Source organism: Gossypium raimondii, chromosome 9 (genome assembly GCF_025698545.1).
Source record: "Gossypium raimondii isolate GPD5lz chromosome 9, ASM2569854v1, whole genome shotgun sequence".
Classification (NCBI taxonomy): domain Eukaryota; kingdom Viridiplantae; phylum Streptophyta; class Magnoliopsida; order Malvales; family Malvaceae; genus Gossypium; species Gossypium raimondii.
The window spans coordinates 31728211-31872389 of record NC_068573.1 but is presented as its reverse complement, the minus strand read 5'-3'; the positions used below and the strand labels follow the sequence as shown (position 1 = coordinate 31872389).

At 30.6% G+C, this 144179-nt stretch overlaps 7 protein-coding genes and 1 long non-coding RNA gene across 21 annotated transcripts; 3 read left to right on the top strand and 5 right to left on the bottom strand.

Moving 5' to 3' along the window:
* Nucleotides 1–20033: 20033 nt before the first annotated feature.
* On the top strand, nt 20034–21280 carry LOC105799021 (L10-interacting MYB domain-containing protein). The gene is made up of 2 exons (XM_012629340.2): nt 20034–20492; nt 20584–21280. Exons 1-2 carry the CDS (start codon nt 20154–20156, stop codon nt 20752–20754), a joined length of 510 nt encoding a protein of 169 aa, XP_012484794.1. The 5' UTR covers nt 20034–20153; the 3' UTR covers nt 20755–21280.
* Nucleotides 21281–28074: 6794 nt separating this feature from the next.
* LOC105799020 (60S ribosomal protein L18a) lies at nt 28075–29741 on the bottom strand. Its single transcript, XM_012629339.2, has 4 exons — nt 29577–29741; nt 29119–29234; nt 28940–29003; nt 28075–28577 (listed from the first exon to the last, which is right to left on the bottom strand). Exons 1-4 carry the CDS (start codon nt 29589–29591, stop codon nt 28236–28238), a joined length of 537 nt encoding a protein of 178 aa, XP_012484793.1. The 5' UTR covers nt 29592–29741; the 3' UTR covers nt 28075–28235.
* Nucleotides 29742–48035: 18294 nt separating this feature from the next.
* LOC105797904 (gibberellin 2-beta-dioxygenase 2) lies at nt 48036–52260 on the top strand. Its single transcript, XM_012627783.2, has 3 exons — nt 48036–48517; nt 49028–49376; nt 51825–52260. The coding sequence occupies exons 1-3, from the start codon at nt 48147–48149 to the stop codon at nt 52080–52082; spliced, it is 978 nt and encodes a 325-aa protein (XP_012483237.1). The 5' UTR covers nt 48036–48146; the 3' UTR covers nt 52083–52260.
* Nucleotides 52261–54583: 2323 nt separating this feature from the next.
* Nucleotides 54584–56554, bottom strand: LOC128032407 (uncharacterized). The gene is made up of 3 exons (XR_008188504.1): nt 56481–56554; nt 55962–56033; nt 54584–54906 (listed from the first exon to the last, which is right to left on the bottom strand). It is a non-coding gene; the product is annotated as an uncharacterized LOC128032407 (long non-coding RNA).
* A 19231-nt stretch (nt 56555–75785) lies between these two features.
* LOC105799019 (F-box/kelch-repeat protein At1g30090) lies at nt 75786–77808 on the bottom strand. The gene is made up of 2 exons (XM_012629338.2): nt 77680–77808; nt 75786–77414 (listed from the first exon to the last, which is right to left on the bottom strand). The coding sequence occupies exon 2, from the start codon at nt 77159–77161 to the stop codon at nt 75944–75946; it is 1218 nt and encodes a 405-aa protein (XP_012484792.1). The 5' UTR covers nt 77162–77414; nt 77680–77808; the 3' UTR covers nt 75786–75943.
* Nucleotides 77809–80281: 2473 nt separating this feature from the next.
* Nucleotides 80282–84710, bottom strand: LOC105799018 (uncharacterized). Of its 11 annotated transcripts, XM_052621345.1 has the most exons (7): nt 84487–84708; nt 83179–83237; nt 83000–83069; nt 82142–82440; nt 81429–81989; nt 81002–81068; nt 80282–80901 (listed from the first exon to the last, which is right to left on the bottom strand). In XM_052621345.1, the coding sequence occupies exons 4-7, from the start codon at nt 82208–82210 to the stop codon at nt 80627–80629; spliced, it is 972 nt and encodes a 323-aa protein (XP_052477305.1). In that variant the 5' UTR covers nt 82211–82440; nt 83000–83069; nt 83179–83237; nt 84487–84708; the 3' UTR covers nt 80282–80626. The 11 variants fall into 11 exon arrangements, with proteins under 11 accessions (XP_052477305.1, XP_052477299.1, XP_052477300.1 ...); XM_052621339.1 differs by having other exon boundaries at nt 81002–81989; nt 82142–82284; nt 84487–84710; XM_052621340.1 differs by having other exon boundaries at nt 81002–81989; nt 82142–82224; nt 84487–84710.
* A 28793-nt stretch (nt 84711–113503) lies between these two features.
* On the top strand, nt 113504–115161 carry LOC105799017 (protein TIFY 5A). The gene is made up of 3 exons (XM_012629333.2): nt 113504–113652; nt 113747–113843; nt 114642–115161. The coding sequence occupies exons 1-3, from the start codon at nt 113582–113584 to the stop codon at nt 114849–114851; spliced, it is 378 nt and encodes a 125-aa protein (XP_012484787.1). The 5' UTR covers nt 113504–113581; the 3' UTR covers nt 114852–115161.
* A 16422-nt stretch (nt 115162–131583) lies between these two features.
* Nucleotides 131584–136743, bottom strand: LOC105799015 (glycolate oxidase). 4 transcript variants are annotated; one of them, XM_012629329.2, is made up of 13 exons: nt 136625–136691; nt 136056–136121; nt 135719–135878; nt 135377–135501; nt 134295–134341; nt 134095–134172; nt 133828–133952; nt 133527–133593; nt 133268–133330; nt 133112–133181; nt 132906–133006; nt 132126–132230; nt 131584–131946 (listed from the first exon to the last, which is right to left on the bottom strand). In XM_012629329.2, exons 3-13 carry the CDS (start codon nt 135856–135858, stop codon nt 131761–131763), a joined length of 1107 nt encoding a protein of 368 aa, XP_012484783.1. In that variant the 5' UTR covers nt 135859–135878; nt 136056–136121; nt 136625–136691; the 3' UTR covers nt 131584–131760. The 4 variants fall into 4 exon arrangements, with proteins under 4 accessions (XP_012484783.1, XP_012484782.1, XP_012484780.1 ...); XM_012629328.2 differs by having other exon boundaries at nt 135719–135896; nt 136625–136682; XM_012629326.2 differs by lacking the exon at nt 136056–136121 and having other exon boundaries at nt 135719–135896; nt 136625–136743.
* Between the last annotated feature and the right edge of the window lie 7436 nt (nt 136744–144179).

Below are 144179 nucleotides of genomic sequence, written 5' to 3'. Positions count from 1 at the left end.
TCTTTATATATACTTTAGGGAACATGTAATATCCCAAAAATTACTACTGTAATACCCCGAAAATTACTACAGTAAGAAAGTAGGGATATAGTAAAATAAGGAAATAAAGTGACAAAAAGGGAAATTTTGAGTTATGGCAACATTGGGAAGTATATTATGATATATTAATTCAAGAAAGGATTAAATCACAAAAGTGAGAAAATTTTTGTTGATTAAGAGTAAATACTCAAAATTTGAGGGGGTAAAAGTGTAAATATGAAAAAAGTTGAAGGACCAATGGTGCAAATATTTTAAGGGTGGAATAATCTAGAAACTAAGAAAAATGGATGAATTAGGACCAAATTGAAAAGGAACATGAAGAATCACCATCCCACCATTTTTCCCATGCACCAACGTGAGAAGAAGAGAGAAAGAAAGAAAATTTTGCTTTCTTTACAATTTGGTCCTTCCACCAAAAATTCACCATTTTCACCTAGAAATCAAAAGAATTTCCATATCCATCAAGAGAGAAAGATAACAAGGAGACTATGGGGAGCTAGAATATCAAGTTAGATTCAAGAAAGAAAAGCTGGAGGAGAGAGAAAATCAAGTTAAAGGTTGAAACTAATAGGACAAGGTAAGAACATCAAGATTTCAATATATTTTTAAGTTTGATATTATTGAAAAAGCATGGAAATGATGTTATAGTAGAGTTTTCTTAAATAAGGTCTTATGTTCTTGATATATTAGTGAAAGGAGATAAGAGAAAGTGATGAGAAATATTATAGAAAAAAAAAGAATAAGGGAGTTTTAAACTTAGTAATCAACATCTTGCATTAAAACAGTTTTGGACAACAGCAGTAGTCTAATTTTGAAAAATCACCAAAATTGTGGGAATCAAATTAGAAGATTAATAAAACATGAAATTAAATATTAATGAGTCTAGTTTCTCATAGAAGAAACGTGTAAGAAATGAAGTTGTAAATCATGAGATATAATAAATTTTGTGAGATAAGGTCAAAATGATTTCGAGTTCCCCTGTTCTGAATTTGGAAAATCATCAAAAAATTGAGAAAAATAATTAGGGGCTTAAATTTATATTTTTAAATCCTTAATTAGTATATTTTCAATAGAAACAAACGATAACATCATCTGAATCCCATACGAGGAGATAATTAATTTTTAGTGAAGAAGGGTCGAAACTGTCAGACAGCAGAATATGGATGAATTTAAAGAATAAACTGCACTTATTGGCTAAACCATAAATTCTGAAAATTTTATGGTAGGAATATATGTGAGCCTAGTTTCGTATAAATTTATCGGATCTTAATTCGGAGTCTTGTAGCTCAAGATATAAATAATTTAGTGATTATGACTCAAGTGGACAGCTTTGAATGAACATATAAATAAATAGTGAAATTATAGATAATGTTACATATAAGCATGTTCTATACATTAAGGATGTGGAATGGAGAGGAGGAGGAGGAAAATACATAATTATTCAACTAGCATGAGTTTTCATTAAAAATGGCTAATTTTCATGTTTTAGGTTCAGGGACTAAATTGAATAAAAGTAAAATTTTAAGGGTAAATTTGTAAAAAGTCAAAAAGTGACCAAATTGGATGAAATGAATTATTTTATTATTTAAATTAATAATTTGAATGAAATATTAATTTAGGTCAAGATTGGGTGGAAATTCGAGGAAAATAGAAATTTACCAAAATGTCCCTAAATTTTGGTATTTCTGCAATTTAGCCTGGTAAGTTCGTATGAACTATATTCTGTATAATTTTAATTAAAGTGAATGTTATTTGGTCATGAATATTATATAAATATGTGTTTTATTATTGGAATTGAATTATTATTGGTAATATGTATAATTATTAGATGCATTGAAATGATTATCGGAAGCTCGATTAGGTTAGAAGCTTGTCGGAGATATACCACACTATCCATTGGTTCTATCAGTAATTTTGGATGATTTGATTCTGGTTATAATGGCATGAATAAGTTAAATTGACCAACGTTAGCTCATTAATGTTTTGATTTTGATTGGTTATAAATATGAATACTTGATGAAATGAAATGTTTGTAAATTAATTTGTAAACTCCGGTAATGCTCTATAACCCTATTCTGGCGATGGATGCGGGTTAGGAGTGTTACAGAATAATGTATGTTTTTTCATAGCACAACACCTTCAATTGATAATTATGTTTTTTCATTTGAAACTTTTCAAAAAGTTGTGTTATTTTAATATATTGATTCAGATGCGACTTTTGATAATAAAAATATAAATAGTAATTATTAGAATTATTTCAAAAAATAAAAATAATTAATTGAAAAAAATATTTTACCACCAAGCACAAGCTTTTGGTCCAAGTACCAATCTTTTGACCATATATATATAACCCAATAAATATTTCCACATACTTAGAACATTTTAGATGGGCAATGTGTTTATTTACAATTAGTGTAAAGATATTATAATGTGAAATAAAAAAATTAAATGCACTGGAAGTAAACACTCATCTAAAAGGACTCACAGTGTGCTAACAGTGCAAACTACTAACATATATATTAACCCATTCAAATTTAAGTGAATTCAAAATTATCAATTCAATTTCTAAAATTAAAATAAAAGAAAGTTAAGGAAAAAGTATTAGAATTCCAAATACTAATTTACAGAAAAAAAAAAAGTACTTCAACCTTCTCTTCCTTCTCATTGGATTCAACCTATAAAAAAAGATGTTTAGAGTTGGATAACATTAACAAAGAAAAAAAAAACCATTGTTGATGACTTTTTGAAGAGAGAGTGATAAAGGTATAAGGCACATACTATCATGGAAACCAGCAAAAGAGTAGCCATTAAAAACATTAGAGCTTTGAAATTGAAAACCATGGTGAGGAAAAGAGGCCTATGCTATGATTTGATGCCACTAGAAACCCACTCTTGTGGGTTTAAATAGAGTTTGTGGCCACGGTGATAAACCATGTCATTTACTACTTGTTCCTATAAATGTTTGTATGATAGCTTCACCGTATCATTGATGGCATTAGTTAAAGCCTAATTTTAGTTTTTTTAAAAATTCATAAACTATTATATAATATTTAATATGATATTACCAAAAATATACATATTAAAATTGATTATAATCAAAATAAGGGTTAGTATCACATTTAGCTTTTAAATTTTAGGAGAACGATGAATCTGGCATTTGTATTAAAAAAATTGTGTATTTTGATTTTGTGATGCAATTAAGCTTAACCTTTAATTTTATTAAAATTTGATCTTACACTACGTTCGATTATATGATGACTTGCGGAGGTTTGTATTGATTTGGTAAAAGTATCACGAAGGCCCTTATATTATTAGTCAGGTTGCATCTCGCTACCTCTACTCAAAAAATGGACAAATTAGTTCATGTATGTAGATCAAAGAGTAAACTAGTCTTTCTGTTAAAAATTTCATCCATTTTTACTGTTAAACATGGTCCATGTACGTCAGTATGAGGTACATGTAACACGTCACGTGTCACTGTTTGGTTATTCCATCAACCACGCTAGTGTTTAACAGTATAAATGAATGAATTTTTTTTACAGAAAAAAACCAATTTACTTTTTGATCTAATGTATAGAGACTAATTTACCCATTTTTTAAATAGAGAAAACAAAATGTAATCTAAATCCTAATATAACTGTCTCTATAATACTTATACCGATTTATTTTTATGCCATTTTCTTCTTTCCTCAAAACCCACCTTTTCTCTTTGCTCTTTCTTTGACTCAAGAGTCCAAACCCCTCTCTCTGGCTCAAAAGTTTTTTTTTTTTTCTTTCTCTAGAAAAGCTTGACATTTTCACTATAACATTTTTAGTATTGATACCATATTGCAATTTGTTTAAAGTTTAAGGGTTAAATGTGATATAACTTTAAAAATAACCTATAAATATATGTATCTATCTATATCTCTATATATAAGTCCCTCGTTGAGTTGATAATATGAATCAATTAGACATCAACACAATTAAGAAATTACTAAAAAAATAAAATTTAAAAGTAACAAATTTTGTTATAAGAATATTTATGTTATTATACTTTTGTTTTTAATTAAATAGTTAAAGTATGATTTTTAAAAAAAATTAAAATGGTGAATGGATAAGTTGGGATTTAAGATCCTTTAGATTAAATGCTAGTTTGATCTATAGTGTTGAGATAATTATATATACATTAATAATCTAATAGTTGAATTCTTCAATATATTTATATTTATCATACATGTAAAATTTTAACTGATTTAATATTTCTATCCTATCGATCTAGAATATTCTCTATATTAATATAATAATATATATTATCTAAAAATAGAAAATTGCTTTTAGTTATTTCATAAATGATAAAAATAAAAGTTTATATATGGTAAAATTGTATTTTGACCCTCCAAAATGAAAAGGTTTCTATTTAGTCATTTCAAAATAATAAAATCATGAGTTAATATATGATAAAATCACACTTTGATACCTTTAAAATGTTTTCCAAATTTACTCATGTTATCCAAAGTAAAGTTTTCATATAGTTTAGGAAACAAATTAAATGGAGCAATTCTTTATTTTACAAGTGGCATTGTTGTTTGAGTTACGCATCCTTCATCATAAAATTGAAATTTTATAAAATTAAAAACTTTTAACATCCTTCAATAAAACTTTATAAAATTAAAATTTTTTTTATCAAATTTTGTTTATGAAAGGTATTGGGGAAAGGTAGGGAGAATGTGACAATGCAGGGCCAATTTACCTAAACAGACGAAGAGTCAAAAATAAACAAGAGGAGAAGGAAGGCTACTACGAAAGCTAGGAGGATTGTATGCTTAAAGTAAGAGATTAAGATTATTAATGGGGGAGGAGATCCCTTGTCCTTAGATCTAGAGGGCATCTATAAGAAAAGTCTTCTTATCTAGTAGTAGTAACATGGTAGGGTGGTTATCATCATGGAGTGCGTGGGGGATGTATATGATGTGGTCTATTTTGTTATTCCTTTTGAGAGAGTACAAGGTTATTATGCTCAGATGAACCCCAGTGATCCTTAAAATGAGTGTTCACACTAAAAAATAGGTGGGCCAAATATAATAGTGAATAGTTTGATGAAATGAGACGTTTCTTCTATTAACAGGTGGTCTCATCGTGGGTGGCTAGACTAGAAGATTAGGTAGCTAAGAATGAGCTAGAAAACGAGAAGTGGGACATCATCTTTAGTGTCCATTTGATATCCCCTAAAAGTACCACGTGTCTAAGTCGAGTGGAATATAACAAATTAATAACTTGTAATATATCATCTAAAAATTTGAACCATCTTTCATAAAAACTTCTAACACTAAGATTTTACAACATTAGTTGGCCAAAGAAAATTACAACTTTTTTTAATATACTTCTTTAAAACTTTATAAAAAAAAAGAAGCTTAATATATGGCCTAAATTTTAATAAGTCTTATTAAAATTTTATCTTTAACAATAGTGTAGATATTAAAATAATTATATAAAATTATTAAGTATATTTTATTTTTAACTGCAATTAATTTGTGAACTAAATTAAAATAAAAATAACTTCTCAAGTTATTACCCAAAATAATATCAACAAGTTCTTGCATTCAATACTATTGTGGATATATCATTTTAAATAATTATATAATTTTTTAACTTTTAAATTTTTTATCACTTTGATGAATATTAGTAAGTAATTCAAGTTTATTTTAAATATTAATTTTTCTTAATTTATATTGATTATAATACAAATTATAATGATTTTGAAAAGTAAACATTTAATTTTTTTATTTTCTCAATCATATTATTACTGTGACGTTACAAATTTGTAACAATTTAAAATATATAATATATTTTAATTTATACATACAATTAAACTCGTACCTCGCATAGATAACAAACTAATTATATATATTATACTTTTTCCATGTGTCACATAATCTAACTTATGAACCCATTTTCGTGAGTTAAAAATAAAACTATGAAAAGAAATCGATATTATGTGCTTTAAAAAGTTACCCCATGTCATTGATATTTAAATAAATAAAACAAACAAACGAAATATTAATAAATTTTTTAATTTCACTTGTGGAGTTAAAAACCTTCGTCACCATGAAATTTATTTATAATTTTATTTAATTTAATAAAATATATATTAATTAAAATTGGTTATAGAGGATGATTTTTCTACATGAATTAAAGCACGTGCTTTATATTAGTGTTAAGGTTATAGTACCATAGGGATGAATGTGTGGTTTTAGTTTGGTATTAAAATTCTTATCACTCATTAGAAGCAACTTTTCTTTTGAATAATAGTGTTCATTAATAATAATTATATTTTGAAATAAAATAAATGAAAATGAAAATAATTAATTATTTTAAGTGAAAGATAAATTTTAATAATAATTATCTATTGGGTAAACTATATTAATTGTCTATAAACTTTGTTTAAAGTTATATTTCAGTCATCCAACTTTCAAAAGTTAAATAGTCACTAACGTTATCAAATTGTTACATTTTTGTCACTCCGGTTAACTTCCGTTAAAAAATATAACGTTGCACCTTAAGTCAAAGGGTTAATAGCTAATTTGGTCCCTGAACTATAGTTAAAAATTATTTTGATATTTTTATAATTTTCTTAACAATAATTGTAACAAAATTTAAAAATCTTAGACTAAATTTTATTAGAAAATTTATAAAAATAATTAAAACCATATTTTTTAAAATGTTTAAATGTTTAAATATATATAAATCTTAAAAAAAATTCTCAAACTAACATTTCTTGTAAATTTTTATCATATAAAAAGAATCTTAAAATCTTCATACTAAACTCCATTTGTTTTCCATCATTGATTAACATTTTCAATCACGTCAACAACCTCACGTTGTTTTACCCAAAAACTGCTTTACAATTATTTTTTTTGTTTTATTTTCTTAAAAGCTCTAGAAAAATACAACTAAATACAAGATTCGGATTCCGCAATTAGATCAATTGTTGTTGCTCGAGTTGTCAAGAAACAAAATCTAAGCTTGCAACATTGCTTTCATTCATGATAATCGTAAAAAACTTCTACCATCAACAGCCTATTTACAAGATTTTTTAAATAATTATGAAAAAAAGAGAGAAAAGATTAAGAAAGAATAACAAAATGTTCTATTACATTGTCTAGGCTCTTTGGTTTTTTTTTTTTTTTTTTTGAAATTTGAGATTTTTTCTTTTAAATTTATAATACAAAACACCCTACTTTTCTAGTCCTATAATTTCTTGTCTGTAACTTTAGTTACTAGATTGATTGGGTTTTTGAATAATTTTAGTTTTGAAATTTTAGTATTTTTAAAATTTATAATACAAAGTTCTCTTTTTCTCCTCTAAACCCACCATTTCTTTTATCAAGTTTCAAGTCAATATTTTACTTCTAGCTATAAATAAGACATATATATATATATATATATATATATATATATATATATATATATATATATATATATAATGATTTGAGAAGTCCAGAGCCGACATCGATCTACATGAAAAAAAAGGTAAAGAAAATGAAAATGAAGAAAATGTAAAACAACAAAACAAATGAAAAACCGAGTAGGATCAAAGTGAATGGATATTATGCTTTGTTTTTGTAAAAGTTAAAAAACTGTGATTTTTATGACATTGGGTGTAGAAAATTTAGCTACAAAATTCTTGGTTTTCCTACCTGCAATTGATTTTTACTTGATTTTTTTTATTGTTAAATTTTCTTATTTTTTTACAATTATTGTGAAGAAAATTTTAAAATGTCAAAATGATTTTTATCTATACTTAGGGACCAAATTAGCTATTAACCCTTTTAGCTTAAAGTGCAACATTACTTTTTAACTGAAGTAAACCGACGAATGACAAAAGTGTAACAGTTTGATAACATTAGTGATTATTTTGTAACTTTTGAAAGTTGAATGATCTAAATATAATTTTAAATAAAATTTAGGGACAATTGGTATAATTTACCCTTATTTATTTATTATTATTATTATTATTATTATATATTAATGGGCTGGTTTTTTAAGAGACAAATCACATATTTTATCTTTATGTAATAAATGTATAATAATATTTTGATTTTTTGGTAAATTCTTTTATTTACTTGGTGTCTCTAAGTTAAGTGACACCATACTTAATTAACCCTTTATAATTAGTATAGATCGATGTGTTTGGTATAACATATTAGATTTATCGATGTTTTTAAATATTATATTTATAATATAAGTTTTAGTTTCTTAATAAAAAATATACAAATTAAAATTGTTTAATAATTATGTTTTATTTTAATATAATTATTAAAATAAAATGGTTAAGATAAAAAATATTAAAAATTTCTATCAACCGGTACAAATTATTAGTAAACACCAATATAGGCCGATAATAACAAAAACGTAATAATTTTGAGCCAAACGAAATTTAAATTATTTGATACTAATTTACTACTAAAAGAATACATATCAACTGGTACTATACCAACCATCATAGTTAGAGTGCATTTAATTGAAGCCGTCAAATACCAAATTTATTGAAAAATTTCAAGGTTTCTAAATCAATTCAAGCTTCAAAAGTTTGTCTCCTTTTCCTAAAAGGACTAAATTGAAAAACCAATGGAAGTGAGATCAATTATTTGATTTATTTCATTACATGTCATGAAACCATAGTCAGAAATTTATTAGTTTGGTTAAATTTATCAGATTTGGGAATCACCATTCAACTTCATTTCTCTCCAAAATTAGAAAATAAAATATTAAATTTTATATTAGATGTTTAATATGATATTAAATTTGAAAAGAAATATTCCTCTAAAAATATATAATTGTTAAAAGTTGATATAAAATTAAATAAAGTTTTGGTTGAAATGATAAAGTTGATTGTTTTAATATTTTGATGTCGAAACTCGTTAAGTGTAGACTTTTATTTTTTTTATTTTTTATTTGGTAAAAAATCTAGTTAAATTGAAAAAGTAAACAAAAACCTAAATCTACCTTCTTACTCGACAATTGTTCCTAAGATTTGCTCGGATTCTTCATTTAAATCTTTAGACGGATCCCACGCATGGAAATTGGTATACTGTCTTCCCAGTGTGAACTTTTATTGATTTTATATAGAAAGATAAAAAAAAAATCCCATAATAATTTTTATGTATTAATTGTATGACAATTTTTTATTAAAAAACAAATTATATCTATAAAAACTATATTATAAATTTTATATTATTTTTGCAACGACACATACTTGAGAACTCAAGCATAAGTGTTATAAAAATTAGGCTTAATGATAAATTTGATCACTAATGTTTGCATATTTTGTCAAAATGACTCTAATTGTATTTTTGAGCTTTTTTTGGCCATCAATGTAACACCCTGATACCCGGCCTAGAAGTTAGACCGAGTTTTGGAGGTTACATTGATCACCGAAGTGGTCCTAAAACATTTTACAAAAGAATTTCTTAAAACTTAACCTGAATACGGTTTGCTTAAATCGAGCTAAATCGTTTAACAAATTATACGCCGATTTTGTAATCAAATTTGACTTGGAAATTTTAAAGACCGGCATTACAAAAATTATTTACAGCGGAAACTAGTATTGTTTGTTTGAAACTTACATTGTATTAAAGTTTAACCCAAAGTTTTCAGAATAATCAAAACCTCTTACGAAAAGTTATACCAAAGTAATTAATACCACAATCCTTAAAACAAAATTACCTACAGTCTCATAGAAAATGATATAACAAAATTATTGGAACTTTGGTAAGTCCAAACCAAATTGAGAAAAACCCGAGTGGAAGTTCTGAGATCTCCGATGTACAGAGTCCAACACCAATATGAGAATTACCTGAAAGAAAGAAACACTAAGGGGAGGTGAGTTACACGAGCTTAGTGTGAGTCCAAAATCAAGAACAAAGGCAATTGACAAGGTAACGGAACAAATATTTCCAATATGCACACGTAGATAGTGAACGAATAACTTATATCAATAATCAGTCTCACGAGTGGTTCATTAGCAAGCATAACATAAAGGTATAATTCCAATCATAGCGGATACCAAAGACATATCGAACTATTCAAATTATTACTCAATTAACTCCACAACCAGACAGACAGACTTATACCCAAATGTGAAATGAATGCAACAAAGTAAAGATTCCACCCATCCAGCCAAACACCACTCCGTCCCCCTCTGCACACCACATAGGACCTTAATAGGCCCATTCACCCTACACACCGCAAATGTGGAACTAAGCCACTCGAATAAATGTATACAACTGAGCTAGTATACGTATAATGTAGTGTGGTAAATTGCTGTACAAAAGTATTACAATTAAAATTGTCAAACTAGTCTTCCTTCTCTCCATTGCCAAATCCCAAAATTTTAATGCTAATGCAGTAATGCACACATTACGCAGACAAACATACAGAAACATACATACATGTTTCCAGTTGAACAGATCCAGTTTTGATTATACTTGTATTACCATACTAAGTTATGATAGCAACAATAACTCAAATTTATTCATCACATCATATTATCACATAAACGAACATTTAAATTAAACCCACAAATGCACATGCATACATGAACCCAAACTAGACTGAGTCTCAAACACACTTACCAGGCTTAACCGAGGGTTGGATTACACAAAAACTTAAAATGAGACAATTTATGAATCAAAACAAAATCTGTGAAACAAGGCCACACGGCCATGTGGAAGGGTCATGGCCGTGTGCAACTCAACATGGCCGTATGGAAGGGGCATACGCCTGTGTGTCCAAGTTACATGGCCGTGTGAGTAACCCATGTAACTCACCGTCCAAAAGTGTCAAAATAAGAAGCAAAGTAGACATGGCCGTGTGGAAATCTCATACGCTCCTGTGGCTGAGGGACACGGCCGTGTGTCCAAGGCACACGCCCGTGTGGCCACCCGTGTGGTCACAAAACCACACCGAAGCAGACCAAAAATCAAGATTTTCCTCAGCAAATTAATCCCTAACATCTACAGTACTGAAATCCCACACCAAAACCAATTAGAGATCATGCATTTCACTATCAATTTAACCTCTAACCACTTAATTCAGAAACACACCTGATATATGCTTCCAACGCACTGACAATCAACCGATGTACCCCTACTACCGTTTTGAAACTTGATTACGAAAAACACAACAACCTAAAAGGAATTCAATTAGGATGGAATCAATATAACTAAGAGGAAAAATCGACCAAAACCAAAACCACACACTTACACTTCTACTCGAATCCGATTTGAAACTAGAACGGAAAATCACGCTAACCTCCAACGAAACAAAAATCAACATCAGTATTGAAGTAAAAGAAGTAAATTGAAGAACAACAAAAAGAATTAAGGAACGAAAGAAAAGAAAAGTGTATGAAACCCAAAAGAATCTAAAATAAAAAATTTTGGGAGATAGTGGAAGGGACAAACGTGAGAGTGGGAATAAGGAAAACGAAGGTGCCAAAATTGAGATATTTTCTGTTTTCAAAACAAATTATAGTAAAAATAAAATAAAGTTAAAACAATAAATAAATTTAATGTAAAAATAATATTTACATAAATTAAAACAAAATTTCCTTTATTCACACATCAGGATTTAATCTCAAGACCAAGTGTAAGCTGAATATCTAACCACTAAAACACATGCTCATCTTATTTTAAAAACGCTAAAAAAAACATAAAAACCTACTCGAAGTCTCTGACTTACACGCAAAACCTCAACCCTTCTAACCCCTAATTTCGGGATGTTACAATCAACCGCTATTCTTTTTTTTCAATCCGCTTTTTCTAATAGATTTAATGAATAAATTCAAGGTTTCAATCTTTCATACGTTTGTTTGCTGAGAAGTTTTTCTACTGAGTTAATTTTTTTAGATAATTACATTTATTTTCTTTAAATTAAGAGTTATTTTTAATTTAATTTATTATTTATTTTATTATTTTCCACATGTAATTATCTTATTGGGTTATCTAAGTAATAAATTATATCTCATTAAAATATTTCACACATGAAATTTCACATCATTCCGTTAACTTATTTAATGATATTTTCATTGAATCATTAGAAAAAGCGATTGAAAAAAGAACAAAGGTTGATAGCCAAAAAGCTCAAAAATACAATTAGGACCATTTTGACAAAACGTATAAATATTAATGGTCAAATTTATCATTAAGCCTAAAATTATTAAACACTTTCTAAATTTGTTTTATAAAGGTTAGATTATACTATATTATTTTTTCACCTATTTTACGTGCAATAATAGTAATCTAAATATTATTAAAAAAGTTATAAAATTGATTTACTCTTTGACACTCTAGCATAATTCTGCTGCAAATTAGATTTATAAAAGCAATTATAATCGAAGGATTATAAAATTGGTTTATGCTTGAAATTTATATGGAAAAATGTAGTATAGTACATTTATAAGGAAAAAATTATGAATTTTTTTCTATGTTTTAATTTTTTCTATTTTTAAAATTGCCACGTGTCACAACCATGACGTGAGACGTGGCAGAGTTAACTGAAAAAAGAAAAAATACAGGGCCATTAACTTTAACTGTCAATAGGAAAATTAACAATCAAATAGATTTTTTGATGAAAAAAGTAGGGATTTAATTGTTTTTTTTAAAGTTCAAAGGCCTTTTACACCTTTAAGCCTAAATAATTATACATGTCCGTTTTACTGTCCATGTTCGGGGTTTATGACTGCCCTCCCAATAACGTTGTCTCCAAGATTCGAACCAGCCTAAATATATTTAATACTTGAATATTATTAATTTAAATATTGGAAGGCTTTTTAGTCGCAATAAAAGCAAATTGATGCAAGATTCCTTTTTACAGACAATTGTGAAAAAAAAAACTTACATGCAAAAAATTTAAGAATTTTTGTTAATTAAGAAAAATTTGTTGGCAGTTCAATCAAAGGATTTCATTGCCAAAGAATAGTGCATATAAGAATATTAAACGTGTATTTTTTTTGGTAAAGTTGCTGATTTTCCGGTTAAAATGGCCTTTTGATCCCAGTTTTGAACTGAAGTTATTTGCGAATATTCTAAGAGAGGTGTTAGCACTTTTTTGTATTGGTCAAACTAGTAACAGTATTGCCCAAAGAGTTATTATGTAATTAGCTTGTTTTCTTTACTAAAATAAAGTGTATTTTTAGAAAGATTAAATTAGTGTGCCTTAAGAATTTAAGTTAATTTATATATGCCAAAAATTTCAAATAAAATTAACATAAAATTTGTTAAGTGAAATTTTAAACAATTAATTGTAAATTTCAAATAATTTATTGCATACATAGTAATCCAGAGTGCTGATTAAAAGGTAAAATTATTTTATGAACTCTTTCCACCACATCATCTATGATCTTTTTTCAATTATTTAATGATATATCATTAATTTTTTCCATGTTATTGACATATAATTTTGGTAATTTTTTAACCTTGAACCCCAAACCTCAAACCCAAAATCCAGATGCTTGAATCCTAAACCCTAAACTTAGTTTTAGGGTTTAGGGTTTTAGGGTTTAAAGTTTGGGGCTTAATATGGGATTTGGGTTTATAGTTTAGGGTTTCAAGATTGAGGTTTAAAATTTATGGTTTGGGGTTTAGGAAAAAAATTACTGAAATACTATTAGATAATTAGAAATGGACCATGGATGATGTGGTAGGATGGATCCATAAAATAATTTATACACGTGGCAGCAATGAAGTATGGTAAGTAAGCAAAATTTTCCATATTTAAAGCAAATCCTTGTTATAGAATATGATATTAAATTATTTTTATTTTATTATAGTTTTTATGAAGAATTTAAGAAATAATATAAAGCATGTTATTCTATAAAATGTTAAAATTAATAAATCATTTTATTACTGGAGATGTAACATAGATGGTTGAATAAGTGATATAATACGACTCAATAATTCTACACTACTTTAAGTATAGTTCTTTTGTAAAGAAATTAAGTCTTCAAATAAATATTTAATGTAGTAAGTTGTAAGTAATGATATGTTAAAGAAAAATATAAAAGGTATGCAATTAGTAAATATATTTTTTTAAAATAGATTACAGTTAAAAACATTTAACTTCATATAAATTTTCATATACATTTTATTGATTTTAGAGAAAATATTTTTATTGATTGTTTTAGGGTTTAGGATTTTAAATGGTTTTAAATATTTTATTAAGTACTTAATTTTTAAAACATGTTTTTAGACAATTTTAAATTTCATTTAATTTTTAATTTTTTAAATAGTATTCAATTTTGTTTTTTATAAAAATGACTAATTAAACAATATTTATTTGTGTTTTAAATTTCTTTTATTATTATTTGCTTATTTTTAAGATTTTGTATAAATTTTAAATATTTTTGATAACTTTTTTAAATATTGCCATTTTATTTTTTAAAATTATGAAATATTATAAAATCTAATATTTAATTTTGATATTTTTAAACACTATTGATTTTTTAATTAACTCATTAAAAATATTTATTTTAAAAAAATTATTTATGTGTACTTAATATTGTTTCCTTTAATAACTTTTTGGCTAAATAGGTAAGATATGCCGATTTTTTTAATTAGCCAAATAGGTCGTTTTTTTGAAGATTTAGGGAAATAGGTCAATTTTGGAGAGAGTGTGAAAGTGCGTCTACTTGGGTGCGTGTACAACTTGGGGTGCTAGCTCCTCTTCTTGATCGTGATCATCGTCTTCATGTTCACCTCAACCCCTGTATTCATCTTCATCTCGACCATCCTCTTCATCTTCTTCTCCACCCTCGTCTTCGTCTCCGTATCCATCTCATTCTTTCGTGGTTGAGTGCGCTCAATTCTACAAGAAGGTGGTTACGACGATGAGCCACCTTGATAAAACAACGACGCAGTGGGTGTTTCTAACACTATCGGCGAATAATCGTACGATGTCACAAAACCCGACTGAGCATAATATCCGAGAATCATTGTTGTTGGCATTGGTGTCAGCATCGAGGCGTAATATGTTAGGGAAAAAGGTGCCGCAAAATATATACCTACAGAAGATGTAGATGTAGGATGCTGCAGTGGTACATAATGTGATGTTTGTGAAAAATACATGGGGTTAATGAAAGGAATAAGAATATATGGAGGGAACTGACCGGGATGTGGTGCAAACACCGGTGCCCTTTGTTGGGTTAGAGCTGATGACGAACTCGTCGCGACACTTGCTCTGGACATATAACTCTGGGAAGGATGTCATGGCCTCTTCAGACGAATTTGCCTAATCCTCGCCTCCACCGATAATAGATATGGCTTTCCAGCGAGTTTAAACTAAGGCACGTACTCCAAAGAGGTTGTTGTGTCTAGTGTGAAAAAAGGTTTGCGAATGGGTAAGAAATTTATCCTACGATCCCAAATGTCGATATACTCATTTGTGGAAATCTCGCCAATTTTCTTCAGTTTTTCCCCTCAAATCAAGCTTGTGCAATGCTTCGATGTCTTGCGGTGGCGACGAAATATTTTTCCTCCACCGAACTATCGCATTACTCGATCGAATTCGTGCATCTCCACTATCTCGTAAACTATCAATGGCACCTTCGCACCTTACATACTCTAAATGGCCAAAAATTCAAATGGGGGTACATTCTATGATATTTGGATCAGCATATGACATCAATTCAAACTGCAGTGCATAATTATCAATTTTGTTATCTGTAAAATTTTAAATTCCAAATCATTGCATAATTATTATAGGTTTGAAAAATTAAATAACTAACACTGGCTTCTGAGCGTTGATCTAATAGTAGTTGAATATCTTCGAGCTGCTTCGATAGTCCCACATAACTCGGCCCATGGTTCCACCTACTCAAACAATATGTTAATTCAAACATATAATAAATAAATAACATTTACCATGGTAACTATTTATTATTATCAAATGAATTTTACCTTGTCCCTAATGGGAATGTATAAGGGTCGTTCCCTTAGGGACATAAAAATTGAAGCCGCCACCATGCCCATGACTGCAGCAGGAGCAGGCAACCACCAATTGATATCTTATTTGATTTCGTCGCCCGACACAACTTCTTATACGATGTGACAAACACGGTTGATCCCCAACTCGGTTGACTGCATTCTTTGAAGTCAACTAGATGTATTAGCCACCTTATGTGTACCAAATTTCAAAATTTATCAAGCATTAGAATGCCTCCGATTAACCTCAGGATGAATGCTCAGACGTATTATTCTTTGACGACGTCAGTCGCATCCGCGAGAAGGTCTTTGAAATTATCTTCCAACCATCTCATCTATATTCGGTCACCTTAAAACTTGTTTGGTACCTTCCCTAACAATGCCTCGTAAAGGTCCTCTTTACCGAGAACTACCACTACCCCGTAACGACTGACCCATCCACCGGTAAACCGAATTGTAAAGCTACATCCTGGAGTGTCATTGTACACTCAACATATGGAAGATGGAATGTGTGTGTCTCAGGTCTCCATCTTTCCACCAACGCACTGATTAGTATAGGATCCAATTTACAACCCCCAAGCATATGAGACGCATGTAAGAATCCTATATCTTGCAAATAACCACGAATTTCATCGTTTGGGCTCTTTGATAAATTGTGTATGAATCCCTCCAAATCACGATCATCAACGTATTTATATAAACAAAATAAAATATTTTAAAATTTTAAAAACTTTAAAATTAACTTAATTAAAAATTGTCTTTACCATTACCGATTGAGCGGCGGAAATATGGTTGTCATCGAAACAAATAAAAGAACTTGACATTCATGAAAAGTTAATTGAAATGTATAATCTACGAAATAATAAAATAAAACTACAATATTTTTATACAAATGTATTGAAAATTTCGAACAAATCTTGAAAATTTTGAGAGAATTAAGAGTTTAGAGAGAGTTGGATTTGAGTGAAAAGAATGAAAAATAACTTGGTATTTATAGGAAAATAAAATAACCGTTGGGCTGTTTAAAAATTTTACCATTGGCACGTTAGAATTTGTACCGTTGGGGAAATGAGCGTTAGATGGACGTGCTTTCTGTATAGTTGGCAGCTGGGCGAGCTTTCACACACTCTCTCCAAAATCGAGCTATTACGCTAAATCTTAAAAAACAAAGTGCCTATTTGGCCCATTAAAAAAATGACATATATTGCCTATTTGGCCTAACTTTTAGTAGTATTTGAAAATATTTAAAATTTTGTATAATTTAATGATACATCTATAACAATAGTGCCACTTGTCGTAATTTTAGTTTATGTACATTGTTATATTATATGTACTAGAGATCCTATTACACGCATATGCGTGTGGAAACTATGTATTTAGAACACATATGTTTGTCTAAAATAACATATTATAAATAATGAAACATAAGGTTTGAAATTAATAATAATAAACAACACATATGCAATACGTATGAAACTAAAATAAAAATAGTTTAACATGTGAGTAAAAGAAAATTGAAATAGGTAAATACATCATATTAAGAATATTAAATGCATTCAAATTGTTTGTCTTGGTATTTTCATTTTCTATAGCACATCAAAAGTTATCCAGTTAGTGAAAAGAAAATTCAATATTAAAATTTTATTTTTAAAAAATTAAATATCAAGTTGACTTGTGACACAAACGTAATCGGTGATATTATCTATATACATAAATTTGGTAAGAGAAAACATTTTATGTTAAAAGTTAATTTTTTAAGTTTACTTAGGAATTATTATTGTGTAATGGTAAAAATTTGTTTATAAATATATTAAACACAGGTTCCATCTTTAGACATGCTAATTTTAGTTCTTTTATTTTAAAACTATATAAAATATGAAAAGACAAAATGTTATCAAAATAATAATAGTAGCAATTTAATAAAAAGACATATTAGTCATGTCTTAAATGAGTTGGTACCTAATTAACTCGTGACACCAACTCAATTAGAGATTTTATTAACAATATAAATATATATTACATAATAAGCCTTGCCTATAATGTTTTATGGTTTATGAAAATATTTTTAATAAAATATTTTTTATAATCAAATCAAAAGGTATAAAAATTATATTTACTTAATTTAAAATTCTATTTAATTTTTATGGGATTTTCTTTCCATATCCTTTAATTTTACAATTTTTATGATTTAAGTATTGTTTGATAGACTCAAAAATTAAATAATGAAAAATTTTAAGATAGAATTTATTATAGAATTGTTTATTAATGCGTCGAATAAAATTATGTTGTTTGATAATAATAAATCTTTATTTTTAAAATTACTTACTTGATAATTTTGTGGTCAATACTTATTTGATAATTTTAATTTTATTAATATGATATTTTATATTATTTTGGATAAAATTAAATAGAATACTTTGAATATATTATTTTAACAAAATAAAGGTATATTTTATTTTAAATATATATTTTTTAAAATAAAATCATAACAATATGTTTGGTTCGCTATTATGGAATCAAACGTAATGAAATGTTATTCTTTGGGGATGGAAATGAAATAGAATGAGTATTACAATAGTTTAGTTTGATGGGATAGAATGAATATAATAATAATATTCCTATATTTGGTTCAAAGGAAGAGACGCTCTAATAGACTAAGGCTTTGTTCTCCAATACTTCTCAGATGAGTTTTTTTCATTAAAAAGTGTTTTTCCCTAAAAAGCAATAAAGAACAGACGTTAGTGTAGAAATTTTTTTAACTTATTTTAAGTGCTTTTTCACAGATGATTTTTCAGCCCAAAAGTGCTTTTAGCTGGTATTTTACTTTTTTAACCTTACTATTTCTTCTTCCAAATAGACGTTAGAAGACTTTTTTTTCCCCTTTTCTCTTTTGTCTGAACTTTACTTTTTCCTCTGGTTCTTTGTTCCTCTTCTCCACCGGTGAGTTTATCTTTTTCTTCTATTTTTCTTCTCTTTTATTGATCATTATGATTTAGTTTTTAGTTATTTTCTGATTGTTTGATTTTATGAAATAATTATGAAATATAGTTTAATTTTTTCACATCTTTTTCAGCTTTTCTCTTTTGCTTGTACCCTTGGCTCTTGGACTTGACAAAGTAAATCTCAGGTTTGTGAGCTTATTACGTTTCTTCATTTCATTCGTTCATGTTTGATAGACTTCCTCTTTAAGTTGTCAGCCTTCATCTAGGCTTATGGCTATCCTCTTGCATGGCAACATCTGGACAGAGCCGTTTTTTGTATGGCAAGCTGTATCCTATAATTATAAAACCGCAACACTAAATCAATCATTAGCCATCAAATAATTCAAGATAAAACCAACACTACATCCTCACCTCCAAGTTGCCAATTTTGTGCATGCAAGTCATTTCTTATCATAGCTTAGCTTGTTCTTTCGTTGCTTCTGCCTTGGATTCTGAATAGTCTAACTTTGATTCCGAATGCAATCCTCCTATACTGCTACTAGTGATGTTATGTTTCTTTCGTGATTTGCTCGATCTTTTCTCTTTCTCACTTTTGTTATGGCTTTTTGTTGATACAAGATTTGGGGACGATAGTTGGATGCAGTTAACATTGATGTATCAATTTGCAAAATTCTATTTATCTTTTTTCCTAAAGAAATGAACTTTACCTCTATAGACAATGACAGCTTGAAAAAAGAAATTTAAAAAGAGGGAAATTTGAAGGATTTTAGAAATTGAGTAATTGCTGGAAAAAGGCTGGATTTTGAGGATTGCTGTTGAATGACAAAACAAAGTAAAGCCAAAAGAAATTGAAAAAATGAATAAAATAGAAAATAATCTATCTTTATAGGCTTAGCCACTCTCTGTGATTGTAAGTTTTTTGCTTTAACTGACATGGTCACATGTTATAGTGAATACCCAAATTTTAAGCATAAAAATTGATGGCATTTGGGAGCTAGCCATGTTATTGCTGTTAGGCTAATTTTTGAAGTTTCATTAGACAGTGGGAATATAACAAAGTCATATAACATTTACTGTCGGGTCCATTTTTTGGTAAAATTAATATTAGAGGAAAATATTTTGATACACATGTAAACAAATATACTTATGTGACATTTGATTTTCTTGATTGCTTTACTGGCTGAAACGAATCTGTTCGTATACACAATAGATGAGTACTTTGGCGGTTGAATTTAGTGGTGAAAAAGTGAAAGCAATGTGGGATAAGAGATTGACAGAAATATTTTGTGATATTTTTATTAAAGAGATATTGAAAGGCAATAGGCTTGGTACTCATTTCACAAAAGATGGATGGTTGAAAATAATGACCAACTTTGAGAAAGAAACGAGCAAGGCTCTTTCACAAAGACAACTTAAAAATAGGTGGGATGCCCTAAAAAAAGAATGGAAAGCTTGGAAGAAACTTAAAGGCAAAGATACTAGTCTAGGGTGGAATCCTATAAAAAGAACTGTTGATGCATCAGATGATTGGTGGGAGAGTAGGCTAAAGGTACATTAATAATTCTGAATATTTTTGTTTTTTTTTCTTATTTATGAGGTTATTGATAATTATTGTTATTAAACTATCACTTTATATGTAGGTTGTGCCTGAAGCTCAAAAATTTAGAACATCGGGCGTTGATCCTGAATTCGAAGGGAAGTTGGACCAAATGTTCATGGGGATAGTTGCAACAGGTGATAAAGCATGGGCACCTTCTTCTGGTACACTCCGTAGTGATTTTTTTGAGGATGTTAACAACGAAATACCTTAAGAGAATGAAGAAGAAAATGTGAGAAATGATATTCACATTTCAAATAATGTTCAAATTGATGGAAATGGTCAAAAAAGAAAAAAACCCTGAGATATCAAGTTCACATTTTAAAACTGGAAGAAAGAAATCCTCAAAGCAAATTGGAGGGCTGCAAGATTGTCCAGTCAAATAGAAAAATTATGCAATGCAGCTAACAATATGAGTCAAGCCACATCTAGTTTGACTCCTATTATGGATCTATATGGTATTCCACAAGCAGTCAAAGTGCTTGACAGCATGTCAGAAGAAGTTCCAGAAGCTAGTCCGCTATACTTTTTCGCACTTAAATTATTGCTCAATAAGGACAAGCGAATTATGTTTTTATCAATTAATCCCAAGATTAGAGCTTTGTGGCTTAAGACGGAAATGGAGGATAGTTGAAAATTTTCTGATCTTCTAGGGTTCAGAGATATCTATTATGTGACTTAACAACAATGCTAAACTAGTTTTATCAATAGTTATTTATGTTTGGTTTTTGGATATTGAATTTATGTTCTACTTATTTATGTGTAATCTAGTTTTATCAATGATTGTTTATGTTTGGTTTTTGGATATTGAATTTATGTTCTACTTATTTATGTGTAATCTAGTTTTATTAATAGTTGTTTATGTTTGGTATTTGGATATTGAATTTATGTTCGCTTATTTATACTAAATTAGTTTTATCAATAGTTGTTTATATATGATTTTGGATATAAAATTTATTCACAGGTGATAAGTATAGTTGAGAATTACAGCGGTGATGAAAGTGATGATGAAAGGGAAAAGAAAGAGATTTTACAACGCATGGAATGTTTTAACTGATTATTTGTTGTTGCATCTTCTTCCGTGCAATTATATTACGAGAAGTATATATTGAAGCAACCATGCATGGATTCAAAACAGTCAGGTGAGACATGGATCCGAGAGATCCTTGACGGTCATGAATCACGTTGTATGATTAATTTTAGGATGCCTAAAATGGTATTCATAAGTTTGTTGAGAGTTTTGGAGACAATATACAACTTGCAAACTTCAAGAAACATATCTTCTAGTGAAATGTTGGGAATTTTTTTATACATCTTGGGCACCGGTGCAAAAGTTTCCTAATGTCGAGAAAGATTTCAAAAGTTTGGATCAATAATAAGTCGATACTTTGCAATTGTGCTTGAGAAAGTTTCAAGGATGGCCACTGATCTAATTGCACCCGAAGATCCTTTTTTTAGCTCAATACCCGAACAAATACGTAATGATTCTAGATATATGCCGCATTTTAAGGTTAAAATTTAATTTTATATTATTATATTTTAATATATTTGGTCGACTAAAAATATGCACGAGACTAATATGACTAATATGATTATTTGTTCAGGATTGCATAGGTGCAATTGATGGTACTCATATTACCGATATTCTTCCACCAAATGAACAAATTCCCTATATTGGAAGAAAAAGTATCCCGACTCAAAATGTTATGGCAGTATGTGATTTTAATATGTGTTTCACCTTTGTCATGACTGGATGGAAAAGACCGGCACATGACACTAGAATATTTCTTGATGCAATTTGAGATCCAAAATACAAATTTCCGCACCCACCAAATGGTTAGATATTTTATTTATATGTGATTTTTTAAATAATAAAGTATAAGTTCTTTAATTGATAATTTTTATAAAAAAAATTTCTTGAATTAATTGTTTGTTATATTATGACTTGTAGGAAAATATTATCTTGTTGATTCTGGATATCCTCAAATGAAAGGTTATCTTGGACCATATAGAGGTCAGCGATATCATTTACCTGACTTTCGTAGAGGTAGACCAGTATCTGGTATAGAAGAGATATTCAATCATTCATGTAAAGCCCAAATTTTTCCCGGGCCCAAGTAAAAAAAATAAAACCAATGAAATAATAAACAGTAGCCCAATTACAATACCGGCCCAACAGGCCCAATACCCAAAACAACCCAAACCCAAATGACAAAAGTCAAACTAGGGTTTCAGGAAAACTGAAACCCTAGCTACCCTAGCCGCCGCACGTCTGCCACTACCACTGCTGCGCCGCACCTGCTACCACCTGCTTCATCCACTTGCCTGCAAGAAGTGACAACAAATAGATTAAAAAAAAAACCTTGTAAAAATGGCTATAAAAGTGATGTTAAACCGCTGTAAAGGGGGGATTTTTTGATGAATAAAAAAGGACAGAAACACTTCTTTCAAAATACAAAAAGAAGAAATTTGAAACAGATTCAAAGAAAATAAGGTACTAAGATCTTTGTTTTTTTTCTATTTCTTTATTTATTTTTCTTTATTTTCCTCCTTCGAAAATATATATACCTATATTTTCTTTATTTTACTTATTTTAAAAAAATAGTTTATATATATACAAATATATTAGAAATAAGAAAAAAGAGAGAAAAAATTTTACCTCGAACTCCACCACTGTAGTACGGCCGACCACTGTCCTTTCACTTTGATTCGGGCAATGCCCGGAGAGGAAGTAGAGAGAGAGAGAGTTTTCTGAATTTTTTTGTAAAAAGGGAGGGAGGAAATGGTTTTTTTAAGGAATTTTTTATTTACATAGGGTACCAAAACGGTACCGTTTTGGAAGGGTCAGAAAAGCCCCAAAACGATGTCGTTTTGGGCTCCTGACCCGAGACCCGACCTGCTCCAAGCTAAGGTTCGCGTGTTTTTAATGGAAGGGCTAATTGCACCTTTAGCGCTTCCGCTTTTTAATGGTATTTCAATCAAGTATTTCAGTTTTTTTTAATTTTTACCCCGTGATTTTTTGCGTTTTCAGTTTAGTCCCTATTCGAACGACGTCGTTTTGGAGGAGAAGGGAAAATTACCCTTTTCAGTCCCTCCATGTTATTCGCGTGTTCAGAATGATCCTTCCCTTTTATTTTATTTTTTATTTTGCCCCAATCTCTGCTTTAAAATTCTAATTAGTCCTTTTCTTGTTATTTTTGTTATTTTATTAATTAGCTTCATTATTTTTATAATTGTGTTTTCTTTTATATTTACTTATTCATTACTATTATATTATATTAATTTTGCATTATTATTATAATTATTATATTCCTATTTATATTTACTTATCTAAATTTTAAATATATTTTGTCTTATTATATATTATTATATAATTATTTATATCTTTTGTGTTTTTAACTTTGGATTATTTTCTATTCTATTATTAATATTATTATTTACTCATTTATACCTTTTTTTAATTTCAAACTTTGTTATATATATACATACATACATATATATTTTTATATCTTTATAATTTTATTCATTTTCTTTATCGTTATTATTTATTTATTTATTTATGTGTCCATTATTATTTTAAAGGCGTTTTGTTCTATTTGTTTATTTACTTGTTATTTTATATAATTGATTTATCCTTTTCTTATTTATTTATCTTATTTTTGTTGTTGTTGCTCGTATTATTTATGCTTACATCATCGTATTCATTATCGTTTTGTTACGCATATTAATATCGTGTTTTATTTCTACCATTTCGTGTTAGATTAATTTTATTTGATGCATAAATCATGGCTTTAAAATAAGTAAAACTACATGTTTTGAGATTAGAAAAGGTTGTGCCCTAACTTACAAGGTTTCGATTTTCTCGATAAATCCAAATACACGAATCTTTTCAAACATAAGTTTTTCGACATGATCTCTTTTCTAAACCTGAGATAGTCGAATATCTTTTTAAACAAGTAAATTTTTTGCATTTATTCTCGTATCGAGAATCCAAGACATTGTGTCATAACTTACAGGACATAATTCTCTTTCTCGATTAACGTGAAACATACCCCTCTCGAGTATTTTAACAAAGGATCGTATTTTAAATCTCTTCAAAGTTTTCAATTTTCGACACTAAGACAGTAATTAATCAACTAGGTACCAATTTTTTGGGCGTTACGAGGGTGCTAATCCTTCCTCGTACGTAACTAAATCCCAAACCCGTCTTTGTGAATTTCGTGGACCAAAAACGTTGTTTTAATAAATCAAGTCATTTATTAAAAACAACCACTTTTTTAGGTGACCCGATCACACCTCATCAAAAAGGATTGGTGGCGACTCCCGTGTTCGTTTTCGATTTCAAAATTAAAGTCGACCCCGTTTTTCAAAAAAATGGTTTCGACAATTCACATTCATCATTATGTAGTTTGATTGAATGAACTTTTGGTGTTTTGAAAAAAAATAGGTCATTTTAAGGGATATGCCAAGTTATAGTTTTGAAAAGCAAACGATGATCGTTGCTGCTACAATGACGATACACAATTTTATCCGAAAATATGTCGATCGAAATGATGCAAATTTTATAGAATATGAAGATATTAACTGGGCATATGAGAATATTATTGATTCAGAAAATGCGCATGGTCGAGAAAGTGATGATGATGACGACAACGATGATGATGGTGATGATAACGGTGAGTCAAACAATTCAAGTGGTTTTGAAATGGAATTAACAAGAGATGCTATAGCTTCTAGTTTAATGAATTCACTTTAAATTGTAAATGCTATTGTAAAATTTTTAGTATTTATATTTGGTATATAAATATTATCCCTTTTTGAAACTTTAATCCAAATATATGTAATATTTTAATTTGTTAGGTTTATATTTTCTATGTTATGTTAATATCTAATATGAGTTAAATATTCAAATACATTTTAAAATAAAATAATACAAATGTGTTAAAATATTAATTAAAAATAAAAATAATCTTTAAAATAATACAATTGTGTCAATATCTAATTACAAATATTTAATTATTATATTTAAATATTTAAATATAGTTTATATATTCTAATTAAATTTAATAAATAATTAATATTAATTACTTAGAAATATTTAAAATTAATATTATATATTAAAATATCAACAATAAGTTATAATAAATTATTTTTTATATTTTTGCTAAAATATCATAATATTAACTAATTTGAACATTATTTAAATACATATTTGTTGCTTTATAATATCATGTCTAAAATGAACATTTTAACTTTTGAACAGCAATACCAAACACTCAAATTTTTCAAAAGCACTTCTCAAAAGCATTTTTCCACCGCACTTTTCGAAAGCACTTTTCAAAAGTATTACCAAACTAGCCCTACGAAAAAAGCACAAGTGATCAATACACCCTTTAACAGTTTTTTTTTTTGTAAAAATATAAAATATTAAAAAATAAATGTTAAAAGAATGAAATTATCAATATACCTTTTAATTTTTATAAAAATATCCAAATATATTAAAAGGCTTAAATAATCAATATACCCTTTATTTTCTGAAAAAAAATTTAAATGCACAAATCACGAATATACCTTTTAATAAATATTTTTATCGTATTTTAGGTAACTGGACATTGGATGGATAAAATATATTAATTTTACCTTAAAAAGTAGAGTGAGAATTAATATTAAAAGTTAAGTTTTGTCTGTACCATGAATACTGATTAAAAATGGCAAAGGAGAAATCTAATTTTTGATTTTGTCATGATGACATTGATACAACTAAAACTTTCTAACCACATAGCAATAAAATACATAGGGTTAAGTGAATTAACATAAGATTAAATTAATGTATCAATATTTGATTAAAAAATTTAGAGCAGAATGAGGGTGGATAAAACTCAACACCAATGGTGTAGTTTCAGTTCCTCATGGTTCTATTTCGATTAGAGAGGTGTTTCGAGATCATTGTACTCGATGAATTAGTGGATTCACTATGCAGATTGAGGAGGAATCAATGTTTAAGATTGAGATTAAAGCTATTTTAGAAGGTCTAAAAATAGCATGGGATTCTAAATTCAGACAAGTAGAGGTGGAGTGTGATAATGTTTTGGTAGTTAAAGCCATTCTAGCAGGTGGTGCTGTAAATAGTAGAATGTCGGAGTTGCGTATCATTCACCAACTATTGGGTCATGATTGGAGAGTTCGTCTTCGACATATTTCGAGGGACCACAACAAAGCTACTAATCATATGACTAGACTTCCAAATTTATATTACAATGAGGTGCAGATTTTTATAAAAATTCCAGTGTCGATAGAAAATTTACACAAATCAGATATTGACCGTTCGGCTAATATCACTTGGTAATATATTCTTATATTTGTTATCGTATTAGTACTGTTTTTGTTTACCAAAAAATTTCACATAACAATACATAAAACATAATAAAATATACTCAAATTTAATACAAACAATCCCAATTGAATGCAAAAACTACAATTATAAAAAGTTGAGAATTATAATTGGTCACCTAAGCTTATAGTTACAAATACAAAAAGTTAGAATCTAATATGACATGCTTCTATGTCATAATCAAATATATATAATTTTCACATACTACTATTTATTACATGCTTCCATCCTACAATTACATATACAAAAAGTTATATTAATCCATTAGTACAATCATTATCTTTATTTTATAATTCACACATATAAAAGTGACAACATTTTATGACATACTTTCATGTCATAATTTGATCCTCCAGTTACATATACAAAAAGTTATATTCATCTACCACCACAATCATAATCTTTAATGGGTAGAAATAAATCTTCTCACCCAAACTAAGCGCATAGAAGGTGGTAAACTTAAAAAAAAGAAAGAGAATTTACGTTGGATGATCACGAATTTTTCTCAACGCAACATCTCGCTCATCCTATATTTAACTTTTTATTTCACCTAAAGCCACGTATAATATTTGTACCTTTTCTTGAATGAGCATTTCAAACTTTTCTTAAATAAGCATCTCAAAGCCAATACTGAATTAAGTAAAAATTATTACGGTTATCAAACATATTTTTTAAAAATTAAATATTGTAAAATTTCATTTTCTATAAAAGGATAATTCTTAATGATTTATTAAACACACCCTTATATTTAAATTTTTATATTATTATTTCCCATATTAGATCCATAAAATAATATCATAATATTAAAATATCTAAAAGAATAACAAATTTTTAACACTTCTCATGCATAATGCATAGAATTATTTAAATATTTTTAAAAATAAATTACCTAAAAAGAGTAACAATTTAAATACTTGTCATGAGTAATGCATATAATTAATTTAATGTTTTTTAAACAAATTATACTTTAAGCTTGAAGTTGAAAAGAACTAGAAATTTGTCATACATAACTCCAAAATATTCTTAATAGTAAAAAAGTAAATAATTTTAATCAAATTCGATTATCTAACAAGTAAAAGCAAATTGAAATAAAGGATTTACCCAAATATCCAAACCAAAATCAATTGAGACATTGAGAGTGGCTTAATATGCAAACTTTTTCGGGCGATTTGATTAAACAAAAATGAAATACTGAAAAACCCAAACAAACAAAAGTTCCAACCTTTTCAAATGAAAAACAATATCTGATCAACAAACTGATATGATTTCACTAACAAAAATTTCTCATCAAATGATAAAACAAATTACATAAACAAGTTGGGCTTCGATGCCTTATAAGTTGTTTTCAGCTTCCTGGTAGGTGGTCTCACCTTCTTGAATACCAATGGGAACTTGATTTTTGAGTTGTGGAACTGCTTCGTGCTGTCCCGCTTGCATAGCTTAGCTGGGATGGTCGCCGTCTTGATAATCTGGATGCAAGGGAACCTGACTCTGTGACGAGAAGCCATCTCGGTGTACATCTGTTCAACAGCTCCATTCAAAGTAGTGTCACGGTATTCCTTGTACATGTTGTGATAACCAGTACGGCTTTGATAACGGAGCCAGATTCCATAATTCTTGATCTTGGTAGGGTTCTTCTCAAAAATCTGAAGAATGGGTATTGAAAACAAAATCAATTAATGTATCAGAATTCAAGTCCCTTTTGACATATTAGACAATCAATACGCGACATTAATCAAATATTAACTGCCCCCTCCCCCCAAAAGCAGAATCTAAACGATTTGTGATCAACAAGAAAAGCAATGTTAAAGACAATAGCATAAAAACATAAAATCCCCATCTAAATTCAACAGATAAACTAAATGACACAACATAGATTCCGATACTAAAAATAAAGACCCTAGGAGTCTAACAAGAAATTCAAGCATATAAAGAAAAGGATGTTCTTAAGCATCAAATTACTTCATAAATAGAGAATCATCAAATGGATATCACTAAGCATTTTTACCTCATTGATGGCAAGGACTTGCCCATTGCTCTTCTTAACCTTCTTCAGCTTTCTCAAGAAGTACCTGATGAATATTCAAGAACAAACACTCAAATCAACAACTTCAATAAAATGGGGATTAAATTAACCCCCCCCAAAAAAAAAAAGATTCACAGATAGAAATGAAAATAATCACTAACCAGAACTTGGATTTGGCCCGAACCTCATTGGTGGCCCAAAGCTTCATCCTGTAAATCTTAGGGTGCTCATCGTTCTCCGTTGGAAGAGCCCTCCCAACAACCTGGTACTGGTGAAACTGCAACCATAAACAAAACCAATATAAAAAATCTCTTTTTTTCTTTGTGGCATTAATTCAAACAGCTTAAAAGCATTACTCCTCGATTTGGTAGCTAAGAAAATGAAGCTCTTTTATCCCATAGTTTACTACTAAATTTCAAAGAAATGAAAACCCAAACGTTCTAATGGATCAAAACCCATTAATAACATCGCAAAATCGAAACTAAATTTCAGCATAAAATTAAAAAAAAAACAAAAAAACAAAACGAGGAGAAATCGTAGAAAATCGAAGTAAAAAAAGTAGGGAAATTGAGAGGGCGGCTGGGGTAGATCAGATAGAACCGAAGCGTTGACAACTTACCCGGAAAGTAACCATTGTTGTCTCTTACTCTTTTCGCTCGATGTAGGAGATGAAGGAAGCTAGGGTTTTTTACTTTGACTTATATATACTTCAAGCTCTTTTACATATAAAGAACCCTAGGGCCTAGGCTGCGTAAACGGATCACTGGATTGGGTCGGTTTGGATTACTTTAAACCTTTTAGTTAAGGGATTAGCATTAAGTTTCATAAATTTTGAGATTCAACCACATCGTGAATCGAAAATTTTTAAAAACATATTAAAAAACCAAAGAAATATAGAAAGTATTAAAAAATATAATTTTATAAAAAATTAAGATAAAAATATGTGGCATAATTTCAAAGTGTCACATTAATATATCTTAACTTCAGATCATATTTTAGTTGTTTTTAATTTTTAAATTAAAATTATAAAATTTATAAATGTAATTTTATTTATCAATGATTGTTTTCGTTTAATAAAAGGGAAAATATTTGATACACTTAGGGTATAGAAAATATTTAAAAATAGACATGCCAATTTTTAAGGTTGTATGTAGAAAGAAATACTTGTGAAAAAATATATATTATTAGTGTACCAAATATTAACAGACTGTTGTAGAAAAATAATTTAATAAATAATATACTTCTATTTATTATAAAAGGTTAGGTGTATCTAAAATTTTTAAAAGGTCGGAATTGAGTTATAAAATTTTAAGAAGTCAAAATATAATTTTATCATATATAAATTTATTATTAAAATATTTTAAAGGATTTAACATTTTTTTCATTTTGAAGATTAAAGTACAATTTAATAATATATTAATTTATAATTTCAACATTTCTTAAGGTTGTATAGCAATTTTTCCATTTTGAGGGCTAAATTCGTCCCTGTAAATCATTGGTATAATAATCAACGACTTGCGTTCAAATTTTTAATTGATATTAATCATGAATTCAAACTTTATATAATTTCTATTTCCTATCTCTAATAAAAATTTAAAATGCGAAATTAATAAAAAATTTACATAATAAAAAATATTTAATATGTTCAAATATGAATACTAGACTTTAACACTTTTACTTTTTGTCTTGGCTTGTTTTATCTAAAGTTCTCAAATTCAGACAGGTGGTTAAAGCGATTGGGTCATTAGTTCATCAGTTTCATTAAATAATCATAAAAAATCATAAAAAATAAAAAATATATTAACAAATAAAGAAATTTTGAAACAAAATTTTAGTCCTGCTTAATCGATTTTTATCGAGTTGCACGTCAACCACGCTAAGTTTCTTTTATGACCGGTATCCTAATTAACTCTGGATCCAATCAAACTGATCAACTTGTCCGATCTGGTTCAAACAACCATGATTTTATCCACCATTCAAATTTTATTTTCATTCTTTATCTAGGTTCATATTGATTGGATTCGAATTTATTATTAAAAATTTTAAAAATATTTGTATAATTCTTTAGTTATATTCAAATAAAAATAGTTTTTAATTAATAATAATGGTTTAAATTAGACTGAATAGTTGGACTCTTAAACGGGTTTATACTCTTTTCTTTCATTTCTTTATTGAGGTAATGTTTGGAAAGCCAGCTAATAATCAGATTTAGGTGTAAAACATTTTCTTGTATCGGTGTTTACCTTTTAAAAACTTAGTTAATAATCGATTTGTTTATTGCTCAAATTTTGTTTATAATTTAGCAATGAAAAAATGATATTTACTTAGTTTTAATAAAATTTATCTTTCATGCATAATTAATTAAAACCCATGTTTCAACATTAAAAAAACGAAATAAAAGTCATGCATGCTATAAGAAAAGAAAACTCAAATCCTAAGTTCCATGCCACAGTTCAAAAATAAAACATTACAGTCTCTGAATAAAAATACCAAATAATAAACCTAAAGTATTGTAATAAATCAAAATCGAGCCGAGACCCTCCGGATGTCGTGTCCGCATCCTAACCTGGTAGGTTATCTGTAGAGATGAAAATAAAAGGGGGGTGAGCTATGAAGTTTCGTGTGAGTTCCATTACAAGAAAATCAATGCAGAAAAATAAACCAAGCATAGATAATAATAGTTTTTAGTACAGTAACTACCATATAGTATAGCAGAATTTGACAATACACTCGAGCAAGCTTATGCGTGATGACGCAAAGCAATTTCAGTTTAACAAAAAAGAAAAGGGTCCTACTCCATCGTGACACTCCACAGGAAGAGTTCCCCAGAACTTAACCCAAACACTCCAGTTTGTGGATGAACCACCAGTTTTGCAGGTTAATACGCTGCTAGTAGTTGTGAATACACAACGGGTTTGCAAATAAAATATGCCAGTAAATTTGTGGTTAAACCACCAATGTTTTTAGGTTAATACATTGCTAGTAGGTTGTGAATGCACAACGTATCTGCAGAAAAAAGTTGTCAGTACGTTTCTGGATAAACCACCAGTGTTTGCAAGTTAATACGCTACTAGTAGGTTGTGAATGCACAACGTGTTTGCAAATAAAAACTACCAGTATGTTTGTGGATAAACCACCAATGTTTGTAGATAAACTGCCAATACTTCCTCCTTTCAAAGCGTCCCACCCCATGCAATGCAGTATGACATGCCAATAACAATATAGTACAGAAATGGTAAACATGCTTAGCATGTAAACAGATTAATAGTAGTAGTAGACATGTATGACATGTATTCAATTTATCAGTAATAGTAGCGGTGTTGATCATGCAATCGAAAACACATTGGTACGAGTAACAGTAATAGTATATCAATAATCCAATGACAATAAACATGTACCAATCACATATCTTGCATTTACAGTAACAATTTGGTCAATCAGATCATCAATTCCAACATTATTCATAATACTAGGGACTCAACTGAATGAGATAAACACTAAAAATAGTTCGGGGGCTATTTAGGGACTAAATTGAACAATTCACAAATTCTAAGAAAAATTGTAAATTAGGGGTCACACGGTCGTGTGGGAGGCTCTAAGTCGTATGCAAGGGTTACACGATCATGTGGTAAGGCCATGTAATAGATTTTGGTCGTGTGGAAATTACAAAATTAGGCTATAGTGGATACACGACTGTGTGGAAAGTTCTTGGCCGTGAGAGATTCGAACTAGCCTAGGGTTTTAAAGGCACATGGCCGTGTAAGGGGTCATGTGGTCCACATGCCCGTGTGGCCCTATTTTTAAACTCGGTTTTCCCCGATTCGCTTGTAAAAGAACACATACCTTTGACCGGGAGCACAATCAACGTTCCACGCATTCAAATATGATTCGATCCACCTAAAACGAGTCCTTCAAATGACATTTATACACGAGTTAATGATTGATTTCAAGATTTGTCAAGATTGTTGAAAGATTCGACAAGAATCGAGAAAGATTGTGTAACCGGATTACATGATTAACGTGGATAGGAGTTCTACATAAATTTGAGATTAAACACCAAGATTGAAATGTACTTACCGAACTTGGATGAAAAGAAACGAGTGCTATCAATGCTGAAATCGACCATCGATAGGAAAAATGAGTCAAACGGGGTTTGATTTTGATTCGAAAAGCAAAAATATTCAGTAATAAAAAGATGTAAAATTTTATGCAAATGAGAGAGAAGTGAAGAAATAGGAGAGGAAATAGAAAAGATGAGAGGAGGTCTTGTTAAATCTAGTTCAATTGGGAAATGAATGACTAAATAGGTTAGGGTTTGGAATCCCTAAGGCAATAAGGGTAATTTTTCCAAAGTTTTGGGCCGAAAATTAAAAGAAAGAAAGAAAAAACAGTTTTGGCCTAAGGAGAACTAGAGTATTAACCATTAAGCCTAAGGCCTATTTTTTACTAAGTTTTATCCTTGATAGCATTTATTCATTGTGGCTTTCATATAAGGTTGTTGAATGTAACAACCCGATTTTGGGCCTAGTCGGTACACTGGTTTCGGGACCACAAATTCGATGAGGAAAAAAATTTATTCTTATTATATTTTTATGATCTACAATTTCACAAAATAATTGCGTGAAAATTTAGTTCGAAAATTTCGACGTTTGAGCACTCAATTTAGTAAAAAGGACTAAATTATAAAAAGTGCAAAAATTGAGTTCTACATGTTAGAAGTGTCCAATTGTTATGAAATTTTAAATTGAAGATCCTTATATGGTAATTAGACTATTGGTTAAGTTGGTGGACAAAAATGGACATGGTTAGGCATGTTTCCAAAGTTTTTCATTAAGGGCATTTTAATCATTTAGTAATTAAAATGAATTAAAAACAAAATTAAAAGCCAATTTTTGTCCATCTTCAAGCTAGGGGCCGAAATTTTCATGGAGAAACCATGGCTAGGGATTTTCAAGCTTCCAAGCTCGATTGTAAGTTCGTTCTAGCCTCGTTTTTAATGATTTTCACGTTTTTGAAATCCTTGTAACATGATTTATTTATTTCTACCATTTATTTGAGATATGATGAAGGTATAGGTTTTGAACCATGTTATAAATTTGTATATTTTGATTGTTAATGGTAGATTATGCATGTTTTTGGTTAGAGAAACAACTTTTACTAAGTGATTTTCGGTGAAAATGCATAAAAAGACTAGTTTGTAAAAATATTGTAAAATGTGTATAAGTGTGTGAATAAGTGAAAATTGTGGACTGCTATAGTTATGAAAATGGTTCGGCTAGGCCTAAAATGCAATGAAATTGAATAAAAATTATTTTACGAGCCTAGGGGTAAAATTGTAATTTTGTGAAATTTTAGGGGCAAAAATGTAATTTTACAAAAGTATGATTTTTGGACTAAATTGAATAATGTGAGTGTTAAATAAGTTTGTATGTGAATAATGCATTGTTTTAATTTTATTTAATATATTGTTGAGATATGATTGAATATATAGAATAAATATTTGATGTAGATTACAAAAATGTGGTTAAATTTGAAAAAGTTGGTAAAATATTGTAAAATAAGGTTCCCAATTGAACACTCGGGTTAGACTGGGATTCATTGAATGTAAGGGGTTGCTAAGTGCAGATTCTCTAAGGGGTTGCTAAGTGCTGATGCCCCGAATTATTGATTCTAAAGGTGGTTCTTAAGTGCTGATTCCATCGTATCCTTGATTGTGAAAGGAGTTGCTATGTGCTGATTCCCCGTATCACTGAATATAAGTTGGTTGCTAAGTGCTGATTCCACCGAGTAACGGTTACTATTCTGAAGTGTTCATCGGGGAAATTGGACAAGTGAAAGTACCTGTGAAATAAATAAGATTACGTGATGAATATTGGGTTCAATATTTAATCGACCCTTGAGTAAGATGATATGAAGTAATGAAACTATTAAAGAGTAAATTTAGAAATAAAATAGTTTTGAACAACAGCAGTTGTGTGACTTTGAAAAATCACCAAAAATGGTGAAAATTGAATTAGAGGCTGAATAATATATGAAATTAAAGATGAATGAGTCTATTTTCACATAAAAGAGACAGAGCAAGCAAAAGAGTTTTATATTATGAGATATTTTAATTTTAGTGAGACAGAGCCAGAATGATTTCAAAATCCCCTGTTTTGAATTTGGAAAATCATTAAAAATTGTAAAAAACATAATTATGGGCTAAAATTTATATTTTTAGAATCTTGAATGAGTCTATTTTCAAAATAAACAAATGAGAACATTATCCGAATTCTGTACAATGAGATAATTAATTTTTAGTGAAGAAAGGTTGGAACTGTCGAGCAGTGAAACAAAGGAAACTTTAAAGAATAAAACGTACTTATTGGCTAAGCCAAAAATTCTAAAAATTTTATGGTAAAAAGATATATGAGTCTAGTTTTGGGTAAAATTAACAGATCTTGATTTGGAACTCTGTGGCTCGAGATATAAATAAATTACTAACTTTGACTCAGAAAGACAGCTTGAATTTACATACAAGAAAATAGTGAAAGTATGGATAATGTGGTTTAAGTGTGTTATACACATTAATGATGTGGAATGGAGAGGAGGAGGAGGAAAATTGGAAAATATATGAATTATTTGTATATAATTAGTCATATTTTCGATTATAATTGATAAACGATGAAATAGAAATGACGTTTATATTTGTGCATTATTGGTCATGGTTTAAACTCATGTGGGAAAATAAAGTTTCATAGTATGAGTGTATGGTATATTGGGTATATGATTTGGCATGAAGTAATGTCATGAATGGTTTATGAATTAACTCATGTTGGTAAGTTTGATACATGAACAAATGTTGTACTCATCCATGCTTATAATGCTTATGCTATATGTTTATTTGGCTAACATATTTGGTGCATATGCTTAGGCTTTGGCCAAGTTGTGGCTGGATTATGCCACGTTAAACTTATAAGTTATGCATTGAAATGGTAAGTGCCTAAATGGAAATATGCGTGTGATCAAGAAAGGGGTGATAAGATTTAAATTATGTAATCTCTAGTGAAATGGTTTATCATGTGGTTAGTTCCAAAAAGAATTATGTTTAAATGCAGTAGCTTGCGCCTATGGTTGAATGATATGTTTATGTCTTCTATGATATGCATAGGAAACGGGTATAGAAAGGTAATGAAATAGTAAGTTCATACTTGAAGTGTAAAATGACGAAAAAGGGGATAATGAGTTGAATTGATGTTGTTATTTAAGCTAAAGTGATATTTTCATTGCAAAATTGAGAATTTCATAGATGTGTTAATGAATGGTATAATCGATAAACATTGAGTTAAATGGTAAATACGTATTAGTATTGATGTTAATGATATTGAATTGTAAGTGAATTAAAAGGAAATTGCTAGTGATATGATTTCAATTGTAAGCATGAGAAATTGTGAAATGAATGAAAAGGAAATGAAGCATTGAATTGCACGAGTATGTATCGGGTCTAGTAGGCCCTATTTATTATGAATATAATATTTTGAGGATATATAGTGAAAAATTATAAAAGTATGTTGATAATTTGAAAATTTTAATTTAGATGAAATTTTATAACTCGGTTCAATACGTTTACAAGTGTATGTGTTCTGGTAATGCCTCGTACCTTATTCCGGTGTCGAATACGGGTAAGGGGTGTTACATTGAAAATAAAAGGAGAAAAGAAAGAAAGGAGTGGTTTAAACCTAAGATCTCTAAGGATGCACTAACTACTTAACCATCAAGCCTATTCAATTTCTTAGTTATTTATTTTAATTAACTCCCTGTATTTTGGGGCATGACAGTGAGTGTTTAAAATGGTTATGACAAAAATTTTCTTATATTATAAATCTTAAAAAATTATATTATAAAAATAATTTGTGTATTTTATAAAGTAATAAAAATATTATTTGAATCCTAAAAAGTCATAAAGTTACAACAAAAAATTTATTATACGTGTTATAATATATTTATTTATAAAAGTTATAGTTATGGACATAATTTATTTATGTGTCCATACTATATGTTACAAAAATAATATACTTAATCATAAAAATGTAAAATGTTATATTTTTATCATAACTTATTTATAAAAAAATAACTTTCTAAAGTTATGAAAAAATTATATTATTTATAAGAAATGTTATGAAAGTTTTGAACAATTTATAAAACCTATTTTATAAAGCTTATATGTTATAAATTTTATATTATTTTTATCTTAATTTATGTATTATAAAAATAAGTATAAAGTCGATGTTAATTATGCAAATAGGAAATGTTTTATTGCACCATATTGTGTGATATAGTATTATTTAAGAGAATGGTGTCATACACAAGCACGATAGATAACTTGTGAACTCTTCAATTTGAGACATTCAAGGCTTCAATACGAGGTTGAGAAGAAGTTTGTTGTTGTAAAAAAAATATTTTTTTATATTAACAACATTAACTTAGTATAGTGTAAAAAACAAGGTTGGATCGTATTGGTATGTTGCATATTTTATAACTTCAATAATAGGTGGAATTGAGGAATCCATACTTTAAACAACACATGCAAAAAGGAGATATTGACAATATTAATGATGTATATTCAAATTTAGATGATGATGAACGCGTCAATGACCAACAAATGATGATAAATAGTATATGTTAAATATTAAAGAGGGAATAACTCAACAAACATACACTAGAATAATTAGATAATATTGCATATTATGTTTATTTTTCTTATTATTTTTATTAATAATCGTATTATCAACTACTTTTTTTAGACTAAACATAATATAGTTATGATAATTTGATTTTAAATTTTTATAATTATTTAGATTTTATTTTGTCATACTAATTGTAATCACTGAATTTTGTCCGGTTAAGGTTTCGTGTTGTAATCACGAGATTGGGTTTGTCTAATTTGGGCCCATTATGTTTGGATAATTGGGCTTTGGGTTTGTTTGGGCTTTAGTAGAGGTGCTCATGGGCCGGGCCCAGAAAAAATTTTGGCCCACGTCTTAAGCCCGAGCTTGGGCCGGCCCGAAATATGGGCTTGAAATTTTGTCCAAGCCTGGCCCGAGAAAAAATTCCTAAGCCCGAACCCGGCTCGGCCCGGCCCTTTTTTAATAAACACCAAAATTTTATTTTAAAAATAAAAAAATAAAAAATATTTTAAAAATATTTTAAAATTTAAAAATAAAAAAATATATATTTATTATATTCTGCCGGGCCGGGACCCGGCCAAAAAGTGGTGCCTGATGTCTGCCTGCTTTCTAAACGGGCCTCATTTTTTGCCCAAACTCATATTTCAGACCTATATTTTTACCTGAACCCTCCCATATTTCGGACGGGCCGTTGGGCCAGGCCGGGCCGCCAAGCCCATGAGCAGCTCTAGGCTTTAGCCCATTATTGTTTTTTTTTTTGTTTTTGTTTTGTTTTGTTTTGTTTTTATGCTTCTCTAATTTTAATAATAATAACAGAATAATGATAATAATAAAAAATCAGAAAATACAAATTTTAAAAAAATATATATTTTAGCATCTAAACTTTACATAATTACATTCGAGCCTCTAAACTTTCCATAAATTGTATTTTGGCCCCATATTTTTCTAAAATTGTATTTTTACCTCAGAAATTTTGCATCCTCTACAGTTTAGTCCTTCTGGACATGTCAAATCACCCAATCGGCACCCGAGCGCACATTACCACCTCCAGCTACTCCGGTAGCCTCCCTAGGTTCATGATGCCCTCCACTGTCACCTGAAGATAAAGAGAAAGAACACAAAATAAGCAAGATTAAAAAGAAAAATGAAAGAGAGAAAGGGGGATTCAGATAGCAACAAAAAAAAAAGAAGAAAAAAAACCAAAAAAATCAAAACAACTCCAACAGCTCCTGCCGTCGCACCAGTGCCACCTTGCCCACCATCGCAGCACCACCATCGCAGCACCACCATCGCCAACACCTAGCAAAGCAAGCAAGAATCACAAAAAAGAGAAAAAAAACAGCAAGCAAAATCCAAAAAAAGAGAGAAAAACTTCGACAAAAGAGAGAAAAAGGAAGGAAATGAGAAGAGAGAAGGAAAAAGAGAGGAGCGTCGGTGCTGTCGTACCACGAGCGGAGGAAGCAGTTGCACAACAGCGACGACGTGAAGGAGGCAGCGGCGCAAGCTAGGGTTTTGAGGAGGAGGAGGAGGAAGAAGAAGAAGAAATGGAATAAAGAAAAAAAAAAGAAAAAAGAAGAAAAAAATAAAAAAACATCTCAGGTTGGTCAACCCTACCGACCTGACCAAACCGATCCGCGACTCGACCTGTGCAACCCAGCAGGCCTATAGTAGGCCCATATTCGACAGTAGCCCATTAGCAGCAAAAAAAAGGAGCGAAAAAGGCCGTAACAAAGAAGCCCAATAATGCCAAAGAAGTTCCAGTGCCCAAGGCTCAAAGAAGCACCCAAAGAAATTGCAGCCTAACCCAAAGAGACCAGCCTATCCGGCCCCAACAACGCAATGAGCCAAGAGAATCTAATTTGCCAAAGAAAAAAAAAAAGAACCTGGGTCGTTTATCCTGTTCTTTAAGCCCGTAATTTCAGGCTTTTTGATAATTTCTTTTTTACCCACTTTAAATTTAATTTGTGTATTTTGATGACATTTTTAAATATTTTTCTTTCTTTAATTTTAAAAGATATTATTATGCTTATTTATTTGCAATTTTAAATTTAAATAATTTTAATAAATAAGGTAACAAATCGATTTAACATTAAGCCGTCGATTTCATCGCTATGTTGGGTGAATATCATCGGTTCGTGTTAAATACGAGATGCCCTTTTAAAAAAATCGAAAAATTTAAAATTCTCGAGTTTTAAAATAAAATATTTATTTTTGTGGTTATTTGTAAATTATCAAAATTTTATTTCTACAATGTATATAATATAATAATATGTAATTTATCAAGATTCTCGTTTTTTAAAAGAAAATCGGATCACGACTAAATATTAAAGTGAACTCGTATTTTTGAAAATTAAGACAATGCGAGCTTAACGAGATACCAATTTTGGGCGTCGCTACGGTGCTAATACCTTCCTCGCGCGTAACCGAGTCCCGAACTCTAATTTTCTATGGATTTTAACTTAGACCTAAAATTACCTCTTTTTTTGGAAAAGTTTAAAAATAAAATTTTCTTCTAAAAAGAGAATTTTGTAGGTGTCCGATCACACCTCAAGAAAAAGATCGGTGGCGACTCCCTTTTTTTAAAATAAAATCGAAACTCTATTTTCAAATTTTCAATAATCACCTCAACTAGCTCCCGTGCAAAATTTTTAGATCGCTACAGCTGGCGACTCCACTGGGGACCTTTTTTTTTTGAAAGTCGAGTCTGATGTCAAGCGCGTGTTGTCAAAATTTTAAAAAATTCTTGTTCAAATTAATTTTTAATCGTGATCCTTAAATTTTATTTTTGAAAATTCATGCATCTACATAATGTTGTAAATATTTTTCTAACTTGTTTTATTTTTCTGTTTTTTTAGTTCTAAGTTTTACTGTTTTAGTTTTTAGTAAAAAATACAAAAAAAGGTTTGTGAGTTTTCCCCACACACCGTGCCTTTGCATTCTTGCATAACATGAGCTCCCTGCCCAGGCTCCGTCCGTTTAAGTGGAAGTAAACGCTACGCCTTCGTGAGTTTACTCGTCCTTCCGTACAGACTAGTGAAATACTTCCGGGTTACATATGACTTATGCTTTCGTGGGTTAACTTATTCCTCCGCATAGGCATAAGTAAATGTAATCCCTTGAATTGAGCTCACGAGCCTGTGATGGGTGATGACTGAAGCTCCGTACTAGCCTTAGTAGGTGACAGTATGGACAATTCGAGTACCTTTCTAGAACTGAAACCACATATAGTGAATCATATGAGCCACCCAATTAGAGCTATGCCGAACCTTCGTCTGTTGGATAGTTACCAAATAAGTACACGGGAGAATTGTCTTCTACCTTGTATTTCTTTTACATTTTTGCAAAGGGACCGGGTCTGTTTAATAGATCTGGATCAGGTAGAATATTTGATTGGTATGTGGGGTAAGTTTATTTTGTAAAGCATGACCGGGTAAAAAAAAACGTATGTCGATTTCTCTAAAATGCATGTTTAGATAGCTTAATATGTTAGATTTTTCATAGTTTTTCCTCCGTTTATATTTGTTGCAAGTACTAACCAAGGTTATTTGTCTTCATTTTATTTTTCTTCATGCATTATAGGCATCTTATTAGGAAGGTGTTGATTAGAGATTGGTTGCCAAAAAACGAGTTTCTGATGGATGAGTCAATTATGCAAGTAACCGAAAAAAATGTCGTAGTCCGAGACTGGTCTTTAAGGACTCAGAAAGTGAAAATGGACAATTTAAAGGAAGGATACATCTCCAATCTTCCTGAGCGTGTGACTTCGAATGCTCGTCAGAATGATCTCGAAGACTTGACTAGGATTTGAAAACAGTAGGACTCAGATACCAGAGACATATTCACTGAAAAGTACGGGGATATAGCTTACCTGATAGCAATCAATGTGAGCGAGCAGTTGATTCAAGCCATGGTTCGATTCTAGGACTCAGCCTATCAGTGTTTCACTTTCAATCAGGAAGACATGACTCCGACCATAGAAAAGTATGCCGCCCTACCTCGCATTGACAATGTACAACTCAACAAGATATATGTGTAGGAGCCTAAACCAATGACCTTCAAGAAAAAGCTAATGAAGTTGATAGGGATGACTGATACATGGGCTGAAAAATAGATAAAAAAGAAGAATGAAGTCAGTTGTGTTCCGTGGTTTTCTCTTCGGCCGTTTACAGGCTGATCATCCAGATATTTTGAAGAGAGTAGATCTGTTTGCCTTGGCCGTTTACAGGCTGATCATCTTTTTAAAGGTTCTTGGGCACATTGAAGTTACAGTAGTAGATTTCTTCAAAAAGTTGAGGCAAGGAATCAACCTCGTCCCAACCATCTTGGCCGAGACTTTTAGATCTCAAAATAATTGTAGGAAGAAAAGGGAAGGGCATTTTATCGGATATGCTCAGTTACCTAATGTTTGGATTTTTAGCAACTTTTGGAAACTAGAGTGCACACATTTCCATATGTTTTCAAAAACATTCACTCCATTGGAAGCACACCTTGAAAAAGATTGGCCAAAGAATGTCACTGAACAACACTAGGTCTCAGTTTCTCAGAACCTTCGTGCTGAAGATATAACTTGGAGAGCACATTGGATTCATCCTTCTCTCTTGTTATACAAGTGTGGAAACCAAGACTGGGTGCCCTTGCTAGGATTATAGGGAGGAGTTGGATATGCTCCGTTGATGGTTCAAAGACAGGTCGCTTCGCGACAGTTTGTACCGGTTACTGATGGATTGGCACAATCAAAGTTTGCCTTTACGGGTGAGGGTTACATGAAAAAGGTTCGAGATACTGCAAATTCTTCTAGGAAAATCTACCCAATGGAATTGGCTCTCTATGCTGATACTATCACTGTAGATTACGACATATGGAGGCAACGACGAGTGAGGAGTCAACTAACCCCGCCGATTGATGATGCTTGCCAGAATCCGTTCTCAGAGGAAATACCGTCCGAGCTGAAAAGGGCAAGACATGAATTTGAATGTGAAAAAGCCAAACCGTTACGAGATATTAGTTCTCTTCAGGAGGAAAACTATCAGCTAAAGATTGATGTTCAAATTGAAAAATCTAGAACCGAGAAAGCCCCAAAAAGTTGAGGTCACGAGAAAGGATTTAAGGGACCTTCATTTGGAAAACAAGAAATTAAGAACAAGATGATGAAAGAAGTGTGTGAGCAATTTCAGATAAAGCATCATAATTTCTCACCCTATTGCCTGAAAATGAATGGAGCTGTTGAAGCGGCCAACAAAAACATTAAGAGAATTATCGAGAAGATGACTGAGACATATAAAGACTGGAATGAGAAGCTACCATTCGCTTTGTATGCATACCGCACCTCTATGTGGACTTTTATGGAAGCAAATCTTTTTTCTCTGGTCTACGGAATGGAAGCTGGTTTACCCATCGAAGTGGAGATCTCATCATTACGCGTCTTGATGGAGTCAAAACTAGAAGAATCAGAATGGGTTCGAACTCGATATGATCAGCTAAACCTTATTGAAGGGAAACACTTGAAGGTAATTTGTCATGGACAGATGTACTAGAAGAGAATGATCACGGCCCATGACAAAAAGGTGCGGCCAAGAGAATTCTGTGAAGGGGAACTTGTACTAAGAAAGATCATCCCAATACAAAAAGACTTTCGAGGAAAATGGGCACCAAATTGGGAAGGGTCATATGTTGTAAAGAAAACATTCTCACGAGGGGCTCTGATTCTCATTGAGATGGATGGGGAAGAATTTCCTAACCCAGTGAACTCAGATGCTGTGAAGAATTATTATTCCTAAAAAAACCGAAAAAGTCAAGATGAAAACCTGAAAAGGGCGTCTTGATAAACAAAAAGGATTAGGATGAAAACTTGAAAGGGCGTCCTAATGAAGCAGGTTCGAACTTAAAGGAGCAAGACGACTTGAACGGGGATTTGAATGGTGAAGTTATAACATTTGAAGCATTTTCAGAAGCTCAAAATCTTCTACACAAGAAGCCGCGCTCGAAAAGATCTAGGATGAAGAAACGTGGAGAAGTTCATGTATTGGATATCTAGAGCATTTGTGACAATTGAATTCGCTTTCCTTTCTTTATGACGCTTTCTTTATTGAACTATTCCTTGTCAATTTTCTTTGTTTGTTGTTTTTGAAATATGAATGTGAGGTATTTCTTTCATACCTACTTTGTCATTTTCAAGCATCTCGTGTTTGGCTCGTTTAAATGATGAATAGTTAAATGATATATTCTAAACAAAAGGAATGTTAAGCATTACCTGGATGAGAATTTGATAAGTACAAGGACCCTGAAGCAAGAACAAAGTTCAATAGGGGCACGAGGGTGATGTACGAAGAAATCACAGAATTTAAGGAGAAGTATGAAATTTGAGAGAAAAGTAAAAAATTGAGTCATTAAATGCAGTTCTTCATGAAAAGGGGACACGTGGCAAATAGCCCAGGGTACATGGCATGATCATGTAGGGATAAAAACATTTAGGACAAACACGTGCATATCATGATAACATCGCACATGATATATACAGATATCCTAGTAGAGCAAGGAATATTGGGAGAAAGCTGTACAGAATTAATGAAGAAGAAGGCTTTTTGAAACCCTATTTTTTCAAAAATTATTTTTCAATTTCTGTTTTTTAAAAAATCAACTCATAATGCGAGAGGTGAGTTGAGCCTCGGGCACATGCTGAGGTACATTTCTATTTCTATTTTTTTTTTCAAAAATCAACTCATAATGCGAGAGGTGAGTTGAGCCTCGGGTTACACGCCGAGGTATTTTTCAATTACTGTTTTTAAAAATCAACTCATAATGCGAGAGGTGAGTTGAGCCTCGGGCACATGCCGAGGTACTTTTCAATTTTTTTTCAAAAATCAACTCAAAATGCAAGGGGTGAGTTGAGTCTCGGGCACATGCCGAGGTACTTTTCGATTTCTATTTTTTCAAAAATCAACTCATAATGCGAGAGGTGAGTTGAGCCTCGGGGCACATGCCGAGGTATCTTTCAATTTGTATTTTTCAAAAAAAAACAAACAAAAGATTGGACAATCGAACAAAATTCGGTGCTTTTAAGTCTTTGCTCTATCACTGTTTCACAGCAATAAGTAAAGAGGGGCAACTGTAATCACTGAATTTTGTCCGGTTAAGGTTTCGTGTTCTAATCACGAGATTGGATTTGTGTAATTTGGGCCCATTAAGTTTGGATAATTGGGCTTTGGGCTTGTTTGGGCTTTAGCCCCTTATTGTTTTTTGTGTTTGTTTTGTTTTGTTTTTATGCTTCTCTAATTTTAACAATAATAACAAAATAATGATAATAATAATAAATCAGAAAATACAACTTTTAAAAAAACTATATTTTAGACCTAAATTTTTCATAATTATATTCGAGCCTCTAAACTTTCCATAAATTGTATTTTGGCCCTATATTTTTCTAAAATTATATGTTTGCCCCAGAAATTTTGCGTCCTCTACAGTTTAGTCTTTCTAGACATGTCAAATCAACCAATCGGCACCCGGGCGTGCATTGCCACCTCCAGCTACTCTGGCAGCCTCCCTAGGTTTATGATGCCCTCCACTGTCACCTGAAGACAAAGAGAAAGAAGACAAAATAAGCAAGATAAAAAAGGAAAATGAAAGAGAGAAAGGGGGATTAGGATAGCAGCAAAAAAAAGAAAAAATAACCAAAAAAATAAAATAAATCCAGCAGCTCCTGCCGTCGCACCAGCGCCACCGTGCCCACCACCGCAGCACCACCATCGCCAACACCTAGCAAAGCAAGCAAGAATCACAAAAAAAAAAGAAGAAAAAAACAACAAGAAAAATCCAAAAAAAAAAGAGAGAAGCTTTGAAAAAAGAGAGAAAAATGAAGGAAATGAGAAGAGAGAAGGAAGAAGAGGGGAGTGTCGGTGCCGTCGCACCACGGGTGGAGGAAGTAGCGACACAGCGGCGGTGGCGTAAAGGAGGCGGCGATGCAAGCTAGGGTTTTGAGGAGGAGGAAGAAGAAGAAGAAGAAAAAGAAGAAGAAGATGAAGAAGAAGAAGAAGAAGAAGAAGAAGAAGAAGAAAAAGAAGAAGAAGAAGAAGAAGAAGAAGAAAGGGAAGAAAGAAAAAAAAGAAAAAAGGAAAAAAGAAGAAAAAATAAAAAATATCTCAGGTTGGTCAACCTTACCCGACCCGACCGAACCGACCCATGCAACCCAGCAGGCCTGCAGGAGGCCCATATTCGGCAGTAGCCCAATAGCAGCAGAAAAAAAGGCTACCCAAAGAGCCCAACAATACCAAAGAAGCTCCAAGCCCAACAAGAAGAAGAAGTTCTAGGCCCAGAGCCAATGAGACCAAATTCATGACCACAAATGGCCCAAGAAACCAGCCTGTCCAAAGAACTCCAAGAATGATAATAGGCCAAGAGCCTAATCGCCTAACAAAAAAAAAAAAAACCCGCGTCGTGTATCCTGTTCTTCAAGCCCGTAATTTTGGGCTTTTTGGTAATTTCCTGTTTACCCACTTTAAATTTAATTTGTGTATTTTGATGACATTTTTAAATATTTTTCTTTCTTTAATTTTAAAAGATATTATTATGCTTATTTAGTTACAATTTTAAATTTAAATAATTTTAATAAATAAGGCAACAAATCGATTTAACATTAAGCCGTTGATTTCATCGCTATGTTGAGTGAATATCATCGGTTCATGTTAAATACGAGATGCCCTTTTAAAAAAAATAAAAAAATTTAAAATTCTCAGGTTTTAAAATAAAATATTTATTTTTGTGGTTATTTGTAAATTATCAAAATTTTATTTCTAAAATGTATATAAGATAATAATATGTAATTTATCAAGATTCTCGTTTTTTAAAAGAAAATCGAATCACAACTAAATATTAAAGTGAACTCGTATTTTTGAAAATTAAGATAATGCGCGCTTAACGAGATACTAATTTTGGGCGTCGCTAGGGTGCTAATACCTTCCTTGCGCGTAACCGACTCCCTAACTCTAATTTTTTCTGGATTTTAACGTAGACCTAAAATTACCTCTTTTTTTTGGAAAAGTTTAAAAAAAAATTTCTTCTAAAAATAGAATTTTGTAGGTGTCCGATCACATCTAAAGAAAAAGATCGGTGGCAAATCTTTTTTTTTTAAATAAAATCGAGACTCTGTTTTCAAATTTTCAATAATCACCTCAACTAGCTCCCGTGCAAAATTTTTAGGTCGCTACACTAATAATTATTTATAGTAAGTAATTCTTTTTAAAATATAAATTATGTAACTGTGCAATTACAAAGAGAGTGTAATAACTAGTCCAATAATTACACTTTCATTAAATTACTCCGTGCTGTTCAAACAGATCTTGAATAAATTGCATAAATTTCTAAACAATATAGCATAAGGCCATATGGTCCCTCTCTTAAAACAAAAATAGGCATAATATTTAGCCCTCCAATTTAAAAAAAATTATTTTAGTCATTTATTTACTTTTGTGCCTTTTTTAGTCCTTAAACTTGGGTTGTTTGTCAAATTACCCTAAAATAGATGAAAAAGTTGATTTTTTTAACTTTACTGATGTGGAAGCCACGTCAATAATTAATTAATTTTTAAAATTTTAAAAAATTAATATATATAATTTTTAAAATTATAAAATAAAAATTATTAAAATATAAAATTGTAAAAAATATTTTTAATATTTTAATATTTTAAAATTTAATTAATTGCTAGCGTAGAACGTGTATGCCACGACAACAAAGTTAACAAATGTTAATTTTTCCATCTATTTTGAAGTGATTTGACAAATAATGTAAATTTAAAGACTAAAAGAAACAAAAAATTAAATGAAGAACTAAAATAATACTTTTATAAAGTTAAGGGCGAATAAATCGTTATGCCCAAAAAATTTGGGTTATGACATACTTAGCACGACCATCAATGAAATAAATCCAATCAATTATGATTAATAACGAAGATAATTAACAAATTAAAATATTTTGTTTGTTGATGTTGTAAAAATTAAATTTCAAATTTAACTAAGTTGGAGACCGACGAAATTATTGACAATTTTTTTCAGTTTCGTCCTTAAATCTTTTTTTTTGTTTACATTAATTCCAAAATTTGAGAACTTTTTTGGTCTTGGTCGAGGCGATGATGATGTGACTCTGATATAGTGTCACGTAATTACTTAAAAATTATAATTTTGTAACAAAAAATTAAGTGATGATGTGATATAATTTCATAGGACTAGTTCCATAGTATCACATTATTGAACCACAAAATTAATAAAATTGAAGGATTAATATTGGAAAAAAAGTAAAACCAAATTAAAAATGATAAATTCATATCCCAAACTAGAAATTACAAAATAATACTATTAAATTACTATATTACAACTCCTATATAAATCCTTAATCCCTCACCTCTTTTAAATCCCATAAGAAATCCCTCTTACAAATCACTTCATTCCTATCCTTCTATCAATTCTTTCATATAAAATTTCCTTTGCTTTCTCTTTAAGTCCATATATTATTATTATTATTATTATTATATAAGGATGGTTGTTTTATCAAAGCCAGCACCATTACATGACCATTACGCATCGATCAAGACATGCAAGCCGAGGATTAGTGTTTTCAAAGGAATCCCATCCATAAACTTAAGAGACCCAAAGGCCAAAATGTTGATAATTCAAGCTTGCCAGGAGTTTGGGTTCTTCAAGCTGCTTAACCATGGCGTTCCTATGGAAACCATAGCCAGATTAGAAGCCGAAGCTCTTAGCTTCTTTAATCTTCCCCGGTCTGTGAAAGACAAAGCCGGTCCGCCCAACCCCTTTGGTTACGGTACTAAAGGGATTGGACCCAATGGTGATGTGGGATGGATTGAATATCTCCTTATCAACACCGATCAAAACCCAGCAATTTCCCGGTAAAATGTTTGGGTAAATTTTTTAGGAAGTCCTTGCACTTTTTTTTTATAATTCTAGTCTATCTATTCTACCTTGCAAAGTGCATTTTTTTAGTCTAAATATTAAATACTTTCCTAACTTAACAACAAACAATTTAATTTTTTTATATTTACACAACGATATTTAAATTCCATATAATATATAAAAAGGTAAAGGAAAAATATATATTATAAAATTGAAAAAATTGGTTGAGTCAGTTGAAGCATTTCACATTTGAGTCCGAGTTAAATGAGATTAAATTTTTTTATCCACATTCATTTTTTAAGCCCCACTAAATATCATACAAATATTTAATTTTGGAAAGATAAGTCGAACCTTCAATATATTTTGACTTCAAACTTTTACAAGTTTCCCACAAAGATCAAAACTTTTTTTTTTATATATAACTAAGGTATTGTTAGTAGGTGTCTCATCCAATTGTGACTTGTTATTGCATCTCATCGTTATTTCATAATATTATCATGAAACAGGTCAGCGGTGAAGGATTATGTGATGGAAGTGAAGGCGGTGGCGTACGAGGTGGCGGAGCTAATGGCGGAAGGGTTGGGGATTGAGCGAAGGGATGTGTGGAGTAAGATGCTGAGAGAGGAGGAAAGTGACTGGTGTTTGAGGCTAAACCATTACCCGATTAGCCAAGACCTGCAGGCATTGAGCGGAAGGAAAATGATAGGGTTCGGGGAACACACCGACCCACAAATAATATCACTACTAAAATCCAACAACACGTCGGGACTGCAAATATGTCTTAAAGATGGGACTTGGGTTTCAGTCCCACCTGATCACGCCTCCTTCTTTGTCACTGTTGGTGATGCTTTGCAGGTATATTATTACTAGCAACTATTAGCCCCGGAGTCTAAATTTTTTTTGGTGGAAATTTAATGGTATATTTTTAATAGTTTATATTTTTATAATTTTTAAAAGATTAAATTAAATTTTTATTATTTTTGAGGGATTAAAATATAATTTTATCATTATTAATTTAAAATTTTATAAATTATAAAATATCTAAATAAAAAAATTATTTTAGGGCTAGGGCCCTACCAGCCCTGGCCCGTCACTGCCAACTATGTATATATTTTAATATGTGATGGAGTTTAAGTTTGTCTATATTTATAAGTCAATTTATTTTAGATAGGATTATTTATTTAATCGTTTTATTGAGTTGATGTATTGAGTTATGATCAATTCAATTATAAAATTACAAAAGTATTCTTTTTTTTAAATTATAATTAATATTTTTATGATGATATTTTTATCTTTTCATATTTTATATCATTTTAAATAAGAGAATTAAAATTACAAATTCAAAGATTGAACATATGTTTAATAATATTAAAATGCAAGTTCATTACAGTTCCACCTATCTTCATTATTAAATAATTTTAAAAGATAATATTTTATTATGGGTGTGACAAAATCTAGTATTTACTATTATAATGTGCTTGATTGAATTGGTGTTCCCTATTATCGGGTATCAACTCAATTAGGAAATTATCAAATACCCTACCATTTTACAAAGCAACACATATTTTTGTGGGTATTTTTATCTTTTATATTTTTTATAAAAATATATACATATGATAAGATTTGAACCAATGATATTGTAAATTTTAACATTTTAACTTTGTCATTTCAACCAAAACCTCATTTATTTTTATACAATTTTTATAGATATATATGTTACATAATTTTTTCACCCACATCGTAGGGGTTCAACTCAGTTGAAAAATTACCAAAACCCATTCTTTTATGAAGTAGCAATTATTGCTACGAGGGCATTTTGTTATTTTATATTTTATGTAAAATCTAGAAAATACAAATAATAGAATTTTAACTTAATGTACCATAGTTTTCAATATCTTAACTTTACTCTTTGTTCTTTATATCAATATTTTATAAATATATTTGTTACAATTTTTCATCTATGAGTGTGATATAATTTAATTTTTTTAACATAAATATTAAATTTATTTACTATTTAATAATTATATATTTCAATTTTTTATCATAAATAATATGTTAACATATTTTAACATTTACATTATAGTATTATATGTTTAATTATCATATGAGAGAAACTATATAAAAATAAAAATAAAAATAAAAAATATATCATAAAATCGAGTACTGGTCAGGCTTGTGCCAAGCTCAGCCCTTCAATGTTGAGCTCAAATCTTAAATGAACTTATTTTTTTGTCTAAACTCATTTTTCGAGTCTAAAGTTTTGTCTTAATCCTCTTATATGTTTTTTATATGATTAAAACTTTAATATTTTGTCTAATAAATTTATTAATATAATAGTATTTATTATACACGTAAAATTTTGAATCAATCCAATTAATTTATATCAACAGTGAATACTACTTTTATTAATATATATTTGTTAAATTTTTATATAAAGTGAATTTAGACATTTTAATTTATTAAAATTTAATATGCATAATTTACATAAATAGAACATAAAAATAATAATCGAACACAAATTTATACCCAACTGTTATTTCCAATTACCTCTATTCAACAAAAATTAATTTCACTATAATTATTAATAAATTTAAATTTGATGCATACTAATAAGCAAACATCCCTAAATTTATCCTATTATTTAAGAACTTAACTAAGTTGATATCACTAGTCAATCGATCTCAACTCAATTGTGAAATTATCAAAACCCATTATTTTTACAAAGAAACAATATTATTTTGAAGGTATTTTTACCCTTTCATATGTTTATATAAAATCTACAAAATTACATTCACATAATGTGATTTAAACCTAAACACCATAATTATTTTTAATTTCAACCAAAATCATATTTAAGTTGGTTAAAATATGCACAGGTCCTGCACTCTTTAAAGATTTGGAATTTAATCATTTACTTTTATTTTCAAGAATTTAGTTGCTCTACTTTCAAATTTTAAAATTCAGGTTCAATTGTTAATACTGTTAATTTTTTGGTTAAATTTGTTGGTGTAACATTTTGAAATTAAAAAAAACTCACTTGGTAGCAATATAACTATAAAATGACGTTGTAATTGACTTGAATTTAACAAAAAAATTTAATTGTGTTAACAATTGGACCAAAATTTTGAAATCTGAAAAGTAGAGAGACTAAATTTCTAAAATTAAAAATTTAAGGATTAAATTTCAAATTACGAAGAGTACATGGACTTATGGCAAAATTTAACCATTTAATTTGTATATCAATTCTCTATAAAATTTTTTTTTTTTTAAATTTCTTCTCAATTTTCTATTCTTCTTGGGCAGGTCATGACAAATGGGAGGCTTAAAAGTGTGAGGCATAGGGTAATGACAAACTCACTAAAACCAAGAATTTCAATGATATATTTTGGAGGTCCACCTTTAAGTGAAACCATAAGGCCATTGCCTTCACTAATGGCCAAAGGTGAAGAGAGCTTGTACAATGAGTTCACATGGAGAGAATACAAGGCTTCAGCTTATAAGTCAAGGTTGGGTGATTATAGGCTTGGCTTGTTCGAAAAGGCTTCAACTACTGGCCACTAATGGCATCAAGTTCCCCACTATTTTATCTTTAAAAACTTAGGGTTTTTTTTCTTTTGCCGAAAATGTTGATTCCACTTGCCATAGATATGGAAAGCAAATAGATTGGATTGTTCATTTTACAGGCTTTAAATGTAAGTTTATCAGCTATATAAATACATATGTGAATTTATTGATTTTACCTTTCGGATTTTCATTCGGTTGCAATTGAGTCCTTGCTAAGAGAGTAACAATAATTATAAATTAACTATAAATATAAAATAAGAGATGGACACAAAAATTTGATTATACAAATCAAAAACTTCCTACATATGCGACGTTTTGTTCAAAGAGTAATCTACTATAAATCAACTTGTATAAGATGTGATTGAAATCCAATTCACTTACCAAGTTGTAACCTTAGTCCTGTACATGATTTAGATCACTCTCTCACCAAGACTTTCCTCCTTGAAAGTTTTTGAATAGTTCAGTGACCATTTTTTAACTTTTTGAAGTTGAATAAAGAAAATGTAAACTTAATTATAGCTTAGAGACTTTTGGTGTAATTTACCCCCAGAAAAAACTAGGATAATTGATAACAATTTTAACTATTTTCGTAAACAAACTATAAGGTAAGGACTAATGAACAATTCAATCTCATATCAGGATAAACAAGGTAATTTAGGGTGGGTTTATTTTATGAAAGGTGGCTTACAAAAATATTCTTCCTATTGTTTATTTTGTGAAAGTTGACTTACAAAAATGTTCTTCGTAATTTCCTATATTTGTTTCACGGAAAATGACTCAATCAATGAAAAATAAATTTTTTTCTAAAATTGACTTTCCCTTTTAAAAAGTGTATGTCAATTTCTGAAAAGAGTCTATTTTGAGTAACATGATTTTATATAAAATTAACTTGAATTAAGCCAAATATTTTTATAATAATAAATTTTAAATTTAATTTTTAAAATATTAATATATTTATCTAGAATATTATTAAACATACATATTTTTATTTAATAATATTGTTAAAGAAGGTGTAATATTCAGATAGTAAAATTATAAGAGATTACATAACATATTTGTCATGCCTCAAAATATAGGAGTTTAATTAAAATAAATAAATAAGAAATGAGTTAGGCCCATGTTAAGTGTTAGAGAGTCCTTTTGGAGACTTAGGTTCAAGATCTTTTCTCCCATTTTTTTCTTTTATTTTCAGTAATTTAAGGTAAAAGCCACAACTAAAATATATATCATTACAAATAAATTTTAAGTAAAAAATAAGCTTTTGGCTTAATGGTTAAGAGTTAAGTTTTTCTTTTAAGTGATCTTAGGTTCGAGCTACTCACTTCCTTTCGATTTTCTTTTTAAACCATTCTTCTCTTGATTGGATTAGGTTTGCCTCTTTTCAAACCCAGTAAAGGTTCGCATCTCTTCTATTTTTTTATCATTTTTCTTTCATTTCCTCTTCTTTGCACCATTACCTTGTTAAAATTTTAAATAATATCTAATATAAAATTAGAATTGTAAATCGTGGTCTATCATGTCAAATCATCAAAATAAATAAATAATGTAACTAGATGCGTACATACCGAATCCATAAATTCCTTAAAATTTTTAGATCTTGGGTTTTAATCTTTCAAATTAGCACACAAGAAATTTAGAGAATATTTGCTCTCTATTTTCTAATGATGAGATATTAGAAAAGATATCTTGTGTATAATTTGGGGACCATAACCCTAATATTTATAACCTTAGCATAATAGTTCTAATTCCTAATTAGCCCATCATTAATTAGAATTTGATTAGAACTCAATTACTAGAGTATCTATACATATTTGACCCATATTTATTTAATAATTAAAGCTCGATAAAATTCTAACCAAATTAGGTCATTTTAATTTGGGCTAACCTATCATGATAGTAAATAATAATATGTAATTACCCTTATTATATATGTGATGTCCATATTTTCCAACATACCTTTCTTTTTCTCCCTTCAAATAAATTGAAATGATTCAAGTTTTTCTATTTGGAATCATCTTTGGTCTAATTCCTATTACTTTGGTTGGATTATTCGTAACCGCATATTTACAATACAGACGTGGTGATCAGTTGGACCTTTGATTAATTAACATGCCTTTTTTGGATTAATTAACATACATTTTTTCGACTGACCCCTTTAATTCTTTAATTTTAATTTAATTTATTTAATAATTTTAAATAATTTTAATTTAATAATTTAATCCAATAAGGTCAAATTCAAATTACTGTTCAATTTTTTTTCAGTTCGGTTTAATTTTAGACCTAACAAGAGCGGAATCATGCTCTGTAGGATTTGAACCTACAACATTGAGTTTTAGAAACTCATGTTCTACTGAAGTGAACTAAGAGCGCTTTCTTATCATAATAAATAAGATTGTAAAAAAGAGGATTCTTTTATTTTATAACCCCAATACATCGCGCACACCTATACTATCATATATCATATATAATATGAGAAAATGATAGATTATTTTTCGTAATTTCATAACATCATTATTCCACGTAGATCTTTCATTTGATTAAGAAATCTTTTACGGTTCTTGTCAAATATTTTGTAAATCTTGCCAATGTTGACACCAATCGTTAATTGAGTATATTTTTCATTGAAGGACCACATTTAGGTGCATCGAATCAGAATTGGGCATGAGGAACGTCGATTGGACCCCTTGTGAAAGGTGTGTGTTCTTTTCCAAGTGAATCAGTGAAGATTGTGCGTAGGATTAAGGCCACATGGGTGGACCACACTGTAACACCCCCAACCCGTATCCCTCGCCAAAACTGGGTTATGGAGCATTACCGGAGACTACAGATCAAACAGACAGAAATCTCAAACATTTTATATCATCAAAACAAGTCATCAAAGCATCATTTTAATCCAAATTATAAACTTTCAAAAATAGATTTTATAACTTCATTTACAATCAAACCACAAAATAACTAATATTTAGACACTCTAGGTACATGCCGACACAAAGAAATAAACATCACCATATTTGAGTTCGGGATCGTTGTTGGATGCTGAATCAGCGATCGAACTTAAGTACTTAACCAGCGCACGGAAACAAACCGTACGCTGAGTATAAACTCAGTGGTATTTCTATAATCCGAATATTTAAAAATAAAACAATAAAATATGTATAATAAAATGTCAAGCACAATTGAACATTTAAAACCATACGATACTCAATTATCATCACTTGCTATATATAATAGCGTTCCACATTCAATTCATGAGTATATAACTCGTGTATTCCATGTATTTATAACATATTTCATATTCTGTTTTCAATTCACTATCGTTTTTCACATTCTATTTTCAATTCACTATCTCATATTCTTATTCTTAGCCCAAAGTAGATTTTATAGAACACACCGGATATACGGAACAAATATAGAGATGCATTATTATGCACTAATGAACAGAGAGCACTGAAGTGCTATACAGAGAGCACAGATGTGCTAATCAGAGAGCACTGACGTGCTAGTAATCAGAGAGCACCAACGTGCTAATAATCAGAGAGCACCAACGTGCTAATAATCAGAGAGCGCGCTAAAGTTCCTTAATGGCATGCCACTAATATACCAGTAGTTCTAAATTCTATCTACTTGGGCATTAAGGCTGAATTTTATACATATAAAAAATAATTCAATTATCATATTTGCACAATTTCACATTTACACATATATATTCATAATATATATTCGACTTTAATTCAACCAATATAATTTCATCACATATCTAGACAATCCATTTCAATTGTAAAAAAAAAAACAATAATTCTCACCTCAATCACTTACCATAACATTTAATCAAAATACAACAATTAATAATTAGATCCGGATTATAGAAATACAAACCAGGAATTCCGAGCTATTCGATGTCGACTATATTTTTCCCCTTTTTAGTCGAGAATTCCGGTACGACACTAGCTACGGAATTAAAACAATTAAGAATCATCAATACAACACCATTCAATCTCACATTAAATTTTTCAATTTTTACTCAATATTTGCCTAAATTTCAATTTAGTCCCTAAACCGAGACTAACTTTTATTCTCAAAACTAATTTCATATTTTCATTTCATTCTCTCTTTAAACTAATTTAACTCTCTAATTTCACCATAAATCCCTAATTTTAAAATTCTCTCAATTTAGTCTCTATTAATTCTAAACTTATGTTTTATTTTACAAATCAACCATTTACTAACTTCTAACTTGAATTTCAATCAATTTAACCCCTAATTCATCAATTAATTCAACATGAACAACATCTAAAAATTTACTAACTTTCAAAATTTCAACTTAAATCATGACATATTTTGTTCTAGAACTCCAAAAACTCAAAAATTACAAGAATAGAGACTAAATTGACTTACCAATTGAGCTTGGAATTTCAAAACCCAAAATTCCCTTTTCTTTCTTTCCTTTCTCCTTCTCTGTTGCGTTTTTCAATTCTATTTCTTTCCTTCTTTTCTATTTGTTTTTATATATATAAAATAATATAATATTATAATAATATAATTAATATAATACTTATTTATTAAGTAAATAAATATAATATATATTAACTAAAATATCTCAGATATTTCTTTAGTTATGCCGTCTCAACTTTAGAAAAAATCATAATTGCCTATTTGGTCCTTTTAACTTTTCTTTAATCTTTAATTAAACTTTTATCTCTATTGCAATTTAATCCTTTTTAATCAATTAACCATCGAAACGTTAAAATTTCTTAACGAAACTCTAATACTACCCTAATGACACTGCGTAAATATTTATAAAAATATTTACGGCTTAGTTTATAATATCGAGGTCTCGATACCTCGTTTTCGACCCAATTTACCTAATAATTTCTTTTAAATCACAAAATTCACTAATTCAAAAATATTTCTAAAATCACACTTAACTTATAATTATTAATTAATAAATTTTTCTAACTTTTTCATCGAATTTAGTGATCTCAAATCACTGTTCTGACACTACTAAAAATTGGGCTGTTACACACACAACCACCACAAGACCATGTGCCTCTATAAACCCTATGCTAGTGCGTGAACCACATGACCACAGCTCTTCCGCACGACCTACCACACGACTGTCCTTCTTGTAGATTAATTTTAACGTTTATCACACGATCATAGTCTGTTACATGGCCTGACCACACAATCGTGTAACCCTTCCACAAGGCCATGAGACCCTAACACGATTGTGTGACCCATGTTTTATAGTTTTGTCCAGAAACTTTTGATATGCACAGTTTAGTCCATGTATATTCCCTAAGTTGTTTTTAGAGTTTTTATTCACTCAATTAAGTCTCTGATAATATGTTTATTCTAGAATCTATGATTTAATAAAAGTGTTATTTTTATATCGTATGAAAAGTGAATATTACATGCCTACTATCAATGTGATATTGACAAATCGTTAGTGTTAATATGGTTACCACCCTACTGAGTACATGATAAATCATGTCTACTACTAGTGTTGAATTAAATACATGTTAAGCATGACTACTGCGAATGTTGAATTGAATACATGTTAAGCATGAGTATTGCTAGTGTTGAATTGTTCAGCTACTAAGCATGTCATACTGCATTGCATGGGGTGGGATGATATGTATAAAGAAAGAGCGACATATTAATAATCTACAAACAGTGGTGGCTTGTCCACAAACCCAGTGGCAATTTTTATCTGCAAATATGTGGTTCGTCCACGAACTAAGTGACAAGTTATCTGCAAATGTTTTTATCTGAAATTACTGGTAGTTTACCCACAATTTTTACAAAGAAAGGGACAATTTATTTGCGAATCAATGGTGGTTTATCCACAACCCAGTACATAAGGTTGGATGAGTTCTGGGGAACTCATAGTGTGATGTGCAGCGGAGTTGGGTAGGACCTTTTCTAATAAACTGAAATTGCATTGCCATTCATAATCATGTGCATATAAAACTGTTAAATCTAAAATATTATAGTGATGCGTTAATTTGAAAATTCGATACTATGAATTGTGAATTGCTATACGAATGTGGTTATTCTAAGAATTGTTATTTTATATGCTACACCTACTATTTCACACTGATTTTCTTGTGATTGAACGCACATTGATCTTCTTAGGCTCACCCCCTTCAGTTTCCATCTTTACAGTTAACCCAATAGGTTAGGACGTGGACATGACATCCGGAGGGCTTAGCTCGAATAGTTTTTTTTTTTGAATTTATATAATAAATTCTACTGGTTGGAACTGTATTATTTTATTTGAATTGTGGCATGAGACTTATGTTTTGGGTTTATATGGCACGCATGACATTATAGTTGTTTAGGCTATCGAAACATGGATATTGTTTTAAACATGCATGAACATCTGGTTTTCATTAAAACTATGATTGAATACCACTTTTCCATTACATTGTTATGTAAATGAGATTTGAAAAACATATAAAAAGTGAAAATCGATTTTTACTAAGTAAACTCTAAATTCCAATGTTTTTGGGAAAATTATATCTTTTAGTAAAATGAAAATAACATGATAAGTTTTTCTTCAAAATCAAGCAAATGATTTAAACAACGGTTTTATAAACTCTGATTGTTACTAGGCCATTTCGATGACCGATGTAATCTCTCGAATTCGGTCTTAACGTCTAGGTCGGGTTTAGGAGGTTACAATATTTATAGGGATTAGATTTGATTTTCTTTACTTTTGGAATAAACCCTAGCATGCAAGTGTATATAAGTACTCTTTAATAGAATAAAATACATAACAAATTTATTCTCTTCCTTGTGTCGTTTCTTCTTCCTCCATTTGTTCTATAAAATATTTTATCCTCAATACTTCCATCATTGATTAAAATTAAATTAATAAACAATAATTTTTCATTTTATTTATTTAATTAAAATATTATTATTTAAAATAAAGATTTGATTTTAATTATTATTATTTAAAATTGGTTTTAATTTTATACTTAAATAATAATGTTTGTTATTGATATCTTCACCTACATAATTTTAATTGATAATAAATTTAATTACTTTAAATATATAAATAATATTATTTAAAATTTTCAAATATTTAATTATTTTATAAACTTAAATTTTGATTTATTAATATGGCGTTATTTTTAATTGTTAAAATTTTATCAATTTTATGAAACTTATGCATAAAAAGTGTGTAATTTATGTATTTTAAATACTTAAAATTTAAAATTATTGATATTATTCAAATAATGTATTATAATTTTAAAGTTATAATATAATTTTAAACTAACAAAAAAAAGGGAGGTAAATAACACAATTTCCCTGTGTCATCACAATATGTATGCCATGTGTCAATAAATTAAGCCTCCAGGTCACTTAGGATCTAAGGCCTTGTAATTTTTTTTATACAAATGTTTAGAACTATCCATAGTCCCTCCCAACCCTTCAATAGGAGGATAAATGCGTTTCAGCGCTCTCAAACCCACGCCTTCTTGTATAAGCAATAATATCAATGCAAACCGAGTTAGGACTTAATGAGTAAGGCCTTGGAATATTATATATACTAATTTTCTTATGATTGATTGTATGTATTAATAAAACATATTGTAATTAAAAAAAAGTTTACCGCTAAATTTTAAAAGTACATTTTTATGTGCAAAATTTTCACTATATTTTAGGTGAAATTAAAATTGCCACTATATTTTATTTTAATTGATATTTATCATTGTGCCTATAAATTAAAAGTAAATTTACCATTATGCTTTAACTCTATATTGAAGTTTGCCACTTTACATTTATTTGATTGAATTTTTTCTCTAAAGTTTGATTTTGATTGAAATTTTCAACTCAATTTTAATTTAAAATAATTTGAAAAGAATTTAATAAAATTACTTTTTTTGTATTTTATCCTAATATTTAACATCTATAAGTAAAAATATATTTCAAAATTAATAAAATGGTTATTTTATAGAATATAAATTTACTTTATATATATATATATTATTTTTCAAGTATTTATTTCTTTCATTTTAAAATTCTAAACTAATTTTTTATTTTTATAAATTACCTTATTATTAACTATTGAAATAAAATATTTGAAAGAAGTTTTATTATTAAAATTTGTTTTCAAATATTCAAAATTAATATTGAGTAATAGAATTTATTTAAGAAAATGAAAGTTGGTGGAAAAATTAATAAAATTTAAAGTTTAGGGTAAAATTCAATAACATAAAATTCGAGTGTAAAATTTACTCATATTAAAAAAATAACTGCAAATATCAATAAAAATAAAGTATAGTGACTAATTTCAAGATTTATCTAACGATGATGGTGAGTTAAAAAACCATATTTTAATTTTTTAAAAATAATATGGTAATATTTTAAAAAGAATTAATAGGATTTTAAAACATAATTATTTAATATTTTAGATAATTTGGTAAAAATAATTTTATTTTAATTATTTAATAGTATGGTAATTTAAAATATTTTTAGTAAAAATAATATATATCCAATATAATTATTCATCATTAATTTGAATTTATTTTAAATAAGTAATTGAAATTAATAAAATTACCTATAGGATTGATTAATAAATAGAAAGTCTTTCATCAACATTATATAATATTTAATTTTATATTTTAATATTATTATACTAATTTATATGTTAATTAATTTAATATACATTAATGTTTACTACATATACACATATTACGTGTATTGACTAAGTTTATATATTATTATGAGTTAATTTATTATACATATTTTTATTTACGTTGCGTATATATTTTTTATTGTATTTCAACTATTTTTTTTGTATTAGTGTCACTTGAGAGTTTATTTGTAGTATTTAAATGATTTAATTTTAGGCATCCGTTGGAAATATTTAAAGGGTTTCACAAATTATATAATTATTTTAGGTTTTGATTTATTAGTTTATTGTATTTCATTTGAATATATTTCTAAATTTATTTGCATAAATATTAAAATAATTATAAGATAAATTTATTTTAATTAATTATTCACATCTCAATAAAAGTGGGGCGTAAGATCTAGTTATTATAACTTTAAATTTATCTTCTATTAATTTTAAAATAGATTATAATTTTAAAATATTATTTTCTATTAATTTAAAAATAGATATATAGATAGATTGTGTTGCCATGTCAGCTGAGAACTAGGACCTTGAAATATAATATATATATATATATATATATATATATATATATGATATTAATAAAAATTACAAAATATTTTTAAAACTAAAAAATTGAATAATTAGTCCCAAAATTTTGGAAAAGAATTCTAAAAATAGGCATTTTATTTTTATTTTTAAAAATTTAGCCAATCAAAAATGAATCACAACTGTATCTATCTTTTGTTCTTCCTACCATGTCCGCTTTTACAAACCTAGATAGTTAAAATCGTATTTAATTATCTTTATTTATTCACTTTTAAATAATATAAGGATTGAACCTAAATTACTCTTGGCATGACAACTTATTGATGGAAATAGTTAACGCCGCCATAAATAATCTTTTTTTCTCGTATTATTATATTATTGAGGTTAAATTGTTCTATCTATTTTGAAACTAATTAAATTACTTTTAACCTTATAATATAAGGACCTCATGGGCATCAATTTCTATCTTAAAAATATTACTTTATTAAAAATCTAATTAAATAAACTAAAGAATTTTTTCACCAACATAATGGATGTGACATTATGTTAACTAGTGTATATACAGGGTGAAAATAAGGGAAAGTAGGGTCTTGGCACCTTAAAAAAAAAAGCTCCTTCATAAATAATAAATTTATAAGTTAATATAGTAAAATTGCATTTTGCCCCCAAATGAAATTGTTTTTGTTTAGGCCCTTAAAATGATGACATCATAAATTAATATATGATAAAATTATATTTTGATATTTAAAAATTTACAATTCAATTCTACCTCTAAAACATTTCTGCATTCACTCCTGTATATATATTACCTATTACCAATGAAAAGAGAGAAAATCTTTTATCAAGCGATATTTATTGATAAGATTAGGGAAACCTTTTATCAAAGTGATTTTGATTGTCATTATATTATGATATCCTATAATCTTAATGTTCACTAGCAATTGTCAAACTTAATTGTATCTTTGGTGTTTGGGAAGTGATTGAAAGGTTATCTAACTATAGAGAGCTTGATGGTTATGTCCCACTTCCTTCCCCACAATATTATATATACAAAGTGGAGATCATTTTGAAAAGGAAAGGGCTTGGACGTTAGCTATACTCACCCTTACAGAAGAGCTTCCTTTTACCATCCCAAGTGCATGAATCCTCTCACCTCTTTTCACTGTCACAATCCAATCCATAATTTAATATCACTTTCTTCAACTTCTTCATTAGCTTATCATTTATAACACCACATGTTATCAAATAAATTGAAAAGAGTTTGGGTTGTAAATCGATCAAGTCATTGGCCTAGCGTAAAACTTATATGGGTTCAAGTTAATTGTCGTTAAGTCCAAAGTTTGATCATTGTATTTTTAAACCATTCCTTCTGTAACCTCACCAACTCGGCCTAGATGTTAAGCCTGAATTTAGAAGATTACATTGACCACCGAAATGGCCTAGCAGAACTATCGGAGTTTAAAAATCGTTGTTTAAAACGTTTGCTTTAATTTTTGAAGAAAACTTGGTGTGTTTCAAAAGGATTACAATTTAGTTTCAAAAATTGGTTGATGTTAAAGATTTTTTTGCAAAAGTTGAATTCTAGAATTATAAATGCATATATTTTTTAAACCTCATTTACTTAGTCATGCAGCAGAAAAGTGATATCGAACATAGTTTTAATAAAAACCATATTTCATGCATAGTTAATTAAAACCCATATTCCTACCTCTTATAATCAAAATAAATGTCATGCATGCTATATAAAACCCAGAACTTAAGTCTCATGCTATAGTTCAAAAATAAAACAATACAATTTCTGAATAACGGAAATATTAATAAATCTAAAATATTCTTAAAAAATGATCCGAGCTAAGACCTTCCGGATGTTGAGTCAATGTCCTAACCTAGTGGGTCATCTATAAACATGAAAATTAAAGGGCGAGTAAGCTTAAAAAGCTCAGTGTGAGTCTGATCACAAGTAAACCAGTGCGAACCAATAAACAAAGCATACTAAATAATAGTTCTCATTACAATTGCAATTGTATAGCATAACAGAATTTGACAATTCATTTGAGTATGCTTATGAATGTCAATGTTATGCATAAATAACAAGAAAGTTTCTACCTATACTCCGCTACACTCCACAGTAAGAGTTCCTCAAAACTTTTCCAACCAATAACGCTCCAGTTTGTGGATGAACCACCAGTATTTGCAGATAAACTGGTAGTAGTAAAAATTGTGTATGAACCATCAATATTATTAGTTTAGAAAGTTTACAGACAAGCTACCAGTAATTTGTAGATGAACCACCACTGTAATAGATTATTAAACTACCAGTACTTCCTCCTTTCAATCGTCTCGCCCCATGCAATGCAATATGACATGCTTGTAACAGCATCATGTAAAAATAATAGACATGCTTAATATGTATTCAATTCAACAATAGTAGTAGACATGCTTAACATGTAATCGGTTCAATAGTAACAGTAGTAATGCTGAACATGCAATCGATAATGTAGTGGAAAGAATAACAGTATCAGTTCATCAGAAAAATAGTGACAGTAAACATGTAACATTCACATACCATCATTATATAGTAGCAATTTAATCATCAACTCACAGATTTTAGCATGTTCATAATATCAAGGACTCAATCGAGTGAATAAAATATCTAAAAACAATCCGGGGATTATACAGGGACTAAACTGAATAATTTATAAAATTTTAGGTAAAACTGTAAAATAGGGGTCACACGGCCGTGTGAGAAGTTATAAGCCGTGTGGAAAGGTTATACGGCCGTGTGGCCAGGTCGTGTAACAGACTGTGGCTGTGTGGCAAACGTAAAAATTACCCTACAGGAGAGACATGACCATGTGGTAGGCCATGTGGAACGTTATTGGCCTTGTGTAAAATGAAGTACCCTAACGTAATAATGGCACATGGTCGTGTGGTCCACACGCCCATTTGGGGTACGTATGGCTCTAAACCTACACAAGATTTACCCCGATTCACTTGTTAAAGAACACACACCTTTCACCAGGGGTCTGATCGACGTTCTTCACGCTCGATTTTGGTTTGATTCACCTAAATCTAATCATTCAAACGACATTTACACCCGAATTAATAGTTGGTTTCAAGATTTAACAAGATTACCAAAAGATTTGGCGAGAACCGTAAAAGGTTGATTAATCGAATGTAAGGTTAGCGTTGGATAGTAATATTACGAAAACTCGAGATTTAAACATTGTAAACGAGATGTACTTACCAATTTTTGGCAAAAGTAGGGATGCTATTGACAACAATTACAAAATCGTTAGAGAGAACGATTGAATGAAGGATGATTTGATTAGGGAAAGCAAAATAATTATCCATACTTAGGATGAAAATATGATGTAAAGAAAATGGAATGAAAAGAAAAAGAAAGATGGAGAGCAAATTCTATTAGGATTTGAAAAGGGGCAATATGAAAATCTAATTAGGAAAAGAAGAGAAAAAGATGGTGGAATTCTAATTCTATTAGAATTTTGAGGAAGAGAAATATATGAATTCTAATTAGGAAAGAACTGGTTAAATTCCTAGGGTTTGTAGACCCTACGGCGACACATGCAATTTTCCCAAGTTTTGCCAGACTTGAAATTAAAATGAAGGGGGAAGGAGGAGGAGACTCGAACCTAGGATCTCTAGGAGTACTAACACTTTAACCATTGAGCCTATTGCTCAATTCTTGTTTACTTTAGACACTTAATTGTATATATATGTTTTGGGGCGCATTTGACGAAGCTACAAAATAAAAAAAGGGAAGGATGGCTCGAACTTAGGTTTTTGGAAAGGGCTCTAGTGCTTTAACCATTGACCAGTAACTTTCCTTATTTAACAAACGCACAATGATAAGCTTATACATTGAGGCATGACCATTCTTAATTCACAAACCTGACCAAATGTGGCACCCCAAACCCAACCAAGATGAACCGACCCAAATCCAGAATGTTACATTAGTCACTTACATGACCTCCGTACAACCACCAATCACACCACACAAATTTATATAGATGCATATTCATCAATCATATAGTTCAAGGTAAACATACAACTTTTAAAAACAAACATGCTTCTACAATGCTACTCTTGATCAGACTAACATCAAGGGTGAAATCGTCATTTAACATATGACATAAGTAACATTCATAATCCAACAATTAAATCATATATACAATATAAAACAATTTAATAAGGGCAATAATTGAAAGAAAATACCGAATCGATAAGTAAAACTCATTTAATTTTTAAAGCGAAGTTTAAAGACTAAATCATAAATTTAGTAAAATATTTAGTAAAACCTTTTTATAAAATCGAGAGTAAAATTATGGAATTATCCATATAAGACTTAATCATGCAAAATTTCAAGTCATTTCATAGCATTTAAGGGCTCCCATTGCATAGCATAAAAATCAAGACTCAATTACAAAGATAATAAAACATGCCCAAGACCTACATATAACTAACACCTATCCACACATACTATTTCGTGTTTTCATGCCAATTTTTCTATTGTAACATATCGTATATAGATCATACAAATCATGCTCAGTTAGACTAAAACATACTTTAATAATCTAACCAGTTAACTATACTAGCATGTAAACCTAAAGTCACAATTCATATTACTCAACATGTCAAATTTACATCTTATACATTTCTAAGTGCATTATAAGTTCATACCTTACCGTTTGGTCATTTTAAGCTTGTCTCAATTATCAGCAAGTCATTCAAGCATCTATAACAATAATTCACTAAACACATGCATATCATCCATCATGCAACCAAAACCTAACAATCATGTGTATTCAAACTTAAATCCAATTAATCAATCAACCACAAACTCATTTCTTCTAACCTCATTTTTGAGATGTGACACCTTCTTTCTTATTTGATTATTATATGTAAATATTTGTATCGAAAAAATGAAACCTTATTTTCCAATATGATAGAAAAGAGCATCTTTTAACAATGTTGGGTACTTTTATGATACCCTAAGGTTTGGTGCATCAAATAAAAGTCTATTACTATAATTCAAAATTACTTCAAATTCATTACCAACTAAAATTTACTCAAATCCTAATGTCGAAAGCTCTTTTATCCCCAAATCATTATCAATCAAACAACATTAAGTGCCATTTGTGATCATAATTTAACATTAATTATTAGTGTTGTACAATTTATCTCTTAGCTTAGATGTCGAGCTATATGTAATAAACAAGTTCATCAATGTGGGTTCAAGAATCGATTCTCTCTTGTCATTTTCTAAAAATGTGCATGATCTTAACTTGGAGATAAGTATTTGTACTTTGAAACTTGCTTGGATGGTAGGAAACAAGTCTTAGAAACACGAATGACCTCAAATTTGGTTTGATATAAATGAAAAATAAGTGTATGAATTCTTATTGTAACTAACTTTGGGATTGGATTTTGGAGGGCCATTTCTCATTTTTAATTTTCTCTTCAAATATGAAACCATGTTTCTATATTATCAATCAAAAAAACAAGATGGAGGATATGTACTTTAATATCCATCCAGGATGATAGTGCTTGTGGGTTCCGATCAACCTGAAAAGACTTTATAATTTAAAGCATATTTTTATTAAGAAAGTAAAGTAAAGGAGTTGAAAATTCCCCATTTTGTCTTGTTTATTTTATTTTTTAATGGGTTAATCTTAAAAATGGTCACGTGTCTCTTTTTTTAAATATTTTTTAACATTATCGTATCTACTTTTTTTGATATAATATTTCGAACTCACATCCTCCTACACTGGCAATAATGCCAATACCAATTGAGTTAAGACTAAATCGACAAAAATATCACAATTTTTTATATTATTTTAACTTTTACAAAATTAAATTAAATTCATATTTAAAATATATCAAAGATAGTTAAAAGCTATAAAGTCTTATAAAATTTTAAAATTCCAATTAAAATAAAATATGGGTATGTAAATTTCTTGAGTGGTATGGTGCGGGTTTGATCTAAACCCTACCTTGACCTAAACTCATTTTTTAAAAATAAAAAGAGCTCGTGTTAGGTAAAAGTTTGAAAGGATTGAAGTTTTTTTTATTACAATATTGAGAGAAAGGAAAGAAGAATGACAAGATTTGAACTCATGTTATTTAAGTGTTTGACTAACTTTAACAATTGTTCCAAACAATTTTTATAAAACATCATGATTTCAATAATTTATATATTTGTTGATTTAGATGAACTTGGTAATTCATAAATTCACACTTATGATGTGACATTTATTTGATTTTAAATTCGAATTTAATATTTATAATTCTTTTATTTTCAAACTAGGACCTCTTTGTGTTCCATAGCTTAGATTTTAGCTAATGGAAGTTAGTTTATGGAAGCAAGTGTTTAGGCCAATTCTTTTAGAAGGATATTATAGTCATTCACAAACTAGTAAAGGCCATTTGACTAAATGGGATATTGGAGTAGGCAAGAAGATAAATAGAGGTCATATCAATGCCTTTGTGCTTTCACAATTATTCAAAGGAATGGTAGCCTCAAGTGGTCTTATTATGTTTTATTATGAGGAGACATCAAAAACATTGCTTCTATTCCTATTTGCTTTAATATCTTTCCTTATTTTTAACCTCATTTAACCGAAAGGGGACAATGGGCACTATTGCAAACTATCTATATTCACTTGAATTTGTCTAAACTCCATATTCATATTCATATACTTCTCATTTTTATTTTTAAATATTTGGATTTGAGCGTATATATGTACTTTCTTTTTTTTATTTTTCAAAGTATCTATCGAAACGAGTCTAGTAACTAATCTTCTGCATTCTGTAGCCCAGTCAAGGGGTAGATGCTAGCCACGAGTTTTAGAGTTGCTCCATGCCTAGGGTGAGGATCGAACCCTCGACCACTGGTTAAGGTAGGAGAGACCTTGTCATCTCACCTAACTCTTGTGGTTATTGTTAGAGATTGTGTGACTCAAATCCCGGCACTTGTTAAAGAAATAAATATAGTGGCAAAATAAGGGGATCTGTAGGGGCGTATAGAACTATACTTCTTCTATTTGACTTTGATTAAAACAGGTCGAAAAAATAAATGCAATGGCAAAATACAAACCATATCGCACAAGTTGAGTCTGTATAGAATTATACTCTTCTATTTGACTTTGATTAGAACAGGAGGATTTTTCAACCCTTAAATAGATGTAGTTGAAACTTCTCTTGTATCATTCTTTTTTCAACATTAGTGAATTTCTCCTCATCTAACCATGGTTTTTTCCGGAATGGGTTTTCACGTAAAATCTGTGTGTTATTATTTTTCTTTTCTTATTACTTTTTGTGATCGTTCTATTGCCATTATCAACATTTATTATAACAATTATAAATGTGTACTTTTAAATATCCATCCATGCACATAAAATTATGGGTAAACTATACACATGGTCATTAAACTATTAGTAAATTTACGTTTTGGTCGCTCAACTTCAAAAAGTTGCAAAATGATTCCTAAACTATCTGAAAGTTTTTATTTAAGTCACTGGGCTGCTAAAATCGTTGTTGTATGGCCTTCTCTGTTTGCACCACCTATACCAATAGAAAACTCTCATTTCCCTACTCTTCTACAATTCAATTTTATTTTCATGAAACAACTTCTGTCAACCAAAATCTAAACAACTTCATTTTCTGATCTTCGACATTGACCATCAGATCGACGTAGATCTAAGGTATGTTATTCTACTTGCATATGGGTATTGATCCACTGTACCGATTGCTGAGTCGTTCCTTGGAGCTTGTTAGCTAAACCTTTTTTTAAAGGCCAATTAAATAAAAACTTTTGAATAGTTCAGTAATTTAAATAAAAACTTTCGAATAGTCAAATGACCATTTTGTAACTTTTGAAATTGAGTGACCAAAATGTAAACTTATTAATAATTTAATGAGTTTAAAGTCTAAAATTATAAACTTTTAAAAAATTGAATATACTCATGTTCCAACAACCTCGAGTATAAATAGTTTGTATTTGTATCATAAAACATCTTAATTTGTAATGTCCAAAATTACAAAATTTTAATTTGTTCCATAAAAATATCATAATGTGTAATAATAAGTGTTTGAGGATATGAGGTGTTTGCCCATGAGATCAAGTAAGTACAAATTTTGTGGTATGGTAGTTGGATTATTATTTGGTGGAGTTTTTAATTTTGTAAGTAAAGTTTTTCTAATAAAAATTTCATTACTTAAAAATTCGGTTTTATGATTTGTTTATTTATTTTATATATTTGAAATTAGTTTGTATGCTTATGGCTCAGTTGTGTATAATAAATTTATAATATTTTGTAACATAAAAACTAGTTAATAAATTGAAAAGTAATATATTTATAAAATATTTTAATTTTTAACTAATTTAGAATCAATTATATTTATTTTATTTTATTTCAAAATATTTAATATTAAAATAATACAAAATTTTATCATGGTTTGAATATTACTACTATAATTAAATAATATTATTAATAACTTCTTACAGGTTATTTATTATACATATTATTAAATTTAATTTGATAAATATGATTAATATTTGTCTTTTTTAAATATATAAATATATTTTAAGCTTATTAATTTTAATATTATAACATTAAAAGTAATTTAATTAATTAAAATATTAAAGTGAAGAGATAATTCATTTAAAATCAATTTTATATAAACATTAATTAAAAAATAGGACTCGTATCATATTTATAGTTAAAATGCTTATCACTTACCGTAATATAAAAAAATATTCATGTGTTTATACCTTGTATGTAATATATTAGTTACTGTATGAATTTATTAATTAAAATATTTTTATAAATTGTACGATAAAATACAATTTTAAAAAATAATCAACCACTATTACAACATAACTAAAGCATTAAAGATATCAATTAGAAAAGAACTTTATGATGTGAATCATTTTTAGGTTAAATGATAAATATTTTAATTTATATAAACAAATTTAATTAATTTTAACCAAATTTAAATACAACAAATGAGACCCACACTATAATTAAAGTCAATTTACTAATCTGTCGACCATTTAATGGTGACACTTGGAAAAAGGAGAACTAATCTAGAACTAAATATGTTACTTTTTATATATATATATATATATATATATATATATATTTGATTAGAGGTGTTAATGAGTCACGTCAGGCTCGGGTTGAGCCTAAGCATGATATTAATACATTTTATACTTATGTCATGAGTTGTGGATCAAAACTCGTGATCATTGCGCACAGAACGTCCCATAGAGGTCAACTTACTAAATGGAGCTTATTTGACCCATATGAACTAGCTCGATTTGAAGTCTTGGTGGCCCAATACAAAACTAGAATTACAAGGGTAATTAATGCAAATCCTAAGGATAAAAGATTTATAGAGTTTAAATCATTCAGGACTTTCAATTGTAGATAGGTTCTAATATTGACTGTCGATGTAACTCAATTTATACCGTTGGATCTGAGAGAGGTCAACTATAAATAGAGACATTCCCCTTCATTACTTTATTCTTAAGTTAAAGAATATATTGAGAGCATTTACTCAAACATTTGGTGCATTACTTTCTTGTGGCTTTTCAACTCTCTTGTTGCTCTTTTCGTTTTGAGTTGCTTCCACTATATTTTTTTATGCCTTAGAGAATTTCCGGGAGTATTCTCACTTTTCGAGTGTTAGGCTAGACAAATTTGAAGTAGAGAAATCACCTAAGGACTCGCGGATTGCCAAATTTAAGTTCTAGCCCCGTGATACTTGGCCCAACTCAAAAAATGAACTTAAAAAATCCGCTCATATTTGTAAATGGCTCAAGCTCATTTTAGGCTCGTCCATATTTTTTTTAAAAAAATAAAATATATTTTTATTTATTAAATTTATATATATAGTCATCTTAATATTTTTAATGTTTACATTATTGTAGTATTATGTACTACTATCGATTTACTTGTTATATGCTATAAATTGTATAATATATAAAAATAAAATAATATAAAGCATATTACAAACTTAAAAACGAGTTGAATCAAGCTTGGGTTTAGGCCTTAAATGTTCAAACCCAAGCCTGACCAATATTTTAAACAGGTCTAATTTTTTTTGCCCAAACCCTCCTAATTTTTGAGAGGGTCTTCGGGCTTGTACAGGTAATTCAGCTCATGAGTAGGTCTGGATATTTTTATCCAAATCCTCCCAACTTTTGCGCGGGTCTTTAGGCTTGCACGGGTCACTTCCAATGAGTAGATCTAGTATATATATAATATCAATTAAGAGCAAGTGATGATTTTTCCTAATTGTAGCGTTAAAAAAAATACTAAACTATTATCATATAAAAAAATTAAATTGGTTTGTAGTACTTTTGAAAGTGATGATATTTTTTACGAATCTTTTCAACAAATACCGAAGATATCAACCCAACAAAATTTTGCTAGAATGGACAAAGTAAACCCCTAGAAACCTAGTTACAAATGAGCCCAGTAATATAGACTTTTAACACAATGATAAATCAAGGATAATATCACTTCATTATCTAGTATTTTGAGCTTCATTTTTTTTAAAAATCTCATTATAGATTTTAATTATATCTTCTTCTTTTTTACACAATACTTAGAACTACGCATAGTCTCTCCAATTCATAAGTAGGAGGATAATGCGCTTTAGCGCACTTGAACTTGCATTCTCCTATATTAACAATAATACCTATACCAATTGAATTAACACTCAATCGACGCATTTCAAACTTCATTTATCTTTGGGTAATTGTTTGATTTAAATGACTTCCTTAGCTGATTAAATTGACTTTTATCTTTAGCCACAAGAATCCTACTTACATCAAACACTTCCAAGTCTCCTCAAATGGACTCTACCACAGTTTATCTGATTCCCTTTTTCGTTAGAATTCTACATTTGCTTATTACAAATTATAAAATAATCAACAAATTAGTACAAGTCAAAATTATCAATTTAGTAACAAATATATTGATGGTCATACTATCTCGTTTCTCAATATATTTGCTGGAGCGAGCTCAGTAATTAATTCTCTGCATTTTGTAGGCTCATTAAGACGGTAGATGCTAGTCACAAGTTTTAAAGCTGCTCCATACTTAAGTTGAGAATCAAACCCTCGACTACTGGTTAAAATAGGAAATGCCCTTGCCATCTCACCTAACTCTCGTGGTTGAATATGCATCTTTAATCGTAAGGAATAGAGATAAATACATACGCATTCTCAAGATACAAATAAGGAATAAGTCAACAATCATCAAACATTCAGGTTATTACAAAGCCATAAGGGAAAAAAACTTAATTGAATGATCGGCCCTCAAATTATATAATTTTTTTGAGTTAAGTATTAAATTTTTTTGATTGAATCAGTACTTAAACTATATTTTCGTAATCATTTTAAGTTAAACCGCCTCCAACAAATCAAAAGTTAACACATATGCAATATTTATTTATTTTTCCTTTAATTCCTTTAAAATTGAAAGAAAGGAAAAAAAGTAGTTCTAATCAAAACATAGTAAAATACTAAACTTGAGTTAGATTTCATCTTTTCCTTTCTCTTCAACCTATTGTTTCAAATACCATCTTCCCTTTCCACATTCTTAGCTAGGGTTTACAAGAAAATGCACCAATAATTCAACTTGACAAGTAAATGTCATTAGATTCCAAAATATAGTACATAATAATAAAGAAAATAAACTATTTGTCAATATTCAAATGGAATTAAAGGAAAAATAAATATTGCACACATGTCAATTTTCTGATTTGTTGGAGGGTTTTTTTAAAACGAAGATAACAACTGGGTTTCAAATGATTACGAGAATATAATTTAGGTACCTGATTCGACAAAAAAAAAAGGTAAAATTCAAAGGGTTGAACATTCAATTAAGCAAAAAAAAAGAAAAAGAAAAAGGCAAAAGTTGAAGATTTTAAGTACATGAAACAAAACCATCTCACCATCCAAAACACAACTTCACTAAGACAAAAAGTTGTTATTGGCATGAAGATGTCAAAAGGACTACAAGCAAAGTTTTGCAAATCATATAGAAAGTTTGCCATCTTCATTTTCTTCTTATTTTTACTTGTAAAAAGGAATTTTGCTTTTGTATGCCAGGTATAACATTTTGCATTGTATCTTTTATCTTGAAAAACATATTTCGCATTTGATTCCCTTAAATCAAAGTTCAGCATTTTCTTTTTAATTTTATAGGTGATTTTAAGTTTTTTTTTTTATCTCGATCAGCATGTGTATTGTTGCCAATGTAAGAAGACGTGGGTTCGAGTGCGGTGAAGTGCATTATCCTTCTATTAATGGGTTGAGGAGGGACTATGGGTAATTCTAAATACTATGTTAAAAAGAGCAGAACCTATAATAAGATTATTTTCTATCATCAGTAGCTTTGGAGTATATATTGTATATTATAAGGTACAAATCTATGAAATTATTTTAGAGGCGAATCCGTATTTAATGTTTGATAGTAATCCAAATATAACCCTATTTATGCTTTGATTATTGTTATTATTATTACATTGACATATAAAATTACCTAATTCACCACTAAATTGGTTTTTATATAATTAATATTATATTGAAATTTAATGCTTATTTTAATCTCCACTATTTTTATTTTTGGTCTAATAAAGAACAACATTAAATTTTTGTAAGTTGCCATTCGAAACTCTTTTTTGAATTATAAAATTTTGATATATCATTAATTAATTTTACATATTAATCTTTTTAATTTATATTGATATTAATACAAATAAACAAAACCAAATTTTGAAAGTTAAAACATTTATATTATATTGTTTTCACTTTCTCAATCCTTATAAATTTTGTACTAAATTTTCAACAAATAAATATAATATATTTTAATTATTTCACATGATTAATCACATATATAAATGATTATTTTATTTGTACAATATATATATACTAAATCCGAAAATAATACTTTTGCTATTGCAACAATTAAGAGAATGTAATTTTAAGTACATTTAAACATGTTTTCCTCTATTTAAAGGATAAAATAAGCATTATATAAAAATTCAATTCCAACATAAATTTATGAAAAAAGCGTTACTTTGAACCAAATTTGTTACTTGTTTGTTCTACTGTGACTTTTTTAACATCGTGTCCTAAACTATTTAAAGAAAAACTTTTCTCATATTAACATAATATAAACTTTAATTTAATATAATTACACACGTAAAACTTGAATTATGATTAATCAGATAATGAAACATTGATTTTAATTAATTATATACATTTAAAAAATGACTATATATATTTATAGTAATTTTTTAAATGTATATAATTGAATTAAAATCAAAGTAATTTGTGAAAATCAAAACAAATTAAAATTTCATGTATAAAATCACACAAAATTAAAATTTATGTATGACATTATACATTGAGTCAAATTTCATATATGATTTTTTAATATTTATCTCATTCGAACAATTTATCCAAGACTAAGACTTTATGTATCACGCAAGTAACTTAACTCTTGAACAAGTCTAAACGATGCCATGTAACTTTTTTTATTAAGAATTAAAAATGAAGTCTTGAAAAGCTGAAACATATTGTACTTCTGAACAGAGAATGCAAAATCGAACTTTGAAGATGACATTATTAGCTAAAGCAACCAGAAACCCTAAACATGAACAATAAAAAGGAAAATGAAGTCTTAGAAAACCCAGAAGGAATATTTGGTTTACAATTGATAACTTGTTTTCAAAGAAAAAAAGGATTCTCATTCCCTGTAAGTATAACACATCTCTTATTGTTTTTAAATTAATTAAAACTCAAGTGATCATCAAAATCCCAATAATATCTCCAAATTGTTCTCTCAAATCCAATTACACAATTTTCCAAATACATCAACAAATATAAACAACAGTTCCTAAATTCAAATAGTTCATGTAAGGGTAAATATACATTTTGGTACTTGAACTTGGTTTCAAAGTTCAAATTGGTACCTAAAGTTTCTTTTATCCAATTAGATACCTAAACTTTTTTTGGTCTAATTAAGTACTTGAACCTGGCGTTTTGGTTCAAATTAGTGCCTAACTTGGTTTCATAGTTCAAATTGGTTCAAATAAGTCATTTATGATAACTACTAATTTGGATCAAAAAGCCAAATTCAAGAACCAATTTGAACCAAGAAATCAAGTTCAAGTACCTAATTGGACCAAAAAAAAACCCTAGGTATCAATTTGAACCTTGAAGCCAAGTTCAGATACCAAAATGTATATTTACCCTTCGTGTAAGTATACTTCTAAATACATTAAAAAAGCTTAAAACCTACACTCACCCGAGTCTGAGTCCAAATAGTATAGATATTCAGTAAAGAAAGGACCATCATCCTTTCTGCTCATCAACCAAGCCAGCAAATGTCTGAAATAACATGGTCTAAGTCTATAATTTTCCTTTTCTGCCTAGTTCTTTAGTGTGACTCTATTATATTATAGACAATATTTCATACAGGACAAGATCGGAAAACATATCGATCTAGCAATTAGTACTGAGACAACCAAAGAGCACAAAAAAGTATGGATGATGCCATAATAAACACACAGTCATTCCAACTCTACAGACTTTGTAATCTTTGTATAATTACAAGTTATTGAACAACATATGATACTTGAGGAGCTAAGCAAAAAGAACCTGAGAACTCGAGGGTGTCAAGTCCGATAAACGATCTGGGGCGTCAATAACAAGCCACCGAACTCTGAAGCTCCACTTCTTCTCTGAGTTGCTTGTTTGGTTCAGGCTCGAGATATAGCCCACAGCAACGTGAAGGTTCCGACCAACGACATATATTTTATTATCGCATGCATTGACAGCAAAAGGTTTGCGTATCTGCTCCGGTAATGGGGGACCTTCGATTGTTTCCCAAGAATCACTGTCAGGATCATAAACCTTAAGCTTCATTCTTTCAAGCTCAGAAACAACAAACAAGTGACCATAGACCACTACACTTGACCCGGTCCAGCCTTCTCTCAAACCTACAGCCATACTTTCCCAATTATTAGTTCTTGGATCGTAAACCTGACCCCTCGGAGAGACGAAAAACGGCCACAACCAGCCTTCGGTCACAAGAAGTTTTCCATTGAGAACTGCAGAATCATAAGATGCCATATTTGTCCCCATGCTTGCAATTGAGTGCCAATTCCCCTTTTCGGGATCTAAAACCTCGGCTGAGTCAAGCTCGAAAAGATCTCCACTGTTTCCTCCAGCAACATATATCATACCATTAATCACTTCACTAGCAAAAAACGATCTAGCAGTATTCATCTTATTCATCACAGTCCAACGGTTTTTATGAATTTCATACTTCAACACCATGTCAAGGGGGCAATCCACGTCAGAGACCATACCCCCACAAACAAATAGAGAACCCTCACGAGGAATCGAAACACACCTAAAACCATGGGGACAAACTTTGTCTTTGCACGGCATCGCTGGGATGGTATGCCATGAGAAGTGAGTAAGGTCGAGAACTTGCCATTGGATTTTCCCTGTGCATTTGTGGAAGGCGAACACAAAGAGCCAAGGGTCTTTGAAACCGAGTTCCTTCCTTCGAGTGAAAAATCGCTCTTTATTACCAAGCAGAAGATGCCATCGCTTGCAGACGACTCTACAAGCTCCATGGTTCTCAACTGGAAGCCGGAGGAGACAATTAAGAGCCACATCATCGGGAAGGCCCGGGATAAGTGGTTCTCCTTGAAGAGACAACTCAAACTCTAATGAAGGATTCAACAATGAAGACTGAATCACAGCTAATCTAAATTTGGGGGATAATGTCATCTGAGAATCCCCTAACTTATGAACGGGCGCCTTTTGGGACGAAAACCGAACCCTTTGCATCTTTCTCCCGGAAACAACAACGATCTAAAACCCTTGAAAAGACTACCCAAAGAACCTTGTTTAATCTTCAAATTCCCAACTATCCTTACTTAAGATTTCAACAACATAAACTATCCCTTGTTCTTCCACAATCACAGCAAAACCCTAAAAATTTTATCATAATTCACACATCCCCTTCCTAAATGATCCAAAATCAAATTCCTATGCATCAAAAGCAACAATTTCAACTCTTTTTCTCTTTATATACACTCACCTATCAAGATACCAACAATCACTTTAAATATTCCACAACTTGAATTAACCCCCCCCCCCAAAAAAAAAATATTAACTTTTCTTCAAATACAATAACAAAACCAAAAACCCAGTAATCTAATTCATAGAAAATGAAGCAATTAAGGGTCTGAAGAGATTGATAATACAGAAAAAGAGACTAAACAGAGAAAATATTTCACCCTAAATAACTTCAAAATAAACCCATAAATCACAAAGAAAAATGAAAAGATACGAAAAAAACTTACAAAATAAGGGATTTTCCTTGAACAGTTTCCATTAAAGATGGTGAGCTCTTTTTATGGGATTTAAAGCTGGTTTTCTGCAATGACTATTTTGCAGTATTACACCTTAATATCAAAGGTATTCGATTATTATATATATATTTTTTTAAAAAACCGAAGGGTTGATGATAATGATTCTGTTTCTGGTCTAAAAGGCTAAATTGAAATCCACGCGCTAAGTAATTTCCAATTGGTTAAAATCTGTCACAAGTGCCGATACACTCTTCGTTTAGTTCATGTACTTTCATTTTGAGCAAATTACATCTACAGTTCTTAAACTATTAATAAATTTATATTTTGGTTACTCAATTTTAATAAGTTATAAATGATCATTAAATTATTCGAAAGTTTTTATTTAAATCATTGAATTGTTAAGTTTTTCTTAAAAAATGTTCGCCTAGTGAGCTTTAAGAGATAATTCGACGATCAATGTAATGGATCAATACCCATCGTTGAGTAGAATAACATACTTTAGATCCAAGTCAATCTGACAATCAGTGTCGAAGATCAAATAATAAAGTTATTTGGATTTTGGTTTGCAAATTCGTGACGTTCAGAACTGTTTCATAAAAAAAAAGAATTGTAAAAGAGAAGGAAAAGAAGGACTTTCAATTGGTGCAAGTAGTGCGAACAAAGAAGGCCACACAACAACGATTTTAAAAATTCGGTGACTTAAATGAAAACTTTCGAATAGTTTAGTGGCCATTTTGCAACTTTTTGAAGTTGAGTGATCGAAACGTAAATTTACTAATAATTTAGTGATCAAAACATAAACATACTAATAGTTTAGTGACCTTGGATGTAGTTTATCCTTTTATTTTTTTTAGGAATTTAGTCCCTCTATTTTTCATATTTCAAAATTCAGATCCAACCATTAACATTGTTAAAATTATTTTGTTAAATTCTAGTTCATTACAACATTATTTTTTAGTTATATTGTTACCAAGTGAATTTTTTATTCCAAAATGTCACACTAACAAATTTAAAAATGTTAAAAAATTAGACCTGAAATTTGAAATCTAAAAAGTAGAGGCTAACTTCCTGAAAATAAAAATATAGGTACTAAATTCTAAATTTATGAAGAGTACAAAGGCCTATGACATATTTTAGCGTTTTCAATTTCCAAGAGGACTCAAGAAAAGTATAGGTAAACTACACCTAAGGTCGCTAAAACTATTAGTAAGTTTACATTTTGGTCATTCAACTTCAAAAAGTTACAAAATAGTAACTGAACTATTTGAAAGTTTTCATTTAGGTCACTGGACTGCTAAGTTTTTTTGTTCTTTTTTTTTAAAGGTCCAGCTATCAGACTCCAAGCAGCAATTCTTATGGTGGATCAGTTCCATCGACGAGTAGAAGTATATACCTTAAATCTAAGTCGATTTGACGGTTAGTGTCGGATATTGGAGTAGAAAGTTATGTGGACTTTGGTTCGAAAATTCATAATGTTGAAAACTATTTTATATAAAAAAAAATTAAACTATAGAAAAGAAGGGAATGGAGAGTTTTCGATTGGTGCAAGCGATGCGAACAAAGAAGACCATACAACAATAATTTTAACATCCCAATGACTTAAATAAAAACTTTCGAATAGTTTAAACTTTAATGACTGTTTTGTAACTTTTTGAAATTGAATGACCAAAACATAAACTTATAGTTTAGTGGCCTTGGATGCAATTTACCTTTTTATTTTTAGGAATTTAGTCACTCTAATTTTCAAATTTCAAGATTCAAGTTCAAATGTTAACACTATTAAAATTATTTTGTTAAATTTAAGTTCATTACAGTGCCATGTTTTAATTATATTGCTACCAAGTGAGTATTTTTTTTACTCCAAAATGTCTTAACAGTAAAAAGACTAAATTCTTAAAAATAAAAATGTAAGAACTAAATTCTAAATCTATAAAAAGTACAGGGACTGATGATAAATTTTAACCTTTCCAGTTTGCAACAGGCGTCAAGAAAAGTATAAGCTATAGGTTTGTTGTCCACGCGCTTTTACTGCGGGTGTTGGAATTCAGAACTATAATAAATGTTTCTTTTGCCCATGCAATTGTTAAAAATAACCCGATTGCAAACGCGTGGATTAGGCTAAATAATAATAATATAGTTGGCAATCTTTTCTTCAGCCTTAAGCTACAATGTTGATTTGTTTAGGGGTCGAGTTATTTGTTTAATTTGTGAATTATTTAGAATTAAAATTGAGCAATGTGCTATTAGAGATGAGTTTTTGTTGAAGTGAATAAAAATGTCACTATCCTAAAAAGAAACTATAAATCTTGTATTGACTATACATTAGAATTCAATTCGATATAATAGTAATAAAACCCTCTTTGTGAGACTGAGGCAAAACCTTCACTAGATGGCACCAAATGATATTTTGTATTACATTTGGAGCAAAAGCATTATAAGCTGACGAAAATCGGTTTTTGTGATCCAATGAAGTCAAGTTGAAGGACCATCGGTCAACGAATAAAAGTTACTCTAGAGATAACAGGTTAATCTTTTTCCAGAGCTCACATCACATTGAACATTTATATTCCAAGCACATAGAACAGTTACCATATTCCGATATGAAAGGATAAGTCGGTAACTATAGGTGATAATGTTAAAAGTTAAACATCTATCTAAGCTTGTTTTGTTGCATCTACGTTCGGAGCTAAGTCCGGAAAGGGTTTCCGGTTCTGATTGTTTCCCCTCTCTCATGTCTATATGATTCTAGAAAAAGCAATTGTAAAAACAAGTTCCAACTTAACAAGAAAAATGCATACAGTTCGATGATGCATAGTACCATTACATATACGCGGCTTTTTCTTTTCTTTTCTTTGGGTGGGGTGGGGTGGGGAGGATATGAGACTACTTTATTTTATACTACTATTGCTTGTTTATCATGGGGAGAAAACACACAAGCCTAGAGATGGAGAGACAAATCCATATCTACCAGATCTTCCTCCTCGGCACTGGAACTAGCTTCGGATGAAGAACTTGGAACAACAACATCCACGAAGAGTTGAAGCTCTTTTTTAGGACAATTCTCCGGTTCCACATGTTCGTTGGGAGCAATCCTGGGCCTTCTTGATGCATTTGAAGTCTCAGCATTCCTGGATCTGTCAGCTTCACGGGACCTCTTACCCGAACTTCTCCTCTCAGATCGACCAACATTAGCTGAACCTGCGCTTGGAGGACCTGGAGAAAGGCACAAACAGCAATAGGTTCATAGACAACCGAGATGACCCGAAACCAAGGCTGGGGTTAGTTATAGCAAAGGTAGGATTTCGAAGCTTACCAGCATTTTGAGCTTGAATGTTTGGCAAGGCGTTTCCGAAGGATGGTGACAGAGTAACCTGGCTAATCTGAAATTCATTGGTATTAAACTGACGAACTCCATTTGAACCCAAAAATAAAGAAGAATCTACAAGAAAACCACGGGCTACAACACTACCGAACAAAGCAAATGCAGCAGAAGGCATGGCTGCGATCATGCCAACTGGAACAAATGCTCTCGAAGCCAAAATGTTATGGTAATAAGCTGCACAAGAACTGCAGACATACGGGAAGTCCACATTGCTGCCAACAGGAGCAAATGCTCGTGAAGCAAGACTGTTATGGTGATAAGTTGCACCATAACTGTAGCCATAGGAGAAGTCAGGAGACAAGATAACCGGAATTAGAGGAACTCCGGAATAGCCGCCAATGAACTGGCTCCTACTTACCTGGTTCGTTTCATTCAAGTAGATCATCCAAGAGAAGTCACATGCCAGGTGTGCTGCAGGGAGCAGAGTCAGGCTGTTAAAAGCAGTAGAGTTCAGTTGGTTGTTCGGTAGGGATGCAGGAGAGTTCCCAGAATTGTTCACAGAACTAGTACTGAACTGGGTTGGGCTGTTAAAACTGGAAGAGGAGTTCGGTTGGCTGTTCGGTAGGGATGCAGGAGGGTTCCCAGAATTGTTCACAGAATTAGAAGTGATCGCACTCAGGCTGTTAAAACTGGCAAAGGAGTTCAGTTGGCTGTTTGGTAGGGATGCAGGAGGATTCCCGGTATTGTTCACCGAACTACTGGAACCACCAGGGTAATTCAGGGCCCTCAAAATCCTACCATCTTGATGAATCCTAAGGTGGCCACCTAAAGCTCGATGGCTGCTAAAAACTTTGTTGCAATAGAAGCATGTTTTAGTACCTGCATGCTCCTCAGAATCGTCTCTAGGCAAAAGGAAATTCATGGTAGCAACTAGAAAGCTATAGGTAAAATTTTGTGATGTTGAAGAATGGTCCCGTTTCTAACTCCATTTTATAACGTTTCACAGCGAAGAGATGCCATAGAAGTTTACACCAATTAATGTAAATAAGAATTTGCAATAAAAGCCATTTAAGACATCCAATCAAAGAAAGAAAAAATGGGGAGAAAAAAAAAGTTGACATAAGAAAGAACCTTGTTGAAACAGCTTTCAAGCAGCCTTGTCCACAATAACCCACGTTTCGAAAACTCATAAATGGCCATGCAGAGAATCAAATCTGGCGAAACAAATGCGACCACGTAGAGTGGCACCAACTATCAAAAAGTTATGAAACAATCTGGCACCAGAGATTTTCAGTTTCAGTTAAGGGGTAGTTCCGGAACATGCAAAAACATAAAAGAAAGCCCAATGCATTCAGGGCCTGCTCTCAATGTCATATCTACGTTCCATGGACATAATATCATGCCAAACACATGCTCGTCTTCTGATTTTCCTAAAGAAAACGAACAGCAACCAGTCAATCAATCCATAACAAGCTTAACAATCAACTCCTTAAGGCCAAGTTTCATACGTAAATTTTATGTTTATCAGATGTTCTCCTATCATGATTAACGTTCCTCTTTCTCAAATTGCAGTTAAAAGAAGGTTTTCTCACAGACATCGACAAATGTTCAATAAATAAGTTGAAAGAGTATAGAGGATGTTTTACTCGAAAGCGTAAAATACATATTTGTGTTAAGACATTAATAGAACTAAAGATATTATAATCCACATTGGACTATACATAACTAAACTACTTCAAACTTAAACAGAAGCTGTAAGTAACTATGTTTTATTCATACTCGGAAAACATCATATAGAGAAAATCACCATAACCCAATCCAGCTATTCACTAGTCCTTCATAACTATAATCATATTCCACTAAAACAGTTGATATCTTACTAATATGGATCAGTTATAAAATGATAGGAAAAAACATGAGGAAACTGCAAAACAAAAAGAGGGATGTGGTTCGGAATGAATGATAAGAATGTATAAACAATATACTTACCACAATAAGGATGGCCAAGGCAATAAAAGTCCCACTAAAAGAGGAACCAACAATTGTTCATAGCCGATACCTATCGGATATTGAAATCACCATAGCCAAAGAAAAAAGGCAAGATTTAGAACTTCAGACAAGAAAATACCAGCACTTAGTCAAAAACCGAAAAGTAATTGAAATGATACTTGTATTCTTATACAATGGCACCAACTGGTAGATCAGAAATAAACCAATAGCTTATTACCTGACATCAAATATGCAGAAAGACGTTCAGTAACTTCAACACCTCAAAAAATTATATTTCATTGTTCAACTTCATTCACTTTCACAATCAAACAAATGGGAAAGATGTAAATTTTTTTTCCTATGTTGTTCTGACTACTCGTTTTTCTTTTTAAGTAACCCTATCCAACACATTTTCAAAGGAGATATGATCCTCTAACAAAGAGCACCCACCGGTAGATCATAAATAAACGAATAGCTTATTACCAGCCATTAAATATTCAGAAAATCATTCAATAACTTCAACACCTTAATAGATCATTTCCCATTGTTCCTTTACTTTCACAACCAAATAAATGGGAAGATGTAACTATTTTCCTGTGTTGTTTTGACTATTCGTTTTTCTTTTTAACCCTATCCAACACATTTCCAAAGGAGATATGATCCTCTAACAAAGGGCACCTATCGGTAGATCATAAATAAATAAAAAACTTATTACCAAACATCAAATATCCAGAAAGACATTCAGTAACTTCAACACCTTCATAGATCATATCCCATTGTTCATTAACTTTCACAATCAAATAAATGAGAAGATGTAAATATTTTTCCTATGTTGTTCCGACTATTCATTTTTTTTTCTTTTTAAGTACCCTTATACAACACATTTTCAAAGGAGATATGATCCTCTAACAACCTTCCAAATACACGAAAAGAACATAAATGCATCAGCCAAGAATCCATAGGCGAACTTAGACTCAAATACGCGAAGATGACTAAATGTATCAGCCATTTATACCTATAGGCGACACACACACACTCAAATACGCGAAAAGAACATAGATGTATCAACTCCGTATATCTATAGGCGACACTCACACTCAAATCCGAGTAACATAGATTTTCATTTTCCTTAGCTAATTAGGAATTATTGGTCATTGTTTAATAAGGGCAAATTTAATTTCATCAAAGCTTCAATAAATAAGATGACTTTGCATCCAACATAAGCTAATAAGCCTAATATTATATATATATATATATATATATATATATATATATATATATATATATATGTCATAATGAAGAACAAAGCAAACTCAACCGTTTCGTTTTTTTTCACTTTCCGAGAAACAACAGATTAATTTTCCATGAACAGAAAATTTAAAGAAAATTAAATTCTAAAAAAAAAATCCCAATAATCTCAGGTCAATCAAAAAAGGAAAAGAAAAAAACCATTAAAACCATCGAAACAACGAAATAAATTTCCTTACCACCTGAAAATTCTTAAAGAAACGGCATGCCTAGTTGTACAGAGCTGTTTAGTACCGGATGAAATTAATGGGTTTCGAGCAAAATAATCCCCTATTTCATCTACATTTTCTCTGAGAATTGTTAACCATGGCGGTTGAGAAAATTTTATTTAAGGGATAGAAATTGGCTCTCATTCAAAAATGAAATATTCTCATACCTCTCTCTAATCTTCCAAATTTAAAATTTAGTCCAAAAGAATTTCAAAATTCAGTTCAACTATTATCACTAGAATTTAGTTGATGTATTTTTTTTATTTTAAAATATGACACTAATAAATTTAACCAAAAAATTAACGGCGTTAACCATTGAAGCTGAATTTTGAAATCTAAAAATACATCAAGTAAATTTTAGAAAATAAAAATAAAAGGATTAAATTTTAAATTAAAAAAAGTACAGGGACTTATAACATATTTAAAAAAACTAAAATGTGGACCTTGAATTTTACGGCCAACCCAAATTAAATCCAAGTTTGGATCTTAACCCATATTCACAACGGTTGAGGCTTAGAACAACATACCACTTGAGAGGTCCCTCTATTATAGAGACCTAATCAAATGAGTCCTACATTATTAAATAGATTAATTTACTTTTAAAAAGAATCAATTAAGATCAAATTAGAATAGATTTAATATTTACTATTTAAAAAAATATCATTTACTATTTAACAAAGTTAATGTTTTTAAAGTGTTTATGGTTCGTAAATGAAATATTTTGTTAGAATTGAACTGCAATTGAAAAATAATAATTTTCAATATATATTTTATATAGTAAATGTTACATTTGTTACAATTTAGGCTTATTTGATTCTTTTAATAGTATAAATCCTCATAATACAAGAACTACCCATGTACTTTTAACGTATTTCCTTCTTATTAGCAAATATAAAGGTGTTAATTTTCCGTGTTTAATTTAGAGTTTAGAGTTGATCCGATGAAATTAATTACTGATATTATTAAGTTTTAATTTTATGGTTTTGTTAATAAAATAAATTCAGTGCTAATTGTGACTTTATCTAATTTGTTAAATATAGTTTGATAGTTGTGATTTTTTCGAGTTTTAGGGTTGATTTGATCAAAGTTATTTGCTATTATTATTATTATTATTATTAATTTTCATCAAATTAACTCTAAAATCTGAATTAAACAATAAAAAGTTAACACAATTACCTTCAAGTACTAAAACATATAACTTTTACCAAATACAAGTATCACATTAGACAACAAAAACATGAGTACCGCATACTTAATAATGCATTAAACTTTTATTATTTTTATTACTAGATTGTGGCACACTTACAACATATCACATATATATATATATATATATATATATATATAAAATTATATGGAAATTAAATGTGGCGAAGTTGTTCAAATCCTAGCATGTGGGATTATGCTTTAAGATATATTTTGGGTTTAAATTGATTTTTATAGATATTCAATATAAAAAGATAAAAATATTCTCATAGTTATATTTATTATTTTATAATAAGACGGTCATTTTCAACTGAGTTGATATTCGATTGACTTATGATACTAACTTAATTAAAAGAACTCAAATATAGTATAAATTAGTAGAATAAAAAATTGCATTTATTTTTTATTTTTAATATATTACTAGTTTTTAAAGTCAAGTGCATTGTGCATAATTTTGTCGCATAATTTTTTTTAATTATTGTTGTAAGTGTAAAGCTTATTTAACAATTTAAATATTATAATAATAATAATTTTCAAATCATAATTAAAACATTTGTATTTATAATTTTACTTCATATAATTAATACAAATCAACATTACTCAAAATAATAACTAATAAGCGTAATTAAAATATATTGATTATTTTGATAATTCAAATATAGCATTAAAAAAAATTAATAGTAAACAAGTACCATAGATGTTCACTAGTTTCATTTAAAGCATTTTGGAATTTTACGGGGTCAAATATAGGGTTAAGATTTAAACCCAAACTCATAGTATTAAAATTCAATAGTGTGTCTCAAGATAGTGAAGTCTTGTCTCAAGAGATGTCTCCCTTGTTTTAGACCCTTAGCTTTGATGTTTTATGGTCTCAAGACAATAATCCCCTTGCATCTAAACTCGGCATCTTATATCTTGAGACATGTTCGTTCAGTTTCGAGATTATTGCACAGAAAAAGTCCCTTAAATGATCATTTTTGCTCTTGATGTCTCAAGACATACTCTAGATGTCTTGAAACTCTAATGCAGAATGGCCTAAAATAAGCATTTTAAAGCATACTAATGATGACCATTCCCCACCTAACTTAGGCCAAAGTTACACCTATTCCATAAACATCAAATTAACATTAAAAAGTTTATCAATACGTTCCAAAAGCATAGCAATCAATATATGACAACTTAACGTAGTTGTATAAGTATCTTAATAGACATGCATACTAAACCATCAATCTACTATTGAAATTCAACAAGTGAAATTTCATGCTCCTAGACATAACATATATCCAAAGTAGCAAGTTTTGACTTATAACTCAACCTATTAACCAAGTTACATGTCATTTATAACTAGGTTCAAAGCGAAGATAACAAACATAAGCTGAGTTGAGGGCAGATCTTTCGATGCTCTCGATTTTCATGTACCACTCAAACTTTACCTATTACTTACACACGAAAACAAATATATCCACACGCTGAGCATTTAAAACTCAATTATACTAACATAATTTAATTTCAAAATATAAAACATACTAATAAAATGTATCATTTAAACTAAGTCCAACCGTTTAGCATATCACATGATTATTATTCATCATAACCACGTAGTAAAATTTCATTATATCATAATTGTATGTCACGTATCATTATACCAAATCATTAATGATTTATCCATTATAATTTAATTATAATGTCTTAACTTTGAAGACATTTAAGGGCTGATCAAATTTTAACTTCGTAAAAGTCATATTTAGAAAAAAAATCTGATATGAATGTGATTTTATGTAATTAGTTGTTAGGTGAGTTAGACTAATTTTAGTATATGATATGTATATAAATAAGGTGTGTGGTGGCCTTTAAAAAACACACTCGAATACATTGGAAATACAGAGCAATTTATTTCTTTCATACGTCTGTAACCATTTTCCTTTCCTTTGAATAAGCATTCTCCCATTTCCGTTTCATATTACTTTCCTTTTACAAATTATGTTTAATTGATTGCCAAACTCCTTCCCTTTCCACCTTCTACCATATTTATTAAATCCATTTACATACACCAACAAAACATGATCCATTTCATGCTTTACTAAACTTCTACTTAGCTTTAGCCCGGTATTCGTTCCAGTCAAGAATCGTGAGAAATAAATCCTCACTAAAAATCTTTCATAATGGTATTTACCATATCTCCGAAATATGGGATAGTGCAAATTCGTTCCTTAAAGTTAATTCAGTTTCAGTTCAAAAAGCGCGGGTTGGGTTGGAGTTGTTTGGCGTACAGTTAGGAAGTCGAGTCGGCCATACTGTATTCGGATTCTCGCAAACAAATTGACGTATCCTGGCAGGGTCATACTAGTGAGATTTTCATCAAGAGAGATAGTGATCGGATTTAAACGACCCACGCGGTTGAGGCCGTTGATCCGAGTCTAAGGCTAAGACTTTATGTTATTGCTTACAAAGTTTAACTCCATTTACTTATTTTATTTTCGATTAATATAATTGTTATTTGCTGATATTTCATTTTATTTACTTCCCAACATTTTCATTCCCCCTTTTTTTTATTTTTTTTCCAGCAAGCTTTTCATGAGTTGTGGGCACGACTATTGCTGCAACAGTAATTTTATTCATAAGAAAAGGCGAAATATAGAGAATCAATCCCTGTGAATTCGACCTTACTACTCTATACTGTTATTTCCTATTATTTTGCCATAGGAATTTTTATTTGGTGGTTTCGACGCCCATCATATTCTGATGTTGTCTTTAGTTACGCATGATAAATTCAAATACAAAAAATTCATTAATTATACAATTCAAACATAGAAATATAACAATTAAACATGAATGCATTCTATTTGTTTTAATCCTTATAAACCCTAATATTCAAACACTCAGATATCACAATTTACCCAATCAAATTTAAATCCAGCCTTAAAAATATAGTACATGGACCTCCTACAATCATTATTTATTTTCAAACCTTAAGATTTTCAACCCTTACAATTAGGTCCCTAATACTCGTAATCAACTAAATTACTTAAATGAAATTTAAACTTAAATCAACAATCTCTTATCACATTTTAACTCATTCGTATCATGATCTTTCTATTTGCTTCCGCCATCTAGTTATCAATATTAGCTTTAGCTAATAATAAAAATAACAATAATTAATAATCAATGGTTAAAAGTATGATATAGATAGCTTAATGGAATTTGACGGCCATGATCATTTTAATTGTCTAAACGAACTTAGTATTGGTTTAATTGCTATCACATCCTTGGCAAATTTATCACTTAAGGCCCCGCTAAATTTTAAATCAATTTCCAGTCGTTTTTGTTACTAAGTAATTTAGTCTCTGTATTATTTTTATTAATTGTTTTAATTGAGTATCACTTATTAATTTCAACCCTCAATTCCATACTCGACACGTAATTATTCTATTTTAATTCTCTACTATCTCAACACAATAAATTCGGTTCAAAATCGAACTTTTCAAAACTGTTAAAAATTCGGGTCATTACATATAATATATTAGATTAGAGTTTATATATAATATAAAGTTAATTATTATATAAATAATTAAAATTTGCTATTTAAAGTTAATGTTTTTTTACTTTATATTTAGTTTAATATAAAATTTAACTTCTTATTTATTTTTAAACAATTTTATTTAATAAAATTATTTTAATAGATTAAGAATTCTTATTTATAAATATGATAATTTTTCAAGTAAATTTATTTATCCAATTATTTTATTAAAATTAAAATTTAATCTATAAATACGATAAATATGATAAATAAAAAATATTTAAAATGAAAATTTTAGTGTTGACACCATTTTTTGGATGAAAAACGGGGTCGACTTGGGTTTGAAAATGAAAACGAAAAAAAAGGAGTCGCCAACGATCCTTTTTGATGAGGTGTGATCGGGTCACCTCGTAAAAGTGGTTGTTTTTAATAAACGGTTTAATTTTATTAAAACAACGAGTTTGGTCCACGAAATTTAGAAAAACAGGTTCGGGAGTCGGTTACGCACGAGGAAGGATTAGCACCCTCGATACGCCCAAAATTGGTACCCAGTTGATTACTTAATGTCTTAGTGTCGAAAAGCTGAAAACTTTAAAGAAATTCAAAATACGATCCTTAAAAATTTTCGAATGGCATGGATTAAAAATCAAGAGGATATTCAGCAATTTGGCTGAACGTGAAATCGAAACCCAGCAACTTAGGGCACGTTTCTCGAATTTCCAAACGTAAAACATTGCCTTATTTTTGAAAAGTTTTTTGAAAAGGATATTTAGCTATTTGGTCGAACGAGAAATCGAAACCCAGACCTTAGGGCACGCTCTCGAATTTCCAAACGTAAAATATTGCCTTATTTTGAAAATTTTTGAAAAGGATATTAAGTCATTTGGTGGAACGAGAAATCGAAACCCAGTACCTTAGGGCACGTTCATCGAATTTCCAAACGCAAAATATTGCCTTATTTTAAAAAATTTTGAAAAGGATATTAAGTCATTTGGTCGAACGAGAAATCGAACCCAAGACCTTAGGGCACGTTCCTCGAATTTCCAAATGCAAAATATTGTCTTATTTTGAAATATTTTCCTTTTTTAAAAAAACATGATATTCACGTGCATGATGGAATAATAAACATGATTATGTAAAAAATGAACAAAACGAATAATAAATCAATCATACATTCCATAGCAAATAAATAAATAAATAAACTAAAGCATAAAATGGGCATATAAATAAATACATAAATGAATATAAAAATAAAGGAAAATATATGAAAATTATAAAATATGAAAAATATGTACGTACATATAAAGGGAAAATGTATGTATATACATAAAATTATGTAAATATGAAAAAAGATATATAAATTATAAGATATAAAAATATAAGTATTTACATGTATATGTATGTAGATCATAAAATACAAAGATATATAGAATATAAATATGTACGTAAATTTATAAAAACATAAAAATATATGTATATATGCATTATAAAATATATATATATATAAGTAAATATGTGCATATACGTATATAACTATCATAAAATATAAAAATATGTATATAAGTATATATATAAAAAATAAAAAATGTTCCTATATATATAAAAGCAATAATAATACTAATACTAATAATAATAATAATAATAATAACACTAAAATAATTAATTAAACGATAAATTTGCTAAAAACGGACTAAATCAAAATAAAAACAAAAAACTGGGCGAATTCGAAATAAAAAAACAAAAACGGGATTAAATTGCAACTAGCGCCAAACAGAGAGGAACCAGACGGGTAAATAGATCGGAGCCCTCAAAACGCATCGCAGCAAGGAGGATCAATTTGAAACATGAAAGAAATTTCAAGATCAAATTAAAAAAAGAAACTTAATTGTAAAATAGTTAAAATGCGGAAGGGCCGAAATCGCAAATAGACCCTCAATTACAAAAACACGCGGACCTTCATTGGGTCCGGTCGGGTCGGCCTGATCCGTGTCAAAACGACGTCGTTTTGAGGCTTTCTGAACTCCTCCAAAACGGCGCCGTTTTAATATCCTATAAAAATCCATTTTTTTCTTAAAATTTCATTTTCTCCATTTTCCTTAAAAAAAAAACCTAAAATTCTCTCAAACCCTCTCCCCATTTTCCAGACTCCGACCAGAGATCTGACCCGGAGAGCCGCCGTTGCGCCAAAAGAAGGTATTTTTTTGCCTTTTTTTATATGTTATAAGTTATATATATAGTTTTTTTTAAAAAATAAAAGAAACCAAAATCAAATACAAATAGCTTCGAAAAAATAAAGAGAAAAGAAATAAAAAACAGAAAAGGAAAATAGATATACCGAAAGAGGGTTTTGAATCTGTTTTTTTTTATTTCTTTTAAAACGTGAAAGAGAGAGAGAGAGCCCTTTTTACAATACATATTCTTGGCTTTATAGCCGATTTACATGAGATTTCTAGTCTATTTTTTGCTTGCTGATGTTTCCTCTCTGTCATTGCAGGCATGGGCGCACATGGGTGGAGATGATAGTGGCAGTTGGTGGTGGTTGCTGGCAGAGTAGGTGAGCAGAAGACCAAGGGTGGTTGCGGCGCTAGGCTAGGGAGAGCGGCTAGGTTTTTTTTTTTTTTTTTTTTTTTTGGCTGAAAATAGTTTAGGTTTTGGGCTTGTTAGGCCATTAGGGTTTTGGGTTAGTGTTTAGGTGGGTTGAGGTTTGGGTGTATGTATTTTATTTGTTTGTAATGGGCCCAGGTGAAATTGGGCTTCTACAGCTGCCCCTCTTTGCTCGTTGTCGTGTAACGAGAACAGAGCAAAGACTAAGAAAGACCAATTTCGACCGGTCTCGTTAATTCTTTGATTTGCTCTGGTGCTTCTCTTTTCAAGTAGCTTCATTCCAGTTCACTGTGTATTGTTGCTTCAATCCACTTCACTGCACTTCAGAGGGATCTGACGTGTAGCTTCAATCTTCTTCGCAGCAACTTCGGGGAGATAGGATTATCGGCTTCAATCTGAGGTGATCTACTCTACTGTAACTTCAGAGAGATAAGATCCTTTTTTTTTAATCTACTCCACTGTAACTTCAGAGAGATAGGATTACTAGCTTCAATCTACTCCGCTGTAATCTCAGGGAGATAAGATCTCTAGCTTCAATCTGCTCCACTGTAACCTCAGGGAAATAAGATCTGAAATTCTTCGGTCTACTCCACTGTAACCTCAGGGAGATAAGACCTGATGCGATCTACTCTGCTGTAACCTCAGAGAGATAAGATCCTTTATTTTAATCCGCTCCACTGTAACTTCAGAGAGATAGGATTATTATCTTCAATCTACTCTGCTGTAATCTCAGGGAGATAAGATCTCTGGCTTCAATCTGATGTAATCTACTCTACTGTAACTTCAGAGAGATAAGATCATTTATTTTAATCCACTCCACTGTAACTTCAGAGAGATAGGATTACTAGCTTCAATCTGCTCCGCTGTAACCTCAAGGAAATAAGATCTCTGGCTTCAATCTGCTCCGCTGTAATCTCAGGGAGATAAGATCTGAAATTCTTCGGTCTGTTCCACTGTAATCTCAGGGAAATAAGACCTGGTGCGATCTACTCTACTGTAACTTCAGAGAGATAAGATCCTTAGTTTTAATCCGCTACACTGTAATCTCAGGGAGATAGGATTACCATCTTTGATCTGCTCCGCTGTAATCTCAGGGAGATAGGATTTGCAATTCTTCGGTCTGCTCCACTGTAATCTCAGGGAGATAAGACCTGTATAATGAACCTAATTATGCCTAATGATTAGGATGACATGATCAAAATGAAACAAATGCTCCTATCTAGACATGTGTGAATGGTGTTTGCATGAATGCAGAATTTTATTTTTCGTGAATGATCTCGCTTAGGTTATCATTACTTGAAGTTTATCAAGGTTTTGTGACTGATGTGTTACAAGACCTTCTTGCTTGACTAATTTTTCTAAAGGAACACTTAGCCAAGTTGTCCCCCACTGTGAACGTCAAAGTTCAACCCACTGGGACATAAAATTTGTACCATCAATCTCCCATTGTAACCCAAGGGTAGAAAGGTATGGCTTTTCTCAATCTTCTCCTATCGCAATTCAATGATATTGAATGTGAAACTCTTTGGTCCTTTACCTCATCCCCAAGGTGTCATACCAAATGCTCATGCACAATTGCAAAAAAATTTTCCAGAAGACCCTTTTCTTTTTGCCTGGTAAACATCGCTTGTTGGTTCATTGAAGCTTTGTCACGACATCTTGTCATTTTGTTCAATCAATGTTTAGCCAACAAAATCTGAAAGGATAGTCTTTAACTTAGACTCTTCCTTCTTAGATATTTCACCCTATAAACTTGGTGTTTTCTAAACAATAGTCCTGTTTCAGGTCCCTATATTATTTAGAAACTTCTAGAGTAATATGCAAAACTTACATTGTGAAAGTATTATTAGTCCATTAATCATTATTCTAATGCAACATGCTTGCAAAAAAAATCATAATGATAGGTAAAATAGAATTGATTTGAGAGCATAGCTCGAAATGAATAAATTTTCAAGTATAGCAAGAATAAAAAGAGGAATTGATTAGAACATGTATCTTGAAAAAGAAAGAAGTATTCCAAGAATTCAATATATAAATAGTATGAATGTCAGGTGCCCCAGATATCGCAGCTTGAACTTCTCTGTACAAACTTTCTGAAGACTTTCCTGAGTTTGACATGTGTTTAGGAGATCTACAGGGCTTTGTCGATGCCCCAAGATGTCGCCCTACCCTTTCAGGTATAGCAGGATCACCACATGCCCTAATATGATCAAAATTCGAATCGCTCTGATTGCCTCATGCCCATTCTGAACAAATATTTGAGCCGCCCTTTTCGGGTTTTCAACTCAAAGCCCCTTTGGTCTAAGGCGCCCTTTCCGGGTTTTCCCCTTAGCCTCTCCATTTTTCACTTTCATTTTTCATTTTTCATTTTTCATTTTTCATTTATTTAATTTTAATTTTTTTCTTTTTTTTTTACTCAGAGTGCCCTTTGCGGGTTTTCACCTTGGTCCTTTCTTCTTCTTTAGACGGAGTATTTCTTGACTGGATCCGAGTTTATAGGATTAGCAATCTCACTCAGGATCAGTGCTCTTCTGAAAAATGTCTTCTTTACAACGTAGGGACATTCTCGGTTTGGCATTCATTTCCCTCTGGAATCCTTTTGGAGAGGAATGATCTTTTTCGACATCCAACCCTCTCGTGGAATTCTCTGAGATGACACTGTTCATTATGAGCTCGTATCATTTGTTTCTGGTACATCCGACCCTAAAGAATAGCTTTTAACCTTTTTTCTAGGTTTAACTGATCGCATCGCGATTGGATCCATTCTGCTTCATCCAACTAATACCCAGAGAGAAAGGATTTCAATAGGTAAAACTACCTAAACCCCGCAAACCAAAGAGAAAGGTATTGCCCCAGTACAGATGTTCGACAGGTAAGGAAGGCAAATAGTAATTTCTCATGCCGATCCTTGTAAGTCTCAGTCATTTTCCTTTAATTTTCGATGTTCAACTCTAGGCAATTCAGTGATGAATCGTGGTGTCCACTTCTGAGTTAATTTGAGACCTCAGCAATCGTGCTATTGTTTAAGCTCAATGCATTCTCCAATACCCTATTCTCTGAAATTCTGTATCAGTATACGATGACTTTGGCTCATGAAGTAGCCTCTCAAAATGAGGCAATGCCCATTAGAAGTCTTCGATAATGGTGATGTCCATGCCTCATTGTGCTCGAAATTTGAGTCACCCTTTTTAGGTTTTCAATTCAAAACCTCATTTGGTCACAAAGCGCCCTTTGCAGGTTTTCGCTTTGGCCTCTCCTTTTTCTTTTCTTTTCATTCGATTTTCATCTAGATTTCTCTTTTCATTCTTCTTTCTTTTCTCATTTTCATTTTGGTCTTGATTTTGATTTTTTCTTCTTTCTTCTTTTTGTTTTTTTTTATTTTGATTTTTTATTTTTTTATTTTCATTTTGACTTTGATTTTGATTTTTCTTTTTCTTTTTCTTCCATTTTTGATCTGAGCCTTTTGGGGCACAACTACGACAGAAAACTTTGGATCTTCCTCTTTAATCAGGATGGACCCAACAACAACTTGAAGAGGTAGAAATCGGACTTCAAATGGGCAAAGCTATGCTGACTCCACGAGAAAGGCATTGCCCCGGCAAAGAATTACATCGTTCATACTGCAAATTTCTAACATAATTCTGTTGTGCAAATTTCATTATTGGCGTTTAACTCAGGGCATATCCTGGTATGATCATACGAAGACATATTTGAACCCTAGAGGTCACTCAATAAGGTATTGCTTCATCTCTGCGGTCAGGTCAATTCTAATCTTTACCACGCTCACAATTTCTAATGATTCTTTGTGAGGTAGGATCTGTCTATCCTCTTATTCAACCATCCTTAACAAACTACAATCTTTGTCATTTTCAAAGCCCTGAGATCCCTCTGAACACATGCCTCTCTCAAAAGGAAAATCTGGGTCTGTAGCAGAGTCATTCACGTCATTGATATCCAGGGACTCATAATAAGTACCGAAGAATATACAAAAGAAAGTATAAATTTACAAATAATTATTTATACAATATGATTATGAATTATGTGGAAGAAAATCTAAAAGAATGAAATAATCAGAAATAATTATTCAAAAAGAATGAATGAATATTGGCTCAAAAGTGAATGCAAAGATGTATTTTATTAGAATAATAACGTTCAGACATTAGCCTATTTCACAAAGGAATTTCTATCGCTTTAGGCTAAAAACAACAAAAATGTTCTGAACATTACTCTAAATAAGCCCCGATAACTACAGGGATTTCTTCTGCAGTCTAATTGTTTAGAACACTCCCAGGGTTATAAGGGCGGATATCTAACAAGGTCCCTTTTCCTTTTTGTCTTCATGTATGCCATTGGTGTGAACACTTGCCAACATTGCTTCATACATCTCATTTATCCCGTTGTCAACATGATTGGGTAGATGGTTTTTTGCACTAGATGAATCACCCAACTTGACAATACCCATGTTGATGAATTTTTCGACTAGCTTCTTGAAGGCAATGCAATTCTCTATTGAATGCCCCGTAATTCCCGCATGGTAGTCACATTGTGCGTTCATGTCATACCATTTGGGATACGAGGGTTGTATGGGTTTTAAGTAATGAGGAGCAACAACATGCGCATCGAATAAGCTTTGATACAACTCCTTATATGACATCGGAATTGATGTGAACTGGAGCTTCTCAGTACCTGGTTTCACTCTAGATTCTTGCTTTAAAGGACTCCGATGTCTGGTGGTTTCTGTCTTTTGCCGGCCTATAGTGATTGGTTTTGAGTGGCCCTTGTTATATCTGCCTGCATTATCCCCTTTATTCGCCTTCTTCCCTAGGGCCTTTGTAGTATCTGGGTATTCTATCCTCATCTTCTTTATTTCGGCTAGATTAGCAACAGGACTAGCTAAATCATTCCTCAAATTGGATTCTAAGCCTGTCAGGCAATTCACTGGTGTCGATGTACCAGTCTGATAATATTGGGATCTGACAGTAAAAAGTGCTCCTTGTGGACGCCCATCTGGCTGAACCTGGACACTTGTCAGAGTACAATCTAAGGAATAGACAAGATCCTCATTATCAACCCCAAAGTAAACTACCGGGTCTTTCATTTCTTTTGACTTTCCAGCTAGCAATCGGTTAAACTGGTTTATCATAGTTCTCCGTAATTCTAGCATCTGATATTTCATCTCATGTTCAAATTCAGTCAATTGTTCCTGCATCTGGATCTGCATTCGTTCTAATATCTCCAACCTTTGGTCCATTCATTTAGTCTCTATTCGAATACCGCAAAAATGTTGGTTTTCCAGACTTTCTGAAATATTTTTTCCTAATTAGGGTCACTTCGTGAAAATCTAATGCATATGATGCAATGTAATGCAAATGCATGAAATGAATACCTAAAGAGACGTTGATTCTGATTCAATTACATTTAGAAAACTTTTCTAGAAAACAAATTCCCTTACATAAAACGGATACATGTACAACCTCACCCTCATATTCCAAGAAACAACATCGGCCTTTTCTTCATCCACATGTTTGAGGTAATCTCGCCAATAGATGCCATTGCTAGCTCATTTTCTTGATCTTGGTTGCGATCCATCATCTGCCCATCTTCATAAGGCTCGTCAGCTTGTCGAAGGCTTTTGGACAATCGTCTCGAACCCTTAAGTCACGAAGTAAAGATCATGAACTCTTCCATCGCCTTTCTTGTGTTTCTCAGAATATATTTGGGAAGTTGTATTGTTTTCCATTTTATCAAGGAATCCGTATTCCATGACAAGCTTTCTAATTTAGTAATCGGACTTGAATCAATATCTCTTTCCTAAGATGCAGATGCGATGCAATCATAATCAAAGCACAAAAAGAGGGGTTAGTACAAAAATAAACAAGGAAAACAGAAAGTACCTAATCGGGTGACTACTAGGGGTTTGGAGTGGCTCTATCTAGGCTAAGTTCCTAAGTCCACTATATGAGGTTTGGCTCTAAAGATAAGGTACCCGAACCAGCAGATTCCTCGATCCTCACCCATTATAGGCTCATATAGACCGAGTTCGGTTCAGGGGAATACATTTCCCTATGGCTGCACAGAGATGAAAATCTCACGAAGACATAGGTACGGATGTATCTCGAAAGTGATCCACTATCCTGCACGGAGGTGAAAACCTTGCGAAGGAGTAGCTTCTCACTCCCACTTAAAAGGCGTGACCAACGGTCATGCAATGCAATGTGCAGAAAGATATAAAAATTTAAAATACAAAACATGATGAAGACTATAACTCAAAACAAATGAAATGCAATGAGAGGATCTCACTCCCACTTAAAAGGCGTGACCAACGGTCATGCAATACAATGTGCAGAAAGATATAAAAATTTAAAATACAAAACATGATGAAGACTATAACTCAAAACAAATGAAATGCAATGAGAGGATCGTATATTTAAATCAAATTTTCAACTTTCGACAAAAAGACAAGAAATAATCAACTCGTGGCTTGACTCTCTTATTTTATCTCCCCAGCGGAGTCGCCAAGCTGTTGACACCATTTTTTGGATGAAAAACGGGGTCGACTTGGGTTTGAAAATGAAAACGAAAAAAAAGGAGTCGCCACCGATCCTTTTTGATGAGGTGTGATCGGGTCACCTCGTAAAAGTGGTTGTTTTTAATAAACGGTTTAATTTTATTAAAACAACGAGTTTGGTCCACGAAATTTAGAAAAACAGGTTCGGGAGTCGGTTATGCACGAGGAAGGATTAGCACCCTCGATACGCCCAAAATTGGTACCAAGTTGATTACTTAATGTCTTAGTGTCGAAAAGCTGAAAACTTTAAAGAAATTCAAAATACGATCCTTAAAAATTTTCGAATGGCATGGATTAAAAATCAAGAGGATATTCAGCAATTTGGCTGAACGTGAAATCGAAACCCAGCACCTTAGGCACGTTTCTCAAATTTCCAAACGTAAAACATTGCCTTATTTTTGAAAAGTTTTTTGAAAAGGATATTTAGCTATTTGGTCGAACGAGAAATCGAAACCCAGTACCTTAGGGCACGTTCCTCGAATTTCCAAACGTAAAATATTGCCTTATTTTGAAAATTTTTTAAAAGGATATTAAGTCATTTGGTGGAACGAGAAATCAAAACCTAGTACCTTAGGGCACGTTCCTCGAATTTCCAAACGCAAAATATTGCCTTATTTTAAAAATTTTTGAAAAGGATATTAAGTCATTTGGTCAAACGAGAAATCTGAACCCAGTACCTTAGGGCACGTTCCTCGAATTTCCAAATGCAAAATATTGTCTTATTTTGAAATATTTTCCTTTTTTTTTTAAAAAAACATGATATTCACGTGCATGATGGAATAATAAACATGATTATGTAAAAAATAAACAAAACGAATAATAAATCAATCATACATTACATAGCAAATAAATAAATAAATAAACTAAAGCATAAAAATGGGCATATAAATAAATGCATAAATGAATATAAAAATAAAGGAAAATATATGAAAATTATAAAATATGAAAAATATGTACGTACATATAAAGGGAAAAATGTATGTATATACATAAAATTATGTAAATATGAAAAAAGATATATAAATTATAAGATATAAAAATATAAGTATTTACATGTATATGTATGTAGATCATAAAATACAAAGATATATAGAATATAAATATGTACGTAAATTTATAAAAACATGAAAAATATATGTATATATGCATTATAAAATATATATATATATATATATAAGTAAATATGTGCATATACGTATATAACTATCATAAAATATAAAAAGTATGTATATAAGTATATATATAAAAAATAAAAAAATGTTCCTATATATATAAAAGCAATAATAATACTAATACTACTACTAATAATAATAATAACACTAAAATAATTAATTAAATGATAAATTTGCTAAAAACGGACTAAATCAAATAAAAACAAAAAAGCTGGTAATTCAAATAAAAAACAAAAGCGGATTAAATTGCAACTCGCGCCAAACAGAGAGGGACCAGACGGGTAAATAGACCGGAGCCCTCAAAACGCATCGCAGCAAGGAGGATCAATTTGAAACATGAAAGAAATTTCAAGATCAAATTAAAAAAAAGAAACTTAATTGTAAAATAGTTAAAATGCGGAAGGGCCGAAATCGCAAATAGACCCTCAAGTACAAAAACACGCGGACCTTCATTGGGTCGGGTCGGGTCGGCCTGATCCGTGTCAAAACGACGTCGTTTTGAGGCTTTCTGAACTCCTCCAAAACGGCGCCGTTTTAATATCCTATATAAATCCATTTTTTTCTTAAAATTTCATTTTCTCCCTTTTCCTTAAAAAAACCTAAAATTCTCTCAAACCCTCTCCCCATTTTCCAGGACTCGGCCGAGATCGGACCGGAGAGCCAGCCAGATTATCACACGCCACCGACACAGTGGTAGGAAAATCAAAAGAAGGTATTTTTTTGCCTTTTTTTATATGTTATAAGTTATATATATAGTTTTTTAAAAAAAATAAAAGAAACCAAAATCAAATACAAATAGCTTCGAAAAAAATAAAGAGAAAAGAAATAAAAAACAGAAAAGGAAAATAGATATACCGAAAGAGGGTTTTGAATCTGATTTTTTTTATTTCTTTTAAAACGTGAAAGAGAGAGAGAGCCCCTTTTACAATACATATTCTTGGCTTTATAGCCGATTTACATGAGATTTCTAGTCTATTTTTTGGTTGCTGATGTTTCCTCTTTATCATTGCAGGCATGGGGGCACGTGGGTGGAGATGACAGTGGCAGTTGGCGGTGGTTGCTGGCAGAGCAGGTGAGCAGAAGACCAAGGGTGGTTGCGGCGCTAGGCTAGGGAAAGCGGCTAGGTTTTTTTTTGTTTCTTTCTTTTTTTTTTGGCTGAAAATAGTTTAGGTTTTGGGCTTGTTAGGCCATTAGGGTTTTGGGTTAGTGTTTAGGTGGGTTGAGGTTTGGGTGTATGTATTTTATTTGTTTGTAATGGGCCCGGGTGAAATTGGGCTTCTACATTTAGTAATATAATCAACTATGAATGACATATTAGTCAATTCAAAAGTTTTTCGAAACTAATGTTTTTATATATATGGGTTAGCATTTGATAATCTCACAGTTGTTCGAGTGCCAATCTTAAAAAGTCATTAAAAATCAAAAGCAAGAATCACATTTTCTCCAATATTTGATTGATAGAAAGAAGGTTATTAAAAAAAAGAACAATTTAGATTCGGATATGGTTATTCTGATATATAAAATAGAGAATACTTTAAAATCTGCATAGTGGGACCAAAACTTATTGTCTTACCACTTGGCCACACCCCATTTAGATTTCTATTTAAAACTACTAGTAGTGTAATTTTTTCATTTCACAAGTAACTTTAAAAAATTGTCACGTGTCTTTATTTTTTATATATTTATTTTTTAATATTTTATATATCCCTATAAAACACTTGTCAACCCTCTAACCTCTACTACAAAGGTACCAAATATTATTCCTATATATATTATAGATAACTTTTAACAAAATCAAAATTCTTATTTATAAGTACGAAATAGCTTCTTATTAAATATACTTATTTGATAAAATATTTTAGTAAAGTTAAAATTATTAATTTAAGTGATAAATATTATAAATAAAAAATTAATGACATAATTAGTAATATAATAAACAACAAAAGTTATATTTGTCACTTAATTTTTTAAATCTCCTAATTTTATATAGATTATAAATAAGGACATATGTTAATAGGTTTTTTTTATTCCATTAACAATATACAAAATAATTATTTTTGTTATATATATTCTTAAATTCATATACTTTGCTTAAGCACATTTTTATTTTTATTTTGTTGGAATCGAGGTATCCACTATCAGTAGCAATGATTAATCCTTCACAGTAGGTGCTTTCCGAAGAAGTAAGCAGTTGACCATGAAATATGTTCCGTTTTCATAAAAATTAGCTTGAAGTATATGTAGATTACCATATAGGTTGCCACTATCACATTAATATCGTTAAAAATTAAGACTTAATGGTGCAAAAAGCCCTCAAACTTTAAAAAAAAAACAATTAAGTCTTTTTTTTTCCACTCATTTAGGTACTTGAACTTTCAAAATGCATCAAAAAAGTCCTCAAACCTTTTTCAAAAAAAGCAATTAAGCCCCTACCCTTTTTTGCACTCAATTGGGTACTTGAACTTTCAAAATGCATCAAAAATACCCTAAAACTTTTTCAAGAAAAGCAATTAAGCCTCTGCTTTTATTAAAAATTAGAAAAAATATTATTAAAATTAATAAAATCTATAAATATTATTAAATTTTAATAAAATTCAAATATTAAAAATTTATTAATAATTAGAAAAAATATAAAATCGTAAAAATATAAAAATTGTAAAAAATTATAAAATATATAGAAATATAAAAAATATAAAATTTTATAAATTATACAAAATGTAAAGAAATATAAATTTTGTAAAAAACTTTTATGAAATTTATCGTACCAAAAGAAATATTTTTATAATTTTTCTATAACTTTTATTTATTTTTATTTTTTGGTCATTTTTCGCCACATGTCACGTTGTGTTGCACGTGACGACTTTAATTGAAAATTACTAGGGGTCATCAATTTTTTATGATTTTTATAAAATTTTATATTTTTTTATTTTTATGATATTTATAAAAAAATATATTTTTTAATATTTTATTAAAATTTAATATTTTTCTAAAATTTATTAATTTTTATAATTTTAATAAGAGCAAGGGCTTAATTGCTTTTTTGAAAAATTTTGAGGGTCTTTTTGATGCATTTTGAAAGTTCAAGTATTCAATTGAGTGGAAAAAAAAAGGGCTTAATTGCTTTTTTTTTTAAAATAAGTTTAAGGGCCTTTTTAACTGATTTTGAAAGTTAAAGTACCCAAATAAGTGCAAAAAAAGGGGGGCTTTTTACAGCCTTAAGCCAAAAATTACTATTTTAGTCAACAAATTTATTAGAAAAAATTATTTGACTGTTTTTAAAAGGTTAATTGCCATATTTAGCTAAAAAGGAATAAATTTGAAATTGACAAAAATTATAAATATTGAAGGCTAAATATAAAATTATGACTTTAAATTATGATTTTTCTAATATTTGAATAATATAAAACTAAAAGTTCCATTAACATTAAACAGATGAAGCATTTTTATCGAAAGGAAGGCGAACCACTCGGCGCATGCTCTGGCTGAGGAAGGGAAATAGTGGACAGAGGCAAGGGTTTAGATCGAAGAAGCCCCTCCATAAGCCACAATAGCAGCCAGCAAAGATAGAAGACGTTCAATCGGCAAGGAAAATGTGTTGGAAGATCAAACATCATAACTTCCGACAGTTTCCTTTTCACAGAATGTTCCATTGAGGGCCTAACTAGTATCGACTTAAAACATGATAGACAACAATGGAAGTGGATGGATGGATGAGTAGCTTGACTGTTGAAACGTCACTTGGGAAGAGGCCATGGGATTACTCCATTATTGTTTTTTGCCAAATACATAAATGTTTGGTTCAGTTTTCCTTTTCTTGGGCCACCCACCGGTTAATGGTGAGGGACAGCTTAAGACACATCGCATTCATGCACATTTGATTCATTTTTCCTTATTAATGGCAACCACCTAGTTATTTAAAAAAAAAATCAAATTATTATTTTCACTAAAGATTAATTATATATTGAAGTTTTTTTTTTCAGTTATTATATTTAATGGAAAAATTACAATTAAGATCACTAAATTATTAATAAATTTGTGTTTTAATCACTCAACTTTAAAAAGTTGCAAAATGATCACTTAATTATTCGAAAGTTTTCGTATAAGTCATTGGGTTGTGAAATGGTTGTTGTATGGCCTTCTTTGTTTGTATTGCTTGTACCAACCGGAAGCGCTCAGTCCCCTTCTCCTCAAAGTTTACGTTTTTTTTTTCATGAAACAACTTTAAACGTCACGAATCTATGAACCAAAATTCAAATATCATTTTTCTCCGATCTCCAACACTAATCGTCTGACCAGCTTAGATATAAGGTATATTCTTCTACTTATCGATGGGTACTGTTCCACCATACCGATCGTTAAATCGTCACTCCAGGCTCGCTAGTTTAGCTTTTTTCTTTAAAAAAAAACTTAACAGTCTAACGACTTAGATAAAAACTTAGTTCAATGACTTAAATGAAAATTTTCAAATAGTTCAATGATCATTTTATAAATTTTTTAAATCGAGTGATCAAAATGTAAGTAATAGTGACCTTAGGTGTAGTTTACCCATATTTTAATTATGTTTAATAATTTATACCTTATTACTTGCCTTTCGGCTTCACTAATCTCCTTTCCGAACTTATTGACCGTTTCTAGTCTTTTGTCTTTTAGTTAACAACACATGTTTTGTCTGCCATTTTAATAGCCACAATTAAAACTATTATTATTTTGAATAATTTCATTATAGGTTCTGATTATATCTGTTTTTTTTATACAATTGCCTAGAACTACCCATAGCCCCTTCCCATCCTATAAATAGGAAGATAATACGCTTCAGCACACTCGAACCCACGTCCTCCAGCATTGACAACAATGCACATGCCATTCAAGCTAATACTCAATTAACAAGGTAAACTATATTATTAGCTACTCAATTATGGGTAAATTTTCGTTTTTGGTAACTTAATTTAAAAAAATACAATTTGGCCTCTAAAGTTTTCAAATTTATGTTTTTGTCACTCAACTGTTAACGGATTAATAGTGGCACCTTTTTAATTAGTATAATAACAATTTTAGTCCATAAATTTTATATTTTTTCAATTTGACCTTGATTCTATATTAAGTGATAAAAATTGAATTTCTTTTAAAAATACATAAAATCTAAAATTAAATAAAATAGATAAAATTTTCAAAAATAGATAAAGTTTTTATAAAATTGTTATCAAGGTTTTTAGAATTAGACCGGTGGTTGAACTAATCAAATCACCTATTCTCGTTCGAATGATTTATTCGGTTCAATTGAATAAATTATTTTTAAAAATAAAAATATTTTTAAAAGTAGATGAAATCAGTTCAATTGGTTCACGGTCTAATCCCTTATTTTTTTATCAGTACTTCACCTGATTTTTGATCCAACCAATCCACCAAACTGATTCTTATTTACTGAACTGATGTGGCAAAAGCAAGAAAGGGTCTTGATTCCCTTGATTAAACGGAGTAATTTTTAACTTAAGCCCGTCTAGATACTTATTTATTCGATTAAGCCCTTTTATGCCTTTAAATAATGAAAATTTTGCATTTTTGACCCTCCAAAAAAAAATAGCCATTCATTTTAATATCTTTTAACAAAAGTTTTTGACTTCAACCTCATAAAATTTTATAGTATTATCTCAATACTCGAAAATTTTCTAGCTTTGCCTTACCACTCCTATGAACAAATCATTTTATGGATAACTCAAAATTTCTATCTTAAAAATAGATTTTATGTTTTTAAGGACTTTCTAATAGGATAAATTAATTCAGATAATACTATATTATGAACATCAATTATGTGAGTGAAAATATATATTTATTAGAAGTTTATAATAAAATCGGATGAAATTTTAGCAAGATATATTTATTAGAAGAATATTTGGTATTATGATAGTTTTTATTGATTTTATATAAAAATATAAAAAAAATTCAAACTAATTAATCCATTAAAATGGGTGTGGAATAGAGTTGCTCATGGGTCGGGTCGGGTTCGAGTTGGGCCTAAGCATGATATTAACATACTTCATATTTGTAAAAAATTAACTCAAGCTCATTTTAGGCCTACCCATATTATTTTTTATTTTTTAAAAATATTTATATTATATTATTTTAACATTTAATAATTTTATACAATTTTCTATTTATTGAAAATTTTTATATAATCATCTTAACATTATTTTAAATTTTACATTAAAGTAGTATTATATATTTAGTATAGGTTTATTTTCTTAATGTGTTTTAAATTACATAATATATAAAAATAACATAATATAAAATATTATAAACTTAAAACGGGCTGGGCCTTGAATGTTTAAACTCGACCCATATTTTAAGTGGGCCTAATTTTTTTGTCTAAACTCATTTTTCGAAATTAATATTTTTATCTAAATCCTCTCAAATTTTAAACAAACCTTTAAGTCTGGACAAATAACCCTACCGGTGAACTGTGGATGAACTCCAATTGCTAAAATGAGAAATCTTTCAAAAGTAAAAAACAAATCATAAAGTTTAAAAAGAAAAAAAAAATGCAAAACATTGCATGAAAATTGTGAAATTGCTAGAAATAGATATTTTGGGATAATACATTAACTAAAAAAAAATAAAACGAAAGAAGAATAAAACCCCCACGAGTCTTTCACGTGCAGCTGTAGGGCGTGGGGTACACGGCGCGGTCACATGGGAGAAAAAATGCTGTCGTGATGGATTGATGGGCCCCAATCAGAACAAAACTAGAGCCGTTCGATTCATTGTTAAGCCATATCTTCTAAGCTGTTAGGTGGGGTTCATTAAGATGACTACTACCACACGGATTGCTACCCTTCGTTAGCCTAACTTCCGAAATCTACGGCTCAAATGGCTCCTCATCTTTCATTATCAAAAGCATCTTTCACGACCTAAATAAATTTAGTCACGGTTTGAGAAATTTTTCGTTTAATTTAACAAAACGTCCTCAAACTATGGTTGAAATTTTATGTTGGGTTCTAAACTTTAAAATATTCTAACTGAATCCTCAAAGCATCAGTATCGTATCAATCAACCTAACCATTAATTTAGGCATTAAATAGCAGTATGAATATGATGCTAAACCTATTTAAAACATGTGGATTGAATTATAAACATATTTGTACCTATCACATAGATGGTTCGAATCTAACATGTTATAAAAATGGACAACGTCAATAAAATTTAAGAGATCTAATTTTTTTTATTAATAAGTTAGAGTTAGGTTGTCCGTGTAGTACATACACATGTTTATAATTTGATTCATGTGGTTTACATGTGTTTCTCTTCAAGTTTGAGGTGACACTTAACACTGAAGCTAATGATCAAATTGATGGAAAGACTGTATTATTATAATAGCGCTGCTTTGAGAACTCAATTAAAATATTTTAAATTTATATCGATTTGAATATAAAATTATTAATACGGGTCAAGTCTATTGAGTTGAGTCGCTTTCTTGTTTAGTCTATTTTTATATTAAATATATTTTCTATAATTACATATTAAATTTTGTTATTATCATTGAATATTATTAGCGATGTCAATTGTATAATCAGTTGCAACTCACTTTACAATTGTATTGATTGCAACTTGGCTATTTTGTTGGTTTCTTTTAATTTATTTATAAGTACTGTTTTTAGAATAAGGGGTTGGATCGGTTGACCTCGTAAATCAGTTGAACTAGTTTCATTTTCTTTTAAAAATATTTTTATTTTTTAAAAATAATTTATTCAATTGAACCGAACAAATCGATCAGACCGATCGAACTGAAAACAATTGGTTGAAACTAGTTTATTAATTTCTTAAGGTTTCAAGTTCAGATCTATATCTTTCTTTTAAGGGTATAATGTACTACTAGTCACTTAATTATGGGTAAGTTTTTGTTTTATTCACTTAATTAAAAGTTACAATTTGATCACTAATGTATTTGAAATTACTTTTAGTCACCGACTTTTAAGTAGCTAACAATGGCACTTTTTAGATGGTATAATAACATTTTTGAATTTAGGGTTGTGGCATGTATATAAGTGTATTTGTGTAATTTTTATTGTATAAAAGTCTTGATGAGTTGAAAACTTGTAATGAATATGATATATGATGGTGATTTTGAATGTTGGTAATGGCATGTGAATTAGTTAAGTAAATGCTTAGTTGAAAATGGTATGTTTCATTTCCATGCATGAGGTATGTGTTGGTGAATGGTAAATTTGATTCATGGTTAATGTCATGAAGATTTGATGAATGAATTGTGTATGTATGTAAATTTTGAGTTAGGCTAATAAGGTTGACATAGTTGGATGGAAGTTTGGGATCAAATATGTTTAAATGTTGAATGGTGAAGGAATGTGACTTATCCATGATCGTTGAAGTTCATGCTTAAAGTTTAGAAGCTATTGATGTGTATTTGTACATAGGTGTATGTGTTGAAGTTGAAAGATATGTTTTTAATAGATTTGGCATAGGTGAAGTTGTAATGGAATGTATGAAATGTCATGGTTTGGTTTTGAAATTGATTTGGTAACTTGTTGGGATGAGATGGCATGATTTTCCCTTGATGATGGTGGTACAATATGGCTTGATTCAAATAGGTGGATGTGCATATCTTGAATAGGGATCAAATTGTGCATTATTGCCAAAAACAGGGGTCATGTGTCGATGACTAATCTTCCTTGTAGCAACATCGACCGACAGTAAGCGACGTCGAGTGACTTGAGGTCGTGACATGACATACTGTTTTGGCAACAACACGACGTGGAAAAGATAACGTCATGGCATAGGTCCTAAATTTCTAAAACTTTGCAATTTGGTCCTATTTTGTGTTCAAGTTGACAAAAAAACTTATGTAAGCTAGAAAATGATTGTTTATTATAATTTGACTGTGATTGATGTTTGATTGCACATGAGAATTATTATTTACTGTGTATTTATCTGTAGTTGCTCCAAAAGCAAATGTAGCATTTTGTAACTCAGACCCGACAATCGGATCGGACGAGGGGTGTTACAAGACTATTCAACAACCTTAGAGTTTGGAGGAATTTAATTTCGAAAGAAAAGCACCACTCTATATAATTGGTTATGCAATAATGTTAGTGATGAATCTTTATGCTATGATGGTACCTCCCCTTGGAATGTTGTTTTTAATGTGTTATGTTTGAATGCTTGGAAGCATAGAAATGGTATCATTTTTAATGTAGGGTATTCATGTATCGATGTAATTCTTAAGCAAAGTGTAGCTTGGGCAAAACAAATCTTTATGACTACATCAAGGGTTGCGAACCAAAATGTTGAAGTGACTAGGGTTTAATGAGAGACACTTGAATTTGGGTGGGTGAAGCTGAATTCAGATGGGGTCATGGGGGTTGTTGATGTCTCTACCAGGCATGGTTCTTCAGGAGATATCATGCAAGATGCAGAAGGAAAATGATTGTTTGGCTTTTGCAGGAACATTAGTGTCGTTACAACTTAGCAAGCACAAATTTAGGTTGCTTTTGATGGTTTGCAACTTGCACTGGAGAGGGGATTCAAGAGAATAATTGTGGAGATTGCTAACATGAATATTTTGAATTTGTTAAACCAAAGATTGGGAATACTTGAAATAAAATTTTGGTTTGAAATTTTAGAATTTTTAAAATTCGAGTTCAAATCTCACCCTGTGTAAATTATATGCAAGTTCTCTCCATATTTATTTCGATTAAGCCCCACCATGTGTCCTGACTATATATGTCTAAAAATATTTTATGGCAGATATTAAATTTCAATTATTTTTAAAATTAAACCCTAACAGTAATGTGATTAGAGCAGTTCGAATCCAGATCACACCTGAAATTATAAACAACCTGAACATCAGTTAATTGAATTCCATATTTTAATCATTCTTGCAACCACTTGCTTTGCTTGCCTCTTCAAAATCTTGTCATAAAACCATCACCTAACTTTCATAACAAGACCCATAAAAGAATCATGTGATTAATAAAAACATTATTCACGTGCTATGAATATGGCATTTTCTTTCTTTTGTTTTTAACATGATGGAAAATTTAATGTGTTTTCTAGAAATATATTAATTCATAAGATCAATTACATATATATATATATATATATATATATTAAATCAAATTATAATATGATAATTAAATTAAATAAATTATACAATATAATATAATTAAATTAAGTTAAGTTAATAATGGAGTCCACAATTATAGATTAATAATTAACAAAATATTTTAATACCCAAACAACTAAATTAGAAATTAAAAAAAACTCTACCCAACCAATTAAATGTCATATTTTAGAATTTTCTATTTTATATTAATAGTAGGGTTTTATTTTATTTGATAAATTTGGTTATACAATGGTACACCACATTATTATTTTTATTTGTAATTAAATATATTCTAAAATTATGTGTAATTTTTTATGCTTCGTGATATATCACTTTATCAACATATTATTCAATTTTAGTTCATGCTATGCTATTACATATTCATGAAAAATTATCAGTATAATAATTTATTTGATCTTTTAACTTTACGAAAAAATTATTTTACTTTTTATTTAATTTATCACCTCTTTTAACCTTTAAATTTGTGTTGTTTATCAAATCACCCAACATGGATGAAAAATTAACGTCTATTAACTTTATTGACAATTAATTAATTTTTAATATTTAAAATTTTAAAATTTTTAAATAAATTATTAACATTATTAAAAGTATAATTTTTTTAACTTTTAAAAAAATTAATTAATTACTAACGTGGCATACACATGGCGTATATGTGGATGTCATGTTAACAAAGTTAACGTTGTTAACGTTTCCATTCATTTTAAGATTATTTGACAAAACAACATAAGTTTAGGGACTAAAAGAGGTGAAAACTAAATGGAAGGTTAATTTTTGTTGTTGTTGTAAAGTTTGAAGGTCAAATAAGACATTATGCCAAAAATATTCAATTCATCATTAGTAATGTTTTTGAACTTCTTGTTGGGGTTTAGTAAGATTTTCAGAACCAAATTGACGGTCTAACTGGTTAGGTCACCGATTTTTCGGTCCAATTCATTTAATAAATAAATCATTAAAAATTTTAAAAATAAATAAACAATCCGATTCAACCGGTTTGATAGTTGGTTCAATCAATTTTTTACTCGATTCAATCGATTTGTATTGATTCCAAATTAACTGGTGTAATATCTCTCTTCGAGACAATGCTCAGTCAATTTTTGGTCCAATCAACTAATCCAACGTGGTTCAAACAACCATGAGTGTAGGAATCGGTGACTAAAGACAATTCATTCGGTGGTTAAGGTGCCTAGAATCTAGAGCTTTTTGAGAGATTGAGTGAAGGGAACTTGGGCAAAGTTTTTTGTAGTATTGACTTAGTGGTATTCTGTAGGAGAAGAAAAGGTTGGCGTTAGGGGCGTTTAAACGGTCGGTTCAGTTAATACCCGAATCGAATTATCATTAACTGAATTAATCAAAATGTAAAAGTCTTTAACCATTAATCGAGTCGAAAGTTTTTGCAAATACATTAACTGAATCGAAATATTTCGATTAATTCAACTGGTTAACCGAATTTATATGTTTTTGTCTTTTTGTTAAAATAAGTATAAAACATATAAAAAAGTACATTGCTAATGTTTATTTTCTTTTTTTAATAATTCAAAAAACTTTAAATGAATGTGAAAACAACAAATGAGACATTAGAAGAACTAATGTTCATTTGCTAATGTTAAAATAAATATAAAATATATATTATTTATTTCGATTAATTCAATTAATTATTTAATTTTAAATCGAATTATCTGATAATTGAAATTTCAAAAAATTATTAACTGATTTTTGATTAAATTAAATTCAACTACCGATTGATTCGATCAATTAATTCGATTTTAACTTAACACGAGTTTTGATCGGGAATGATGTGCTATCCAATAAGGGATGGCTTTATGTGGCGTAACAAGACGTGATTAGAACGTAGTATAAGGAGGTTTAATATTGGGTTACAGAAGGTTTTCCACCACGCATGTTAAAGACGGTGGGCACAATTAATGCGACGTGATGGCTGGTTGGATGAGTCTCCTGGCAAGCGAGCCTACGCTGGCGTAGGGGTTACATACTGTAAAATTGAAAGATTGTAAAAATAAAAAGTCTAAAGGACAATGGTCAATTTATGGTTTTGATCCTTCTACTATGTCTAATTTTAGGATTTAGTTCATATACTTTAATTTAATATAGTTCAGTCCATCTACTTTTATAATATGATTAGTTAATTCAAATTGTTAAGATATTTTTAATAAATAGCTAATATCGTTAATCATTTCAATTAAAATGCTTACATGAATTTTATTTTGAAATTATCTTTCTAACACTAAAAAAATTTCATATCAGCATGATGAGTTGGAAGGACATTTTAAGCAAAAAATTCAAGTCGAAAGTCTAACGAACTAATGAAATTATAAAAGTAGATAATCAAATCATATCAAATTAAAGTTCAAGAATTAAATCCTAATTTTAACATAGTAGGGGATCAAAATTAAAATTTGACCATAATTACATTTTATATTCATTTTTCCTTAAATTACATTTTATTGTATATTCCATAAAATACATCTTAAAATGAAAAAGTAACTTCAAAAATTATAACCATAATTTAAAAACATAATTCAAAATTTTTTATAAAAATAAAAATTAAGTTTTGTAGTGTATTAAAATACGTTGATTTTTGAACCTGTGTGTTGGCCTGATAGTGTGGCCTAGGTTTAAACTGCGCTTGTCGCGTTATTGTCAGAGCTTTATCTTCCTTTTGTAATTCACCAAAAAAAATAGAGATTTCGAAAATTATTTGTCGTAATTCGATATAGTAATTTTTAAAATTTGAAAAGTCAAATATACTTAACCAAGGGTTTGCAATACAATTAAACCAAAAAGTTTCTACTGTACTATTATTTATACTAAAAGAAATAAGAAGAATATCCAAGAAAACATTTGCATTAATTAATGTATTGATAAAATATTATTTGAATACAATGTTTAAAACTATTCTTACTCTTTAAATAAGAGAATAAACGTATTTTAGTGCATTCAAATCCACATCCTCCGCATTTGGTAATAATGTCAATGCCAACAAAATTAAAACTCAATCAGTTACTAAAATAAAATTTTTAATTGAGCTTTACTATTCAAATTTATTTTAAAATAAATTGAAGACGGAATTCAATAAACGCATTTTTAATATTTAAAAATAATAAATTAAATAGTATAATATTAACGATTAATAAAAATAGTTATTTAACCATAAGGTGCGATGTGATGGTTGTTCATCTGATCCCTTAACCCTAAGGTTGGGGGTTTAATTCTCACCCATGAAAATGGAACATATTTTATAATTAGTCATTTATCTCTTTAAAGAGCACCCACGAGTTGACTTTTAAAATAAAATTTTGCAATCTTTGTCAAATATTGTTTTGAAATAATCAAAATCATAGTTAAATTTAATTAAAAATAGAAATTAGTGGAAATTTCAATAAAATTAAAATTTATTGGAAAAATGCGTGGTAAATTTAACCTATTTTCTTTTTAACCCAAAATAAAAACTTCACGTTAGTTTAGTAATCGTTTGTGCAATTTACCCAAAAATTAAAAAATTATATTTAAAAAAAAAAAGAAAAAAAGTTAGAATAGTGCCGACGACTATAAACTTTAAAAGCCATAGCGACAAACCCGTAAATTTAGATTTACTTTTAAAGTTAAAAAAAAACACGAGCCTGATTTTCTCATTCATAGAATTTAAAAAAAATGTTCCACGTGCTTAAATTAAAAAAATAAATCTAATTTTTTCTAGCTCATTTTCATCACGTGTTAAATGTTTACACACATATATATAAATCTTTTGTCCTTCAAGTTTCCCCTTCAAACATCAAATTTCTTCTTCTTCTTCATATTTTAAAATCAAAATCTATTCAATTTAGTCCTTTTTCTTAACCATCAATATGAGACGAAAGTGCAACTTGGAACTGGAGCTTTTTCCTTCACGTATTTTTCCAGGCCATCGTCAAAACATGTATGTGCATATATATATGTTCTTCATTATTTCTGCAATTTTTTTTCATATGGTGATTAATCGATTTTGTATGTTTTTTTTAATGTGAATGTAGGGTGGAAGAGAGCAAAAGAATCCCACAAAATCAACAGCAGCAGCTAACAATTTTCTATAATGGAAGAGTTTGCGTTTGTGATGTTACAGAGCTTCAGGTATTTCAATTTCATCCTTTTCTGCTTTGGTTTAATCCTGATTTGGTTCCTCAACTGTGTTTGGATCAGGGATTTAGTCCCTGTATTTTGGTTTTATCCTTTACTTTAATGTCATTAGCAGGGGAGGAGCGAAAATTTTTATATTAACGGGTAGGAATTGAATTGCAAATTTTTGGGGTTTAAAATGCAAATTTACCTTTATATTTAGCTTATAACTTTATAATTTTAGAGAGATCAAACTAAAATTTTACGATTTTCAGGGGCCTAGGCTCTTGCCTACCCCTGATTACACCATATTCCGATTAAAATGTTTATTTGAATTTTTCCTTAAAAAAGGCTTGTTCCAACTAATGCTAAATGAATTTTTTCTATGTTGGATCGGTTGAATCAGGGAAGGGTTAGGGTATTGATTTAAAACAAGAGGTTTGATCAATTGACCTAAATCGATTTTTTGTTTTTATCTTTTACTATGAATTTTTAATTAAATCAACTGAACCGATGAATCAGTGGTCTAATCGGTTCAATCACTGATCTAATTTAGAAAACCTTGGTTGGATTAGGTTTTTTTAAGAAAAAAGCACAAAATATGTTAAATGAAATAGTTCACAGAACTAACTATTTGGATTAACTCGTGATATTATTAAAATAAAAGATATCAAATTATGTCAAATTAAAGTGTAGAGACTATTAGTTTTGGTATAGCAGAGGGACCAAAATCACAATTTTACCTATTTGAAAAATAATAAGACAGAATATAATTCTAATATCTGACACTTACCCGAATTCGAAAATTTTCAGGCAAGAGCTATTTTAATGAGGGCAAATCGAGAAGCGGATGAAAGAATAAAAACTCCAACAGGATCGGAACCGGATTCACCAACATCGTCATCATCGACATCCCCGTCTCGATTATGTAGCCCTAATGCTGGTCTTTCCATGAAGAAATCCCTTCAAAGGTTCCTTCAAAAAAGAAAGAACAGAATCCAAGCTACCTCCCCTTACCATTAAAACATAACTTATGATCATCAAATATCTTTGCAAATTTAAAAAAAAAAAAAAGTAGATTAAAGGAAGGAATTGGACTGAATTGAATTAAATTGAGAGTTATATGTCCTTTTTTGTCTACCAATTTCCAAGAAATTGGAATTGGGAGGCTTTTCTCTTTCTTTCTTTCTTTCTTTTTTTCCTTCCTTCTCTTATTTTGTAAATTAATGTATGAAATATGGATTGTAGCTTGAAGAACCATCAATTTTAGATTTGTTTTATTGTTCTCTCTTCTTTCTTTCTTTTTCCAATTTAACTTTAATTATTGGTTGAATTATGCCTCCAATCCCTGTACTATTTGAATTTAATCATTTTTTTATTTTCAAGAATTTAATCTCTTTGTTTATTTGAAGTTCAACTGATAATATTATTAAAGAATTTGTTTTAATTTAAAATTTGATGTCGAGTCGATAACGCATATTTAAATTTAACAAAAATATGGTAATGAAATCACCAGATTGGCCTTGATTTTAAATAAGTAGAGGAATTAAATTTATGAAATTAAAAGTAAATGGGTTAAATTTTAAAAATAAAAAAGGGTAAAATTAGACCTTAATTATTTTTATTTTCTTTCATTTTCTATTAAACCCAACGATTAATCTTTCATCCAAAACAACTTTGCAAAATGAAAAAAAATCAAATAAGAAAATGAAATTAAGATATAAATAATAAATAAAGTAAAAACTATGATGATAATGTTGAATTTTGCAAAAAAAAAAAAAAAAAGGAAAAATGAAGAGCCATCAACTTTAGATTTGGACTCAGATTACTATTAAATAATTTTATTTAAATTTAATTATAAAATATATATATTTAATTGTTAAATAATAATTTCACATCTCCACCTACCGAACCAGTAGGTTTGTAAAAGTTTGGTGATAAAGTTAATTAGCATGTGTTTAGTGTTGGAGTTATCTTGCAAAACAAGTTACTTAAGATACATAATTAGGAAGAGAATTTTCAAAATGTAATTGAAATTAAGATATAAATAATAAATAAAGTCAAAAGAAGTTTGAAAAGTTGCAAAATTATGCTATACTTATCATGAATACATTTCATCCAGATTAGCCCATGCTTTCATTATCTCATTCGTCTTTCATTATTTGTTTGCATTAAATTATAAAATAAAAAAATTTTAAAATTGGATTGGTAGTTCATACGGTTGGATTAAAGAAATTATTGAAAAGTCATAAAAACAAAAACAAAAACTAATTCAATCTATTCTTTTAGCTTGCGCAGATCCGACCGGCCAATCTGATTCAAACAATCGTGACTCTAAGCCTCTACACTTCCTATATTTGAAATTTAGTCCTCTTACTTTTATTTTCAAGAATTTAATCCCTCTATTTTTTGGATTTAAAAATTCACTTTCAAATTATATATAACCATGTAATATTTTAATTGAAAAGTTAACTATATTTACTATTTGCACTAGTTAATAACATTATAAATAATATAGGGATCGTTAGAATTTAAAGTATAAATATTAAATCTCAAATTTAAGCAATTTAGAAGTACCAAAATTGAAAATTAACCATTTTATAAAATGTAAAAAGAAAAGAATGAAATTATATAGATTTTGAACATATTTTAGAGATTAAAATGAAATTATACCATTGATTTAAAATATTTTAAAAAAGTGGTGTTTGATTTTGGACGCTACTTTAAAGATTATCAACTGTTTTTTCCCTCAAATTTTTAATAGTCTTTTAGTCCAAAATTTTGATTGATTCAAATCAATCAATGTGCTTGAAATTGATTCTCTTGTAAGGTTAAATTACTTGTATTTTGCACAAGTTGAATTGATTTTTTTCATTTTAACCTTAAATATTTTTAAAATTTAAAATTTTAGTCTTCACCAAATTATAACTATTAAATTCATTACTTAATTACTTAATAAAAATCTAGTTGATAGATTAATGACTGTCATTTGCATCAAGACTGAAATTTTAAAATTCGAAAAATATAGGGGCTTAAAATGATCCAATTGAAGATTATGAACTAAATTTACAATTGTACGCCAAGACTAGTAATTAAATTTAATCCAACGATTTTAACTGCTATTGTTTGGGTCAAGACTAAAATTTAAAAATTCAAAAAGTACAAAGACTAAAATTGATCAATTTGAAAAGTATAAAACTAAAATTGATCAAATTAAAGTATAAGGACTAGATCCTAATTTTACAAAGTACAAAGACTAATGGTAAAATTTAACCATGGTTTCATCATATCACAAAGGGATAATATCTTTGTAAATATGTGTTTGGGACCCGAAAATAGTGAAAACTTATTTTTTAAGTATAAATTATATTTTTTGAAATAACAATTCTATTGGTTTCTATTGAAGAGAGATTTGATTTCCCACTGAAAGTAAAATAAATAATTTTTGGTTCCGTGTTAGATTCAAATTCGTTCTAGCCAACATTCGAAGCAATTTGTGGTACGAGAATAGCAGAGAATGTCATTCGGTTGAAAGTCGGGAACGACAAGGATCCGTCTAGCCAAAAACACATGTGCGATTTTGGGTAAAGTTTATTGCTATAAATATCACAACCGGTTTGGATTTCAAAATCTTAATTTTTCGTTGTGCAAGAAAACTATTTTCGAACTAAAATTTTCCAACATGCAGAGCCTAACTCAATGAGAAATATCCACTTTCTTCAGCAATTACACAAAATGAACCTACTCAATCACATCTCATGATAATTTCCTTCACCCTTGTACTTTGAAGACTCGATACTTTTACCACTAAATTAATCCCTTGTGAATTTAGCAAGTAAAATCACAACACAGACTTAATATCAAAATAGCACTTTTACAATAATATTCTCACAAAAACAAATTAAGTACCTAACTCTAAATACAATTATATATACAAGTCTCTCGAATATATAGACTTAATATCGAGACTTGCCATATGAAAGTCTATATCAATTCCACTAAAACAACAATAACATAAGAATAATGTAAATATAAACTCTTGGCAGCTCATCCAACAGAATCACGATTCAAAGGATTATCTTGGGTAATTTCAAATCAATCCAATCACCAATATAATATTCCCTAAGATATATGGTAATCCATAATAAGATAGATATCAACCATATAATTAATAAAGCTCAAATAAACAGTTCAATAGATTTCCAATACCTTAAATATGGAAATTGTCTCCATATAGATTTAGTGGGCAAAGGACTGGACACTCCCTTTGACACGAAATTATGAGTTTCAAATTTTTCAACAAAACAATTTTCCTTAATAATATATGTCTAGTACCATATTTTTATTTTTTTTACGCAATGGCCTAAAGGAGGTTGTTAATTCAATCCAACTATTTCTCTTTCTTTTCTATTCTCTTAATTTCTTTATTTTCCTTAGCCACAACTCAAAGTATGGAACCAAAAAGTAAGCTCGGCTAAGTGTTCTGCCGTATGGAAGTCCCTCCAAACTTGCAACCAGATTCCCTAGTTGAGATCAATAACAACAAGCTTGAGTTTCGAGGTCTTGGTACATTGCCACTGTTGACACCATTTTTTTTTATAAAACGGGGTCGACTTGGATTTTGAAGATGAAAATAAAAAACAAGAGTCGCCACCAATCTTTTTTATAAGGTGTGATCGGATCACCTTAAAAAAGCGGTTGTTTTTAATAAACGATCTAATTTTATTAAAACAACTATTTTGGTCCACGAAATTTAGAAAAACAGGTTCGGGAGTCGGTTACATTCGAGGAAGGATTAGCACCCTCGTAACGCCCAAAAATTGGTACCTAGTTGATTAGTTAATGTCTTAATGTTGAAAATTGAACGCTTTAAAAAATTTTAAAGTACGATCCTAAAAAAACTTGAATGACATGGGTTAAGATATAAAAGGATATTTGGCTATTTGGTCTAACGAGAAAATCGAAACCCAGCACATTAGGGCACGTTTCCTCGAATTTCCAAGCGAAAAACATTACCTTATTTTGAAATTTTTAAAAGGATATTCGGCTATCTGGTCGAACGAGAAAATCGAAACCCAGCACATTAGGGCACGCTTTCTCGAACTTTCAAATGCAAAATATTACCTTATTTAGAAAAATTTTCTTTTTTTGAAGTATGGTGTTAATATGCATGATGGAATAATAAATAAGATAATGTGAATAAAATTAATATGAGCAAAAATGAAAAGTAACAAAAGAACAAATCAATCATGTATATACAATAAAAATAAAATAAAATAACTAAAACATTAAAAATATGGACATATAAATAAATAATAAATGAACATCAAGTAAAACAATAATAACAATAGATAAAAATTATAAAAATATAAAAATGTGTATGTACATATAAGGAAATATATATGTATGTATATACATAAAATTATGAAAATATGAAAAAAATATATATATATTTTAAATTTATTAAATATAAAAGTTTATGTAAGTGTGTATATACATGTATATGTATATAAAGTTTATAAAAAATAAGTATGTATATATATTCGTAAAAAATGTATATAAATACATATATATAGATATGTATGTAAATTAAAATATATAGAATATATAAGTATGTATGTATGTATACATATATATAAACAAGTTATAAAAATATGTACATGTATAGGTGTATATGTATGTATATATAGAATAAAAATAAAGCTAAAAATAATATATTACTAATTAATGTATTAATATAATAGTGACAAATAAATAAAAGGAAAATAAAACTAATAATAGTTAATAATAATAATAATAATAATAATAATAAACTAAATAATGAAATTGCTAAAACATGGACTAAATCGAATTAAAAATGAAAATACTGGGCGAATTCGAAATAAAAAACCAAAAAAGGATTAAATTGCAACACGCGCCAAACAGAGAGGGACCAAAATAGTAAATAGACCGAGTTCCCAAAACGCAGCGCTGCAGTGGACTAAATTGAAACAAAAATAAAACTGCGCGTCTAAATTAAAATAAAAGAAAAGAAAGAAAAGAGGGGCAAATTGCAACACGCCGCAAAATCGGAGGGACTGCGCGCTCAAATAACCCAAAAGTCATAAACACGCGGATGCTCCGGGTCGGGTCGGGTCGACGCACGGATCCCCTCACCAAAACGGTGCCGTTTCATTTCTTTATAAAAGTCAAATTTTTTTATTTTATCATTTCAGCCCATTTTTCTAAAAAAAATTCAATGCCCCTTTTTTTTCTCTCAACCCTTTCTCCCTTTTCTAGATGCCGGCCATCACGCCGGACGCCGTTCACCGGCGCCGGCGCCGCCGTAGGTGGCGGTTAGAAGATGAAAAGTCGGGTTTTAAGCCCTGTTTCAAAACCATTCGTAGATCGGGCTTTCATGGCCCTAAAGCCGAGAGAAGAAACCCTAAAAGCCGCCATCCTCGTCCATTTTCGGTGACCTGAAGGACTCCGACGACGTCCCAAGCACGGCGTTCAGGTACGTTTCTTTTTATTATTTCCTTAGATTTATTGAATGTGAAAGAAAAGAAAGAAGAGAGAAAAAAAAACAGAATCGAACCGTAGAGAAAAAAAACTAAAAAATCACCTTTAAAACTGATTTTTCTTTCCTATTTCTCCAATATTCCTTTTCAAAATCCGAACCCTTTTTACAATACCTATTCTTGGCTTTATAGCCGATTTACATGAGTTTTTTAATCTATTTCCTATGCTTGTCATGTCTGCCTTGATTTGTTTGGGGGATCGTGCAAGTAGATGGAGATGACAAGATGGCGATTCTGGTGGTTGTTGGCAGAGCAGGTGAGCAGAAGACCGAGGGTGGTTGCGGCGCTAAGCTAGGGAGGGCTAGGGTTCTGAAACCCTAAAATTTTTTTGGGTTTGGGTCGTATTTTTGGGTTAATTTAGTTGAGCCATAGATTTGGGTTTCAATGGAATTTGGGTCTGCTGTTGAATGTAATTGGACTGTTAATTAATTTTGGTTTGGTTTATTTGGTTTGGTTGTATTTGGGCTAGTTGGGCCCCGGGAAAAATTTGGTTGTACAGCTGCCACTCTTTGCTCATTGTCGTGTAATGAGAATAGAGCAAAGACTGAGAAAGACTAATTTTGCCCGGCCTCATCACGCCTTCACCTTTTTGATGCTTTTCTTTTCAAGTAGCTTCATTCCAATCCACTGTGTCTTGTTGCTTCGATCCAATCCACTACAACTTCAGAGAGATACGACTTGTAGCTTCAATCCACTTTGCTGTAACTTCAGGGGGCGAGGTTTGTGGTTTAAATTTACTTCCCTACTACCTTGAGAAGATAAGATTCACCATATTTGATCCGTTCCACTACTGCTTAGGGAGACAGAATCTGCAGTCTTCAACCTACTCCACTACTGCTTAGGGAGATAGCACTAATGGCTTAAATCTGATTCTCTACTATCTCGAGAAGATAAGATTCACTATTTTCAATCTGCTCCACTACTGCTTAGGGTGACAGAATCTGCAATCTTTAACCTACTCCACTACTGCTTAGGGAGATAGGACTAATGGCTTAAATCTGCTTCTCCACTATCTTGGGAAGATAAGATTCACCATTTTTGATCTGCTCCACTACTGCTTAGGGGGACAGAATCTACAATCTTCGACCTACTCCACTACTGCTTAGGGAGATAGAACTGGTGGCTTAAATCTGCTTCTCCACTATTTTGGGAAGATAAGATTCACCGTTTTTGATCTGCTCCACTACTGCTTAGGGGGACAAAATCTATAATCTTCAACCTACTCCACTACTGCTTAGGGAGATAGGACAAATGACTTAAATCTACTTCTCCACTATCTTGGGAAGATAAGATTCACTATCTTCGATCTGCTCCACTACTGCTTAGGGAGACAGAACCTGCAATCTTCAACCTACTCCACTACTACTTAGGGAGATAGGACTAATGGCTTAAATCTGCTTCTCCACTATCTTGGAAAGATAAGATTCACCATCTTCGATCTGCTCCACTACTGCTTAGGGAGATAAGATTTGCTATCTTTAATCTGCTTTGCTGTAAACTATGGTGTCTTCGATCTGCTTCGCTGTCAGTACAGGATGGTAAGATCTGCTATATTTAGTCTACTCCGCTGTCAGTACAGGAAGGCAAGGCTGGTGTCTTTGATCTGCTTCGCCGTCAGTATAGGAAAAAATATCTGCTATATTTAGTCTGCTCCACTATCAGTACAGGAAGGCAAGGCTAGTGTCTTCGATCTGTTTCGCCGTCAGTACAGAAAGGCAAGATCTGCTATCTTCAGTCTGCTCCACTATCAGTACAGGAAGGCAAGGCTGATGTCCTCAATCTGCTTCGCCGTCAGTATAGGAAGGCAATATCTGCTATCTTCAGTCTGCTCCACTGTCAGTACAAGAAGGCAAGGTTGGTGTATTCGATCTGCTTCATTGTCAGTACAGGAAGGCAAGATCTGTTATCTTCAGTCTGTTCCGCTGTCAGTACAGGAAGGCAAGGCTGGTGTTTTCAATCTGCTTTACCGTCAGTTTAGGAAGGCAAGATCTGTTATCTTTAGTCTGCTTCGCTGTCAGTACAGGAAGGCAAGGCTGGTGCCTTTGAGCTGCCATGCGTCGATCTGAAGGTAAGATTTGTTATCTTGATCTGCTCATTGTCGATATAGGAAGGCAATCTTTGGTGTCTTCGATCTACTTCGCCGTCAGTACAGGAAGGTAAGATCTGCTATCTTTAGTCTACTTCGCTGTCAGTACAGGAAGGTAAGGCTGGTGTCTTCGATTGGCTTCGCCGTCAATATAGGAAGGCAAGATCTGCTATCTTCAGTCTGCTCTGCTATCAGTACAGGAAGGTAAGGCTGGTGTCTTCGATCTACTTCGCCGTCAGTACAGGAAGGCAAGATCTGCTATCTTCAGTCTGCTCCGTTGTCAGTACAGGAAGGTAAGACTAGTGTCTTCGATTGGCTTCACCGTCAGTACAGGAATGCAAGATCTGTTATTTTCAGTCTACTCTACTGTCAGTACAGGAAGGCAAGGCTGGTGTCTTCGATCTGTTTCACCGTCAGTACAGGAATGCAAGATCTACTATTTTCAGTCTGCTCCGCTGTCAGTACAGGAAGGGAAGGCTGGTGTCTTCGATCTGCTTCCCCGTCAGAACAGGAAGACAAGATCTGCTATCTTCAGTCTGCTCCGCTGTCAGTACAGGAAGGCAAGATCTGTTATCTTCACTGATCTGTTCTCTGGGGAACATGACCTGTATATTCTATTTTATGGACCTAATTGTGCCTAGTGATTAGGATGACATGATCAGAATGAATCAAATGCTCCTAACTAAATGTGTATGTATGATATTTGTAGAATGTCACGAGAATGATCCCTTTTTAATGCTTAAGTTATCATTACTCAAAGTTTATTAAGTTTTTATCATTGACGTGCTACTACGCCTTCTTGGTCGGCTGGCGTATCCAAAGAAACACTTAATCTGATTGCCCCCCACTGTGAACGTCAAAGTTCAATCCACTAGGACGCAAAATTTGCATCATCATTCTCCCACTGTAACCGAAGGGTAGAAAGATATGGCTTTTCTCAATCCTCTCTTATCGCAATTCAAAGATACAGAATGTGAGGCTCTTTGGTCTTTTACCCCATTCTCAGGGTGTCATACCAAATGCTCATACACCAATGAAGAATTTTCTTCTCCTGGGAAACCTCTTCTTGTTGATTGGTGGACATCGCTTGTTTGTTCATTGGAGCTCTGGCATTTTGTCATTTTGTTCAATCAATGTTTTGACGACAAAATCCAAAAGGATAGTCTTAATTTAGATTTTTCCTTCTTAGATATTTCAACCTTTAAACTTGGTGAGTTCTAAACAATTGTCCTATTTTAGGTTCTTATATTATTTAGAAACTCCTAGAGTAATATGTAAAACTTCCATTGTGAAAGTATTATTAGTCCATTAATCATTATTCTAATGCAACATGCTTGCAAAAAGAACATAGCGATGGATAAAATAGAATTAATTTGAGAGCATAGCCCGAAGTGGATAAATTATCAAGGATAGTAAGGATAAAAGGGGAATTAATTGAGAACACGTATCTTGAAAAAGAATGAAGTATTCCAAGAACAAAAAATTCAATATAAATAGTATGATGACTAGATGCCCTAGATATTGCAGCTTAAACTTCTCTGTACAAACTCTTTGAAAGACCATTCTGAGTTTGACATGTGTTTAGGAGATCTACGATACTTTGTTGATGCCCCAAGATGTTGCCTACCCTTTCCTGTTGATTCAGGTATAGCAAGATCACCACATGCCCTAATTTGATCAAAATTTGAGCTGCTCTGATCACCTCATGCCCCATTTTGTTCCAAAATTTGAGCCGCCCTTGTCGGGTTTTCAACTCAAATCCCTTTTGGTCTCAAGGCGCCCTTTGCGGGTTTTCACATTGGCCTCTCATTTTTTTTCTTTTTCTTCTTTTTTTCTTTTTCCTTCTTTTTTCTTTTTTTCTTTTTTTTAACAATTTTTATTGAATCTGAACTCATAGGATTAAGCATGTCCTCGTTATCCCTTCCGATCAAGATTGACGCTTTTCCAAATAAGGCCTTCCATATACGGTCCTTTCCAGCTTGGCAAGAAGTTCTTTTTATATGGGAAGGATCTTCTTCAATACCAGGTCTCTCTCGTGGAATTCTCTAGGGCGAACTTTTTTGTGAGCTCGCGTCATTTACTTTTGGCGCATTTGACAATGATGGATAGCTTTGAACATTCCTCTTCAATCAGGATTGAATCCAAAAACTTAGAGAGAAAGAATATTGTCTTCAATAGGCAAAACTGCAATAGGCCAAAGAGAAAGGTATTGCCCCGGCAGAGGTTTTTTTTTTTTGCGCCGTTCATTTTGGAGCGACATGGTGTTAGTCTTGGACAGAGTACAAACTTTTGATATTGTGCTATTGTTCAAATTTAGTGTGTTGTCAGATATGATCCTTTTTGGCATTCTATACCGACATATGTGTTTTTCAAGAATTTACTGACTGTCGACTTTGTGACATTGGCAGATGAAGCGGCTTTTACCCACGAAGATAAATCGATGACCGCCAGACTCTCTTGCCGAGATTGACCAAATAACCTTTATGCCCCATATCATGGATTCCATTGATTCTTTGTAGGGTAGGATCTGTTTTCCATCTTGTTCTAACACCTCAATAAGTCAGAAAATAGGCTATAATCTATGTCATCTTCAAATTCATAAGATCCTTCTAGACACATGTCTCGCTCAAAAGGAGATTCTGAGTCTGTAGCAGCGTCACTCATGTCATTAATATCTAGAGACCTATTGTAGGTACGAGAGAATATACAAAAAATGTATGAATTTAAGAATAATTATCTGTACAGTATGATTATGAATGAATAAAATAATGATTTGGAAGGAAATCTAAAAGAATGAAAGAATCAACAATAATTATTTGTAAAGAATGAAAGAATATTGGCTCAAAAACGATTTCAAAGATACATTTCATTAAAATAATGACGTTCAGACATGAGCCTATTTCACAAAAGAGTTCTTGTTGCCTCTAGGCTGAAAGCAACAAGTATGTTCTGAATATTATTCTAAGTAGGTTCTAAATACTACAGGGTCTCTTCTGTTGTCCTATTATTTAGAACACTCCCAAGTTTATAAGGGCGAATATCTAATAAGATCTCTTCTTCAGTTGTTTCTTCGTATACGACACTGATGTGACCGTTTCTCAACATTTCTTTATTCATCCCATTCCCCTCATTATCCATGTGATTGAGTAGCGAGTTTTCTGTACTGAGTGAATCCTTAAATTTGACAATGCCCATATTGATAAACCTTTCGACCAGCTTTTTAAAGGCAGTGCAGTTTTCTATAGAATGCCCCGTAATTCCCGCATGATAGTCACATTGCGTATTTGTGTCGTACCATTTGGGGTACGGAGGTTTTAAAGGCTTCAAGTAGAAAGGGGAGCCAACATGTGCGTCAAATAAACTCTGATACAGCTCTTGGTACGACATTGGGATTGGTGCAAATTGAGACTTCTTAATGTTTTGCTTTGTGCCGAATTCTTGTATTGGGGGTATCTGATGGCCAGTAGCAACCGATCTTTGCTGACCTACCATAATCGGCTTTAAATAACCCTCGTTATACCCATCCGCATTATTCACCTCATTTTTCCTCTTTCTCGGGACCTTTGAAGTATTGCTTTAGGAGTTCCACTCTTGCCCTTTCCGTTTGTAACGATCTTCAAATTTTTTTGAGAACTCTATTCTCTCCTGTTTTGTTTTCGCTAGATCATCAATGACAACAGGATTAGTTAGATTGCCCCTAAGATTGGAACTTGAGCCCGTCGCAAAATTCACCGGTGTCGAGATATTGGTCTGGTATTGTGGTCGGATGTTAACAGTTACCCTTTATGGATATGTGTTTGGTTGTACTTGGATGTTTGTTGGGGTAAGGTCTGAAAGATATGCAAGGCCTTCATTATCATCCGCAAAGTGGACCACTAAGTTTTTTCTTTTTTCTATCCTCATATCTAATAACTAGGTTAACTGGCTCATCAGATTTCTTTAGACTTCTAGCATCTGATCCTTCATATCTTGTTAAAATTTGGCCAATTGCTCTAGCATCTGTATTTGCATCTGCTCTAATCTCTCCAACCTTTGGTCCATTCCTTTAGTTTCTGTTCGGGTACCGCAAGAATGTTGGTTTTTCAAATTAGCTGAAATAATTTTACTCAATTAGGGTCTTTTAATGGTCCTTAATGCACATGATGTTATGTAATGCAAATGCATGAAATGAATGCAAAAAAAGACGTTGATTCTTGGTTCAATTCTATTAGAACAACTTTACTAAAAAACAAATCTCTTTACATAAAACGAATATATATATACGGCTTTGGACTCATAGGCGGAGACATTCGATCCTCTTCTTTATTCGAGCGTTAAGATAAATCTCACAAACTCTTCAAAAGGGACGTCTCTTCTATCTCCTTTTTGCTTGATCCGGACCGCGACTCGTTGCTCATTCATCGTCGTGATGCTCGTTGGCTTCTCTTTAAGAAAGTTCAGCGGCTCTCGAATAATCTTTGTCATCTTGAATCCTCGGGAAAATGAGTAATATTCGTGTAGTCCTCCATTAAACTATCATCCTTCTCTTATCACGTTTTCTTGGACCATATTCGGACAACCGTATTGTCATCCACTTTATCAAGAAACCCATTTTCTTATGACAAGCTCTCTATTTAGCAACTGAACGTGAATCAACACCTCTTTTTTTTATGATGAAAATGTAATGCAATCATAACCAAAATAAAAGAAAACAGGTTAGTACAAAGCAAAAGCAAACAAGATAGAGAGAGTACCTATTCAGGTAACTACTAGGGGTTTGAAGTGGTTCTACCTAGGGTGGGCTCCTAAGGTCTTCTACATGTGGTTTGGTTCTAAAGCAAAGGTACCCAAATCTGCAGATTCCTCGATTCTCACCCATTATAAACTCATATAGACCGAGTTCGGTTTAGGGGAATACATTTCCCTATGGCTGCACGGAGATGAAAATCTCACGAAGACATAGGTACGGATGTATCTCGAAAGCGATCCACGATCCTACACGGAGGTGAAAACCTCACGAAAGAGTAGCGTCTCGCTCCCACTTAAAAGGGTGTGACCAACGGCCATGCAATGCAATGTGCAGAAATATATCAAAACTTAAACCAACACAACAATTATAAAACCACAATGATGAAGATCGTAATAAAGACGAATGAAATACAATGAAAGTATCGTAAATTTAAATCAAAATCTCGATTTTTGATAAAAAGACAAAAAGTAATCAACATGTGGCTTGACTCTCTTTTTAAGTCCCCAGCGGAGTCGCCAAGCTGTTGACACCATTTTTTTTTATAAAACGGGGTCGACTTGGATTTTGAAGATGAAAATAAAAAACGAGAGTCGCCACCAATCTTTTTTATAAGGTGTGATCGAATCACCTTAAAAAACGATTGTTTTTAATAAACGATCTAATTTTATTAAAACAACTATTTTGGTCCACGAATTTTAGAAAAACGGGTTCGGAAGTCAGTTTCGTTCGAGGAAGGATTAGCACCCTCGTAACGCCCAAAAATTGGTACCTAGTTGATTAGTTAATGTCTTAATGTCGAAAATTGAACGCTTTAAAAAATTTTAAAGTACGATCCTAAAAAAACTTGAATGACATGGATTAAGATATAAAAGGATATTTGGCTATTTGTTCTAACAAAAAAATCGAAACCCAGCACATTAGGGCACGTTTCCTCGAATTTCCAAGCGCAAAACATTGTCTTATTTTGGAATTTTTAAAAGGATATTCGGCTATCTGGTCGAACGAGAAAATCGAAACCCAGCACATTAGGACACGCTTTCTCGAACTTCCAAATGCAAAATATTGCCTTATTTAGAAAAATTTTCTTTTTTTGAAGTATGGTGTTAATATGCATGATGGAATAATAAATAAGATAATGTGAATAAAATTAATATGAGCAAAAATGAAAAGTAACAAAAAGAACAAATCAATCATGTATATACAATAAAAATAAAATAAAAAACTAAAACATTAAAAATATGGACATATAAATAAATAATAAATGAACATCAAGTAAAACAATAATAACAATAGATAAAAATTATAAAAATATAAAAATGTGTATGTACATATAAGGGAAATATGTATGTATGTATATACATAAAATTATGAAAATATGAAAAAAACATATATATATATTTTAAATTTATTAAATATAAAAGTTTATGTAAGTGTGTATATACATGTATATGTATATAAAGTTTATAAAAAACATGTAAGTATGTATATATCTTCGTAAAAAATGTATATAAATACATATATATAGATATGTATGTAAATTAAAATTTATAGAATATATAAGTATGTATGTATACTTATATATAAACAAGTTATAAAATATGTACATGTATAGGTGTATATGTATGTATATATAGAATAAAAATAAAGCTAAAAACAATATATTACTAATTAATGTATTAATATAATAGTGACAAATAAATAAAAGGAAAATAAAACTAATAATAGTTAATAATAATAATAATAATAATAATAAACTAAATAATGAAATTGCTAAAACATGGACTAAATCGAATTAAAAATGAAAATACTGGGCGAATTCGAAATAAAAAACCAAAAAAAGGATTAAATTGCAACACGCGCCAAACAGAGAGGGACCAAAATAGTAAATAGACCGAGTTCCCAAAACGCAGCGTTGCAGTGGACTAAATTGAAACAAAAATAAAAATGCGCGTCTAAATTAAAATAAAAGAAAAGAAAGAAAAGAAGGGCAAATTGCAACATGCCGCAAAATCAGAGGGACTGCGCGCTCAAATAACCCAAAAGTCATAAACACGCGGATGCTCCGGGTCGGGTCGACGCACGGATCCCCTCACCAAAACGGCGCCGTTTCATTTCTTTATAAAAGTCAAATTTTTTTTATTTTTATCATTTCAGCCCATTTTTCTAAAAAAAAATTCAATGCCCCTTTTTTTTCTCTCAACCCTCTCTCCCTTTTCCAGATGCCGGGTTTTAAGCTCTGTTTCAAAACCATTCGTAGATCGGGCTTTCATGGCCCTAAAGCCGAGAGAAGAAACCCTAAAAGCCGCCATCCTCGTCCATTTTCAGTGACCTGAAGGACTCCGACGACGTCCCAAGCACGGCGTTCAGGTACGTTTCTTTTTATTATTTTCTTAGATTTATTGTATGTGAAAGAAAAAAAAGAAGAGAGAAAAAAACAGAATCGAATAGTAGAGAAAAAAACTAAAAAATCACCTTTCAAACTGATTTTTCTTTCCTATTTCTCCAATATTCCTTTTCAAAATCCGAACCCCTTTTACAATACCTATTCTTGGCTTTATAGCCGATTTACATGAGTTTTTTTAATCTATTTCCTATGCTTGTCATGTCTGCCTTGATTTGTTTGCAGGGATCGGCGCAAGTGGATGGAGATGATAGTGGCAGTTGGCGGTGGTTATTGGCAGAGCAGGTGAGCAGAAGACCGAGGGTGGTTGCGGCGCTAGGGTAGGGAGGGCTAGGGTTCTGAAACCCTAAATTTTTTTTGGGTTTGGGTCGTATTTTTGGGTTAATTTAGTTGGGCCATGGATTTGGGTTTCAATGGAATTTGGGTCTGCTGTTGAATGTAATTGGACTGTTAATTAATTTTGGTTTGGTTGTATTTGGGCTAGTTGGGCCCCGGGCAAAATTAAGTTGTACAGCCACCATCACCAAGTGCGCTACTCCAAGAAACATGAACAACTACATAGTGTAAGATGTCATGGTTCACCTAAGAGTAAAGTTGCTCCAAGTGCTATAACAAGTTTGGAACGGTGCACATGTGATACGAATGAGTCAAGGAATTGCCGGAACGTCCTAAAAGACTCCGAAAGTCAGAAGATCGAACTCTTCTAGAATCGAGTAAAAGATTTTGGAAGCTCTAGATCAAAGGGGCATTAATTGTAATTTTAACCACTGAATCAAAGGGGCTTGCCCATATAGAAGGCAACCATCCCTCATTTGTAGCCAATTTAGGTTATTTAAGTAAATACACTTCCCCATACTCCCAAACTATTTTGTGCTCCCTTGTGTGCTTGTTTGGGTTTAGTGGTGTGCTTAGCTTCTTTATGTAAGGTTTAAAGGTTGAACTTAGACTTGCCGATGAAAGAATCGAGTCTAAGGTTGCATGTGATTGGAATTAAAGTCTCGGCTTGTGACACAATACACCTACATGTTCGAAGGGGAGGCCGAGAAGGATACCTTGGATATACACCCTTTGGGTCCTCAAGAACCAACAAAAGAGTTCAAGTTCAATTAGCATGTGGATGTTTTCCACAATGATGGACGATGAGAAGATGTCATGACAAACGAATTGGACAATGATTGGTTTAAGGTTAACTTTAAGCTTAGGCTTTGTTGGTGGGAACAAAGGAATTGGATAACGGTAGGTTTAATATTTACTTTAGCCTTCAAAGGAGGAATTGCGTAAAAGTAGGTTTAATGTTTACATTAGGCCTTTAAGATAAGAATTGGATAAGGGTAGGTTCAATGTACAAGATGAATTAAGCGTTCAGGATTGGAATATAAATATTTACCGTGCTTGTCAATCTTGAAAATATTTTACTAATTGTTTATAAATTATTAAGTTAATTATGTAATATTGTGACTAGAAATTGGGACGGGGAGAAATTAGAGTCTTGCAACCTATGTAACAATTTATCCTTGATCCGAAAATCAATTAGTTATAGAGCGTCACATTTGTTGCCACTAACTAAAGCCTGGAAAAGTGAAAATAAAGACCATCTCTAATGCACATTCTCTTATTTAACATGTTTAATAGCAGCTATCACAATGCCAAATGCATACAACCTTTGGTTGGTTATTCTAGGTATTGAGATTTTTCAGATTGTTTGTTGCTTAATCCACAAAACCATCTACTTATCTTGCTTATTCATCGTTATCTTTGGAGAGAATATATTAAGATCCATTATATTTATTGTAGATCTGGCAAGAGTGGTGAGATGGAGAATAGTTACAATCATATTCATGATTTAATTTATTTTTATTATTAGCATATGATTCCTGATTTTGATTATTGTGATAGGTTTTATTTTTATTTTTAGTCTTTTATGTAATATAATTTTAGCGAGTAAGCCTGAATTTTTTTAAAAATGTAACGACATGAAGTTCAAGATCTAATCCTATTTTCTACTACTGAGAAAATAAAAACACTCAAATTGTCAATTACATACACTAAATCATTCAAAACCTTCAAAACTTAAAACAATTCAAGGGATTTTAACCATTTAATGCATCAATAAGACTCCATTTGTGATCATGTGCAAAATTATAAGAGCTCTCAACTTATAACCTAGGCAAAACCCGAGGATGGTCCCAATCAGCGACAACGTGGTTTCGAGTAATCTCCTTCAGCGATCGACAACCACTTAATGCCATCGTCAGCTCTAATTCGTCATGTAACATTTGAAGCACTTTCCGAACACCAGCTTCGCCATCCACAGCCAATGCAAATACCACTGGCCTTCCAATCTGAAAATCGCCAAATGGCTAATGGGTTAACATTTGATACAATGTGGTCTATCGGGTTCGGTTTTCACTTAAAGAGCAAAAAATGGATACTATTTTGATGTATAAAGCCGGTAATTAGATGTTTACTTTGACTACACACTACCGGTACTGTGTTACAGATTAAGAAAATCTATACTTACGAATATTCCCGATGCTCCGAGTGCCAATGCCTTAAAGACATCGGTTCCTCGACGAACTCCTCCATCGAGGAAAACCGGAACTTTACCTTGTGCTGCTTTAACAACCTTTAAGATCAAAAAGTCATAGAAGTCCAACGGTAATGTATATTTTGGAATTTTTTTCATTAAATACATCAATACCAAAATATGAAAGTAAAAAAAGAAATAGTGATATGCTACATGGCATCGATTCTTTATGTTTCCAAAGGGTATTCAAATACCTATTTCCGACTATGATTATTCTACGATCTTTTGACTACATGAATTTTTTTCAAAAGATGTTAACAAATTTATATCAAACACATACTCATATTCGATACTCACACTTGAATCCAAGTAACATAAGTTATTTCATCATTGCTAGAGTACTCGTACAGAAAATGACAAGTTAAAAACACTCGAAAAAGGGTCAAAGGTCCGTAACGAAACTATATGCACAATGAGACATGATCATTAGCATTGAATGATGATCTTAATGACTTCAAAACATCTTTAGCCTTTGATAGATGATCTTAATATATATATATGTATATTTTAAAGTAATCATGTCCAGCACCCATGGTTAGCACCTATCCAGACAGAGTACAAGGATATGGCACATTTCAAATATCATCCATATACATGAAAAAAACAGAGAAAAAAATTAAATATACCCATATTGGATAGATACTCATATGCGAAACTCTCACACCTGAATACGAATAACATAAACATTAATGAAATCAAAAGGGAAAAATGTACCTCTTCCAAAGCCATAATAGTTGCTGGTACATAATCAAGCTGGCGAGCTCCATGATTGGATACAATGATCCCTGCAGCTCCAGCTTCTATAGCTAGCTTTGCTGCATTATTGAACATTGCTAAGTAAAATTTTCCCGAGAAAATAAAAACAAAAACATGAAGTTGCATTGAGTTTTGGTAGTTTCTGTAAGGTCAGCTTTGCTTACTATCCTCAGCGGTAAGAACACCCTTAACTAGAATCGGCAATGATGTGATCGTTTGAAGCCACTTCACATCCTGTTTGATTGGCAAGAAAGAAAACTTGAGAAAATTTCCTATGTTTTACGGTCAGGAAGATGCAAAATATAACACAAATATCTTACTTTCCAGCTGAGTGACTGATCAATTTGGTTGGCACCATATGAAGCTAGTCCGGAGTCATCAGTCTGCAAAGATAATCTCACCATTAGATGAACAAAAGTAAACGGATAACTAAAACTTGTGTTTTCCGATTATTTTCATAAGTATCGGTGTTCGGTGTTTGTGTCCTACATATATTCAGATATAAGTATGGAGATATGATACATGTCAAGCATACTCATTTCTGGCGGATACACCCAAATCCGAGTAACATAGACTAACCTTAACGATTTTGCCAAGGTCCAAACCCTCAAAGTTTTTCAATGTCAAATATGGTGGCAAAGTAAATCTGCAAGTGAGTCCATGCAGCATAATTGTCATATTCTTTACAGGGGACAATATTGCTTCGACTCTTCATTTTTCTTAAACCATTCATATCCAAGACATATTGGGACATGGGTATTGAATATAACCTCCAAGAAACCTCTAAATGCATGAAAAAATTCCAAGAAATGAACATATCCGTATCTGACACATATTCATATCCAACACTCACATTTGACTTTGAGCATTTGATGCTTACCTATTTTTAATATCAGCTTCCCTGCGGCCGAGTCTTGGAGTATCTGCCGTTAGGGCAATCGCCTTGAAACCAGCCCTTTCAGCTCTTCTCACAAGCTGAGCAACCAGGTTCCTGTCTTTGTGTACCTGAAATATGAGTAATGATTGAAATCTTGGAAATAAATTAAACAAATCCATATTGGACATATACCCGTGCCCGGTTGAAGGTCACATTCCGAGATCAGACAATTATATCACAAGCAAGGCAAAGTTGATATCTGAAACTCACATAGAGTTGGAAAAACCGAATGCCAGATCCGGTAGAAGCGACCTCTTCCACACTAGAATTTGCATATGACGATAGTGTCTGATGGGGGACAAATATAAACAAACTCATTAAATTTCGATTTTGAAGATCAAACCAGGCTTCTGATTCATACCATATGCAGGCCATTAATATAGATTCATCAGTTTCGAAGAGAAGCAAACCATGATTGTTCCAGCATCTGAAGCTGCTCTAGCTGTTGCACATTCTCCTGCATAAAGGAACACAGTTCGCCATTGAGACATATATAAATACTCTAACTCCAGGATGAGTGCAGGATATGATTGTGTGTTCGATATAGGTATGAATACTTTTTAAGGGTTTTTTTCATATACTTGGAGAACTATATCCCATACCCATGTTCGTCTATGTGTTGGATACAGGCGCTGGATACAAATACTTCAGAGGAAATGAAGCATAACATGTACATATGTGTGTATATATACCCATACGGTCTTAAAATCATTTGAAGACTTTAGAGAATAAAAAGAACTGTGAATATGTGAAATGCAACATACTGGCTCAAATAATGACATCGACAAATGTTACTTCAGAAGAGCAATTACTTCATTAATTCTGTTGTTTGACTTTACGGTAGAGATTATAATGCCTTTTCCATGAACAACCATAAGTACCTACAATCAAATTTCATAAAGAATTGAATCAAATGATGCAATGTGCTATATTGTTCGATTTTTCATTTTTCTTGAAATACACACATGTCTGACACATACTCAAACATGCATGCGGGATATAGCTCTCCAAGGACACTCTAAGTGCATGAAAAAGTATACAAGAAAAAATGAAAATACAAGTGTCAGACATACTCATTTCTGACACCTTGAATTCGGGTAACATAGGCAATGCATGCAAAGGAAGCTTAAATTCTAAACTTTATTTGCTTTTTTTGCATCTAGAACACATCATTCCTCTACAGATTAGTTGTAGTTTCAGAAATCACCAAAATTGCAATGGCAATCAGCATTTTCAGCAACAATGGACGCACTCAATTTGATGTGTAGCCATCTATGCTACTCGAACTAGAGAGTATGAGTGTCAATACAAATATGTACCCGATATAACTATGTTCAGTTTTTCTAAGTTTTTCCATAGATAAAGGATTCTTTTAAGGTCATATCTCGTGTCTATATTATATATCGAAAACGAATACTTCGAACAAAATCAAGCATTCAAGAACATAGTGGCCATTAATTGTTCAAACAACACTATCCAGTTGCATATATACCTTCAGGGTGAGCCATTTTCTGCATACCAGTCGGAGCAACCATGATCGGCATCGAAATCCTGAACCCCAAAATAGTGGTCATCATGTCGATCTTGCTAACATCGATTAGAATGCGAGGTCGAAACCTATTTTCCACAATACAAACAGATGAGCCTCATTATATGAGAACATAAACTATCAAACAAACATTTCAAGGACTCATATCCGACACTCATCCCCGGCACATATTAGGATACAAATATGAATGGATATCCAAAGACCCTCCAAAAGAAGACTTTAAAACATTAAATATACTTGTATTCAACCAATACATGCCCGAATCCGAGTAACATAGAAACTTACAAGATCCTCGAAAAGGCATTGCGATTCTCCTTAAGAGTCCACTGATCCTCGGCACCAGATGCATAGTAATCATAAACCATCTTGGGCAATTTTTCCTTTGCAATGACCTCGTATTCCGAAACATTCGTTATCATCTCCATTTCTTTTTCTACAATGTTTTCTGCAAACACAAAATTATCTAAACTCCAAAGAAAAATCAGACTGATTTATTTAGAGTTTATGAAAACAACAAATGCTTAAGTACATAAGACTTTAATTCTAAAGTGATTAAAAAAAAAACATGTACCCTATCAACCTAAACCGATTTGATCATATTCAACGACCGTAAAACCCCAACCTGAATGGATTCAAGTGACCAGAACTCAAAATAATCCAAACAAGCCGAATTTTTTTTGACTGAAACCTGAAACAATCCCATAATTATTTAACTGCAAAATAACTCGAAACTGAAATTGATTTAAACTCGAAATTGACTCGAACCAAAATAACCAAAAATTTTAAAACCTAAATTGAACTAATCCATATTGACTCAATCCAAAACAAATCGAATTTGATCCCAAACATTACATATTTAGGACTAATCTACAATTTTTCCAGTGAGAAGTGACTGCAAATGTTGTGGAGAATGAAACTCCACCGCAAGGATTATAGATAAAACGATCAATGATCCTAAATATTACACCTTTTGGATTGAAGTTCCAAAGTTAACTGAAAACCTAATGTTCTAATAACAATTATTGCTATATTTTCAATCATTATTTAACCAGAATCTTAAAAAAAAAGCAGTTCAAGAGTTCAGACCTATAATTATATGTAACTAAATGATGATTTTCAATTATGTTCTTTTGAAATGAATGAAATCTATGAATCATCAAATAGAAAATCAATGAAGAACAAAGAACAAACCTTTGGCTGTCTCCAGGAATCTAGAGAGAGTTGATAGAAAGCTGAATGTGAAAGAGTTGAAATAATAACATTGGAGAGAATGGTCATTATTTTGGTGATACTAATGAATAGCTATTCCATGTAATATTGAATAACAAAAAATTTAATTTCTGAATTAGTCCTTTAAAACTTAAACTTAAAAATATAAAAATAAAATATTTTAATATAATTTAATATAAAATTTAAAAATATTAAAATAATTATATTAAAATATTATTAAATTATTTATTTTATTAATTTATTTTTAATAATGATCCTATTAAAATTTAATAACAATAATCTATCTACCTAGAAAATTCCGTTAAGGGTATTCTGGTCATTTTAATTTTTTTCTTATGCTATTACAACATCATTCCATCCAAGCAAAGAACAGTTCTATTCTATTTTATTCAACCAAATAGTTAAATTACTTATTATAATTCTATTCCATTACAATTTTATTTTATTACAACGAACCAAATGTAGTGTTAATAATTGAGGTAAGAATTGGATTGGTGGTGGTAAAACCTATTTAACTACCTATTTTCAATTATAAAATATTTTTAAAAAATTAAAAATTAATAAAATAAAAGATATTGAGTTAATAATTAAAATAATAATAACAATAAATAAGCATTCATTTAAGTTTAGAATAACTTAAATTCATTTTAAGAATACTAAGGTATGTTTAAAATGACATACAAATTTGTGAAAGAAAATATTTTATGTTAAAATTAATTTTTTCAAGTTTAATTAATAATTATTATCGTGTAGTGATAAAGAATTTGTTTATAAATCTATTAAGCTCGGGTTTAATCCTTATACATGTTAATTTTAGTTATTTTATTTAATAAAAATATGAAAAGATAAAAAAGTCGTCAAAATAATAGTAGTTGCCATTTAAGAAAATGACATATTAGTAATTTTAAACTGAGTTGATACGTGATTAACCCGTGACACCACCCAATTAGGGTTTTATTAATAGTAAGTATAGATGCACAAGTGATGTATGCAATAAAGTGTGCATAATAAAATTAAAATGTATAAATAAATTAAAATAAAGTATTGGTTGAGTGGTAATTTTAAAAGTTTATTAATGTAACTGTTTTGGATTCAAATCTCATCATATGTATATTTTATATTTATTTTAAATTAAAAAGACTAAAATACCCTCAAATAATATGTATATTAATGTTATATTTTCAATAATTGAGTTGGTGCCCGATTAATTCGTAATTTTATTAATAATATAGATAAAATTAACACCAATATCAAATATTAAACTTGCACCTTAATCACTTATCTATTTAAAAATTGATTTTGATATTTTTTTTTTTTTTTTGCGGTTTGTATGTGGAATCTGTAACGATTCCTTCCAACAAGGTTTTCTCCAAAATATTCCAACAATAGTTGGGGTTTGTGGTAATTTTGTTTTTTTTTTCCTATTAAATTCTTTTAAAATATTGACCCGCAATTCGATGGTGGGCCTCCCAAGGAAGAAGCAAAATTGGATTAAAATTACACTAAAAAAGGTTAAAATTTGCTATTAGTCTTTGCACTTATTCAAAATTTGAGATTTAGTCCCTATATATTAAAAGTTAAAAAATTCAGTTCTCTTATTTTTCAATTTAGAAATCCTAGTCCAGTCATGATCATTGTTTGTAATTTCTGTCAAAATTTGTTAACTTAACATGTTTATTTTATCAATCATATGTAATGTCATATAAGAATATTCTAACCAACATGCTAAGTTGATAAATTTTGATAGAAAATACTAACGATATTAATAATTAGAACGAGATTTTAAATAGAAAATAAGGCAACTTAATTTTCAACTTTTTAAGTTTTATGTGTATTATAAGTGATATTATATTTCTAATTTGACAATTAATTAAAATATTAATCACATATGAATTATAAAAATATGTAAAATTACATTAATGTAATATAAATTGAATCCTAATGTTAAATATGGAGTCTTCCTTCCGGCACGAAATTAAGGCAAAAATACAATAGGAATTCCCTAGAGGATAAGGGTCTCTTCTATCTTAAACAATGATCGAAGGTTCGATCCTTGTCCTAAATATGGAGCAGTTTTAAAACTCGTGGTAAACATCTACCCTTTTAATAGGCCTACAGAATATGAAAAATTAATTACTAGGCTCGCTTCATTAGATACATTGAGAAATAAAATACATATATGCTTTTATTGAAAATAAAAATTTATCGGCACATGTTAATATAATTCATATTATATTTTCTTGAAGCATAGGAACAAAATTTATTGGGACTTGTGGTTTAAAAAAGTTATATTCAAATTTAGGTTTTATCAACACCATGTTTAAATATTAATCTATACTACTATATAAAATGAAGGTCCTCCACTTGACACATGCACAGTCTCTCTTTCTTTTTACGGTTCATACAATATTGGTCAAATACCATTTTAGTCCCTCTCAATCTTTTTCTTTTATTTTTAATGCATTTTACAGAAAATTGATCAAATATCACTTTTGGTCCCTCTACTAGGCCTAAAATTAAGATTTAATCTTTAAACTTGAATTTCTATAATAAATTGGTTTTAGTCCAAATCGTTAATATTGTTGATTACCCTGATAAAATATTTTACATAATTTTTTTATTAAACTGGTTATTTGGATTAATTAATAACATGATTTTCCCTATTTCAATCATTATAAGATAATGGTAAAATTACAGTTTCAATTTCTCTACTATGTTGACGTTTGATATTTAATCTTTATATTTTAATTTATATAATTTGGTCATTTACTTTTACAATGGCATTAATTAGTCCTAATAATTTACATACTTATATGTGATAGTTATCTTATTATTTTACTATCATGTCCTTTGTATGCTTACAAGTGTCCAACCATGAACATGACAAAGTGGTAGGAAGTTGTACTAGTTTGAACTAAAAACTGTCTTCAAATTTTATTCTATAATTTAGTTAAAAAACAATTAACCCAACACAAAGGCTGAGGCGTGGTAGGAAGTCATACTAGTTTGAACTAAAAAGTGTGTCACAAAGATCTACATACTTATTAAATAGTTTTTTTTAAGGATTTTAGGAGTTGGGTCGGATTACAATTCATAATTTTTTTTTAAAAAGTTGTCATGTCTATTTGGGTTGATCTTGGACTGAATTGAATTAAAAATAATATTGTTCAAAGTTGGACATAGGTCGTCGGGTAAGCTTATAGTGCAGGGGAGTAACTTGACCTTTAGAAAAGGTGAAGAAATGCATAACACGAAAGATTGAGAAATTGGTGTATATAAAGTATGATTTGCAATGATGTAAAAAGGTTAAGGGTGTTGGAAGATGTTTTCCCGATTCCATATTTAAGATAGGAATGAAAAAAGAAAGTTCTAACGCAAAAAGATTTTGAGGGGTTAAATGTAATTTTACCATTTACTAAATTAATTTTATAAAATGAAAGTGCTAAAAGTGAAAATTTATATTTTAGGGATGGGCCTTTATCAACCTCTCTCTATTATTTTGTATATTAAACATTTGACTAAGCTGGTATCATGAGTTGATCAAGCATCGACTGAATTGAGTAATGACTCAAATTGTAACACCCAAACTCGGCCTAGACGTTATGGCCGAATCCAGATATGTCACAAAGAATGAGTTTTGAAAAATGAGTTGTTTCGATAAACCATTCAACTTTTATAACTCATATTCATTCATAATTATTACTGGAAAAGTCGTTTAATTAGTTTATTTGCCAAAACATAACTTACAGCGGAAGTCTTAAAACTGTTATATTTTAGAAATGCAGTTCGTGTTTTCAGAAAACCTTTGTTTTCGTAAAACTGTGGTTTCAGGCAAGCATCGCAATGAAATAGTCAAAAACGCATCCAAAATCAAATAAAAACCAACAGTTCGGAGAGTCCCAAAAATTACAAACTCTCAAATAAAAACAAGAAATTATAAATAAAAAAACATAGATTACTAAGTAAAGCAGTTCTCGATCAAGTGGTCACCGTTAAGCCTCCATCGCATCGACCAGTCTAAGTCTGTGGATTACCTGAACAGAACAAACAAACGGATGTGAGTTTTCGTAAACTCAATGTGTAACCTAATAGAAATAGACATGATATACATACAGAAATCACATACACAGTCAAATTCAGATTCGGATTCAGACCTAAGTCCTTTACAGATTTAGATAACAAAAACAAATATATAGAGTTCTACCCCCATCCTCTACACACCAACTCCGACCATCCCAACACACCATGTGGGGTTAAAAACACCATCCATCCCTACACACCATATCGCGCCGTTACGACACATATCGGATAATGTGTAGCCAAGTAGCCAGAATATAGGCGATGATCACCATACAGAACACTTCCTCTGCATATATAAATCTCACCCCAATCAGATATACATAATCAGAATTATCATGCTTACATGTCCATATTCAGATAGGCCCTTACCAACCCGACAATAGGCCCACAGTCGACCAGAACGACCCATGCGATCCTAGGGAAAATTTTAGAGTTATGGGCCCACATGCCCGTGTGGACCCTTACACTTGTGTCGCTCACATGCCCGTGTAGGCCCACACGTTCGTGTCATCCACGTGCCCAGGTTGGCCTTGCTCGTGTGGCTCACACGGCGACACTCACATCATCTCACGGTCGTGTCTTACGCATGACCATGCCTTCATCAAACACACGGTCGTGTCTCGCACACGGCCACCCACACAGTTGGCCACACGCTCGTGTGGCGTCACAGTAGTCAATTTTGACTTTCGTCAAAACCTCATTTTTCGTAATTTAGGAACACACCTGTTACAGTTTTGATGCGAAACCAACCCCGAGACCATCAACACCTAAAAATAGAATCCCAAAGTCCTATTAACATTTGATTTACAAAAACAACCAAAACTAAATCGAGCAATATTCCACACTTACCACTGCAAAACGACTACACGCAAAAGTTAAACCGTCAGAGCGAAAAATACAGATTCACCGCCTTCACCTACACAACCGATCGCAGAGTTCAAATTTCCTACAACAATCATACGTTACTGCAATGAAAAGAATTGAGAGGCTTACCGAAACTACGCGAACAACAATAATAGTGAACAAGAAAATTGAAAGGAATGGAGGAACAGGGATTACGCCAGAAAGAGGAAGAACAAAAACATAAAATTGACAGAAAGGTAGAGAAGGAGCAGAAACAGACGTTAATTTTGGAAGAAGGGAGAAACTAATTAAAATTTGAAAAAAGAAAAGAAAAGAAAAAAGAAGATATGTCAACATAATCCCTTAATTATCTCCCACTAACCCAATACTCATAACTCCCTCAGAATTTTAATTCAATCGAAACTCTATCAAACAACCGAGCAAAAATTAACAACCACTCTTGCACCAAGATTTGAACACAGAACCCCCAAGATACCAACTTCCTTACCACTCAAACTGGTAAAGTCATTCTGATATAAAATAGCATTCAACCTTATATAAGCCCACTCAACAAGGGTAAGGCTAGAATTAGAAAAATAATAGAATTTGACAAAGGTGAGACTTAAACCCAATACCTCACACACACACACACCAAGAACACTTAACCACTGAAGCAAATACACCTTTGTGTCAAAAATTTATAGAATTAGAAATAAATTATTAAGGGTGTTACACAAATACCATTGTTTTACAAATTAAATTGTACTATTTTGAGGGTTTTTTGTCATTTTATATTTATTATATACAAAATAAAAAAACAAAGAAATTTGAACCCATTCTTTTATGATTTTTAATTTTGTACTTTACCATTTAAACTATTTATTATTTATATCATTTTTATAAAATATTTTACTAAATAATTATGTTTTCCACTCACATGGTATCGACTCATTTGAATGGATGTTTACTTCCAGTGTGGTACGTTTAAGTTTCTTTTTGTCTCACGTTACAATATCTAATCTCACTATCACTATTGTTTTTACACTAACCGCAAGTAAACGTATTGCTCATCCAAAACGGATAATCTAGTTTATTTTAGGCTTTTTCATCTCTCTTTTTTCTTTCAAAATTTGGGTTTATACCCATTGGTTTACCAATCAACCCACATATTTTTTTTTGAATTTTTAATGTATTTACTCTTCTTATTTTATTATTTGTTAGCTTATTTTTCTTTAATGTTTTTAAAATTAGAGTTAATTACACCAAACATTCTTAAACTATGACTCTTATTTTAAATTGGTTACTAAAGTTCAAAATGTAATTCTAATTACATTTTTAAACTATCAATATTATATCAATTTAAGAATTGATAGTTTAACTATAAGAATTGATACCTTTCAAATATAACATTTACAACTCTATCTTTTTCACAAGACTTAGATAGAACCTTTCCTCCTAGTTCTTATGGCTAAACTAGAATTCTTATTAGTTTTCGTGGCTCAACTAAGACCCTCCCAATTTACAGTTGGTGAAAATGATGAATGCACGATATCAACTTCTAAGAAAGTGGATGTTAACAATTTTAAGCTCTAAATACTAGGATATGTGAATGATAAAAGATTTGATACTAAGCTCCTAGAGAATATTTACAAGAGAAACGAAAAAAAGAAGATTTAAGACTTTTCTCTTTATCTTTTAAGCTTGAATGTTGCTCCGACATGTCTTGAAGTGTTTTTGACTTGAATATATACTCTCTCAGTGTTTTTTGGACATTTAGAGAGAGTTTCTAGTTGTTGGAATAATTAACCTCTTGCATAGTCTGCAGGGTCAAGACAAGTATCGAGACTTGGTTGAAAAATAGTCATTGGAAATCTAGAGGTCTCGAGACTTAATAAACAAATCTCGAGATTGTATTGCTCTCATTTGTCTTTTGCTTACTGTTTCATAAGTGTCGATACTAGCCATCCTAAGTCTTAAGACTTAGGTGTTAGGTATTGACATTGTACCCTTTTCAAAATTTAAGTTAGAAACTATTTGAGGAGGTATCGAGACTTGGAAGATTAAGTCTCAATACTTGACCTGAAAATGCATTTTAAATCTTAGAAACATTTTTGAAAGGTCTTAGAGTTGCGTAAAAATATATTTGAATTGTCTAAGTTATTTGAGAACATTATTTTTTTAATTTAAAATACTTAAAAATAAATTATACAAAATTTAAAATTTACTTTATTATATTAAAATATCTAAAAATCAAAACTAATACAAAAAAATCGAAAAAAAAAAAACAAATAGGCAACCTTATCCTTAATAAAATCAATAGATTTTGCATTGGAGGTCATGGAATCCTGTGTGAACCAGCAAGGACCACTTTGCAAGGCTAAATACTCCTGGGTGACCAATAGCGAAGTAGTACCGTGAGGGAAGGGTGAAAAGAACCCTTGTCGGGGAGTGAAATAAAACATGAAACCGTAAGCTTCCAAGCAGTGGGAGGAGCCCAGGGCTCTGACCGCGTGCCTGTTGAAAAATGAGTTGGCGACTCATAAGCAATGGCTTGGTTAAGGGAACCCACCGGAGCCGTAGCGAAAGCGAGTCT

Coding starts and splice junctions, on each gene's coding strand:
- LOC105799021 (XM_012629340.2), top strand. CDS start 20,154: ATGAGTACTTTGGCGGTTGAATTTAGTGGTGAAAAAGTGAAAGCAATG. Junction 20,493..20,583: donor GGTGGGAGAGTAGGCTAAAG/GTACATTAATAA, acceptor CTTTATATGTAG/GTTGTGCCTGAAGCTCAAAA.
- LOC105799020 (XM_012629339.2), bottom strand. Junction 29,004..29,118: donor CGGGCCAAATCCAAGTTCTG/GTTAGTGATTAT, acceptor AATATTCATCAG/GTACTTCTTGAGAAAGCTGA. Junction 28,578..28,939: donor AAGTCCTTGCCATCAATGAG/GTAAAAATGCTT, acceptor CCCATTCTTCAG/ATTTTTGAGAAGAACCCTAC.
- LOC105797904 (XM_012627783.2), top strand. CDS start 48,147: ATGGTTGTTTTATCAAAGCCAGCACCATTACATGACCATTACGCATCG. Junction 48,518..49,027: donor CAAAACCCAGCAATTTCCCG/GTAAAATGTTTG, acceptor ATCATGAAACAG/GTCAGCGGTGAAGGATTATG. Junction 49,377..51,824: donor CTGTTGGTGATGCTTTGCAG/GTATATTATTAC, acceptor CTTCTTGGGCAG/GTCATGACAAATGGGAGGCT.
- LOC105799019 (XM_012629338.2), bottom strand. CDS start 77,161: ATGCAAAGGGTTCGGTTTTCGTCCCAAAAGGCGCCCGTTCATAAGTTA.
- LOC105799018 (XM_052621339.1), bottom strand. CDS start 82,210: ATGGCCATTTATGAGTTTTCGAAACGTGGGTTATTGTGGACAAGGCTG. Junction 81,990..82,141: donor TTGAAAGCTGTTTCAACAAG/GTTCTTTCTTAT, acceptor AAATGGAGTTAG/AAACGGGACCATTCTTCAAC. Junction 80,902..81,001: donor CATTCAAGCTCAAAATGCTG/GTAAGCTTCGAA, acceptor GCCTTTCTCCAG/GTCCTCCAAGCGCAGGTTCA.
- LOC105799017 (XM_012629333.2), top strand. CDS start 113,582: ATGAGACGAAAGTGCAACTTGGAACTGGAGCTTTTTCCTTCACGTATT. Junction 113,653..113,746: donor CCAGGCCATCGTCAAAACAT/GTATGTGCATAT, acceptor ATGTGAATGTAG/GGTGGAAGAGAGCAAAAGAA. Junction 113,844..114,641: donor GTGATGTTACAGAGCTTCAG/GTATTTCAATTT, acceptor GAAAATTTTCAG/GCAAGAGCTATTTTAATGAG.
- LOC105799015 (XM_012629326.2), bottom strand. CDS start 135,858: ATGGAGATGATAACGAATGTTTCGGAATACGAGGTCATTGCAAAGGAA. Junction 135,502..135,718: donor AATGCCTTTTCGAGGATCTT/GTAAGTTTCTAT, acceptor TGTGGAAAATAG/GTTTCGACCTCGCATTCTAA. Junction 132,231..132,905: donor CTATTATGGCTTTGGAAGAG/GTACATTTTTCC, acceptor TTGATCTTAAAG/GTTGTTAAAGCAGCACAAGG.